The sequence below is a fragment of the Anopheles darlingi genome, chromosome 3, assembly GCF_943734745.1.
Source record: "Anopheles darlingi chromosome 3, idAnoDarlMG_H_01, whole genome shotgun sequence".
Classification (NCBI taxonomy): Eukaryota; Metazoa; Arthropoda; class Insecta; order Diptera; family Culicidae; genus Anopheles; species Anopheles darlingi.
This window is the reverse complement of record NC_064875.1, coordinates 46,059,542-46,162,041: the sequence shown is the minus strand read 5'-3', so window position 1 is coordinate 46,162,041 and position 102,500 is coordinate 46,059,542. Positions and strand designations below refer to the sequence as shown.

Genomic DNA, 102,500 nt, shown 5'->3' with positions numbered 1-102,500 from the left:
TCTTTCGATAGTCTAACTCGGACCTAAACGCAGCCTAGTAAAGCATATGCGGCGCTGGCTGCTGTTGCTGCTGCTGCTGCTGCGTGGCCAACTTGCTTCCCCCTACTCTTTTGTTACTAACAGAAACTGATAAGAAACAAACACACGTACCAATGATACCAGCTGGACACTGGCTCCACACTCTCTCCACCTCTTTCGCTTTGCTTTGCTGTACCTTTTGTTTGGAATGTATTGGCTATAAGAAATTGCACATATTGTTTTGCTTGTGTGTATCTCACATGCTACGGTATGTATCCCGCTAACCCTTCTCCCTAGACACGTTTGGAACGTATCCCCTTTTAATGGCATTCGGTTTGGTGGAGGCAACACAGCAGAACTAAACGATGCTGGAACAACAACTGGAACAAACACTCGTTAAATCTCGTTGAGTCCGCGGTCACACTCTTGACGGGAATCATTCTTGTTTTGTTTGAACACAAATCATCAGCCATGTCCCGGCCAGGTGGTCTTAAGGTCCACATACCTCGTAGCGGGGTATCATACGCGGCGGAACCACCTCATGAGGCAGCAATTAAAATAAGAAAAAATTAAAATCGATAAAAGACGTTACGTACAATATAGTGAACAGTCACAGGCCTTCCACACAGCATGATATCAGGCAGATTGCAAAAACAAAGACGCCATACGCTCCACCCGACAATGGCGAATCCGTAATCCGTAGTGAGGCGAGTGGGCCTGTTTCTCGCTCTAAAAAGTGCTTTGGAATTCACTGTAAACTAAAGCCATTGCACTAAACTATAGACGATTAAAATAATAATAAAATCCAGAATCCTTCCCTCCTAACAACGCACGAATGAGAAAGATAGGTAGGGAATTGGTTCAAGTGATAAAATTAATGCCATACTCCCTCTCCTCACATCGTCTGGCATCCGATGGAACAAAAAACAAACCCGAGCAAGATCCAAGACCTAGTAGTAGTACGGGGGCTTCTCTAACGGAACACATTAAAACGTTCGCTACACTAATCAGTACACTAACCTAACTTCTAGCCTTCCTACTATTGGCATACGGTCCCCCCGCTCTGGCTGACCCGAAACGATTATGATAAGCAACGAAACGCTTACAATAGGCTTATCATGGCGTTTGAACGAAAATACACAATAGATTCCTAAGAATCTGGATTTTCTAACCGTAACCTAGACCGTCAGCGAGGTGATGAGCTGCTGGCATAGCTTACCGTACTCGTACTGATCGCCCGAGATGCGGCGCAGCTTGATGCCCTTGCTCGTATTGCTGTCCTTGCTGCGGCCCTCGTACACCTGCAGTTCGATCTGCAGTCCGCCCGAGAACTCGAGACTAAGATTCGATCTACTATCCGTTCCTCCTGCTGCCGATCCTCCTTCGCCACCGTTTGCTGTACCCGTGGCACCGACGGCACCATCCGCACTGCGACCTTCGGCAACGGCTGCAGCCGCCGCTACACCAATCGCAGATCGACCATTGGAGATGGATGGATCGGTTGCATCGCCCGTTGCAGCCGGTGTCGCCACCATTGTTCGCCCATTGCTGCTGCTGCTGCTGCTCCCGTAAATGCAGCCCTTCGGTGGCATCGTCGAATCAAGCGTTCGCTTAACCAACTCGAGTATGCGGGCCGAATCGAGCGATGAGCACTCCTGTGGCAACGGAAGCTCATAGCACTCGTCCCCCAGACCACTGCCAGGACCACCCACAGTGCTACGGGTCGATGCACCATCGCCGAGCGAATCAGGACTCAGACGGGCCGATGTATCATGCTCCGAATCGAGACCTCCACTCCGGAAGCCGGAACTGGTCGACACGGAAGCCGACGGTGGTTCCTGACTGGGCGATAAGTTCGAGGGATTCGAATCGTTGCTCAGGCTGTCGTCACTGAAGCCAAGCGATTTGTCGCTGCCTCGCCGCACATACGATTCACTGAGATCCGAAGTGTCGAGCTTGGCCGAGCCGCTGGTGGTGGTTATGCTGGTAGCCATCGACGACGAGTTCGTCGCCGTCGAGTTGTTCTCCGTATCGAGACTTGCTTTACGGCCAACGCCACGTGTTATCGAAGGCATATCACCCGGCGGATCGGTTATGAGCAGACCGGAAAAACCAAGGCCACACCCCGACGCACTACTGGTATTTGCGCCTCCCCCCGACACACCACCGCAGCAACCATTCAACGAATCATCCGAATCACCGCGGCTCGAGTCGGACAGAGCTACCAGCGTGATTTCGCTGCCCTGCACATCCGTCAGGCAGATCTGCGGATGGGTATGCTGGAAGCTTAGATCTTCCGGCGAACCGGTCACCGAATGACTCCGGAATCCAACAGTGCTCACACTGCCAGTGACCGTAGCCGTTCCCGATGAGCTACCATGGAGCTGCTGCTCCTCCTGGATAATGCACAAGTTGTTCGGTGAAGTTGGTGGTGTCGCCGAGATGCGCATCGTCTGGTGGGGAGGCGGTGCCGGCGGCAGCAATCCGTAGCCCTTGGGATCGAAATAGTTGACCGGAGTGGTGGGGCCCGAGTACAGCCCTCGACCGCTGAAATCGATCTCCACACTGTTCACGATGTCCATCGAAAGATCGAGCGGTTCATTGCAGGCTACCGAAGCGGGCGGGAAGACTGGCGGGAGGGCCGCTGGTGCTGCCGGCGTTCCTCTCGTGATCGATCCACCGCCCGTATTCAGCGAGCTAATGCCCCTGGTGATCTGATGCATCGGTGAAGCACCGCCACCGCCACCACCACCAACACCACCGCCGACAGCACTCGACGAAGAGGCACTTCCAGACAGAGGGGTTGCATTGCTACCTCCAGGACCACAGCTACCTGCACCACCGGTACCACCCATGACCAACGGTGGTCCAGGAAGGATCGGTGAAGAGCATCCGCTAGTATAGTACACGGGCGAAGGACAACCACTGTTGCTATTGCTTCCAGGATACTCTAGTCCCGACGGATGGCACGTTAGACCAATGGTGGGACTGATGCCGCTTGCCGTACCACCGGCACTAGCACCGTACTGGCCAGTGTAACCACCGCCACCGTAAGGAGCATTACCGAACGTTCCAAACATACCACCACCACCACCTCCAGCGATGTAGCTTGGTTGTAGTCCAAAGCCGGTAGGCCGACCGGACAACGGATAGCCACCAACGTTTGCTCCTGCTCCCGCTCCTCCTCCAGTAGCAGCAGTTTGACGCAGTACCGAGTTCAACGGTGAAACACTCTGGCTATGCTGTAGTTGCAGCACATTCAACCCCATATCGAAAACATGTCCACCAGTGACGGACGTCACCACGCCACCAGCACGGACGATGCCCAGCTGATGGCCCACCTCATAAGGCATGGTACGCGTGTTCACGATCCCATTGGCCGTCTCGATCGGTAATCGGTTCTCTAGCACCAGCTTTTCAAGCGCTGGCATCAACGATAGCAGCACGTCATGTGGTACAGTGAGATCCGGTGGTCGATCGATCGCGACCTCGCCAAACATCGGCACCTTACAGTGCATCGGCGAACCGGGCAAGCTAACCGAGTTATCCGCCAGCGGTGGACTCGGAGTGATCAGCAAGTTGTTGTTACGATGATGTGCCGGTAGCGGTTGCTGTTGCTGCTGCTGCTGCTGCTGCTGCTGCATCTGATGATGCTGTTGCTGTTGTGCCAAGGCGGCCGCATGCAGACCCTTCTGTAGCTGTTGACACTCTTGGAACGGACCCGGAAACTGCGAGGTGATGCGAGATCCTTCTGACGCTCGTCGTACCGGGCTGTAGCGACCTGCTGCCGCAAAACAGGAGTAAAAGCGAACAGAACGAGTGTTAGAAAAAGATAGAGGAAAAACGACAGTTCGTTCCGCTACCAGTAGGTGTATGATGAGAGACGAGTGTATATGAGAGGTAAAAGTAATGATTTACACGACCGGAGCTACATTAACAGCATTACATCAATGACTACGAATTCATTCTACACACATACATGCATAAGGTGAGCGGTGCTAAGATACAGTCAGGCAAGATGGAAAGGAAGGGTGAACGTATGGAAGAAAGCGAGCGTTACGATCAAGCGATTAGACCGAATAAGCATTGGAAAGCCGCGGCCACACGAGGCGAGTTGAAATAGAGAAATCGAAGCTTCACCATCCCCCCCCCCTCCCCCCACCCTCTCCCATGGCAATTTTTGAAGCAAGCATCCAACTCTCCAAAGTACGAAGGATCGATCGTTGATGGTTTTTGGTGGGGTTAATATCGATGATCGAGCGTGGTTGTCCGGCGAAGGGCGATTGTTTGTTCATTTGACTCAACACACCAGTGGAGCGCACCAAGTTGGATGCACCGAGGACACAACTTACCGAATTCCTGGACGGTTGGTAGCTTACAGGCTCGAGCATAACGGCGAACTATCGGTTGCGCTTGGACTAACGATTGCGCTGGCAGTTGGTGTTGCTGCTGCTGAAGCTGCAGTTGAGTGGAATGATGTTGCTGTTGATGCTGCTGCTGGTGAGCGATGGGAATTGGACTACCTAAAATCAAGTGTCCTGTTATCAGCTGGGAACCGGTTGGAGTTACGGCTACCACCGGTGACAACGAGATCGGAGATTGGAGCGATGATGAATGCTTAGCAGTCGGAGTAAGGGCACCTCGACCACCACTACTGCCGGCCGATCCAGTGTTGGCAGTATCAGATGAGGAAGCCGTTGTCGGTGTGACTGCAACCGCTGAAGAACTAGGGGGTGAGCAGGTGCTGCTCAGTACCGCCTGACCACCGGACGAAGAAGGTGACGAAAGCAGCGACGGTGGCAAATAGTCGCGGTTCATGCGTGCCTCAACCTCGCGTATTAAATCCGGACTGATCACTGGTCGGTTTGCGTATCGCATTTGTGCAATAAAAGCAAATGCCATTGTATCCCGTATCCCGTAGCAAAGCCCGTACGAATATCATGATCCCCGCCAGCCAGCCAGCCAGCCCAGTCAGTGCATTGGCATTGATCGTGCCCATGGTGGTATCATGGTGGTCATGGAGGGTATTCGTATATGTACAATACATGATACCGAGCCATTAAGTAGCAAAAACAAAAAGTAGGGGAAAAGGGAAAAGAAAGAAAAAACGAAAGAAAGAAAAGGTAAAACAACCGGAAAACGGAAAACAATTGGAAAATACGAAACAAAACACTGATAAACGGAAGAAAAACATACATTGCACAATCTAAACGAGCTCAGAGCTAAAATGAAAAGGAGTTTTTAAACAAACTACTACACGGACAAAAGTCTCGCAATAACACTAGATAACGAATCGTGTGAAAGTTATTTGACACTGACACAACAGCTAGCAGGTAAGGCAGAGCACATACACTCAGCAGCTAGATAGCTAAGAGTGCAGCTATTCGAGTGTAAACGTGTGAAGGTAATCGGTGTTACATGCAAAAATAAGATAAACCATTTAACATAACAATTACAAAGATCACGACATTTGGTAGCGCGATCTGGTAGAGAGGATCTGCTCTACAGATCTTTGTTCATCAGTGTGCGCGCGCGCGTGTGTGTGTGTGTGCGTTGTTTGGTTATCGTCGCCCAGTCTGGTTGCTATCGTCGACACTTACCCGGTGGACGTTCCATCACCGTCAACAGACCGGTACGTCTAGTACGGCCTCCGCCGCCACCACCAGCACCACCAGCAGAACTACCGGAGGCACCCCCGGCACCAGCCATCGGTGCGGGAGAGTGTGACCCCTGCGGTGGATCCATCGGTGAGGAACACCCGGTTGATAGATCATCCGTACAGCCGACAGTGTGTCGTTTAGTACATCCACGGCCATGCATATACCTGAAAGGACAGAGCATACGATAAGCATTGATAAGCATCGCGTGGCAGCTGATCAACTACTGGGAGCGTGTTCTGGGTCTCATCTACATTTGTAAGAACTCGGAATCCATTCCACATGCGCATTATCACAACAATGCGCCTTGGGAAACGTATAACGTATGCGCAGGTCACGAGAAGAATAGAACATATTTTCGTTCTACTACGACCAAGCATCTAGAGAGAACACACCGCAACCCGGAACATTCCATCAATTCCACGTCGATGGCAAAATACAATACTGGAGGATGGCGGGATGCAGAGATCCGTCAATATTAGTCCAACCTTGACCAAACGAAAGTCATCCAAATTCAACCTGCGCGCCCGATTTGTAAACAAGCGCTAGTTGCGTATGGCCCCCACTAGGCGGTGATTCCTGGACCCCTAAGGCGAGCCGCGGTTTACATTCGACCGAAATCGAATGGCAAACGTATATGAAACAGATCACACGCCTGCAGTTGCCTGCTGCTGCTGGACGTACCGTTGAATTTCATCGTTCGAATCATCCGTTCCTTCGCTGCTGGGCGTCTGCAGCATCAGATGATCGACGGCGAGCGCGACGCCATTTACACCGGGTCCAGCACCATCCGTGACTTGCTGTGGCGATAGTGGCTGCTGCTGTTGCTGCTGTTGGGACTGCTGCTGCGGCTGCTGCTGCGACTGATCCGCAAAATTCGTGGATGATGAAGGGTAATAAATTTGCAGATTGGCTCCACCATCCGATGCTCTTCGACCGAACGAACTCGCTACAAGGAAAAGAGGGAGAAAGGGAGAAGGACCATGACCATGTTATTGCATAAGCTAGTCGAGCGAGCACTAGTCCGATCTGACTTACTTGCTCCCATGACGGTCGGTGGTTTCAGCAAATGCTGATCCTTGATGGTCAGATTGTGTATCGGTTGGTTCTGTAGCGACGGTATGTTGATTGGAACGTTTGGCGTCGGAGGGTTGACGGTTGTTTCGTGCATTTTGAACGAGATCGGCACCACATTCGGGTTGACCAGTACCTGCTCGTGTGCCACATCGCCCGGACCGACCGTGTGCCGTCGCGTGTTGCCACCACCATTGCAACCGGCTGCCGCCGCCGCCGCTGCTGCCGACGTCGCCGCTATACCCGACGCTGTTCCTGGTGGGAATAGGTGATGATGATCGTTCGCATCCGGCACCTTACCGCCCACTGCCGCCCCAGTACCAGCCTGTCCGGGTGTGGCTACTCCTCCCGTGAGACTTCCCGCGATACCGTCCCGTGCTGCGGTGGCGGCACCATCGAGATCGTACTTTTCGAGCTCCTCCGTACCGCCGAGTCCGGTCGAGAGATTCAGAATCGTCGAACCGACGCTCGTCAGCGGGCTGAGCCGTTCGAGCGAATCGTTCTTGATGACCTCTGTCCGATCGACCACACCCGTCGTAATACTGGTCTTTCGAGAGCGCGCAAATGCCAGGCTGGCATGGTGCTGCAACCGGCCCTTCTCCTTGCGCTTCTGGCGCAGCTTATCCACCAGCAGGCTATAGATGGCGTAGATGTGATCGAAGCGATTCTCATGCACCGACTGGGCGATCATGTCCGCGGTAAGGCCTGGCAATTGTAGCATGTGCGTCATCACAACCGCATCCAGCGGCATCGTGCCACCAGCGTCTCGTGTTGTCCCCGGATGCTGTTCTCCCGGCTCACCCGCTTCCATCGATTGCGTGTTGACGTCTGCGAGCAGGGGCGTCGAGTTGTACTGGCCCAACCAGCGATGGTGTGCGATCTGCTTTAGTGAATAGCGACGCTCGGGCTCAACGACGAGCATGTGCCGGATCAGCTGTTCGCACTCCTGCGACATGAAGAACGGTATCCGGAACTTGCCGGCCACCACGACGCTGCGTAGATCGTGCAGCGTCGTCCCGTCGAAGGGCAGCGCTCCGCAGACCAAGACGTACAGCACCACACCGAGACTCCAGATGTCCGACTTGGGCCCATCGTACTCGACACCCTGGAACACCTCCGGGGCCGCGTATGGTGGCGAACCGCACCACGTGCGCAACGGTTGACCCTCGACGAACGTGTTGCTGAAGCCAAAGTCGGCCAGCTTCACGTTCATGTCCGTATCGAGCAGCACGTTCTCCGCCTTCAGGTCACGGTGCACGATGCCGTGCCGATGGCAGTAGTCGACCGCCGATACGATCTGCGAGAAGATGCGCGCCGCCTCCTCCTCCTTCATGCGCCCGTTCGCGACGAGATGGTCGAAGATTTCGCCCTGCGCCGCGTGCTCCGTCACCAGGTAGATCTTGTTGCGTGACTCCATCACCTCGTACAGCCGCGTAATGTGCGGATGGTGCAGCACCTTCAGTATCGATATCTCGCGGAACGTTTTCGCCAGGTTCTCCTCGTCCAGGCATGTTTTATCGATTATTTTAATTGCAACCTGCAACGGAGAGACGGAAGAAACAGACGAGGAGACAGGTTAGGTTACGCTGGTTCTCATATATGCCCCCCATACTGCCTAATCGCCCTCTTTTTCTCTCTCTCTCTCTCTCTCTCTCGTGTGCGTTCTCTTCGTGCGCCTGGTTGCGAAAGAATATCCGAAAAACCTTCTCAATCGAACGAGCCCCCCATGGGAGGAGAATGGAAAAAAGGCTAAACGATTGCATGTATTATGCAGGACTGATTTCGATTCGATCCAGACCACTCACACGGACACACACGAACACACATGGGGACATGGACCTGCATTGCAAATATCTACATTTCCGATGGAGCAAGGACCACAATCCCACCGACGGGCAGCATAAAGCAGGTGAAGGACTTATTTTAAAACGCCTTCCACAGCATTGGCGACCTCGCGCAACCCGCACTCTCCCATTATGTGGACTGGACCGTGTGTGGCTCGTGGATGGGACAAAATGATGGAACAGAACAAAAATGGTCAGCACCATCACCATCAACCAGAAGTCACAAGCAGCATGCCAAGGTGCTTCTCGCCTATTGGCAACATTGTTCGTCGTTGTCGTTGTCGTTGTCGCCGTGGCCTCATGGAGGAGATTCATGTGGGTCACCCACATGTGTTGTTGGTGGTGTGTCGGCGGCCTGTTTCAAATCCACACCACCAACAAGCCTCGCAAAGGTTCGTATTTATAAATCCAGCAAAGCGGGGAACAAATTGTAGAATCGAAATGTGCAATTCAGGACAACGCAGTGGCTGCTTCGTATCCACTCGCCTGCTGGGTGTGTCCCTGCCGTGCCCTGGGCACCGGAATAGATGAGTTTCCTTCATTTTTAGGTTTATTTAAAGTTCAGCACTTCCGACACCGCCCGGGCAGCACTGCGTCACTCCGAGTGACCGCCACTGGCCACTACACCCCGTGCCATTGGCAGGGTGGCCTCGTGTATTGTGTAGTACGTACAGGTCCTTAGTAACGTGTGTGTTACGTCCGCTTTGCACTGTACCTACGATCAATGACGTCCGTGAACGTCGACGGAGCGACCCCGAGAAATAGAGGGGGGGCCGGGCTCGGCTCGGCTCGGCTCGCTCGTCCTTTGGCGCATATTGCAACTGGAAAGGGGGCCTTCCTTGCGCGCAAAGGACCTCTGACTCATGCACACAGTGTGCTCGAGTCCAGGGCGTGTTGGACATGGTCCAACAACGTTCGCAATGAAACAAGTTCGGAAGACATCTCGCGAGCAGCAACTACGAAGACATGTCTGGCGCAATCGAATCGATGGATGGACTTTGACAAGTTTTTATATTTAAAAAAAAAAAACTTCTGTCTCGACCAACAGAAAACCGCTTTACATTGAAAACCATGCACCGTGAGACAGATCTGGTCTGTGCGCGAGGCTGTATTAGCGAGCATAAGTATTAGCATCTTTTCCGATGCTCAATGCGAGTGGCTTTCAAGAAGTTTCATTATCGAAACGAGCCATCTTTCTGGTTGCTAGAAGTTTCCATACATTGGACATGGATTATGCGACATAATGTGAGCGGTTTAGAGTTGTCATATGGGAGAAACTGGTTTCCAACCGTGCCCATCCTCCTACATTAGCATTCGGTGGCTCATAATGACCGCTGACCGGTCAAGCTAAGGTCTCGAATCCGATATCTATGGTGACGGAAACGAAGTCAAGCAATTTTTGAGTCCTCCACCAATCGAAACTTTACAATGTGACCGCCGCCAACGATAGATGCACCACGTGTTGGCCGATCCGTCGTTTATGACGACATCGAGTGCGTGTGTTTGCTATGGTCCTGCCGTGTCTGGCGGTACCAGCTGGAACCGGCTATGCTAGCACGCACTTTTGACATTTCGCAATGCCTCTCTCACTGACGTAACCCTCCGGACTCCGGTCATATCAGCGCCCAATCGGTGGCTTTGGCAAAAGCGACGGTGGATATCACCACTACCACGGTGGTTACTGGGGGGCTCATGCGTTACCGTTGGTGATACTACTCCGAGGAGCTAGAGCACGTTGCCGTGTGTCCCGTGTCGCATTAGGAAGGAAGGGAATGGATTTTCATTCTAAACGCGGTGAAGGATGCTTAACGTCTCGCTATTATCTATCAACCTATCTGCCTTTTTTACAGGATTTAAACCGGTTTGTCTGATTCGCTTTTCGTTACGATCATCGTTATCTTCGCGCAATCCGTCCTCACCGGATACCGGAAACCATCTTCAGACGGCAGCATATGTGCGTGTGTGTGGAGGAGGGAATTGGTTTTGGAATTCTTACACCCCGACGCGAGACAGCGACCGCAGACCACCGGCTACAGAATCGCATCTTAATTGAACTGTCTAGAGCGTTTTAGAAACACGGCAGGAGGGATTGATTAGTTGTGGCGTGATGCTATCCCCTTCATGACCACCAACCAGCCAGTAGCAGACACAACAAAATCTGATCGCCCACACGACCGGTTGCCTCCCATGTTTTAGAGAGACAGCCTTTGAAGAGCCTTACCTTAGAGTTTGTTATGACATTCGAGGCGAGCTTGACAACGGCGAAGTTACCCTTGCCAATCGTTTTCTCCAGCTCGTAGTAGCCTACGCGCACCAGCTTCTCGATTGACATGGGCAGCGGTTGCTGCTGCTGCTGCTGCTGATGCTGATGCTGCGGTTGCTGCTGGTGCTGCTGCTGTTGATGTTGCTGAAGGGCCGCCATTCCGTCGAATGTGCCACCGGTCATCTACAGTGAAACCCTCAGCGACACGGTCCTCTTCGTCTACTTCCTCCACTTCCTCTCTTCTCCTTCTCCGCCACCTGCCTCTCCTCTGCTAGGAGACGTGATGCTGCGATGCTCGTTCAATCGTGAATGCTGCTGCTGCTGCTGCTTGCTTGGGATGCTGCCGCTTGATTGCTTGGCATCGGTTCACAGACAGTAGGACCGGTAGCAGTGGCAACTACTGCTACTGTGTTGTGGTCGCAGAAGTGCTACACACTCTACAACCGCCGCACCATCGCAGTACCGTGGAATGCGACGGCGACATCCGCTAACACTTGGCCGTCATCAACGGTCGGTGCACTCATCCTGTGCATCATCATCAGCCCTGCCCTTTGGCTCTGTTTGGGTTCACACTACCGCCGCTACTACGATGTGCTCACTCGCTTCATGCGTTCCTGTTCTCAACTATTGTTTCAGGCGGAATTTCGAATGCACAATATGCAGCTACACCACTACACTCAGCACATGCATGTTTCGTTTTCGTTTGCACTTCTTTTGGGTTCGAACTTTTCTTGTTTCTTCACATAACTGTATCGCTGCGGGAAAACGTGTAAAACAAGAAAGGATGACAGGATTAGCGAAGATAGAATAGCGATAAACTACGGTAACTGACTGGTTGCCAAGATGAATCACCAATAGCAGCAAACCAGAAGCCAATCGCAATCTGCTAACGCTACTAACGCTTCTCGCGAAAGGAATTGGCCAAAGGCTTGTTTGCGCTGTGACACCTTTTCGGTGGAACGATCACACAAACACGCGCCGCTGGCTGCCGGCGCGGACACGACCTTACGACGCACGTGATAGAGCGGCGCTTTCTCGTCATCGCATCATCATCATCATCTCGCACATCTCGCGCCCGACGGAGTACTGTTGTGGTGGCTGGCTGCCACAAACAAGACGCGCGCGCGCGCGCTCGCTCTCGGCAGGCTCATCGTCACCAACGATTTGTGTCGCGCCTTTGTGTCGGCCAGCGGGCAGAGAAAATGTGCAAAAAAAAACACAAGAAGGTGGGACACCACCACCATCCCGCGAGATGATAAAAGAAAAAGAAAACAAACGGGTGAAATAAACACACCCCCGGGGAGCCCACCTCCCCCGACCACGCACACACAGGACCAGCGGAGTGGGCTGGTGTGTGACATCCAATTGGTGATCATACACCTAGCGAAGTGTATATAGCAACAGCATGTTTCCCTCGTTTCGGGAGATCAATCGTAGACTGTGATCTGGACAGTGTTTGAAAACATATGGATCTCAGCAATATATTTTAGGTAATACGGCTAAATATTTTCCGAAATCCATAGCTTTAACTCGGGCTTTATTTTGAAAGGAATCAGGGCCTAAGGAAAGCTTCTTTAGTATCCAAAGTATTCCCCAAAAATCAAAGAAATTCTGAAATTAGGATTGTCTCATTTAGACAGTCACAGCACACTATGTCAAAACATGGTGCCCCATGATAGGTTTACTATGCTGCAATGTGCGGCTAGGTTAATGTATACGGGTGAACTTATTCCGGACACATCTTCGAAACCGTCTATCCAATCCCATTGTTCTGTTTGATAGGTTGAAAGAACAAATAATGTAAAGATTACTCTCCAGGCTGTATCAAACGTGAAGCATGCTGCTGCTACTCTTATTTCACCGATTGTAAGCAGACAGACGATCGCTGATGACCACCAATTTATCGTCGTCTCGCCACGTCCGAATGGATCGCCTCGGCGTTGTTCTAAGTTTCGCGCTACCCGCGCCCCTCCGTCGACGCTATTGAACACAATTGGCGTTCACAATCGTGATTGGTCAGGACAGTCGACCAAAAGTGACCGGAATAATGGCGCAGCACAAAAACTGGTTTCGAGGGGTTTTATCATCAAACCCCGAAGGGAGGGTCGACCAGCGGGGGCATCAGATAAGAGTGCTCTCGTCTGGAATATCCAGATATGCACCTCACGCACGACACATGCACGCACGTGATGATGCTGAACAGTGGCCATCATATACGATGCGTATGCGAGGAAAGCAATTGATTTGCTCCATCCTGGTTACAAGGTCCTCTCCACTCCCGTAGGCTAGTTCCGCCTGGAGCAATTGACGTCGAGGTAGCGCCACGCACCTTCCCCTCCGGCTTCTTATCATCTCTAATCTTCTTCCTTTATCAAACGTCACTTCCGTCGCCGTCCCTTCGCTTCCGCTGCTTTTCTTGTGTCGCCTAAAATTGTTATCATCAACCAGTGGCCGGTAATCTACGCCCCGGCTCCCGGGTACTAGGTAGAGCCAGACGCATGGCGGTCGCAAAGACGGTGGCGGCGACGACCACGACGACGTTGGCGGTACGATCTCCTGCAGAGTCCTCCAGGCAGAGCAGAGCTCGGTGCTGATTAGCGTGTCACCTGTCAACCGCCTTCTTGCCCCCCCCCCCACCCTCCCTCTTCCTCCTCCTCCCCATTGCGAGTTGTTTGTGTGGCTGCACCCCTTCATCAGAGTTCCCGATGATGCTGGCTCGCTTGTTGATGTCCAGCAAGAATGACTTTCAATTACGAGCCTCTCTGGTCGTCGCACTTCTTTTTCTGCTTCTGCTTCTGCTTCGTAGTCTTGCAGTCGGGAGCATAACCAATCTCATCGGCCGGACTACTACTGTGCTAGCCGCCGTTCATTGTTGGCCATCATCGTCATCCATTGATCTGCGGCTGCTGCTGGAGCTGCCCCACTCACTCGCTCACGCACGATTCCAGGGGGGCGCGCACGCTTTCTCTTTCACACACGTGAGCACGACATGTCCGCACAAACGACGATTTCTCCTTCTTCTCGTTGTCGCGCGCTGTTGTTGCTGGTTATCGCGTATGATGACGGCGACACTGCCGTGCCGAGTAAAGAGCAAAATTGATCCGAAAAACCCACCGCACGAGTAGAACAAACCGCGGCATACACACACGCAAACACAAGGAGGTCGCCGTCTTCCTTTCGTAAATTGGGAAGGGTGGCCTCCGGCAGAGCACCCTTCTGCAAAACTCCGATTAACACGAAACACGGACAGCGATATCGGTGACACGCACAAACGCACGAAAGGGGGAGGGGGGGGGGGGATTCCGCGACGGCGGCTGGACAACGACCGCGGTTATGGAGTCTTTTGACCACTCTTCTTCACAACGGGGGGTGCCAAGAGGAGCACCAGGACAGCGCTAAGAAGACCTCATCCCACAGACGACGACGACGACGACGAGGACGGAGAGTCTCACAAGAGTTGCTTACATTTTAGGTTTTCGAAGATTATTGACAATATTTGTTTCGATCGTGGCGCCGACCGGTAAGGTTTTCGAACAGAAACACACGCTGGTTACGACGGCGACGAATACACGAGACGAGATCACCACGGAGAGACACGGTTTTCGATAAAATTACGACGGGATTTTGGATTTTTTTTACGCAGACCACCGCCGTCCGTCGTCCCTTTTTTTTCGTTCGGAAAACAAATGGGCTAGCTTGCCAAGCGGATGCAGGACCGAATTTTCTTGCCTTTTCTCACGTTGACAGCGATTGTCAGTTTTGTTGCGGTCAGTGTTGCCGCCTAAAAAGGTATGTCGCTTACGGGCCCCTAAAAGGGCCGCTTAAACATTAACCCTTTCCTTCCTTCTGCTTGTTTCACAGGAGTTCAACGTTTAATAATTAAGGCACTGAACAGGAAATGCGTTTTTAAAAATGGTTTTGAGGCATTTATTAGGTATTCAGCATGTATTTAAATCAACTATCTGGCTATCTCGAAGGAGGGAGGGGGTGAGAGGTCCTAGGATTCACATAACTCCTGCCTTCTACTCAGATAACTGATTTTGGCTTAATAAATGCCCCAACAATATATACCGCTTCGTTCGGATTGGTATATTTTTGTTTTTTGCCCGAAGAATCTGGATGCGTTGTGGGTCATTTTCCCAGCAGAGCCATCCGAAAAGGATAAAGGATTCTCATGCGAACTGTGGAGCTTCTTCTCTGCTCTCACAATCCCTTTACAATGAATCTCGCACTTCCAAATTAAATCAACCTGCCTCGGATAACGGAAACGGGATACGAAGCATTCCTATGTGAATCGTATTCAACGGGAAACCGAAGAAGAGGCTTATTTGTACCAAAACAAATCTCGTTTGGCCTGTTGATTCGCGCCATTGCGAGACCACTACCGATCGCCAGCTACAGCACCAACCGCGACAGGGGCTAAGGAAACGCTATGCCATTCTTCTCTCGTTTGCCCTCCAGGACATCACACCGAGGTTCTCAGGCCTTCCAAGGAAGCAAAACACAACCGTAAAAAATGATCGCACGTAGGTTGCATGGTGGAGGGTGGAATCGACACGGCATATCCACTCACACGTCCGGCTTCCGTCACTGCGGGAGCAACGATCTAGCCGGAAGGTTAGTAGAGTTTAAATTGAATGGACAGGACAGCACGGGAACGGAAGACACGCGAAAGGGAAGCAGTCAATCCGCGTGGACAAAGCATTCGAAATCGACCGAAAAATTAAACACAAAAAAGAACCCGGAAAGGACGAGGTACAATCATTTTCAACAACACTTCCTCCGGTTACGATCCTGCCACTGGAAGCCGTTCAAGTTGCTCAGTCATGGGGAAGATTATTTCGCGAAACAGCAGCAGCAGCAGCAACAGCAGGAAACTGTCACCTCCTCGATGAAAGGGATTACGGATCTGTGATGGAAGGAAGGAAGGTTGGCCATCGTACTTCACGTGGTAAGATTGCGGCTAGTTTGGCAAAGATCAGCTGGCAGCTGACTTCCGCATCGTCGTCAGCCGATGGCAGGTGAGATGTCCTTTCCGGATGCTGACTTTAAATCATTCCGAAAAAACCTTATCTCATCCACGTCATCCCCTCATTCCGGAATCGATACATTGTGATGTTGATCTAAGCCTTGAGATCGGGTAGCTTAGATCTTAAGGGCTTAGCTGCTCAATGGCAGGATGATCGAACCGGTGGCCTGGCAGCAGCAGAATGGAGTTTGTAGTTTGTTTATGTTCCTGATTTCCTCTCCGGGGTCTGGGTTTAAACCAAAAACATCCGTCCGTTTCGGAATGGTAACGAGTCGGTCTAGGCAAATTGACAATGAACATATGTCGCTGTACCTTTATCCTTGTTTTATGATCTACCTTCTCATCCTTCTATGCCTCGACACACGCATCCTTCTATGCCTCGCTCGCTCGCTCTCATTCTCTTTCCTCATTCCCTTTTATATGCCTTCCTGTAAGGTCACCTGTCCCGCGGTGTGTGTCGGAATCCCGCCGGAAAAGCCACATCAAGCCCGAAAGGACCAAAGCATTATGCGGCAGAACAGGAAGGAACCATTCCGGCCGACCTTCCTGTTTATTACCGCCCGCCGGATGGTCTTTTCTGCCATTGTTATGGAGGTCTAATTATAATTACAAAACAAGGATTAAGGGCTACCCGACAAAGCAGCGCAGGAAAGGTGAAATTAAACAAAAGATTTCCCCCGGGAAGGCGGATCGGTCGGTGGCTGGGAAGGATTCGCTTTCACCTTTCTTCTGGCTTATCCGGTATCGGCAGAACTTGCATTGCACTCCGCATCGCTCGTCCGCTCGCAAACGGGGAGTGATCCTTTTTCCGGTGCATCTTGCACTCCCATACAACTCACCACGAGAGCTGCATCGTCATCAGTCCTGGGACGGAAGTGCAATAATTACAGACCAAATCTACGGCGTAAATCATTGGTCGAGCAGGTCGTCAGTGAATTAGCCACTGACAACGGCTAATAAGTGGCAAAAATGATAACCAAAGCGGCACTCAAAAAGGACGAAATCCTGCTGAAACTTCCTGGAAAACGAAAGGGAATCATCGGCACCAATTACGGCACGGGCACTGATCGCGTGACGGGCTAGCTAAGCAGGAAGACTTATTTGTTATGATGGCTTACCGACAACCTTCCGACGGGTCCCGGCTCAGTCGCCGCCTTCCGATCCAAAATCACCGGATGTCAATGAAAGGATGGGCATTACGTGGCGTTATTTATCCGAATTGGTCCCAGTGACAGTTTAGGCAGGGGGTGAACACGACAGTTCCGGATTCTCAATACAACGGCGCAATACAATCGGATTCGGTAGCTCCGAAGCACACCAAAACCCGGGTTTCTTCCATTCCCAGCCAGAATAAAATCCGGTAGCCCTTTACGACAAGGAAGCGTTGCGATCGTCAACACAAATGAAAACATTTTCGGAGAGATTAATCCGTAGCCGGTGCCTCGTTGATCGTCAATCCGATTTCGATGATTAATGATGCGCACAGGGAACGATTGGATAATTATCTGGCCAATAGAACTGTCGAACTGTAGATATCACCGAGAGAGAGAGAGAGAGCGAAGGAATGACTTTTGCAAAAAAACGGACTTTTTGGACATTTAAAGCAATTGTAAATAGCATCAACTGCACCATTTTCTGGTCCTGCGGATTCTGCTTCCCGCTCACTGTTGACCGGAAACAGGAAACCGGAAATACTGCACTGCACGCCGACTGTGCCCGCTCAGCACATCCGCAAACCGATTCGTTCTGTTTGCTTAGGACACCGGGGTAGGCTTTTTCACAAAAGAATTAATTATCACGTACAGCAAACTCGCCATCGAACCTAGCCCTACCGAACGGGCGGTCGGTACCGGAAGGACCAATATTGTGGGACGAACGCACCGCTATGAAGCAGGCTGGGTGTCTCGCGAGTGGTCTGGTGCGAAAATTGGGAAAAACGCAAACAAAACCAAGAACCCGGTACAATTCGTGTGCAATTGCCAATCCATGGGTGGGCTTCGGGGTAAACCCAGCCCCTAACGGCAGGATCCGAACCAGAACGGATGCTGACAGCAGAAACGTGTCAATCGCCGTTTGTTGCCCGGAGATGGATGTTCCGGGCTTTATGACTTCTCTAGGGATGCGGCTGACGGCGGCAAAACATGTGTTCGCCGTCGGGATCCTCAGCCGATGTGTCCATTTCCGTTATCCTTCAACTGCGCCCAGCCAGCCACCAGCCGATCCCGTCGTGACAGAACGTGACAAACACAATGGTTCCTCGCAATCGCAATCGACTCATCGTTTGGCTTCCTACAAAAGGAAATGTGGAAAGTGATTCCTAGGGGTGCTGATGATATCGTTAGCCGGCAGTACACCGAGCGGTTGTAGTAGATCCCGCCGATTGTAGAGACGGAAATCCTTTTCCGATTGTCAACCGGAAACGCGATCGCGATCCCGCCATCGGTGTAGTTGGGCTTCTCTCTCTCTTTCTCTCGAGAAATGTGATCATGAGCCGCAGGAACAGCCCTTCCGGGACTGAATTCAACCCCTGTGCGATGGCTTCTTGATGGTTGTCCCTCGGCCGAAGATCAGACCTGAAGCACGTGATCGTGTTGGGATAGGTCGTGGTGCTTGGGGTGCTCGTGAAATGTGACACGCTTCGCGAGGGTGTCCCGTCCCGGCCAACAAGGACTACATTACTCCGTTTACGCCTCGTACATCACCATGATCCGGTAACCGGCGTCTACACCCAGGATTACCATTTTCACTAACAAGTCCCGCAGAAGTGTGTCCTTGCGGGAGCAGTTGGCCCGCACCCACACCGCACCACGTCACACCAGGACTAATGGATGAGTTATGTAAATGTAAAGTGATCGCAGCCGGCGACGGCGACTGGTTCGGGGAAGGTAAAACCATCAACGGTCACGTGCAGCTGCATCAACAGAGCAACCAACGAGAGTGAGATGCAACAGATCCCGACCGTAACATCGCGACTCCTTTGCCTTTGGTACCCGAAGTACTCATCCCTTTTAATTGAATACATGAGCCTGCGTCTTGAGGCGATCATCATACCATCATCGTCATCGGCAGCAGCACATCCGAGCCCATCCGTGTGTCCTTTTTAGCCCCCCTGGCTCCAGAATTAAGGACCAGGAATAGTAATTAAAATCCGGACGGCGGTTTGCTGCACCAGGATGTCGACACCAGATTGGCTTCGTCAGCGTGATTCGTCACTTTACGCCAGTTCGTTTCACGTGCCCACGCTGGAATTCGTTTCCTGTTTGACGATCGCGCCCGTCTCTTCGTCTCTTCGTCCTTTTTTTTGCCAGCAAATCGGGATAAGCTCAAACGGATGCATACGGATGCGTGCGTGCATCCAATCGCTCGGGCAGGATGGGATTGTTTTTTTTGCTTCTGCCCTGCCCTCATCCCAAAGCCCATCCGGGACTTTGATGATTGTTTTCCTTCTCTCTTTCGCAACGAACATCGCAGCGCATCGAGCGGGCATCCTGTTCTTGCCGTGCTCGGTAAATGTTGGATATGACCGGGGAAATAGCGCGCCCAATATGTATCGAACCGAAACGGACACAGGCACGGGTTTGGGGTTTGATTTTCACCGAGTTTGTCGAGAACGCGGTCACCAAATAAATATCGACAACGGCAAACGTCCCGATGTCGTTGCCGCCCATACCGTGTCGACCTCTGCGGGGACGCCGGAAAAGAAATAAAATCAAACAACATGATCCTGGCCACACGAAAGCGATCCTAGGACACCGCCGGTGTATCCGGAGTGGGCGTATTTGCTCGTCCCCGGGGGGCGGATCGAGGAAAAAAGCTGAACCCGCTGTCCCGCCCGCTAGAAACCTGCGTCGCGATCGGTTTCATGTCAAAATAAATATAAAATCTCTCCGCTTCCCGTTACTGTAGACCTCCGGTTGGATTCGAGCGACACATGGTTAACGTGGTAAAACGGTAAAAATGTTCTGAAAAGTCTTGTATTTTATGGCGTTTGAAGTGCAAGACCTCAGGACGAAGGATTCTTGCGTCGCACGAGATCGGGTTTTTATTGCATTGGAATGTGTCTGCGGTAGAAACATTGGAAAAACCAACATGGTTGACTTTTTTAACCATGTATTTTATGTTTTAATGTACAGCAAAACTAACATTAAAATATATCCTCCCAGAGCGCGTAGAATGTTTTTTCTCTGCGTGATTTTCAGAAGGGTGAAGGGAACATTAAACTTCTAAACATTTAATGTGTTAAATGTTAATGTTTAAAAGGGATATCCATAAAAATACCTCGGCAAATCTAGGCAATCCAATAATTGACGAAAACAGAAATACAATATTTTAAAAGAACATGATGCTGCCTGAAGCTGATTTTCATAAATTCATCTTTTTTCATTTTATGGAGCATTTTAAAAGAGAAAATATATTTTCCACGATAATTTGGTCAAAAGCTGAGCTATTTATGATTTTTTTAAACATCAACAATTGACACACAAATATCAGCGCTTACTCGTAAGTGCGGTTAAAGTACTTAAAATATGATTTCTGAAAATTAATCTACATGAACTCCACTAAAATCGAACTCCACGATTGAACCAAAAATGCTACACAACAATGTTGAATGGTTCTCTGTTCGGAGCAATTAGTTTGCGTATTTCAAAAATTTTCAGTTTGAAAAACCAGTTTATAAAAAGTTCAAGCTTCGTTATCTTCACTTCTTTTTATACAGTTTATTTAGATCAATTTTGGATATGGTTTTGTTGTGAAGCAACGACAAACATTTCTAATCTGTTTTTACATTAAAAAATCAACAACTATTCTTAACCATTAAATAATTTAACCAAATTTTCTAAAAATGTTCCAATTTTTCCATTTCATTTCCGAATCCCAGAACGAGGTACAGCCCCTGCCAAAAATAAAGTACCTCACGCATCGCATTTTTTAGTAATAACGCCAACCCGCATTAAAATGTTACACCAAAATGTATTACAAAAAAATGTGATCATTCCTAAATAATATGTTTTTTTTTTCATTCTGCGCATTAATGTCCTTACTTACTCCTTTTTATTTCCCTCCCAACTAACGGTAACAGTCCATGCACAAGAAATGATCATATTGTTGCAACGACGAATGAGCGTGCAGTACTTTATTTTGTCCGTCACTATAGCACGAGGGAAGCTCGGAAAAGCATAAAAACCCTCGCGATGGATGGCCGAGGGGTGAGTTCGTGTTTGCGCCTCTGCCGGTGAAGATCTCGTGACTCGACGACTCGGCGACAATTTTGCTGTGTGATCGCGAGACCGGCCGTACGCTAGGAAACCTGCGATATCACGCCTCCGAGGCAAGTGCTCTCAGTCAACGTGTTTTACTTTTCGAATGTGTGTTGTTTCGGTGCGTTTTTAATTCCAACCACCTCAAGGTGACTCGAGTGTAGTGCAAAGAGCGAACCAAAGTTGGGCAATAATTAGAACCGATTCTCGGCCCGATTCTTGTGTAAGCCGGAAGCGGGATAAGCTCAAGCAAGGGAAGAAGACAAGCAAACCCATCTGGTTCCGTGAGCACTCGGCCGTGCACTAATTAGAAATACGATAATCAATTAAAACACAGCAGCCAAGGTACGACCGGTGGGGCGTTCAGCAGCAGCAGCAGCAGCAGCATCAGCAGTAACAGCAGTTCCATCCATTCGACTCGGTCACCCCTTCGGTTCGGGTCCCCCGGTTTTTCCGTGGCCCTGTGGATATCGAATTTCCGACACGCGTATCGGTGCTGTGTGGTGCGTGGTTGTACGATCGCTCTCTCTCTCTCGCGCGGATTTGTGTGTCTCTGTCTGTCTGTGATTGTGGTGGATCCTGAAGAAAATTTGTCTTTCGTCTCAGCGCCAGAGATCGAAACATCTGCCGCCGCTGCCGCCACCGAATCGAAGCGCAGCCTACGGTCTGAAAAAAGATCGAGCAAAGCGACAACAGCTTGAGCCCACGCGGCTCCGAAACCGGACCGAACCGAACCGGCCACCCATCCTCATCGGCTGGCGATCGATCGCTAGCTTGTGTGCGCCGGTAACAGCCGGTAAAAGGACCCGAAACCAAAGCCCAAAAGGGACACTCAGAACCATCTCATTAGCCGCACTAGCCAGCCAACCAGCCGGTTCCGTGTTTCGACCTCTTTTTCCTCTTTGTTCGCTTCGTCGCGTCGATTTATGCTGACTGACGGTGTGCCAACATAAGCGAGGCACGTGTTCTGTTCGGCATTCAGACAAACATCAACATAAAAGGAGGACAGAACTGCAGCAACAACAACATCAGCCAGTCGGTGCCGAACAACAGGAAACATCTGCAAACGATCGACGCTTGGTGATCGGATTTTGTTGGCCATTTTTTTTTTGACGACGATCCGCACAAGAGGTAAGTGGCGGGATGCTGCATATGTTAAGATTTGTTCTTTTTCGAGGGCGGTGGCAGTGCCTGGCAACGCGTCCGCATTTCGATAACCGTTTGCAAACTGCATACCAGACCGACGACCGATCGGCTCGGACCGTTCCACCCTCTGGGCATACTACTGGGCTCAAGTTGCCGAGTAAGTCGAGGCGGACCAGACTGGATCGCCTGATCGCATTTAAATCCGGGCTTCCGGTGGGCACTGTTTATGCGAAGGTCTCTTGGCCGAAAGGCGGGCAGGGTGGAGTTAGGGGTTTTGAATACTGACCTCTGGTCACGGCAGCCGGCCAGTGCTTTCGAGCGGAATAAATACATAACATTGGCAGTGCATTGACAATGCAGTAGCCATTTATGAGCCGACGGGCTCATTATTTGATTACCTAAAAAGGTAAAAGACGGACTTAGATCATGTTCGGCGCTCATGTCGCAGAGTAAAATGAATGTTGGATAAAAGATACTCAAGTCTTACTGTTACTGTCCAGACCACAAGCCAATCCAGACTGTTGCTCTCCAATAACCCACATCATGTTGTTTCCGATCGTGCTCGGCCAATGAATGGCGGTACCATCATATTACATTCCGGAATTCCGCTCGGAAATCCATAAAACTGGCCCACAACCAAACTCAAATCGGATGTGCAGCCTGTGCGTACGTGCGTGCGTGGCCGAGGTCGACCCGTATGCGTAAAGCGACCACAGCAAATCGCCCCCCCGCCAATTGGTAGTCAAGTGGTGACAGCTTTCAGCAGCTTTTCAATATCCGCCGGAATCGAAATCCGGAATTGGAGAGGGGTGGGGGGGGATCTCCGAAACCAAAAAAAAAACCGATTCATGATGCCGCGCGATTGTAACGGATTTCTCTTTTTTCGGTGCGGTGCGAGTATGCGCGGCGGCTGATCGATCGAAAGCGGTTGATCACCACCAGCAGCAGCAGCAGCCAAAAGGCGATCGAGGACGCGCATACCATCAGCTCGTTGTGTTCTGTGTGTGTGTGTGCTGCGATGAAAGTCGCTCAAATTTTGAAGGTTACGTCGTCGTCGTCGTTTGCCTCTCTGCGTCTTCACCGCGATCGCCGATCGTTGTAGACCAATTGTTTATACCTACACGCTTCCTGTTTGCTTACGCGCTCATTTCTCTGACACTTGTTCTGTTCTGGGGGATCGGAGGCGATCGAAAATCTTGCTTAATCAACCGGCCACCGGAAGGACCGGAAGCGCTCGGCAACCGATGTTCTAATGAGAGTGACCCCGCGTTGTGTAATCTACTTTTGACAAGAACATCAATTTTCTCGCTTCCTTCTCCCGGGAGTGCTGCCTTCATCTTCGGGTCCTCCGGGCTTGTGCGGGGTGCACGCAGCGCGTACCCCTTTGGTGGAATTGGACTCATAATTGGAAGGTGAGGAAACGAGGATCACCCGCAACGGCACGCCTACCCACGCCTCCGCGGTCCGTCTTTCCGGGTGGTGGCAATGCTCGATGATTCTGGTGACGTGATAGAAGGGCTGCTGCTGCTGCTGCTGGGCGGCCATTGCTGACAGACCGACACCCCTTGCCTGCTATCCCCCCCCCCCGGTTCCTGGTTTAATGAGCAGGAAATCTATTATTAATTTCCCCAAAACTCTCCAACAACTCGCACAGAGCAGCATCTCGGCGTCGGCCGTACGATCGGTCGGATCGGTCTTCGGCGGTTCTCGTTCGCGCTCGCCGAGTTTTGCGCAACTCCGCCACGGACGCCGCGTTGCGTTGCTCCGATCGGTTCGGACCGGAAGCCCCCAAACCCCTCTCCCCACCCCGGTCTCGATCTGTCTTCTTTGACGATGATGTTTGTTGATGTTTGTTTGCCTTAACACCGCGGTGGCGGCGGCGGCTGCTGCTGCTGCCGTTGGTGATGCTGATGTTGGTGGCGGGCAACTCTCCTCCCCGCGGCCCAGAATGATCGCGTGAAGCGAGAAGCACTCGGTCTGGTCTGGTCGATCGAGTTCGCAAAAACTGCTTACTCCACTTGTGTCTCGTGGTGTTGTGGTGCAAGCAAAAATGGGAAATTTGAGAAAAGAATTTGAACAGTTGCACAACTTCTCTTCTTCCTGCATCGACACACATTGTGACGGACGGGCTCTGGCGTGGCGAACGGGAAAAACGGGAAAGGGATCGAGATTGAAAACCCGCGATAATGCTCCGTGACGATCGCGGCCTCACCGAAAATGAAACCGAAGGGGAAGAAGATCATTTGAAGCTTCCGTCGGGCTCGTGGTTTTTCGGGCAAAAGATTTCCCGCGAGTCGCTGACTGGCGTGCGGTTCAACGCGTGTGACCGGCGTCCGCCTCAGTCCCGGACTTGGCCGCCTAATTTGTCCGGTTCGTTACTTTGTCGACTCATTTCCAGCTAGACCACAGCCAAACCCAACCCAGGGAGCGGAAGCACTACTCGCTGACGACACGCGAAACACGGTGGCGGCAGCGATGTCGGTGGTGGTGGTGGTGCTCGTGAGTTGCTGCGTCTCCATGCCGGATGCTGTCGAAATGGCGGGAAATCTCCTGTTCATGTCTTTGCTTCGCTCAGCGCCGCCAAAAAACACAAAAACCCATTTCCGAAGTGACCGAAAACCACGGCGGATGCGTTGGTTCGTGTATCTGTGTGCGGTGGAAATGGAACCATAATATCCTGTCCTCCCTCGCTCACTCACTCACTCACTCACGCACCATCATCATCGCAATCGTAGATCGCATCTCGCTCAAGTTCGTTCTTCCCGGGCCCGGGGCGATCATGCGAGTTTGTGGATGGATTGTTTGTTTTGGATTGCCGCCAATGACAATCGATCGATCGGTTTGCTTACGTCATCGTCGCCCCGGTCGTCGGTGCCGTGCCGACAATATCGTATCGTACCCGGGAAGTTGCAGATCGCAAAGACAAAGAAGAAGCAGAAGAAGAAGAAGACCGTGATGAGGTTTTTCCTTGGAGTTTCTCCCGTTCCCGGGCACCATCATCATCATCATCATCATCATCCGGCAGCAGACATCGAGATCCGGACAGCGAACGGAAATTGGATCATTTTCCTCGCTTCATTCCTCGCGAATCGTCATCGCCATGACATGACGGCCCGGAAGTGTTGGCTCCGTGTGGTGCGTACCACCGGCATCAATCATCATCCGGTTGCCGGTGGATGTGATGAGCACTGACCATGGGCCACGGGTGTAATTATTGATGATGATGATGATAATGATGGCTCTAGACATCCTTCTGACAGATCGTCCAATGCTCGATCGGCAATTCGGATTTTGTAATGTTTGTTATGGAAAGTCGCAGTTGTCGCAGTGGTCGTCGTTGTCATCTTCTGTCGCCCGGATCCAGTCCGCTGTCACGACTACACGCGGTAAGCGGACATTCTCTTCGCTTCAATGGACGTGCGGGGTGCGCGCGCACCGACGAACATCCGCTTGGCGCGCACGATGCAGATAAGAAGCGGCCTAGGCAACCGAAACCCCTTTTTGGCGTCAGAAGCCGCCAGCCGCGTACCGACCGCTACCGCCAAGGGGGGAGGGGGGCTCTATTTATGGAGAGGAAGCCGCACTAGATGAGTCAGATGAGAGGGTTGGGTGTAGTAGTGCTGCTGCTGCGCCAACTAAGAAGTTGATTCATTGGAATTAATTTTGGAACTCGCGACTCGCAGCATGCCATGAGAAGGGGTGCCATGACTTCTACACCGCACGCATGGTCCAGATTTGAAAATCCCCTTCATGATACCGTTTGTCAATGGTTATCTCTGATTTTCTTCGATACCACAGAGCTACAACCCAATGGCGGTGTCTTGATAAGAGCAGAACGGAAGTGCTCACACTGTAGTTGGTTTGATTGCGCGCGCGCGCATGTCTGTGTGTGTGTGTACGTGTGTGTGTGGCCAATTTGTTTGTTTACTGCGCCACTGGCTGGCTGGAACTGTGTCACTGCATTTAGCCACTTCGACGATTTTCGATTCCAACTGATGGCTAACTGATTCCCCAAAAAGTAGCCACTAATAGGTGCATGCACGTGTGTGTATATATGTGTGTGTGTGTGTTAACTTACTGACTCAGCACCGTACGCACCGTCTCGACCGTGCAAGGGGCCCAACGAACGTGATTTTCGTTTGGGGTTTGCACCTGTGGGGACCATATGACCACTATTGCTGTAAACCATCGCCATCCCATCATCCCATCAGAGCCAACGAACCCACCAATGCCGAAAAACAAACTGTGTCGGCCACACGGGAACTCACACGCGGCGTAGTTGAGGTGCCCGGGGCCTTTGTGTTGCTACCTTTTGCGCCCCAAAATGATATGCAAAACTTCATGTTGACCTTCCTGGATGAGCGTTTGGTGCTTTTTGGTGGAATTTTTTCGGAAAACATAAACCCCTATTTGGCATTTTCCGTGCCATAAACACGCCACAGCAGCAGCAGCAGCAGCAGAGCAGCCAGCGGATAATCCCCCCCCCCCCCCCCCCCTCCGCTAAATGTCCATTTTACCGTAATGGTGGAAATAGTGGCGGACCCCGAACCCGAGACGGTCATGGACATTAAGCGCGGCCCCCCCCCCGTTGTTTATCAGTCTGTTCCCATCAGACAGAGGGCGCAACCGCAACATCAGCAACATCAGCAGCAGCAGCTAACTGTATCATCAACCAACCATCCCGACCAACAACGGAACAGAGCGATCAGACCTTTCGCCGGTGCTTGGCGCAGATGCTGCGCGATCACCGCCCCGGACAGCAGCTGTGCGTGAACCAGGCCGGCCGGGAAAAGTGATGTGAAAATTGGATTCAGGAAGAGAGTTTCCTTCTTCCAGCACACCACTCCCCGTCGCCATGTTTGATGAGCCCCTGCTCCCATTAATCTCTGATGGAAAATGCGCGAACCGCACGGAAAGCGCTGGGAAAGCGCTGGGATGGAATTATTAAAAATTTCGAGCAGCAGCGCCGGTGGAGCGTGAGCAGAGCAATGCTCATCGGGCGTGAAAATGGATTTCCTTCTTTGCCGGTTCGGCCGACGTCGACGCACAGGTCGACGCACTGGCGCCCGATCTTAAGATGCTCTACGATGCTCTCCGGGGCAGTGCAACGCCAAAGGGGGGGGGGGGGGGGGGGTGAGAAGAAGATCGGAATGATGATTTAATTACCCGGACCGGGGGTGTCTGTTGGTCTGCGCGTTCATTAACCTCCCAGACATCCTTTGGTGCGAGCAGCCGAGTTTTGTGCAAAATCAACATTCTATCCAGCACCCCCGAATCCATTTCTGTCCTTTCCCCTGCCTGCTGCTCTGGCCAAACCAAACACGGAAGTTGGCGGCTACGCTCACATTAATGAGGTGCGCAACACAACGCCAACACAACGCCGCAGAACGGCCAACAGGGCCAACAGGGAAAACCGCGCATTTTCCTTGCGCGAGTAGAATGTTGTGGTTTTATCACGCTGGAGAATCTTGAGGAGTAAGTCCAGAGTTTGGGCGCGCTGCTCTCGCTGCTGCTGAATTTATCGAGCTCGCTGCTCGACGACCGCACTTCCGCTCAACCTGTTGCGCCAACCAGCCAGCCGTGGGTTGGGGTATAAAATGGGAAATTAATTCACACGACGCGAGAGCAGCACGCGAGAGGAGCGCGCGAGTGAGAAGGGGCGAGATCCAAGAAAAGTGGAAATTCTGAACCGCTTGGCCAAGCGAACCGTCGCTTGGCCAAACCCGGCTCGGAAGACGCGCGCGGAACACAACACAATTGGAGTGTAAATAACGGTGCTGGCCTCGATTCCGGAGTGCTGCCTGCTGATTGCTGCGCACGAGGAATGGCCACGGAGGTGGCGAGGGACCTCCCTTGGCGAGTTGCTCGTTATGCCTCGGTGGATTTTCCATTCGCTGCACTCCGTCTCGGTCTTGGAAATGTGAGAACGAGACCACCGGCTGCGCGCCCGTCTTGCAGTAATCAGCAGGCTGTCGGTGGGTGGCTAGCTGGCTGACTGGCTGGCTGGCTGGAATCGAATCCCACAAACGCAATCGCAGTGTGTGTGTGTGTGTACGTTAGTGGGTTTCATCAAGAACCGCCGCCTGCGATCTTGCGTTAGCGTCATCTGCGCCCAGATCAACCGGCGCGTGAACTACTAGATTGCTCGATTACTCACTATGACTGTCACTTTAGATTATGTATCTGCAACGCCTGGCCCAGATTATAAAAATCTAAACCAATATACGGTGGTAGTTTCTATTTTCTAGAATTTAGAAGCTAAATAGAAAGGACAGTTCGTTTGTTTCAAAAATTAAATCAATCAATTTTATCGTTTTCATCAACTACAGTGTTTGATGATAATTCCGATTATCCGCCGTCTTACAATCATACGCTGCTAAGTAAACTATGGGAAGCCGTACCGGTTCAAACCCGTAAGAAACAGTAACAACTCCTATCTCTAATTCTAATCTAATATTTTTTTTTCTAAGGCTGCACAAAACGTATCCCCAAAGTCATTTTAAAGTCTCGACAAGCAGCGACAAACCCTCTTCATCCGGGGAATGGCGTTCTCGTGGAAACCGATAATGGGTTGTCTATATTGGCCGAGACCTTTCCATTCCTTCCGTTGCAGATTAGACGACTGACACTGATGATGGTCAACAAATGGGATGCGGCTTAATAACCGCTGACCTTAGGTGCACGCGTCATCCATTTAGGCACTGACGACTTGGTGTGTTTGTGTGCGTATGTGTGTCTAAGGGGTCATTAGCGCCAGGATTGGTGCTCATGCTGCTCCTGCTGTTGCTGCTATTAGTGCCAAATGGCATTAAATTGGCATCGCACGGCACAGACGCCGCCATATGCCGCAATCAGCGAGCCTTCCTCCTCTCCCCAGACCCAGTCCCTGCCTGCTGCGCGCTAGCTGATAAGTTTACGCGCCCCTTCCCGTTCCCGTTTCGATGTTTTGGCTCGCTTTTTTTTCGGGGATTCTGATCAAGAGCGCATTATCTGCGAGCGAGCGACTCAGCACTAACGGCGTAGCTGGCATCGATTGTTTACACAACGCACATCGCACATCCCCGGTCCGGACCGGATGCTGCGATCACCAGCATCAAGCACCCAGCCAGCCAGCCAGCAGCCACCACGCGATGATTGTCCAGTTTTCGGTGTGCTCTCGGGTGCCATGGTGCTGGTACCAATAGGAAGAGTGCAATTAAGAGGCCCATGAGCAAATGCCGGGCGCAATGAGATGTCAACCACGCCACGCAACGCCACGAGAATGGGAATGCGGGCCGACCAGCGGCAGCCCATGGCCATCGATGAGTCGCATAGCGGCGGAAACCGGATCACGATGGAAGGTTGATTAAATTGCGATGATGATCATCATCATCAGCGGCCCCCGGGGGGGGAAGCAGGAAGATGCGCCCAACTAGCGGTAACGAAGTTCGTCTTCGTTCGTGGTCGAGCAAACGAAGAAGGAACAACGTCAAGAACAAAACACACACACACAGACCCGACAATTGTTCGTTCGTCTCCGGCGGCTTATAGTCTCCTGGGGTGCGGTGCGGTAACGATGACAGAGGGGAACCCCCGGGACCGGTGAGAATGTGTTTTATTTGTTCCCGCGTTCCACGCGCGCGCCGCCGCCGTCGCCGAGCGTCGCCGAGCGCTTCCGTCTCCGGTGTTACGCTTGTAATTACGGTTTGACAATTACACTTTCCTTCGTCCGGCTTCCTGTCCCGTTCCGGACCTTTACCTGTTACGAAAGGGGGGGGGGGAGGGGATACCTCATCCTCCATTCCACGCCCTCCGCGCCACGACCGGACAGAAGCGGCACCGGCACTGGTATGCCAGATGAATGATCAGCTTTTGTGGCTTCTTCGGGGCAAAGAAGGCACCCCGTTGGTCCCTGGTCCCTGCTGTCACACCGCAGATCGTCTTCTAAGCTTCAGCTCTTCCCCCCTCGGTTTTCCACCCGTCCCTCGTTACAAGCCGGATGCTAAATTATGAGCAACAGATGAGAACGCACTCGATGCGCTCGTGACCGGCAGCAGTAGCAGCAGCAGCATCCTCCCGAAACGCCCCGGAACCGGGCGGGTGATGTATATGCTGGTGGTTTCCGTTCCGTTTTATTGGTTTTTTTTTTGGTGTGGCGTTCGAAAATGGAAGCGCACACACGCGCACATGCGTTGTGTAGTAGTACTTCCTGCACTTTTCGGTTCACCTACTTTCGGTAGAAGTTGGCACAAGCAGCGGCATATGCCGAGATGCGGCAAGATGAGCGACCTTCTTCCCATCCATCCGTCCATCCGTCTGTCGGTGAGAGCGAATGAGGTCGGTGTGTGGCGGCGTCAGAAACCAAGGAGGAGCAGCTATTCGGGGGGTGCGTTACTGATGCGATAGAGGGAGGGTGAAATGAATGAAGAAAAAAGTAAGATTTATGGAGCAAACGTTCTCCGCCGGTATCCCGGCCGGATCATCGCGCTTCATTCGACTTCGATGATCGAGGACAGATTGCCGCCGCGTCGCGCTGCTTGTTTCTCTCGTACCGGGCGACCGGGTAGGGTGTGATCGGATCGGATAGCGAAGCCATTAGATACCGATTTACCACCCCCGGGGTCGGGCCGGGGCGGATGACTGGTTTCTTCCATTCGTTTCTTCCATTATGACGCGCTCGCGTCGTGTTCCGAAGGGAAGGAACGGGAGGGAGAGATCCAGACATCATTACAGAGCCACGGGGACACGGGAAGTGACGACTTTTTATAGGATAATTACTCGTAATGCTCGTTGCTGCCGTTGCGTTCTCGATCGGAAGCGATCAGCGGCTTTTTCTTCGTGCTTTTTCGAGGTTATGTTTCCTGCCTTGACCGGCAGGCTTGCGCTACGGATAATCGCGATACGGATTCGCGTGTATCCACGCAACGCAACCGAACAACCACGTGGTAGCCCACACAGTAGGCCAAGCTTCCGCCAAGCAAGCAACGAACGTGGCACAAGGACGAATCCACGTCCACCGGAATACCGAATAGAGAAAGGAAAGGAAGTGGAAACGCTGGAACTGAAACGGATGCGCAAACAGCAACGCAGCGACATACAACAACAATAGCAACAACAACCGGGACAATCGTCAACCGCCGGGGCTGAAAGAGGAAGGAAATCAATTGAGAACCGTGCGTGTGTGTGTGTGTGTGGCGTGGAGCGAAACAAAATACTCCGGCCCCGGCGAAACACTAGAAAACAGGAAACATACAAGCGAACGGAGAGGCGTGAGGAGCAAGAGGAGAAGGAGAAGGCAGAGGAGAAGGAGGAGGAATCGGCTTGCTTGCCAGCGAGTTCCGAGACCGAGCGAAGATGAGGCTAAGAAGGAAGAGGACAAGCGATGGAAAGAACGGAAAGAACCAAATCCTGCGTAAACAAACCCTTGGATAACTAATAGGAGCAGGGAAGGAAGGAAGCAAAGAAGAGACTGAGCGAAGAGGATGCGATAGAGAGAGAGAGAGAGAGTAAGAGAGGGCTGCAGGAAGCGAATGCAACATGACCACCGGCAAGGCCACTGGCACCAACATCGTTCGCCATAGAACGGATGTAGCGTGAAGCTCGAAGAAATTTGTTCGAAGAGACGTTGGGCTCCGGTGCTGCTGCTGCTGCTCCTTCGGTGGATGAAGAAAGCCACATAAGGCGAGTAGCGGCGTGCGGCCACGTTGGGTGAAGTTAATAAGGAAATCCCGCGTTTTTAATGGTCCCGAGCAGTCGCCTCGTGGATGGGGGGACGAACGTCAGGCACCGTCAGATCAACTGAGCGTGTCTGAGCAGGTTACTTTTTTTTCTTCGTTTTTGGGGAGGATTTCCTTTTTCGGCCTCGGCCCTCGTCTCCCATTCCCGGCCCGGCCAACTAGCCCGGCCCGGTTAAGTGTCTCTAATGTTTATTAAACGATCCTCGCTTATCACTGGGAACATTGGGTGGAACTTGGCACTGGGGGAAAGGCGTACAGGGCAGGCGGGTGGGCGCGTGCACGCGCGTAATCAAATAACCGTCTTCGGCCCACGCGTCATCCAGGGAGTGGAGATTGCTGGGCGATGGTACCGCACCGGGCCAGATCCTCGTCCCCGGCTCTCGATCTCGTTAACGATCCGAAGCCGAAGGAGGGAGGGTTAAGATTTGTTTACATCGGGCATCGCCAGCACCAGCACTACCGTCGGGTAGACATGATGTGGCACCATCGTCTAGAGCTGCTAGACGATGATGGTTCTGATGCCCCAGCCAACCATAACCTTGGTCGTGCTGAATACGGATCAGAATTTGGTTTCGGCATTCCATCACGAGAATGTCACCACCAGGAACGTATGGCTCATTGGAGGAACTACCAGTGGGTGATACTGTATGGTGATCAAAATCTCAACTTTGCCGAATGTTTCTTGGGGTTTGGTGATACTGCTAAAGAGCTATATTCTCCACCATTCGGTATTTTATTTTAATTTTTCACGAGTGCTTATCCTTTCAAGAGTATTGTGTAAAATTTTGGGATCGATCGAAGCAAAAATGACAAAGATATTGATTTTTGAAAATCCGCCTTTCATACAAGGCTCAATGCTTCTCGCAACTTTGAATCGCGTTTTCAAAGTAGTATGAAAACTACTGGACCGATCGATTTGAAATATTGAACACTCTGTACACTGTCATAGGGCCCTATTGCGAGTGTCTTGTCTTGCAAACAAGACTGCTGTACTATTGCTGAAAAAACTTAGCAGTCTTGTTTAGCTCTTATGAATGAATTTGTGATTTTTTACAGCCTGATTTCAAAACAAATACTAATACTACCAAATTAATCACCAACACCACCAAACACCAACATCCTCCGGCCAATGGCAACGCGACTTTCAGTCTCGTTTACAAGACTCAGAGTCTGGTAGGTTTTGGCAACAGACTCTGAGTCTTGAAAACGAGACTGAAAATGGTATATTTTTTCGTTTTGGTCGTAGTTGCCATTGGAGCGAAAGACGTTGGTTTTTGGTGGTGTTGGTGACTAATTTGGTAGTATTAGAATTTGTTTTGAAATCAGGCTGTAAAAAATCACAAGTTCATTCATAAAAGCTAAAAAAAACTGCTAAGTTTTTTCAGCAGTAGTAAGGCAGTCTCGTTTGCAAGACAAGACACTAGCAATAGGGCCCATAATCTGTACACTCGACGGTAGCTCCGTCGAGTTTTAATAAAAATTGTTGATACTTTTTTTTGAATAATTGTTTTAATTATGTAAAGTGTCGTTTCTTGAAGCAACATCGAAAAAAGCATTCACTTTTTCAACTTCCAAAATCTGCAAAAAATCGAAAAATGGGAGATTCTATAAAAACTCGACGGGACTACTTGGATAAACTTGTAATCTAAAAAAAGAATATTCATTTGAGTACTTCTGATGACCCAGCACGTGGCTCGATGGGCACCGAATCATCAAAAGTACATTTTGGCAGACTTGCTTTTCTAGATTGGATGCCATGAACGCAGTTTAGATCAAATCTTCCTCAAAATAGAACAATTTTTTCTTGAAAAGTTGTAGTTTAATATGAGATATTTTGAAAAAATAAAGTTGTTTGGTTTCTTCACTAAAAATCGTCAAAAAGAAGCCTTTTTCTGACCCGTAAAAACCAAAGCCCTCCCCTTAATGCTTTTATCCTCGTGCAACTAACTTCAATACAATCATTCCTCACTACACTATGTATGACAACTGGGCCGAGGATGCCCTATCGTTGGTCGATAAAGTTACGAAGAACTTCCAAAACTTATCGCACAAATCATACCCGAGCATCTTTAAAATGCGGCTTCACAGCAGTACATCTGGTGGCTTTGACTACTGGTTGATTGACTTGCGAGACACATTGCGGTCCGACGGTTTGCCAATCCGGAGCGATCGTGCTCTCTGTTGCTGTTCTCGCAAAGTCGCAAAGTCGTATCTTCTTGCTGCTTCTCCTTACATTCGCGCGCTTTCTGCATGATCGAGCTCAGCCGTCTAGCCACCGCGCGGTCGCACCAGACGCGCGCGCGTCCCCGTCTCTGGCCTGTCTGGCCGGCAGCGGCGGCGGCGGCGACGTCGGTGACTGCAGATTTCCGGCAGCACGATCGTTGTCTCGTCCGTCATACATTATTGAGTTTGCGTAGTATGGCAACAGAAGCAGCAGCAGCAGCAGCAGCAACGTGCTGGCCGCTCACGCTAGACAGACAAGTTCGTGCGTAGGTGATGACGTCGGCATCACCGGGCGGGCGTGCGTGCGTGCGTGCACACCAAATTCAATTACCAACACGCGACAACACTTTGCGTTGAGGATGGCGACGCGTCCGTTGTCACTTTCGGCGGCTTTCGAGGGTTTTCGGGCGGGTTTTTGATCTAGGGCAGCCAGCGATAGAGAGATAGAGAGAGTGCTGGTGTTGACAGCACCCGATCATCCCTATTAGTAGCACCTTCACTAGCGAGTACTAAGGGCGCTAGTTTGTTTGGCATTTGCGTGCGAGGATTGGTGTGAGACGCCGAAAACACTTAACACCTACCAAGTGTAAGTCTCGCCACCAGACGCTTCCACTGCAGTTGGTATACGATCACGCAACGTCCACCATTGCGGGTTAGAAACAAAACTAAAAGAAAAAACCACAATTCTAGAGGAAAGTAGAGAGAAACAAACTCCAAGCGGAGGGAAACAAGCAGCAGAAACCAGACGCAACCGGATGGATGTTTCGAATATGCTCTCAGCGAGTGTGACGATAGATTAGCTGCACACTTCCGGTGTGCACGCGGCGTGTCGATCCGGGCCGAGTGCTACTGGTACGAGTGGTGTACGCACTCTCTACCCTCTCTTCATCCCGCCCTCTAAGTCAACTAGGCCTCGAATCTCGGGGATACATTCCCGGCCGCGATCTCGTGGATCGAAGATCCCCAAAACCCCGGGACACGCCGGCCGATTGAGCGGCCGATCGGAAGGAACAACACAATATAGCTTCCGTTTCCGAGCGAGCGAGGAGCCGCAAGACGGACCGGCCTCCTCCGGATGGCCTCCGTGCATCCGTTTTTTTGGTCAGCAAATTCCCAGCGGTTCGTGACATCCGGGAAAATGGGGCGAGCGAAAAGGGCGGTTTCCACATGTGGAAGCACATCCGCCTAGCTAAGCACCAGACGCGATGGGATTTGTATCTTTTGCCCTCGTTTTTCCCTCGACGGGCGCCGGGGTCGACGGCGTGCTCTCATCATTCGGGCAGGCGGGCGCGGAGGCGGTGCAAAGCTGATGAAAGGTTTCCTTTCACCATTCGTCTCTCGACCACAACATGCGGCCCATGGCATTGGCATGGTGGTGGTGGTGTGCCGGCAACGTTGGCCGGGCCCATCGAGTCGTCTTCGGCTGTTGGGAATGCACTCCATGCCCGGTGATGATGACGACGGCGACGGATGTCGGAGATGCCGAGCAGTCGGGACCAGTTCATTGCTCCTTTCGCCGTCCGCCCATCGCAGTGCAGTGGTCGCGACTACAAATGTCACACTTTGCGAAGGGATCCACCAAGGCAATCGAGCACATCGCGAGCGCTGTGGTGGTGGCGACTCCCCTGGTCTCCCAACCTCGATACCCAACCGATGCGGAAATGCATTCCGCGCTCTTCGCAACCATCGCAGCTTCCGTCCGGTCGTGCTGGAGGCCGCTGCTGGTGGTAGTGGGGGGTTCGCTTCGCATCGCTTCGAAATGACCGCGGATTTGTCACCGGCGCACAGGGCAGCTCCAGCACAAAAGCGCCCATTCGTGCGACTTCCGGCCCGTCCGTTCCTCCACCTACAAACCATGCGTGCATTGTTGTGCCGGCCGGACCTTGATTGTTATGTGATCGGTCGTATGCGGGTGTTTTGTGAGTGTGTAAGCGAGTTCGCTTACGCATTGTTGGGTGATGCGTCTTGTAATGTCACGTGTATTGCAGCATTTTGATTGCCTCCCGCCCCACTCTAACTTGTTTCCTATTTGTTCTGCTCTCTTGTTCTCCACAGACCTTGCCAGCCGCAACATGCAGGTTGAAAGTGCAACGAAATGGCGCGTTCCACCGCTGGACCTTTCCGCCGTGAGCGTGCTAACGAACGAGGCCGAACGGCGCTGGGCGGCACATGGGGCTGCCGCTGCGGCCGCCGTGGCCAATCTGAGTACGCGAACGGCGTCGGGGAGCGAGAGTGACCGGACGACGAGCAACAGTGCAAACAACAACACCACCATCACCACCATCAACTCCGGATCGACCGCGCTGACGACGAAGAAGATCGTCTACGGTGCCGATGGGCTGCCGATCGATCCGCGCGATTGGACCCGGGCGAACGTGTGGACCTGGCTGATCAATCTCGCCCAATCCGAGGGTCTCGACATTAGCCCCGAGCTGGCTCAAAAATTCCCGATGAACGGCAAGGCGCTGTGTCTGATGAGCCTCGACATGTACCTGAGCCGGGTACCGGTCGGTGGCAAGATGCTGTACCGTGATTTCCGCGTCCGGCTAGCCCGGGCCATGAGCTTATGAGAAGGCCTCAGACAGAGGGCTGCAGAACTGAACAATCTTGCTAGCGAGTAATATTAGACCCTCCCATCCTCTTATGACTTGACTATTTAACTAATCGAAGACTAGTGTATCCAGCCCCTCTCCTCCCATCCCTCACCCCTCCAGAAGGGGGGGGTTCAGTTACCATGTAAGCTAACTCTCCAAAGTGCTCACGTCAGCAGCTCGCCCAATGGTCGCCAACGGATGGCGCATTACTACGAGGCGGCACAAATCCAATTTGCAGCATATAAACCAAATCAATAAACGATATCAACGGAACAGAAGGGCAGCTCTAACCGTGCTGGATAGGAGGGAGAGAAGGAGAAAGATTTGAAAAGTTTTATTCGTGCGTCCAAACTGTTGCTATTTTTAATCAATGCAACTCTTTCCTTTCCAGCACACGAAGCACACGCTGCGGTTAAGGAATTTACGTTTTACTTTTGTATATTCTATTCTTAAGTTACTCTAGTCAGTAAAGGCAAAAACATGGTAATCTGTTGGCTCTGGTGTTCTCTTGCTTGGAAGTGCATCAATGGAAAGAACGTTATTATTTGAATTTTGCTAAATTGCTGAGCAGAAGTAATCGTTTCGATTACAACATGTTCGACCAAAAAGTGTCCTAATTCGAACAAAATCGATAATCACAGGATCGATAAGTCATTGCCCGACTCTAGGCTGGTAGTGGTAGGACAGTACGATTTCCTGTCCACCATTGCTGCGATCAGTGTACCGGTGCGTAGCGCATCATCATCTTATATTTTGTGCTCGATCTATTCGTTAGTTTTATCCCGTTTTCTGTGTCTCATCTGTGTCGATTCGAACGTGTTTTCCTCATTGTCCATCGCTTTATCGGAAGGATCATTCTGCGGTACATAATGTCGACCAGCGCTAAGGTAAAGGGCTTGGCAGTGTTGAGCGAAGCAGCAGCCGGAGCAGCAGGGAGCAGCAACGCTGCCATGCTGCCCTCGCCGATCATCAAAAAAATTTCACCGAACGGTGCCTGCACGCAGGACGTGTCGTTCGAGGCGTACAAACAGCCAAAGAACAAATCCAAACGGCGCAGCTTCTCGCCGATGGTACACCAGGCACCGCTGGCATCGCCCGACCTGTCGCCAATCGAAATGAGCGAAAAGTTCGGTTTATCGCCACGGCTCAACACACCGCGTACCGTACCACACGTTGGTGGCTACCAGCCTGGCAAACCACTTCTTCTAGCTAAACCACCGAAACCGAGGTAAGCTTCATCGGCGCATGCGGTTCGCGGATTAAGTGAACGATCGATTAAATGCATACTATCGCGTTTCATCTTACACCTAGAATGCACAAAAAACTGTCACCGAAGGAAGATTCGGGGTTATCGACGCCCGTGGTGAAGCGTGAGCTGGAGCACCGCATCTGCGTGTCGAACATCCTGCAGGACATGGGACTGTCGAAGTACATACGCATCTTCACCAACGAAGAGATCAACTTCGAGGTGTTTCTCACGCTATGCGAAAAGGATCTGCACGACATTGGCATCCACTGTCAGGAGGATATCGAGAAGATTCTGGCTAAAATTACCGATTACAATATGAGTGGAGATGCTTGAGAGGGTCGTCGTGCTTCCCGTCCACCGTGTGATTGTTATGTTTCCTTCATTTTGCTTTTATTAATAAGACGAAACAATATTTATATTTGCTGTGTTTCTATGTTGTATGGTTTTTAATAATAAAATGAATGCTTTGAACCGTATCACTTGCTCCACTGCTATTTAATGCCCGCCGAAACCATTGATCATGCGGTAATACATCATATACTCGCTCTCGTACTCCCGGTAGTTGCGACCATTGAATAATCGCGTCGGCGGAACGAAATGGCGCAAACTGTTGGCAATACTAAAGTTGTGGTAACGACGGGCCTTGTCCAACACCTGCCGGATATTGTTGCTGATGAGCTCGATTTCATCCAGCATCTCACAGATCCGGCCATGATTGCCCTGCCAGCGCTGCTGCAACTCCGCCTGATCGATGGTGAGCTCACTGACTACGTGCGATTCGACAGTGGCCTCGTGGACGTGATGTTCCAGCCCTAGCAGTGCGCCAAACTGTTTCAACGACATGTCGGCGCTCGTGCCACTGCTCGGCAGCAATGCCAGGTCGGTATTCGAGCGTTCGCAGAACACGGCCGGGTTCGGTTCCAAGCAATAACGCACCAGTTTCGACTGGCCCCCGTAGAGTCCGTATGGAAGAGTGCGGAACAGTTCCAGTTCGCGCACGAACGCTGGCAGAACGGCCACTGTGTAGGTCGATCCGGCCGGTGTCCCAATGATGGTGCTGTCCATCCGACTCATTGACTGATCGCTAACGTTAAGCGTCTGATTGTTGCATCCCTTCTGGCGCAAACCATGCACGGTGCGCTGGCTAACGTACTTTGAGTAGGCTACCTTCTGCTTAATTTGCCGCACAAGACCCAGTTCTTCTTCCATGTGTTTCGAGATGTCGTCGATCCGCGCGTAAATGCCGCGCAACTGCGATAACAGTTGGTCGTGATTCTGGATCTTCTGATCGTATACGGCTATCTCTTGCTTCTTGCGCTCAATCTCCCCTTCTAGGAAGGTGATCTGACCTTGATTGTAAACCCGCGAGTTCCACTGCATCAGGTACTCCTCGAGCGTTTCTTCTGCCTCGTCGTCGATCTCGTTGAGAAGAGCCATCTTTGCCTCCAGCTCCCCGGTGCAGGAGGTGTACTTGGCAAGGTAATCCTCCTTTGTAGCGCTCACCAGCTGGCGCTGGGTGGCCACATCCAGAAAGATACCGATGTGGGTCGCGTAAAGCTTGGACTTGCTAACCTGCAGCAGGTCACGATCGGAGATCGTGTCACGGTTCCGTTCGAGCTCTGCCTGCTTATTATCTACCTCAGAAATCTGTCGCAAATGGTCCTCCTTTAGCTTTAGCAGTACACCCCATAAAAGATGATTAGGAATGCCGCGAAGCCTCTCGCGCATACTGGCCCACAGCTGCTCCTGAAGCAGCCAATTTTCCTCTTTTTTAGTTGTACTCTTCAAGTGCTCATAAAATTGTCCCAACAGTTCGATGCAGTGGTCGACGGCTTGCTCGGGTGTCCCTGAGGATGATGTGGGCTCGAATCCCCTAGCCGGCATGATACGATCGAGCCGCTCCGCAAGCTGCTCCTCCTTCTCAATGCTACCCTTGAGCGACAATTCGTGGGTCGTGTAAAGCGCTGCCTTGGAATGTAGTTCCTCCAAACGTCGAGTCATCTGAAGCTTGGTTGCATCTGCCCAGTTGGAAAGTCATAAAGATGGTAAATTGTTTCTTGGCCCGACATTCTCGCTTTGCCCGTTACTAACTTTTCTCCTTGATCTGTAACCCGATCGATTCGACGCAGGCTTTTGATGTGTTGAGACGCGCTCGGGTTTCCTCGATCTTTGCCTTAAGTTTCTTTATCTTCTCGAAGCGCTGCAGTTCCGCGGGGAGTCGGTGTAGCATAGAGTTCTGCAAAGCGGTCAAAAGCGGGTGTTTGGTGTAAGTTCTACTGCCCCTCACCCAAGTTCTTACCAAAACGATCTTATCCGTGTGTTTGTGCTCCTGCAGCTTTTTAACAAGCACATTCTTGCGCATCAGCGAGATCTCCTGTCGAGGGCGCACCTTCTGCATAATGTGTTTCAGCAGCGTGCTCTGATCCCCACGAAATGCTCTGTAAAACGGGACCGGGAAAAAGGCAATAAATTCTCCGTAAGCTGAAATGATCACACCTCGCCAACAGCAACCTTTTCTCACCTTTTCAGCGTATCATCAGGAGGAACGCTTCCCGGTGGGCAACCCATCTTGGATGCCCACTGTTTGAACTTATTAATATCGTCCATTTCAGAAATTTCGCAAGATTTTCAGCGTAAAAACCACTTCAACAAACAACTTAAATTCGCGTGAACCGTTGACCGTTGATCGAAAATTCATCAGCATTTTTGACGTCTCCGCCGAGTTCATCAAGCTATAAACAGGATCCAGGAGTCGAAAGTTCCGTGGCCCCGAACCCCGGAACTTGAGACTCCTGAAACCGCAGCAATGTAAACGTTTATTTGAATAAGCGATTTGAATAACCGTTACACCGTTGCAAAACTGAAATCCGTTGTTCGGCCCCCAGGATTTTTTTTTCTCTTATTTTCCAGCATAAGTTAACGCAAAATGCAACAAGAAAGCAACAGCAGCGAGTCGGTGCAGGTAAATGAATGGGCTGTTGAACCTATAGGTTCTTTAAATATAAGCTAATATATTTGTAGGATCGCATGAAACCCTACTGGAAACATCAAGTTTTAACAAACATATTTTAGATCTGCAATGGATGCGTTGAACAGCAATTGCTAGTTGCGCAACTAGCAATTCTATAGTTGCGTTTAATTCTTGAATAATTATTTTAAAAATGAGACCAATAGATGTCAAGGAAAAGAACGAGAGAGAGAGAGAGAGAGAGATAGCCCGCCTGGGGTGAAATGATAACAATGGAACCGGCAACGCTACAGAAATCGTTAATCGTTGCTGTGTCTATTGTTGGTTTAAATTTTCTTGACAATTTCTTAAGTTTAATTAAGTCATTAGTTAATTAAGAAGTTGCTTTAAGTGTCACAAGTCAACTTACATGAAACAATAATAAAAACTCATTCAGTTGTGCAGTATTTGAATTGATCAAGAATTATATTAATTTTCGATTATTGATTTACGTGCCTCTTATCATTGACGATTTTCAACGTATCGGGTTATGAATGGTAAACGATCAGAATTGCATGCACAAACATATAAAGCAGCATTAACCGAATAATAATAGAAAACAATACCAACAAATCCTATCTATCCGGAACTGTTTGCGATTGGAATGTTCATCGAGAGTGTCCGAGAGAGAAGAAAGACTCTCGAACTGATCGATCGACGTTTGAGTAAATTTGAAGTGCGGTGCTTTTAGTTATGATCTACCATGTGACGATGCAAATCATCGTAAGCTGAATACCGGAAAAATGGATCAAATGTGTCGTATTGTAATATCGTTAAATACAAAACCAATACCACCATTTGAACGAGGTATGTGCAAACCGAATACTAAAGTCAAAAGATTTTATAAAAAATACTTGGGAAAATATAATTCATGGTTCCAAATAACATCATTTAGTCCGAAAGGCAAAGCCTCAAAACTCAAACATCATGTTAATTTGCCAGCTCATATTTACAATCACGTCGCATCTCTATTTCCAACATCACTAACTGAACTTGCTATTGATTTGGTTCATTGATAAATCGAATACGACCAAATGATGGAATAGATAAAATTATATCTACTGAAATTTTAAAATTCCTGTTTACGATAAACCCACGACCGATCAAAGACAGTACGAAGTCTGTCGGGGCAGCTAGTCTTTGTAGAAAATCAAGTTGAACAGATGCGCCGGGCTTCGTTTGTTCGTGCGTCTTTGGCAGAAACGATGGTATCGATGATGCTTTTTCAGTTCTTTGGATCGTTTGAATTTCTTTGAATATGTTTCCCTGCTATTCTAAACAAACCGGATTTGTAAAAATCGCCGGGCGCACGCCATTTCACTCTTCTTTGCATCTTCAGCAACACAGGTTTTGTTCAAGGTCGTGCTGAGGCATATAAAAGCTCAGAACATTTTGTCTTTCGGTGTCAGAATGATTTCTATTGTAGTGCAGTGTGTATTGTTTTTGTTCGCCGTTTACTGTTCTTTTGCCTGGTGCAAGCGGCGCGCATGGCAGTTGTTGAGCCAGTTGCCCGGACCAAGGAACTATCCTCTGATCGGTTCGGCCTACGTTCTGTTTGGTGTTAATACTACAACGTTCTTGTCCGTTTTGAAGAAGTTGAACAGCAACTACGGATCGTCTTGTTGTTTTTGGTTGGGCCCGAAACCAGTAGTCGCCGTTGATGGCGCCGAACACGCGCAAATTATTCTTTCATCGCCCGCAGCATTGGAAAAAGCTAGTATGTATCGCTTCTTGCACTTCGCATTTTTCTCGGGACCAGTGCACCAGTGGCGGCCAGTGAGAAAGCTGATACAACCCGCCTTCAACATGGCCATTTTGAAAAGTTACATACCTACGTTTGTGCAAAAGTCAAATTTGATGATCCGAAATCTGGCATCAAATGTAGACCGGGATGAGTCCTTCGATATCTACAATTTTGTCGCACGTTGCACCTTGGATATGGTTTGTGGTGAGTTTTTATGTCGTGCGATTCAGTGAATTGCGGTTTAGATAACGTTTCTCTTCATCCCTATAGCTACTAGTCTTGGAACGGAGATGAATTTCCAAGAGGACTCATCCTGCAGCTATTTGCATAACCTGGAAGAGTAAGTCCATTCGTTGCTGCAACGGGGAAAACCTTTCCAACACTATTGACACTTGTTTCAGATTGCTGAAAATAATAGCGGCACGTTTCATGAACCCTCTCCTCCAACCAGATTGGATTTATCGTTGGACACACACATACCGAACAGAAAAAAAGGCATTCAATGAATATCTTCGACCGGCGAAGGACATTTTGTTTCTGCCGAGAAATTCTCCGTCCAGCATAGCCGATGGTTTTAAATCATCTATGAAAAGGAACGGGCATGTGGAAATAATTGAACAGGATCTTAGCGGCTTCATCTATGCCGGACACGATACAAGTGCAATTACTATTTCTAACACATTGCTTCTTCTCGCTATGCATCTAGATGTACAAGACCAGGTTGTGGCTGAGATACGGCAACATTGTGGTGCTTTTGGTGAAGATATCAGTTATGAGACGCTTCAGCAGCTCATCTACCTAGAGATGGTACTAAAAGAGTCTCTTCGGTTATTCCCGATCGCACCGATCATTGCTCGCCAAACAACTCAAGAAATAGCTCTAGGAAAATACATTCTTCCCGTGGGTGTTGATGTTTTCATCAATATTTTCAGCATTCATCGCAATTCCACATACTGGGGAGAAGACGCCGATCAATTTCGACCAGAACGGTTTGCTACGAAGGCTTATGATCGATCTGCGTATTTGCCCTTTAGTACGGGAATGAGGAACTGTGTCGGTGGTCAATACGCGATGATTTCAATGAAAATAATGCTGATTAAGATTCTTACATCCTACCGGCTGGAGACGGATTTGAAGATAAATGATTTGAGCATGAAATTTATGGTTACTATGAAAATTGGCAATGGATACATGGTTCGATTGACGCGTAGATGATCATTTTAACGTGATCATTTATATCATAACATGTTTATAATTGATTATATTTATATCGAGATGCATCTTATATCAAGAAGATTTTTTAGTTCTTTCAATCCATTCCACTTTTTTCCTTCTGCAGCCTTTTTTATTTTAAAATAATGCTACCCAGAAAAAGAAAATGTTTAGATTTTTGTGAAGTCCACATTTGTTTTTCCTATTGAATTATTTCAACAATAAACACCTTATGACAGTTTTGCTGTTAGATATGAGCTGAGACTCAATATTTCTTTCATCATATGTTGTTCAACTGCTTTTCCTTCCCAGATGGTACGAGCTCCAAATGTTTCATCTAAATTATGCTCCAAAATGTATTGTAGCATGTATTATATAAAAAAATACTACTCCGAGCTTACTCGAGGAATCCGTCTTATGTTACCTGCTGTTACATAAAGCTGTCTTATTCATGTCCCCACGAGCGTCTCTCGCGATAGTTCTTTCACACTAAGAGCCGATTTTACAAAGAAACGAGTATTGCCAGGCCACCGTTGGGATGATGAATATTCACCACAGCCAGGTATTGTGATTCTCTTTCATTATATTAAGGAGGAGCTTACGTTTTTAGTTTTTCTAGTTATATTTATTTTTTTATGACTAAAAAAGTTTTTGGATTACTTTAGAATCAATCAAAGGAATCCTTATCAATCAAAAATATAGATTTTTGAAAAAATCACACCTCATACGTGGCTTAATGCAACTGGCTATCTTAAGCAGTTTTCTTAAAACTTTCGATTTCAAAGCCGCGAAACATAAGCATAATAACTTCTAGACCAAATATTATGAAATTTTGAACGTTTTATCTGCACACTACCATTAGTAACCAAAAAAAAAACCCTACAGTATGAATTCCTTTGCCCTTGCTATCTTCACTTTTAATTAAGTGTAGTTTCAATTTAACGCTGTTTGCAAACATTTGTGTTCACATTTGTGGGGAAAAATAATGAACGGATTTCGGTGCAAACCGTTTTGCTCATTTTAAAATAACGCTTCATGTGGCACGGCCTATCCTCTTTTGGCTGGATAAATCGTCTTAATGCGACTGATGCATTTTTGGCGTCTACTGAGATTTTTGAACATTCAAAAATCCTTGAATGTGCTCCCTGTTTTTGAGTATTGCCAATTCACTTTTTTTTTGTTTTCTAGTAACACAGGTTTTGTCCAAGGTCAGACTGAAGCAAATAAAGGCTTCGATCATTTTATTTTCTGGTGTCAGAATGATTTCAACTGTGGTGCAGTGTATACTGTTTTTGTTCACCGTTTACTGTTGTTACACATGGCGCAATCGACGCTCGTGGCAGTTGCTGAGCCAGCTACCCGGACCAAGGAACTATCCTCTCATCGGTTCGGCCTACGTTCTGTTTGGTGTTAATACTGCAACGTTATTGCGTTTTATGGAAAATCTCAATAGTGCCTACGGATTATACTATCGTGTTTGGTTGGGCCCGAAACCGGTAGTCGTCGTGAGTGATGCAGAACACGCACAGATTATTCTCTCATCGCCGGCAGCATTGGAAAAGGCGAGTCTGTATCGCTTCACACGATTTGGCACATTCTTCTCGGGTCCGGTGCACCAGTGGCGGCCAATCAGAAGGCTGATTCAACCTAGGTTCAATATGTCCGTCTTGAAAAGTAACATACCTATGTTACAGCAAAAGTCAAACTTGATGATCCGAAATCTGGCAGCAAATGTAGACCGGTTTGAGTCCTTCGACATCTACAATTTTATTGCACGTTGCACCTTGGATATGTTTTGTGGTTAGTTTAGACATCCTGTATTTCGGTGAATTGGTTGGTTTAGATAACGTTTCTATTCACAATATCTCCTGTAGCTGGAAGTTCTGGAACCGATATGCACTTCCAAGAAGGCTCATCGTGCAGCTATCTGCATCACCTGGAAGAGTAAGTCAAAAAGATTTTCTGCATCGGGGAAAATCTATACAAACAACTTCCACACTATTGATACCCATTTCAGAATCCTAGAATTGGCAATGGTGCGCATTATGAATCCTCTCCTCCATCCCGATTGGGTCTATCGTTGGACATCTATGTACCGAGCGGAAGAAAAAGCGTTAAAGGAATTCCATCAACCGGCGAAGAATATTCAGCTTCTGATGAGAAAATCATCGCCCACCCTAATCGAAGACTATATGACATCGATGAAAAGGATCGGGCATGTGGATATTGAAATGTTCGAAAATGATTTAAGTGGCCTGATTTATGCCGGACACGAAACAAGTGCAATTACAATTTCCAACACATTGCTTCTTCTCGCTATGCATCCAGACGTACAAGACCAGGCTGTGGCTGAGATACGGCAACATTGTGGTACTTTTGATGAAGATATCAGTTATGAGACGCTTCAGCAGCTCGTCTACATAGAGATGGTACTAAAAGAGTCTCTTCGGTTATTCCCGATCGCACCGATCATTGCTCGCCAACCAACTCATGAAATAGCTCTAGGAAAATACACCGTGCCAGCGGGGGTTGATGTTTTACTCAACATTTTTAACATTCACCGTAATCCCGTATACTGGGGAGAAGACGCCGAGCATTTTCGGCCAGAACGGTTTGCTACAACTTACGATCGGTCTGCGTATTTGCCCTTTAGTGCGGGAATGAGAAACTGTGTCGGTGCGCAGCACGCAATGGTTTCGATGAAAATAATGCTAATTAAGATTCTTACTTCCTATCGATTGAAGACGGATTTGAAGATAAATGATTTGAGCATGAAATTTGTGCTTACTATGAAAATTGGCAATGGCTACATGGTTCGATTGACACGTAGGTGATTATCATTACTGTTTGTTACTTCAATAGCATGAGGAACTTTGAACTCTTTCAAATGATTCAACATTTATTGTTATGCGTTCTTGCACTAAAAATTCCTTGAATTACCCTGAACACGAAAGCATTGAGCTCAATACCATTGTAATATTTTCGTTTCGATTCGTTGTTTGATTTACCAAAACCAATGCTCAATAGGGAAATGTGGCAGGAATCGTATTGAACTGATATACAATGTGTAGGATACGTTCGCATAACAGATCGGTTTTGTTATTTGATTTGTTTTGTTAAAAATAAAGAATTTGTAACCGGATTCGAAACCGGGTAAGAAATGTGCTGAAGCTAAATGTTTCTTTCGTTATTTGTGAGTTTAAAAGTATGATTGTGAAATGCATGGCTCGTTCATCCTTCTATATGCAAAAAATAAAGTTTATAATAGGGTTTTGTTGTATTTTTACTTAAATTGCCAATTTTTGCTCAAAATTGTTCTACAGAAAGTAAAACTGGTGCTAGTTAATGATAACATTACGCACCTTTGAATAAGCTCCTCTAGTTTAGCAACAAAAAGTTCTAAAATTTGCATCTTTGTTGTTTTGTATTAGGCCATTTGTTTCTGTTATAAACGGGTTCGACGGCAGTTTAGAAATAATTGTCACATGCTCATTTAACAACAATCAATCGGCGCTAACAATCAATTCTTTAAATGTTATTGCCTCGTACCTGACTAGGATCGTGAGATGCTTGCAACTTGCATTCGCGCTTCTTATTTTAACTTCCTGGTACCATCCATGCTGCTGGCGAACTGTTAGCTTTTGCAAATCGCCTCCTGATTATGGGGTTGAACAGCTTGCTTATTTGAAATGTTTTCCACTGGACAACAGTCAACGTATTAAAGTATTAAACAAGTATTAAAGTACCCAAACTCATCTTCTTGCGTCTGATGCATCTTTGTTGCAAAAGATCTACCGTGCTTTTCAGATCTTTGAAACACTTGATAGTCCTTGAATATAGTACGCTGTTATTTTATCGAAACAGGATTTGTTCATATTCGTATTACCGCCAATTTACTTTTTCTTGCTAGTCCAGCTCCTTGTTTTGTTCAAGGTCGTGTTCACGCATATAAAAGCTCAGAACATTTTGTCTTCCGGTGTCAGAATGATTTCTACTGTAGTGCAGTGTGTATTGTTTTTATTCGCCATTTACTGTTACCATGCGTGGCGCAATCGACGCGCATGGCAGTTGCTGAGCCAGCTACCTGGACCAAGGGACCTTCCTTTAATCGGTTCCGCCTGCATTGTGGCGAGTGCTAGAACGTCATCATTCTTCCATGTTATAGTGAATCTAAATAGCACCTACGGACCTACATGTTGTGTTTGGTTGGGACCAAAACCGATAATCGTTCTGAGTGATGCAGAACACGCGCAGATTATTCTCTCATCACCGGCAACATTGGAAAAAGCGAGTTTCTATGCCTTTTTACGATTTGGCACATTCTTCTCGGGCCCAGTGCACCAATGGCGGCCAATCAGAAAGTTGATTCATCCCATGTTCAATTTGTCCATCTTGAAGAGCTTCATACCTATGTTTGAGCAAAAGTCAAACTTGATGATCCGAAATCTGTCAGCAAATGTAGACCGATTTGAGTCCTTCGATATCTACAATTTTGTCGCACGTTGCACCTTGGATATGGTTTGTGGTGAGTCGTATGTTTCGTATGTTTCAGTAAATTTATTGGTTTAGATAACGTTTCTATTCATGATATGCCCTTAGCTACTAGTCTTGGAATGGATATGCATTTCCAAGACGGCTCATCCTGCAGCTATTTAAATTATGTGGAAGAGTAAGTTCTTTAGTTCTTGCAGTGGAGAAAATATATAAAAACTATTTCTCAATGTATGTTACAGAATACTGGAATTGGCAAATGAGCGCATTACGAATCCTCTCCTCCATCTCGATTACCTCTATTGTTGGACACCAACATACCGAGCGGAAGAAAAGACATTAAAGGACTTTCGTCAGCCAGCGAAGAGCATTCTACTTCTGCGAAGAAAATCATCGCCCACCATAATCGATGGCTATAAGTCTGCGCTACAAAGGAACGGACATGTGGATACTCAAATGCTCGAAAACGAGATCAGCGGCTTCATCTATGCCGGACACGAAACAAGTGCAATTACAATTTCTAACACATTGCTTCTTCTCGCTATGCATCCACACGTACAAGAGCGGGCTGTGGCTGAGATACGGGAAAATTGTGGTACTTTTGGTGAAGATATCAGTTATGAGACGCTTCAGCAGCTCGTCTACCTAGAGATGGTACTAAAAGAATCTCTTCGGTTATTCCCGATCGCACCGATCATTGCTCGCCAAACAACTCAAGAAATAGCTCTAGGAAAATACATTCTTCCCGTGGGTGTTGATGTTTTCATCAATATTTTCAGCATTCATCGCAATTCCACATACTGGGGAGAAGACGCCGATCAATTTCGGCCAGAACGGTTTGCTACAACTTACGATCGATCTGCGTATTTGCCCTTTAGTGCGGGAATGAGGAACTGTATGGGTGGACAGTACGCGATGATTTCGATGAAAATAATGCTAATTAAGATTCTTACATCCTACCGACTGAAGACGGATTTGAAGATAAATGATTTGAGCATGAAATATGTACTTACTATGAAAATTGGCAATGGCTACATGGTTCGATTGACGCGTAGGTGATCATCATTACTGTTTGTTAACTCAATAGCATGAGGAACTTCGAGCTCTTTCAAGTAATCCTACCCGCGTCACATTTACATTCATAACTAGCGGATTTGCCCGATTTCATACTTTCTTATCATTTTTCTAGCACGATATGATTTGAAAAATCTAGACGTAGAATCGCATCAATCAGCTTGAGCATAAGCTTCAGAGCGTGGGGATAGTAGAATAGGCATCTTCTACTAAGAAAACATAACAGAAAAAAAAAGAATGATATTGTGACTTAAGATCGTATATTTGGAAATGTGCCTGTAGTGAATTGTAACTTCGATAAATCAAACATATTAATCAGCACGGAGGCTGACATCGTGTGTTCAAATTTACTAACCCCACATCATCTTCAAATATCAACAATACAACTATCAAGATTAGATACAGCTCAAATTATCATTGTTTAAATCTTGTACTACTACTTTGAATGATGAAACAGAGCGATTTTATTATCCGAAATCAATTGCATCCTAAAAACAAATCATTTTAAAATATGTCATCGTCCCCATCTCGATAACGCTCGCCTCCTACGCTCTCTCTCTCTCTCCCTCTCTCTCTCTCTCTCTCTCTCTCTCTCTCTCCCTCTCTCTCTCTCTGTCTCTCTCTCTCTCTCTCTCTCTCTCTTATTTTAGGACGTAACTTAAATTTCTTGGATAATCAGAGGTTTCAAAGCATATTATTGCATGTTTAAAGAGGTACTTAAAAAAAAAATCATAGAGCAAATTATTTATCTTAGAGCACATAATCACGTTCAGCATGTTTTTTACAAAACAGGAATAGCTCAATGACAAACACAACGTACCTTTAGAAACTCCTTCAGTTTAGCTGCAGCTACTCCTTTCTCCTGCAGCGGAGCGTTTGACTCTCTCTGTCTCTCTCTCTCTCTCTCTCTCTCTCTCTCTCTTTCTCTCTTTCTCTCTCTTTCTTTCTTTCTTGCAACAACTTTTTCAACAACTCTTGCCTGTGATCGCGATTGCCATAGGCATCATCACTATTAAGAACGTCTACTCATCGTTCGCGTCCTCTGGCGAGCCTTTGAGATTTATTTTGTTTGCTACCCGTATGCCCTGTAAAAATCTTATTGCAAACAAATATCCGCAGTTATTTTATTTTATTTTATTTTATTTTACCATCTTATGGTCAACGGGCACAATACGCCTTCTTGACCCTTAAAGTTATACTTAACCCTATCCTAAGTCCTAAATTACTATTGCTTCAAGATTGGCCTTGCATAAGCTTGTCGTCATGTTGTAGTCCAAAAGATGCGATAGTTGATTATAAGTTATCTTTAATTCATTCATTTTTCGGTGATCCTGATTTCTCTTTTCTTGTACTTTATCTTCTTTATTCTGTCTAAACAGCGGTTTTGTCTAATTTGCTTTTCAAACGCGTTCCTTATTTTAATTATAAGAAAGTTTTTCAATTCTAGCGATGAGTGTTAGCTTTTTAAAATCCTCTTCTGATTGTCGGTTAGCTTCTGAGTCTTTCCTGTCGCAAAATAGTTCCGCTACGTCCACGAGCATGCCATTCGTGAGTAGCCGTTGGTTTATACATCTTTCCCGTTGTACCGGTTTTGCTACTATGAAGTACTTTCCCTCGACGCATCGCCCGTTATTGTTTTCCCATGTTTTTTGTTTTCCCGGTTAATAGAGGCGGCTGTCGATTAGCGCTTTAAATTTCGATCATTTTTATCTTATAAATCGTGCATTCCCTAGTAGTGCATTGAAGTGCGTCGCTCGATCTGTAACGTACGATATCATGGTTGTTGTAAATTGTACACCACTTGTTTTCCGTTGAATAATGATCGATCAAGAATTGAGGTACCAAAACCCATCTTCTTGCGGCTGATGCATCTTTGCTACAAACGATGTCATCTACGGTGCTTTTTCAGTTCTTTGGACCTTTCGAAAGTCCTTGAATATTGCAGCCTGTTATTTTACCGAAACAGGATTTGTTCATATTCGCACTACCGCTAATTCACTCTTCCTTATTTATTCAACTCCTTGTTTTCTTCAAGGTCGTGCTGCCGCATATAAAAGCTCGGCAGATTTTGTCTTCCGGTGTCAGAATGATTTCAACTGTGGTGCAGTGTGTATTGTTTTTATTCGCCATTTACTGTTCCTACGTCTGGCGCAATCGGTGCTCATGGCAATTGCTGAGCCAGTTTCCCGGGCCAAGGAACCTTCCTCTGATCGGTTCCGCCTACGTTTTGTTTGGTGTTAATGCGACAACATTCTTGTCTATTTTGAAGAAGTTGAATAACACATACGGATCGTCTTGTTGTGTTTGGTTGGGCCCGAAACCAGTAGTAGTCGTTGATGGCGCCGAACACGCGCAAATTATTCTCTCATCGCCCGCAGCATTGGAAAAGGCTAGTATGTATCGCTTCTTGCACTTCGCATTTTTCTCGGGACCAGTGCACCAGTGGCGGCCAGTGAGAAAGCTGATACAACCCGCCTTCAACATGGCCATCTTGAAAAGCTACATACCTACGTTTGTGCAAAAGTCGAATTTGATGATCCGAAATCTGGCATCAAATGTAGACCGGGATGAGTCCTTCGATATCTACAATTTTATCGCACGTTGCACCTTGGATATGGTTTGTGGTGAGTTTTGATATCGTATGTTTCAGTGAATTGTGTTTTAGATAACGTTTCTCTTCATCCCTATAGCTACTACTCTAGGAACGGAGATGAATTTCCAAGAGGGCGCATCATGCAGCTATTTGCATTACCTGGAAGAGTAAGTCCATTCGTTGCTGCAACGGGGAAAACCTTTCCAACACTATTGACACTTGTTTCAGATTGCTGGAAACGGTGACAGCACGCATCATGAATCCTCTCCTCCATCTCGATTGGATTTATCGTTGGACACACACATACCGAACAGAAAAAAAGGCATTCAATGAATATCTTCGGCCGGCGAAGGATATTCTGTATCTGCCGAGAAATTCTTCGTCCAGCATAACCGATGGTTTTAAATCATCGATGAAAAGGAACGGACATGTGGAAGGAATCGAACAGGATCTTAGCGGCTACATCTATGCCGGCCACGATACAAGTGCACTTACTCTTTCTAACACATTGCTTCTTCTCGCTATGCATCCAGACGTACAAGAGCGAGCTGTGACTGAGATACGGGAATATTACGGAGCTTTTGATGAAGATATTCAATATGAGGCGCTTCAACAACTTGCCTACCTCGAGATGGTATTGAAGGAGTCTCTTCGGTTATTCCCGGTAGCACCGATCGTTGGTCGCCAAACAACTCAAGAAATCGCGTTGGGAAAAAATATTTTGCCCGCCGGGGTTGATGTTTTATTCAACATTTTCAGCATCCATCGTAACCCCTCGTACTGGGGAGAAGACGCCGATCAATTTCGGCCAGAACGGTTTGCTACGAAGGCTTATGATCGATCTGCGTATTTGCCCTTTAGTGCGGGAATGAGGAACTGTGTCGGTTGGCAGTACGGGATGATTTCGATGAAAATAATACTAATTAAGCTTCTTACTTCCTACCGGCTGGAGACGGATTTGACGCTTGAAGATTTCAACATGAAATTTAACATCACTATGAAAAGTGCCCGTGGATACATGGTTCGGTTGACGCGTAGACAATCGTCGTGACAGTTTATTGCTTCAATATCTTCAAAACCTTCAAGTTCTTGCAAATGAATCTATCTGTTTTCGTCAACAGTCTTGAAATAAGAAATAAATTACCAAGAAAACGATATTTTGTGCCTCTTTTTCATGTCCAACAACTGCATTTTCCTCATTCACTATCGCAAACCATTGGTCAGTAGGGCGTGCCAAACCTTACGATGTATCGTGTCGAACCGATGTATATAATGTACATGGTACGTCCATACAAGCATGCCAGCTATTTTTGTTTTCATTCAAGCACCACTTCGGCGGATTATTAACCTTATGCTTGTCACAGTTACCTTCTATTTCTGGGCTGCTTGCATCCCCGGCCAACCAAATAAACACGCCAGACCGGGGTTGGTAATTAATTTAATTGAAAAATAAATATTTTTGTCCCGAATTTAAAAGGATTGGAATTTTTCCCTTAAGCCATTATTCCCTTAAACTTTAGCGAATTACTATTTATCACATAATGAACACATGAAGCTAGGCGGCAAAGCTGAATACAGCAGAAACCCTAGCATACAAGCTTCGCTTCTCTTGGTTACGCCTTAAAATAGTATTTCTCGCTCGATCGAATCACCAATGGAACTCCTGATTCCTTGTGATTCGCTCCTGATTCCTTGTGATAATAATAGGGTGAATAAGTCAGTTGTTATATGCTCGCATTTGAATGAAACCATCACCTCTTAAGGTACGTACCAGTTGGATCGGAGAAGGGGGTACCCGATCGTTTCTATCACTGCGCTCAAAATTGATCTTTTCCTTCTAGTTTCCATTCTGCTCTCCGTGAGCATCTTTGTATGCGTCATTATCGTGGTTGGCACGAACCATCACCACGGCTTCGATCGCGCGAAGTTTGCGATGTCCGCGAACGGATTCCGTGAGCGATCCGGACCCTTAAGAGTGTATAGCGACGATCGTCTCTCCAGCAGTGCGAGTCGATCGTTCGAGCGCGCTACATCTAAGCGCAGAAAGCGTCGTGCGAAAACTCACCAAACCCACAGAGAATAACGTGCGTATATCGTGTCACCGTGTCGTGGAAGTGTTAATTAGGCACAAAGAACAAAGCAGTTTAAACACCCGGAAAGTAGCATAAACTAGGCAAGATGAAAGCATTCATCGCGATTGCTCTGCTGATGCTGGTACAGTGCGTACTGACTGTTCCAGTTCCCCAAGTAAGTGTGCCGGAATACAGTGTAGAAGATAGAATATGCCGTCATGATCCGTCAGAGCAACGTGTCGTCCGATACACCGTGCCGGATCTTGCAGTCACCAACGTGAGAAGCATGGACAATGGCAAAATATTTGATCGAGCTTTCGATCGAGTGACGATCGAACGATCGATCATTACCATACAAAAGCCATAGACGGCAGGAGTTGTGTTGTCCCATATTATTGGAATTTTGGTTTCCATGTCATTCTGTCCACTCTTCCATGCTGGGTCCGAGCATGGCTGTTGACTGTTTGAAAAACCTAAACTTTAATAATCACGTTGACACTGCCCAGATCATGGCTTCATGGGATGTGGCGATGGGAGTTGTTGCGAGTCATTCTGCATCTGATCTTTTGATTCTTCATTCAATAATGGGTTCATTAAATAATGGAAACCACCGAACCGTACGAAAACATCTCGAAATAAACTCATTAAGCTTTCAAGTGCTTAGTCACCGCCAAAGCAAATTCTGACGATGGCTTCTAGCTTGAAGGATGATTTCTTTTTTGTTGTTTTAATTTGATGAGCCAGTCAGATCCCAGTATATCCCATCGCATGTTGCAGAAATTATTTTCGATTCTCTCTTTTGGGCGATTGTTTTACGTCAGCAACGAACCACTTTGGGATCGGTCATGCTTCGTGATGGAAAGCAATCTAAAAAAAAAAAACACGGCTATGACTTTGCCCCAACCAGTGCAGAGGACAGCCAGGCGAGAAGTTTCAGTGGTCCAGTGGTCGGTGCTCACGAATTCTTCACGGGTCGCTGCCCATCGGTTGGCGAGATTTAAAATATAAAACCTTAGAAGGAAGTCGCTTTAGTCATCGAGTGAGCCATCGACATCACTCTACTAACGCACGTCACTGCCAGCTCCATTTCCGTTTGCCGTCTAAACTATACTAACACACCGCACGTAGACATAAAACATCGTTCCCAAACCAGCATCTAATTCGCGAACAGGTGTTCCCTAGTCACACCTCCACTTGGGATGGCTTTCGAATCGCTGGTCCCAACCGAGAGGAAGCTATCGGTCAGACTCCCTAAACTGGTTTGCCCGAAGTTCATTATGCTGAAAATTTTTCGTCTTTGCTAATGTGCCAACAATCTGTTTGCCACTTTCGTAGCATCGCGCAAGGGCATTAATATGTATAAGCTTTTACCGGGACTCTAACCGCCTCTTTTGGGGTTATCCCGTTTCGCTGCTTAAACATTAGAGCGAACAGAACTGTACTGCTGTTAAAAGAACCGCTAAAAGCGACGAACCTGCGCTGACAACGGCTTGTTCATTAAGCAGCAGCATCAATCGATAACCATTTGCGCAAGAAATAAAAGTAAAAGTTGCCGGACGGGAAGCAGCTCTGGTCGAATGCATCGACCTGTTACACTTGACATTGAGTTCTACGCATTTGCCGGTTCGATACACTGGCTTTAGCGGGGCCTTCAGTTTCGAATCATATGGATTGTTTCAACACGCGATCGCTTCTCGTACCTCCGTTACTACTGCCTTATAGCGTTTAAGTTGCGTATGGCTTAAGATCCGATTCTGGGTTTCCTTTAAGCCGTAAATCTACAGCAGGGAGTCTTGTAACGCAACACACACACACACACACACACGCAAACAGGAAGGAATCAGCAAGCCCTGTCCGTAACGAATCTATTCGTCATTGATGGCTCCCAATCACCGAGGGCGCCTTTTTATACTTTGATTGAAAAAAGGAAGCTAATGAGTTTGGGGCTACGCAGCTCGATAAAAACAACTCATTACTCGTGGAAGGTCATCAATGAGTCAGTGGTGGTAATGGATTAGTTCTAGTAGGAATCTTCTAGAGCTCTGGACGGAACGGCACGAGTCCGTGAGTCTTAATAAAAGTTTGCTTTTTTTTCAATTCCATTTTCAACTGCCTGAACGCTAGAATTGGAATTTTCCATTGCAAATCAGCAAGATACTTCTCGATGCATAGATTTATCGTGACGACCAAAGTTGAGTAGCGATGCCACCGAATAGAATTCTCGATGCCCAGCGTATTACAGTGTCGACGTCACACAGCCGCCACACGGCAGCCGGTGGCGGCTATAGAACGGGAGTCCGGCAAAACAGGTTTACTGTGCGGCGATGCGACGAGACACTAGCAGGTCTCTTTTGGCCCGTGTCGATCAGCGCCCATACCACAGACGTGCGTTGACGGCAGATCCAGGATGGAAAACCTGATTTTGCGAGAAAACAATATTCGGATGTTGGCCGATGCAATGCAATGCAATGGCTGAGGAGAGAATATGCAAAGAGCAATAAAACTGTCAAGGGATATATGCGTTTACTTCCATTATGGGGTTCGTTGATCTAAAGTTATGACCATAAGAATGGTGAAACCAGAAACCTGGGTGCTATGGAGAAGTATGTTCAACCGACTGGAACCTGTCATTGGCAAGGCGCGAGTTCCAGATGGAATAGCAAATAGCCGTGATCGTGATTTTTTTATTCGGGGTTCTCCAAAAATTACGAACAGGTTTTACGCTCCGTTCATCTCGCTATTCACTCGCGCGTCGCCGTTACTAGTCACCGTGCAAGGCCTCATCTACTAGTGTACCACATCCATCAATTAGCTGATCCCCTATCAGCAACCGTGGCGTCATCGGTTACGGTTGATCGAAATTCCGTTAGTGTCACCGTGTCTAGGAGATCGCCGTTTGTTTCCATTGATCGTGATTCACATCTGAACGGAACCGTGTGTTCGATGTTTAATTATTCATGAGAGCATTGCTGTCCAATGCATTCCACCGCGAACTGTGCAAAGGTTGATACGGCGGCAATTGAAGGTTCTATCTCATCTACGCTTACAGTTTCTCACTTTCCGTGATGGAAAGTTTGGCGTCAACTTCGGTGGATACCATGCGGAGGCCGGCCTCGGAGGGCTACTCACTGGCAATTCCGCCCACGGTGGACTGTCCGCATCGGCTGGTACCCCGTACGGACAGCAAGCAGGCGCAGGATTGGGAGGAATCGTCGGTGGCAACGGTAACGGTTTGCTGGGTGGCTTCCTGGGAGCATTCGCACGCTCACCAGGAGGATACTATTGACTAACCAGTGTTCCCGGACTGTACTAATCATCTGTTTTACGTCGCATAATATCAGCACACGGTTTATACGCACACGGAATCCGAAATATTCAGCATTGAATGTGGATGCGGATGCAATAAAAAGCGAACTAATAAATGATTGCAACTTGATCTAACTGCTTACCCTTACTAACTGCATGATTTATGTACAATATTGCATGTTTCTTACACGCTACGCACTAACCTTATATGTAGTAGATAAACCCTAGCAGCAACTCTGGGTGGTGTATATGTTTAACTGCACTGCATGCATGCGCCTTGCACCTGGCTCGAACAATTGGCAACAAGCTAAAAATACAGTGCAAGTACTTTGTTGGAGGGAAAGGCGGTGACGATCGGTACTGACCGGAGGACATACTTTTTAGAACGTACCGCTGGAGGAGCTTACGCGGGAGCAACGGCCGGCGGTGGTGTTGGCGCTAGTGCCGCCATCGGAGGGGGTCTCGATGGAGCCGGAGCAGCCGGAGGTGTCGGTGCAGAGTCTCATGCCGGAGGGTTGAGCAAGAAGGTAGTCAAACTTGGACAAACCAATGGAGCTGCGCCACCGACTGAGGTAAGGATTAGTGACAATCTTGGTCATTCGGCTTATTACGAGACATATTCGGTGAGACTCATGTTGTATGGTTTTGTTCATACCTTTGCAAGGTTGTCATCTCGAAGGAGCATGGTCATGGGGGAAACTTTGAGCGTATCGATAACCGAGAATACCACAAGGAAGTGCATACCGAGGTGCAGGCACCAGCGCCACATCCCGTCCCACCGCAACATGGTTTCCACAAGACCGTCTACAAGAAGAAAGTGATCAGTCACCCGCACAAGGTATACTATAGGGTGCTTGAAGGATGGAAGTAGTGAATCTTGGACAAACGTGCACACTCTCGATACATACACACGCACACACATCCACATTTATACACACAAAAATTGCACAGACACTGTAATCGTTCCCAACACAAATGCCTCCCAGGTTGCTGTGGTACATACCTCGACGCAGCATGGTGGAGCTCCGCATGGGCTGGATATAAATCGATTTTTCGAATTCCAAACGTTCTCCAATCTGGGTGCCCAATTTGCGCACCCTCCATTGCCTCCTCCACCACCGCCACCAGCACCGGCACCAATTGCATACAAAACAACGATCGTGAAGGAATCGTCTTTCGCGCCGGTACATTACCACCAACAGCAACCCTCCTACGAGAAAGAGGTACATCCGACAATTGGCACCCATCATTCACTTATCGCAACCAACGAACTCATCCTTACACTAAATTTTTGGGGACACGTAGAAACTCACACGTACACAAACTACATTGTTCATCGTGTATAAAAACTCATGTTTGGCTTGTATGAGGAAGGTGTTTCGTTCGAAGGTGTCAATATAACTTTCATTCGGTCTCTTCTTCCACAGATTCACACCCGACTTGACTCTTCGAACGGGCACAGTGCCGGTGGTGCATCGACAAGCACGCACGTGGTCGCAAGTTCGACCCACAACACCAATTTCTGGAACGATATCTTCAACGTACGGCTCACGATCATACGATCTACAACGATGCTCTTTACCTTTATCACAATGCTTTTTCGATTTTGCAGATTCCAATCTCCACGTTGTCTGCCGTTAATCAGTTCCTCAACAACAAGACCGGAAGCGGAAACCTGCATGTGGAGAAGCACGTCGAGGTGCACTAGTGATAACCTGGATGGGTTATCCGTAAAGGCTTGTAGTCGCATACAGTGAAGTAACGCATTTTAAATCTTTTCATAGCGCCCTATCAAGGGTCGAAAAGCAGCTCAATTTCGGATGATTAGTAAGAAGGACCATTGCGAACGCTGCTAAATTATGAACTCACACAGCCGACTGCAGGTTGTGTTTTTGTTCTAATCTTTATTTAAATTTTCTACTCAAAATAAAAGTACACTTTACACAACATGATTTAGCTACTCTCTCTCTCTCTCTATCTTTCTACCTCGTTCGATGACTAAAGCGCACCGAACACGCCCATTCACGACCATTAGGCCAAACAATGCTGCGTCTCTACTTACAGGAGTGATGACACGAATTTACAAACACACAACACGTAACGTAGATCACGGTACTAATAAGTTATCATTAGATCGGAATAAACGATGGCAACGTGCCAAGCTTTTTGCGCCGTAACACTGGCGGTCTAGTATCTTCTTCTGCTTCCACTTCGCCGTCGAAGCTCTGTTCCGGTGATTCGTCGGATGATGCTACAGCTTCGCGTGGTGTCGCAGCGTCTGTTTCAATACTTACACATCCTGACTCCTCGCCGTGCCGCTTTTTCATTTTGTCCACCGCTCCCAACATACGCGTCAACTGCCTTCGATCACTTACACTCAACTCACCCGTTTCTCCGGTGGTGTCGTCTCGGTAGTAACGAACAGGCACGATCGCGACCGGTAGCTCCGCCGCTTCCAGTTTCCTCGTTTCCAAATCCGAATCCTTTGGAGCAGTCCTCGGTGGTGTCGGTTTCGGTTTAATCTCCTTGCGACCGTGTGGATAGGGACACTTGAGGCGCTCACAGCGACCATTCCGCTCGAACTCGGGACATTGGAACACATGTCGGTTCGGGCACTGGCACAGGAAGAGGAGAACCAAGAATTAATCAACCAAGGTACGATATCATCAAACCAAATTCGTTCCCCGCTAACCATTACCTTATCAGCCAGTGGACAGAAACCGTTGAGAAATGCATCACAGATGCGTTCCTTTTCGCTGACCTTCTTGTGCAGATAAGGACAGTCGTCCCGTACACAGCGGCCCTCGAGGAAGAACCTGCAGACGGGCATCTTCTCGAGGGTGACATTGTGTGACAGCAGACATCCTTCGACCGTACATTCGCCGCTCAGAAACTTCCGGCAGATGCTGATGTGCTTGGGATCGTGCAGCTTCGGACATTTGCCCCTGCTGTGCGCCAAACATTTGCCCAGCCGTCGATAGATATGGCACGGTTCGTTGCACTTTCTCAGCCTGCTTGTCAGCACCTGGAGGCTGCGTTGCTTGGCAACGCTCAAATGGTTCCGCGTTCGGTGAACATCCGTCCGAACGAAGGTACCATCTTTTCGCGCTTTGTACGTAAGCCCACCGATATCGATCCGATGCATCCGGTGAGGTTCGGGTGCACGCAACGATCCACCTACCTTCCGTTCGACATCTCCATTAGCAGCGATCGTCCGAAGCCGCATTCCCGTACGATCCAGTGCGAAACGAGTTCCGCGAATGACGAGCACTTGCTCCTTGGCTCCCTTTCGAACTGGCTGGACGGCCGGTGGTCTTGCTGCCGGGATTGATTTCTGCAACTTATTTGTCGACGATCGATACAGTACCCCGTTGATGTTTACGAGCACCAGCTTCTTGTTCTTCGATGCGTACGCAACTGCCGCTTTGCTGTTACCGGGTTCGTCGAACGATTTTATGGATGTTTTTCGTTTTCTGAAAGAAAAAAACGGAAGGACATTTTATTACGGATATCCTCATCGTCGTTGTATCCAGGCAAGAACTTACAGTTTCAAAAGCTTAGGATCGGTTATAACCACGCGCCTTGTCGTGATCCCGTCTATCCTTGACAGGGCGTAACGCTTCACAAAGCTGGGTTTCGCGGGAAGGATGTCCCTGAGCATGGCTTTCGGTAATCGTCGGTCGATTTTCAGGCTACGCCTTTGAGGCAGCACACTCACGATGGTCGGTTTAACGTTCCCCCACCCCGCCGTCATCGACGGGACGGTGCTGCGGATCAATTTGTTCTTTCCGATCTTCACCATCGGAGCCAGATCCGGTAGTTGGTGGTGGAAAGGGTGCTTCGATGGCGAAAAGGCAGGTGATGCTGTGGCGGCCCGAATTAATTTTCTCTTCGTATTTTTAATGATGGGATTAGCAGGCGCACAGTGCACTTTGGTCGCAGCAGGCCTCGAATGCGTTCCTATCCAATCGCTCGCAACCGAGACGGATGACGATGGCATCGAAAACGGAGTAGCCTGTGTTTTTGATGCTGCTGGAGCGCTTGATGAGGGTACCTGTTGCGTTTGCAGCTTCATAAAAAATGCAGGATTTACATGGATCATCGGTTGGGGCTGAGTTACTTCCTGCGGCAGCATTTCAGGTTGCAAGGTTTCCTGCTTCGCCAAGAACTTGGGATTGATGTGGGCTTTCGCAAACTTCGGATTGAGGAATATTTTCGACGGCTGCTCCATCTTTTGCGTTGTCGTCGTCGCACTCGTCGATGTGGTTTGCTGCTGCTGCTGCGGTTGCTGTGTTTGTCGCATCATCGATCCGTCGTTCAGGTAACTCACACACCAAGTTTAACAAGATTATCGTGGAAAAATCACCAGTTCGATCGAGATAAGATGACGAAATTCGAGAAAATGCACTACGTAACGAAAGCCAAACTCATCTTCGTCGCAAAATGAAAACATCAGGGTCGAGTCGCACCAATGACGGAAAGAGAAGGGTACCTTTGTCCGTTAGTGCGAGCGAGTGAACTATATTCGCACTTGCATTACGACCTTTACTCGACTATTAAAAGACCCTCAGAAGCGCGGTACGCTTCGCTTGTTCATTGGAAATTAGACCCGGCATGTAAACAACGTGCTCATCGTGATTTTGTGATTATTGGTGTATTTTCGGAGTCCGCCCGTATCAGTGATGTAATAAAGATTCGATTTACCTGCAGCTTCCGTTCTCGTTACACGTTTTTGGTGGGCGTCGTTGCGGCGAGCGATGTCGCTGACAATGTTGCGCACCTTGTGCCGCCACCAGCAGCAGCTCCGACGCCAGCAGACCCCGTTCTTCATCGTCCACCGCGGCAGTACCGGCCGTTTTCAAAGTACTACCGGAACCGGTGGCAAGAAGGATGACGCTGGTGGCGAGAAAGACTCAAAGGACGACAGGTGAGACGCTAGAAGAGTCTTTCTGGTACGGGTAGCTGATCATTTCCTTTCCCCTTCCAGCAGCGAGAAGACACAACAGCTGTCGACCAAGGAACGGCTGGCGATCAAGTACAGCCGGGAGAACGTGAAGCGCAACGTGCAGGGATACGTGTTTTCGCGGTTCTTCGACTACGTGAAGAACTATGACAAGGTGCTGGAGAAAAAGTTCCCCTCGGCCATGCACGTGTACCGCGTGTTTCTGGTCGGTGTGCGGGACTTTTTCAACGACATGAAGAAGCTAGTCAAAATCACCAAGATCGTCTACACGCACGATAACGATCTGCGGTGTTTGACGCGGAAGGAGATCGAACTGTACTACCAGATGCCCCGTGACATGAAGAAGGTGGCCCCGGTCTTGCTGATTTCGGCGTTGCCCTTTGCCAATTATGTGATATTTCCACTAGCGTAAGTCACTAGCGAACGGTGCTTTTGGTTCGTTCAAGTCGTCATGCAATACGGTTCCCTTTTGCAGCTATATGTATCCCAGGACCTTACTGACGTCACACTTCTGGTCAATCCAGCAGAAGGTGGATTTTGCTCAGATCGATCTGCGGAATCGGCTGGTATACAATCGACGCGTCTTCCGCTGCATGCAGTCAAAGCTGGATGCACTGAAACAAACCGATGATCCGGCTCACGGCAAAGTGAGCAACATTCTCGGATTGCTCGGCAGTGGTCTACATCCGACCTCGGAAGAGATACTGGATGTGAAGGAGGTCTTTCAGCGGCCACCGTTTCATCTCAACAGCTTAAACTCGTCACACTTGGTAAGTGTAGCGCTGCATAAAGGCACACGATCGATAACCATTAAATGTTGGATCATTTCGATGTTGTGCTTTGCAGAAATATCTCTGTCGGCTGCACGGCATTCACACGGGGCTGTTGCGACGGTTCCGGTTAAGCGAGCGCGCCTACATCGTGCACCACATGGACATGGCAATCAAACGAGAGGGCGGTGTTCACAATATGCCGGTCGAGTCCCTCAAGCATGCCTGCTTCCTACGAGGACTGAACGCGACCAATCTGAGCGCGGAATCCATGATCGAGTGGCTGCAGGAGTGGGTACGGGTGTCGCTCGTCGTCGATGAGGATTCGATAAGCATGCTGCTTCACCTTCCGATTCTACTAACCTATAATCACACCAACAACTGGATCCTAATACACTAGCAGCCCCGTGCCAATGTACGGGTTCCAAGCAACCGAACCAAGAGCTACAGCAAAGCTTACCGTGGTTATCGGGAATAAGACATATTCTAGGGTTAAGCAATCAGGGACCCCTCGAACGAGATTGTTAACGAAAAGGCGCAACGCGTTACAATTCAGGATAGCTTGTTGAATATGAAATGTAAGTTTACGTGCCCACGTACCCAATTATCGTTATTTTGTTTTCGCGGTACTTTCGTCAAACTATAGCGTCACCAAGGATAAACCCTTCTGTCCACGGAAGAAGAAGTATTTTGTTATTCTTTTCTTTTGTTTTCGAAACCTAAGTATTTTAATAAACAAAATCCATCGAACTCAAACCCATTACAGACGGTTGATTAACGCTGCTTTGTTCTCTTTTCATTCCTCGTTCCTTACCATTTCCACGATGCAAACAGCGAGGAAAATTGTAGGGAAATCGTGCTATCGCTGTGCTCTCACGCTTATGGCACGGCCGCTGCACGCGGTTCCGGCAAGAGCGGGGCATTTGGACTTGTTTGTCGTACTGTTGGGACTGTGTGTGGAAATTACTATTTATAGAGTCCTCGAGCGTGGCGTACGGTGGAGTAGCGGACGGAATCCGTTCCGTATTTCCCTTGTATTCATCCAGGTAATAACCAAAATTAGTTGCTAAACCTGATATACAGTTATTTCTTATCTATAAGATCGATTCCAGTATGTTCATTATCCGGCATGCTGCATGTTTTTTTTTAAGATGTTTGATTGAATTTGAAGACGCTGATTCAAATCGATAGCTAGCCACACGACGCCTATCTCTTCGACTTCCAACAGCAAATGGCGCACTGAACCAACGTGTCCCTACTGCTGCTGCTTCCGGCGATGTTATTCGCACAACACGCTCTCTCGCGAGTAGCTGCTTTCCCCGCCACAGAGAACCAACACGGATTCCTGCTCTCGGGAAAGGATGCGTCTGATTTTAGCAACCAACCAGTGGAGACGAATGTGTTCTGTCTGCGTTCTGTTCGCTCCCGCTCACGAACTACAACAGCTCGATCTCGAAGGATATCCGAGCGAACCGTGCACCACCGCAGCCAGCCGTATCGTGCTGGTCAGTTTCATTCGAGTGCCCGGATCGTACGGATCCTGACCACTTGCATCGCTCCGCAACTGCACGTGAGCTGTGTGGAGCTTTGTGGTGAGCCCTCGGTACGGTTAGTGTGGACGTCACATTCTGGCGCTTCTGCTACTATTACAGCAGTGTTAGTTAGTTACTCCGTTATAATCGAATCACTGCATAGTGCCAAGGGTTGCTGCAGGTGGTGTTTAGTGAAAACCCTCCCCTAGGGTACGGTAGTGCAATCCGTGCGCGAATTTCCAAGAAACGGTTCGGGATTTGGCAAGCTACAGATGAGACAACGGCTCGGGATATTTCGCGTGGTCCTTTTGCCTCAGAATGTGTATTTCTCCCGCTTCGCTCCGGAATAGGAAGCGCGCGCGCGCCCCATGGCCATAGGGGTTGTGCTCACTCTCGCTCTCTCTCTCTCTCACGCTCTCACTCTGCGGCTTCGTTCGTCTAGCTTTCGGTCGTGGGAACGCGCTGACGCCGCCACCCTCACCACTAGCGTCTCCATCCTCCACGGTTCCATGCTGCAAGTCTGCAAACCAACCAGTAGCCGTGTCTACCGTGTCACGGTCACCGTCATTATCATCAACCGTCATCAGACGGCATTTCCGAGTGCGCCAGCATCGGGTATCGTGTTCAATTTATTGACAACCAAAAGTGAAGTAGGAAATCGCGCGTTCTAATTTAGATCTCCAGTGCACAAGTGCACTGGGGTTGATACGATTTGCTAGAAGGGCTTTTAATAGCCCGTTCCGCGGCTGACCTGACCGGAATAGCAAGCACACCCCCCCACCAGTACCACCATTGCCGTTGGCATATTCTAAGAAATGGATCTATTTTCGTTGAAAACCACACAGCGTCCCCGCTTGGTCATATCTTGGCACGTGTCGCGTGTATCACGCTATGTACTTAGCCGGAACAAGACTACTACGAGCTAGTACTACGAGCAACCAGTGTTGCCGCTCGCTGTACGTGACGGTAACTGGACATGCTAGCTCTGCTAGACATGCTTCATTTCAAGCTTTGCGTGCGCTCATACATGCCAGACCATTCAGGCGTCGCTCTCGTGGTTCTTGGATTTTCGTCCATTCATCCGTTTCTTTCGTTGGAGCACCACAAGCCTAAATGGTCGGCTTTATTTAAGGCACTCGCTTCCCTTTATTTAGGACGGGCGTAGACGTTAGGAAAAGGCCGAAAGTGATGAATGAATTAATAGAATTATCGGGAAGAAACTAATTTAAGTGTGCTTCGGGAGCGTCAGGCGCCGAATTCGGGAGCCACCCGGCTAAACTGGACAATCTTCTGGGTGGTCTGCTGTAATGGGACATTAATTCAATCAATTCGGTATCCCGGGGATGCTGCGCCTCCGCCATTCCGTAAGATACCGGAATCGGTTTACAGCCCTAACGATAGACACGCTTGCTGTGCCCTGCTGACATTCCAGGAAGTGCCATCCGAATGGCACTATTCCTTCGTGCTTCGTGTGTCAGATATCACCTCCTGTGGCGTAGCGGATCACTCCGGATGTTGGCAGAAGGAAGGCCCGTATCACGTCCCATGTCCCGTGCGCATCGAGCGCAGCAGCCTTGTGTTACGGTGGTGGTGAAGCTTGCGATGTGTTCCGCCGTGTCCTACTACACCAGCAGGAAGCATTGAAATAGCAAATAAATAAACGATCCCAGCATGGCACGGACCGAGGCACCAGGGCGAACGCTAATGGTTGAACCTCCCATAGAGCCCACCACCACCACCAGGTATATCTTCGTATCTTGCGATGCCGTTGGCTGGTTCGCACGACGTTACGATGGAACGATGGAGCATGATGTCGAATGCAATTTGCGCTGGGTACGACGCCGCCGCCGGCGGTGTTCCGGAAGCTGAAAAGCGACTCCAATTTAGCCGCCCCTTAATTGAACCTTATCGATCGGTAATGGACTGATGCACTCAGACTCGCAACGGCACCACGGATTCGGTGCCGGAGCCCAACAACAACGCCAACAAGCCAGCTGCCGACGATCGGTAATAATTTGTAGCGCATGGCATTTCGATTTTGGACAGTTTTTAAAGCAACACCGGAAGGAGAGGGGTTTTAAAAATCTAAAATCCAAAAACGGAATGGCCAGCAGTAGCAGCAGGATGCCGTCTTGTGGTACATAACGGCCAGTGACCGTGCAACAGCTTAGTATTTGAGTTTGTACTCGCTTTGGCAGTACAGAGAAAGGCGCTGGTGTGTGCGGTAGTCTATGTAAACATCGGGGACGTAGACGTCCGTACCCCGTACCCATCACCGCGGGGGGGCCACCAAGGTCGCCTGGTAGCAAGCAAGCATTTATTTATTTTGACGTTTCACACTCCGACACTCCGGGATTGCAACCGTCCCAGTAACCCGGCATTGGCATACGCTTGGAGACGACATGTGTGTTTGTTTGTGTGTGTTTGTGCCTTTGCTAGCATCTACCTAGAAGCTAGACTAGAAAGAAGAATGTGGATGCAAGTGGAGCGGAGAGAGAGAGAGAGAGAGAGAGAGAGAGAGAGAGAGAAAGAGAGAGAGAGAGAAAGGAAGAGAGATGATGGTCCCCTGGGGCACCTCATCATCATCATCAGCAGGTTGCCATCATCAGCTGCTACCGCACCCGGGGGTTTCCATTTTGCTTCCTGCGTTTTTGCAGCACGACCGATGTCGATGCAACCTGGAGAAGCATTCTGTCCCATCACACGACACACACACGCACACACGACTCACATGGTAGAGCAATTATTTTAATGCACTACCGGTTGGGCCCGGTCCATTCGCCGCGCCGTACATACGCCGTTTAGATCGGGTGCACCGATCCGACACCGGCCTTCTGTCGATGCACCCAAAGTTTGCAAGGTTTTTCGCCGAATGGCCGGAAGTGGAATAAAATTTTAATTAAAAACACAAAATGGCCACCAATTTCGTCAGAAGCCATTAATTGATGGCGAAAGGCGTGATGCGGTAGCTGCCTTCTCATCATCGTGGCCTGGCCTGGTTCGGTGTTAACGCTGGGACGGGATGGGACGTGGCCCTTCCCCGCTCATTACCATTTCTGCTGGCCATCAAACATTAATTAGAGTGACGTTTGCACATTTGGCGTGCCCCCGTGCCGGCCAGATGCCGTGCCGTGCCGCTATTCTATAGGGAACAGAGTAGAAACATACACACACAAACACACACGTCGTTCTCTGTGGAGATTTCTCTTCAAAGTGGCCCCAAAGGAGAGCGGTCCCGTTGTACGTCGAACGGAAGCATTTGGTTGGATTTTTTTTTCCCAAATTAAATCATTTCATACATGGAGGCGCCCCGTGATGGAGACGCCCAGTGATGGAGGCCCAAGTTTCGTTCCCTTGGCACGGCTTATCGCGTGCGTCCACGAACCCGCAGTTTGCGTCGCGAACTTTGTGATCCAAACGACCGTTTTATGTGCCCGTTGACCCAGTTAAGCGTGCCCACTATCTGTGTGCCCATCCTTGTGGCCATACTAAGTCCCATCTGGAGCGCGTAGAGATATCATTTAGGGTGCGTCTTCCTACTTCCACTTCTTCTTCCTCTCTCCCGTTTTTATGAATCCATTTCATCCTCTATTGCGAGATGAAAAGGCAAAATGATAACGATTCTGGGATCGCCATTGATGTGATCGCACCGTCGCTGCCGTTAGGTTAGGTTATGCTCTCGGACAATGCAGCGCATTTCCACTGGACCCTTCCAGGAAGTGAAGCCCACTGACCGGGATATGAAGCGTTGCACGAACGGCACACGCACGCTGATGGACGCAAGAAGAACAGACCAACAACAACCGAATGCTTCGCGAGGAGCAGCAGCAGACAGTAACTAACATGTAAACGTTAATTTGTTTATCGCCGTTTCTCAACTGTTTTCTTCACCCTAGCTTTGTACGCTGGCTCCTCTTGCCATCCCCCCCCCCCCCTAATCATAGTCCTACGCCTTTGCCTGTAATAGCTTGGACGCTGGCAAGTAAAAGGCCAAAGGGTCGGAGGTCGCGAGTTGAAGAAAGAACTTTATGAAGTGGGCAAAATGTTTCATATTCTTCGCCGATTCGCACAGCTGGAACACTGTTTCTAGCACTCTGTAGCACAACACAGAGTTAACAAAGAGAGAGAGAGGGAGAGAGAAAAGAGAGAGAGAGAAGAAAACCGGGCTATCGTCTTGGCATCTACTACTCCCAGGTCTGGCAACTTGTCCCACGCAGTTCATTCGCGAAAACCGAACAAGTATAAATAGGTTGGGGGCAGTGGGCAGCGGATTGCGCGCGCGTGTGTGTGTCTGTTGCTGTTGTTTGTAACATTAATGCTTATTTGAAAATAGCACCCCATCCCCTACACTCCTACCGGTCCAGACTAACTCCCTGCTACACTGCTCGCTAAAACCCAATAGCGTGTGTGGAATCGCTGGATTGAACGAGCGACAGTGAAGCGTATCAAAGCGCATAGAGCGCCCGGGAACAACGGCTCGCGAACACCCGACGGGTTCCCGATCCCGATGGTCTGATTTCATCGATCGATCGTCATCGTCGTCGCAGCTCACAGGGACGGGTGCATCGTAAGGGTGCGAGGAGTATGTTTTGGTTTTGGCCACCCACTCCCCACTCCCCTGTCCCACCAGCCAACAGCGCTCTTCCTCCGCACAACGTACTCCACGACCTCCACGACATCCACGACCGGAGATGGTGAAGCATAAATAGGGGACCGTGCGTGCGTGCGTGCGTGCGTGCGTGTGTACGTGCGCCGATCGCGCAATGTGGCGTCGTGCTGGCGACGGTGTTGACGGCGATGATGCATCTGTTGCTGGTCGCACGTTAGTGGTAAAGGTGAATGTGTTGTGGTGATCAGTGTGTCCAGCACCGGAACCCAACAGAGGAAGGGTGGTGACGAGTAGTTGCGCACGCGTCGCGATCGTAGATTAGTGTCAGAATTTATGTCGGTATGTGCATGTGTGTGTAGTGATCACGTAGCAGCGTAATATGGAAAGTTGATAACCACATGCTGCTCCAGTCAGTGGTGACGACGACGACGACGACAATAGACGAGTAACGGAGACACGAAACATCAGCCAGCTGAAGGTGAAGAATCCCGCGTGTGTGTGCGTGTGTGTGTAGCAGTGCGTCGTGCAAGATGGCCGTCAACGTGCTGGATGAGGATCACTTCGCGATCAGCGCGATCGTGACGGTTGTGATGCAGATCATCTTCTTCCTGATCGCCGCCATCTTTCAGCTGGACAAGCTGACCGATTTTGCCGGCGGTGTCAACTTTATCATCATTGCCTTACTGACCTTCTTTCTTGGCCAGATCGACCGTGCGCTCAAGGTACGTACCACCGGCACACCCTTCATGGGCTTTCTTTGTCGCGCCCCCTCAAAAAAAAAAACGCAATCACAGGCACAATGGAAAATCGGAAATCGGAAATCGGAAAACGAAATGGAAATCCAGCCGTCCAGCTACAGGGTCTAGTTTCGAATGGTCCGAACGGGTACGGGTGTTTGAAGGCGAAAGGCACCCATACTCACACTCAGGAAGTCAACACGATTTCCACCGCGAACGACCACGAACGTCATTCCATGCGCCTGCACTGCAATCACCATTGCCCAAGTGCAGTGGCAGTACCACGAGCAGCGGGACATAAAAATCGATCGCCACTTTGCCAAATCGAAAACGATATTGGCCATCGTACTGGTGCACGATTTTACACATTGGAGCGGAGCAGTCGGAAGCCCGGGAGGTTTCCCGGTTCTCCTACTACTGCTGCCAGCTGTTGATGAAGTTTCACCCGGAATGTCTTTCACACTCTTGCACCTGTGGGCAACGCAACGCAACGCAACGAAAAAAAAAACACAAATGGTGCGAGGAAAATACGTGGAAACCCTGCACCATAATGGTGCAGTTTATGATTGGTTTAGCAGCTTTGTGCAACAGGCAATACGCACACACACACATGTTTCTCGGTGCTTGTTGCGGGGATTTTCATTCGCTTTCGAACGACATTTCGGAAACGGGGTTTCCATGCCCTTCCTTCCCCACTGATCCGCGTCGCGTATTGGCGCGTATGAATTTCCAATATGCAAAATCTCCCAGCAAATCGAGGAAAACGGGTTTTGACTTTTTCATTTCGGTTTTATTTCCGCAAAACTTTCGGAAAAACGGAAAAAGAGCGAGCGAAAGAAGCGTCGCCCGTCGAGGTGTCATTTCATTTGATGGTCGCGGGGAATAAATTATCGTTTACCAACACCCTCCTGCCCGCCGGCGTGGCACTGGCAGAAGGTGCACAACAGAACGGCTTCTTAAGTTCTTAGTGCTATTGTTACGCTTGCTCTCTTTCGCCTGCCCGGTGTTCCATCCTGTCGACCACAAGCGCGACCAGTTAGCCAGAGACCTTCTCAAATAGCGTTCGCCCCGAGGAAAGCTCGCCCGTGAGACCCGTGAAACAAAGGCGGGAAAACCACTTTTACTGCCATTTATTATTGCAGAGGTAGCAAATTAAAAAACAAAAAAAAAACCTGGGCGGGGACCAACCAAACGGGATAACAAACGACACCAAAAGAGAGTACACGAGAGAGTCCTGAGGGTGCCAGGCGTCAAAAAAGAAACTCCAGAAACAGGTTCCCGGGTCCCTGCCACTCCCTTTCCCTCCCCGAGCGCCCACGAACGAGGTAATGAATTTTTGCCTTCCAGAAGTGCCTCCCCCCCACCTCTCCATGGAAAACAGGGAAAATTCATAAATAAACGCGCCCGGAAAGGGCGACTGTTGCGGAATGGAGAGAGAAGAAGAATGCAAAAAGCTGACTTGCCCGCTTTTCAAGTCGCCCCGTCCGCCCCGTCGCGGTAGGTGTTTGTTTGTATTTGTGGCAAACTTTGTGTGAAAATTCCACCCCGGGGGACGAGGAACGGGCGCAACTTGAGCGCCAAAGTGCCAGAACGCAAGGGATGAATTGGGGATCCTAGTGAGTGAGAGGAGATAGGAGAAAAATTTGGAGAAACAAAAGCCCAGTTCAACCACCGAATTCTGCTGCCACGAGGGAGAAGGGAAGAAAATGTTTTCTTTGGCCTGAGGGGATAGAGAGTTCTTTGGAGAGTTCCATTTACACCTCGCTGGCCGCTGGCTGAAACCATTTTTCTGTTGGATTTCTGTTGAGCGAAAGCAACGCGAAGGAAGCTGTTCGGTTTTAGGCTAAACGATGGGCGTCTGCCGGAAATGGGTTAGCCCAAAAACCCGCGAGCTGTCTTTTATAGTAACACACGCACACACACATACAAGCACGTACGACAGCCTCTTTTACGCATCTCGGGGAGGCTTTCCCCGGACTTCGCCGGCATTTTCGCTCGTTTCGCTGGCATCCGGCGTATTAGCACGTACACCCGGGCGCATGTTTTGACGCGAGCCGGGCGTAGTAGTGAGCTTCGCGCGCAAGGCCAACTCCGTTCATGCGTGATCGAAGCTGTTCACCGAAAAAAAAAAAAACCGTGTCACCGATTCTAAGGAGGCTGGGCATACAGGCCTGGGAACCGCCATTTTTTTCGTCGCGGACAAATCTTGTTTGAATGGCATCCGGTGGGTGCTTCCCCCCTTCTCAACCCCAATGCGCGCGGCTTGCCGCTTGATTGTCTTGGTTTGCGCGCGCGTCCGGAACGCAAAGCAAATAAAAGTGTCTGAATAATTCATGAGACAGCCAAAACGTCCGTCGGTAGTGGTGCTGGCGGTGATGGTGGTGGTGGTGGTGGTGGCAGCGAAACGCGAAAACTAATACCGCCACCATGCGGCCCCTTTTCCTTTCCGCCCACAAGTTCGCCAGCCTCCGGAAGACACACTTCCGGAAGCAGAAGTTTAGTTTTCGTTTCGCTTCGCTAAACTCGCCACCGAACCGAATTGAGGCCGTTTTTTTTGGGGGAGGGGTGGGGGGCAAATTAGGTGCCGCTTGGTCCGTTTGGTCCGCTTACGACGGCTGTGTGGATCCAGTGAAGACGGTGGCGGAAGGCAGGATTGTTTTAGGCTGAAAGGCGCCATTGGTCTTGCTGACGCCGTTCCGCCATTCGCTCAAACGAAACAGTCGTGAGGTGAGCCGGGGTGGAGGAAAGGGGGGAAAACGATTCAATTTGAAGGTCATACCGAGTGGCGCTCACTGAATAATTGATCCGATCCACCCCCGCCCGCCCATTTCGGGAAGGTGCTCGCGAGGAACAGACAGACAGACAGAAAGAACGAAAGAGCTTCAAAATGTAATGCATTAGCAATTACTTCTCGCTCTCTCTGTCTTTCTCTCTCTCTCTCTCCAAAGTCAGATGTAGGGACACCGGATGGGAAACCCCGGGGTAGGAAATTTGATTTCAAAATGCCGACCAGCACTGGAATCGTTGGAAAGCACATGAAACATTCAAGAGGTTCAAGTTCTACAAATCCAAGATCCTGCACAAGACTGGTGCATCAACTGATAGCAGCATGCCCTAAAACTTTCATGCGGTACTACAAAAAACAAGAACACAGAACACTAATTACCTTCCACACACACACACCAACACACACACACACGAACTAATATTGCAACAGTCGTTGTTTTGGCCTCATGAAGCTTCGCCGTTCGCCTTATTTTCCCGCCCACAAAAACCCGAGCCGCCTTCGTGTTGCAACCTCACCAGAGCGTGGTTGTGAGGGGATTGCTGCCAAAGTTGCTGGCTAGCCAACCGGCCTCAGCATTACACACACACACACACACACGGAATAGAGCGAAGAGGTTCGTTGGCTGCTCGGTTTTAAGCGGAGTGCGTCATCTGCATTGCAGTCAAATATCACTTTGTACTCCGACTCCGAGGACACCCCGCACTGGATGGAACGCATTGGAGGAAGCCCGAAATGTTTTTTTGTTCTCCCGAAATCGATTCCCACACATTCCACTCGTTACAGAGCGCCGCAGAGCCGCGTTCCCGGTGGTCGGATCGAGGTGTAATCGTTATTATCGGTTCCGCGGGCGTCGGTTTCTGCTTTAGACGAATGGAATCGTTCCTTCTTCCCACTACCAGCGTTTTTGGTCCGGAGAAGATTCCACCGTCTTCGGTGAAGAGACGTCGGTAATGTCGGTAACGGTGGTGGTATCATCCTGGCATTGCCGAAGGCATGCGTCCGATTAATTGATCCATAATGAAGTTTCCAAACTCATTTACCCTCCGAGCATTCCGATGATACCCGGCACACGTTTCGAGCGAAACCAATATAGATTCCGGTATTTCGGCTACAACTCATCAATCGTCATTCCAAGGGATCGAGCCCCTTCCAAGCCGTGGCTTTTCCCTTCACTCACAACCCGTGGGATCCCAGCCCCGGGACCGGGAGAAACACCACCCGAAAAATGGGAACAATTTTAGAGTGACACCCGCACCCGCGGCACACCCATTAACACGTTGACGATGACGGGCTCGCCTCTCCTCGCCTTTTATTTCGGAATGTGATTTCGTGAGTGCCATTAAGCAAATCCTTTCATCATCTGGTTCGTACGTACGAGGAGCTTGAGGACTTGGGCCCGGGGTGAAGGGGCGAGTTATGAATCGAATCGAAGACGAATCCCGGTCTAGCGACGGATTCCTGGCGGTCGTGGCGGAGTATACCATACTTCTTCGGAGAACACAGCGATAGGGATAGGGGAAAAATCCACTTGGCAATCGGCATTAAACTTGTTCCTAGTGCTCCTATCTAGTGCAGAAGCAGAAAATGTTCGAGAATGTCATTTCACGTTCTGCTACACCCCCCCCCCCCCCCCCGTCGCTCGTCTCCGGTAATGTTTGCCCCCGGGAAAACCGGTGCGCGGCATCCAACATCCTTTTCCAACATCAACTTCAGGAATTTCAAAGCAAACTCTGCCTCACCAAACGCGCTGCGAGAGTTGTGTTGTACTGGTTTTGTGAGCAAAAATAAATGCGAACCACCAGCAACTGCCGCAGAGCCGGCCGAGTGGCCGGAGGCATAAAGTTTCTCCTGGAAATCAAAAGAAAATTCCCCGGAAAATACACCCGTCTCATCCCGGGGGTGAAGCAAAGGGGTTTCGATAGCATCTCATATTGGTGGGGTTTCATACGATGGCGACATTGCTTCGAATCCGAGGGTTTCCATTCCGTACCTATTTCGACAATGATCCCGGTAGCAAAAGGGAAACCCCACCCGCTCCGGACCAAAGGGAGGGGGGAAATGAAATGTTGTATTTTCTAAACCATTGCCATTGCGGGAACTGCGCCAGCGGGAGTCTGCACACTTGGTTGTCCTTGGACCACCCCCAGCAGGAGGTGTCGCAAAAGTTGTCCTTTCGTAATATTGTACCCCGGCCCCCCCCCTCCCTCCCCTCCCTCGGGCCCAACCGACTCCCCTGGTACGATGACGACGATTGACGTGGCCAGTCGAGTGCAGTGCGTCCATCGAGTATGTGAGTCACGTATCGGCACCGCACACAGACACGCGAACCGAACCGAACCGGTGTAAGCTCGAGGACGAGCATGTCTCGAGCGCTCCTCACTCCTTCTCCGGCTTTCCATTCACCCCCGGGTGGCGATAGTTGTGGCTCCGATACGAACCGATCCGATCCGGTGAAGGTGCAAAAGGTGTTGTAAATATTACAACATGTACCATCCGGTTGCTGTTTGTGTTGTGCTTCCAACCACTGGTTCCACTTTCACGTTGCGTTTTTCGCGAATTTTCTCAACAACAAGAAGGCAACAAGAAGCGCTGCAGAATCATTGCAAAATAGTTGTAACCACGGGTTGTAACCGTGTACAGCGTTAGGAGGATGCTTCGAAATATCGAACACAGCAGGCGTGGTGTGCTGCAGCAAGATGGCGTTGCGATGGCGTTGCGATGGCGTTTACATTCGTTTTGTTGCTGAATGCTGGTCAATGTTGGTGGACCATACTACAAAAAATATTTAACATCCATTTAGTCCATACGGCTAACAGAGGGATATGTTAAAATAAGTATTAGGGATATATAAAAAAGCATTAGGGTAAGATGTCAAATCCAATATACATTCAAGGCTTCAAATCCTTGTCCAACCTCTACATTCCATTGAGCTTCCTTCCTTGAACCTGAAACGTGTTTAAACCGCTAAATGTCTGACCGGTAGGGATACTCAGCGCCGACCACATCTCATAACTCACTAATCCAGGGGTTATATCCCCGCCTCCCCCCCCCCCCCCCCCCCCCCCAAAAAAAAGGGAAGCAGTCCAAATACCTTGGTGAGCATGGCATCGTGACCGTCCCGTAGAAGGTCATGCAATTGTCATCGTAATTCGTTGTGTAGCTCCGGAAACCCGTAAACAAGGTTCCGGCACACACACACCCACACAACACACTTGACATCCGTTATGAGCGGGAGCTGGAACCAGGAGGCCGAGGCGTATCTGCCAGGTGGTGTCCTTCCTCGCCCTTGTTTGGTCGCTTTGTTGCTCGTTTCACTTTTATTTTGGTCCCTACGACCCTACTGGGGCTTTCCCCTGTCTATTTGACCCCATTCGGGTCAATCAACGTGGAGGATGAGGCACCAGCACGCGGCCGTAGCGCGCCGTACAAGAGCGTAAGTTGCAGTTGAACCCCGCCACCATTCGACATCCCAAGCTCCAAGCTCCACGCCACTCAAAGACGACACGAAGACGGCGTTCGGGGTAAGCTTCCGTGCGAGCAAAATGGCCAGACGACGACGACGACGACAGAGACCGGACGGAGTGGGCTGAACTGAGCATTCGCACGTACACCCAATGAGTCGCGACACACACACACGCGTGGATACACGGCACGCGAGTAGCTTCTTGAGCCGGAAATTCATGCCACTTGCTGCACTTCGCCCTCGGTCGGTGTTCTCGTTGTTAGCCATTTCGGGTGCTACTACTAGTACTGCTACTACTACTGCTGCTGCTGTTGCTGCTCTTGCTGCTCCCCGAGTCCGTGCACAACAATACCACGCGACAAGTTCGCGCGACAATGGCGCAGGCATAAGTTGATCCTCTTCATTCTCCTTTTGTTGCCACCGCACGCCAGGTACTGCTGCTGCTGCTGCTGCTGCGGGAACGGTTCAAGATGTTTTCGGGTTGAACTTGATGAACCCTGCTGAATTCGTCATGACGCAACGATGGTCTGGCACATGAGGATGTGCACACATACACACGTTCCATTCCGTTCCATTCCGTTCCTCGCTTCGCTCATCATCAATCATGATACCTTCTCGGTGATTCTCGGTGATTCTCGGTGAACCGGGGCCAAAAAAAAGGGGTGGTGGCGCACTCCGCTGGGAGTTGCTGGCAGCATATCATAACTGAAGGGCTGGCGCATCCTTGTTCTTTTACTTTTGTCGAAACGAAATAGAAGAAAAAAAAACAGGGAAAAAACAAAAGAGGATCCCTCACCCGTAAGCTCACCCCCGTGGTTTGGCTGTCTGTGCGTTCGCTCGACGATGCGGTTCTTCAGTTGAAGTGTACCGAAATGAAAGTTTCCCGTGTTCAGGATGATTATCGCGAAGAAGGGAACGGGGAAGCAGGGATGCAGGCTGGAGCACACACCTATAGCACCCAGGACGGCAAAGAACTCAAGGACGGGTCCATCGTCGGGGTCTGTACGATGAATCTGTGTATTTCCAACTTTGTGTATAGTAGTTGCCGACCATACTCCATGCACGAGTTTACGCCGTAGCCGAGCTCGAAGTCGACTCCGACATTCACGTTGCTCATTTGCGTATGAACAAACAACAAGCAACCTCGAGCGGAAGATACCTGGAGAGAGAGAGAGAGAGGGCGATTTCCAGGAAGGTTAGCTCCCAACATCCTCGCAGCCGCTGCAGAAATTGGGATTTTATTGGATTACCAAGGGTGCTCTATCATGCTCTTTCACTTACACTCGCAGACACCTTTGCAGAGTGTTTGCTTTGCCAGGACGACCCGGCCACCACCAATGGGGTGGTTGTATTCTAATTTTGCTCAGCGAAACCTCCAGCGGAACGACCGGAACAGAGAAACACAAACATCAGGTGAGAAGGTAGTACGGGGGGGCCGAAGAAGGTGGCACTGGATAAATGATACATCCACCTCGCTAAGGACAAAAGGCTTCTTGCCACTTGAGCGACTCGAGAAGTTCGTGAGAAGGTTTTTGGGAGAACATTTTTGAGTTTTCAATCCAACAACCCGCACGGCCGCATCATCGCACGGCTTTTCACGGCTGCTAGTGCGTCCTGTCCCGATGGATTGTTAAATAACATTAAAGAGAATCATTGTGGTATGCGCTGGGTGCTGGGAGTTGGACTGGTTGGATTGTTTCGCTTGATGCGTCCCACAGAATGGTGCTTCTAATCAGTGTCCGCTTTCTATCATCTGTAGCTTAATCCATTTATCCATTTAGAATCTGGACACACAAAACAGGTCATATCTCAGCCAAAAATTGAAGAAAAAGTAAAAAGAAAAGAAAGGTGTCATTTTGTAGGTTTTCTTATTGCCTTTAATAATATATATTGATGAAAATTATTAATTCATTTTTTATATGACTTTTTTAACTTTTTCTTTGACATCACCCAACATTTTTTGCACAGTACTTTAGGTCATATCATTTGCCCATCTGTTGCACATTACCCTCATTTCAGAGGGTTTTTATACATTTTTGATATGCTTTTTAAGATTCCTTGTGATAATTGTCCAATAGAAATCGATGGAACGAAAATCCAGTCATTTTGGTGGATTGTTAGTTTTCCCTGTGAAATCGATCTATTTGAATACAAAACATTAACGCCATACCTTCGGTAAGAACAGCCACTTAAATCATGTCAATCTTATACAGGATCATTGGTGGACGAATGAAGAACAAAATCCTTTTCTGTAGACACTCTTTTCTCGCACAAATTTTAAATGAACGTTGCCCGAATGGCGAAAACATTTAATTGGTCGCCACAATGTCAAATCCCACGCTAAATCATCATCTTATGGGCAAATTTATCACTGTAAAGAAACCAAACCCTTCCTAAGCCATTCCCTCTATGATTGGCAAAGTATTTTGTATTTTACGAAATGCATTTTTACGTTTGTTGCATCGTCCATCGAAATGCATGGTTTGAATTCGGTCAACTCTTGCTCATACAGCTTCCTAGCACGGATTTGGCCAATCAAGCTGCGCTCTAGGGTCCTATTTGGCTATTTTCTGGCATGATACGACCTAAAAACTTGTCTTAAACATATTTGCGGACTGTTATGATGTTTGACGTGAGTTTTTCTTGGTGGAATCACGCTGAGAGATCCCAGGATTGTTGATTCACTTTTGTCTGCAGAATCGGGCATTTGTTACACTTTTCGGCTGTTTTATTGTGCTAAAATCAAGGTCAAAGTCCCCCCGTAACGTTTGAATACGGTATTTCTAGTTAAGTTTGGAAATTTCAAGACTTTCGCGGTTTTTCTCCAGTCAAATCGAATTTTAATAATGAGTGTGCAGATTTTTTTTTCGATTTTTGCATTACACCGGCGATAACTTTTGAAGGCGTGGATCAATTTTGACAAAAATTTTTCCACCAAATAAAAATACTACAATGATTAAAACGCTGCCAACAAAATTGCAAAGCGACTACTAGAGGCGCTGCAGTTGTTTACAAACGTGTGTTCAGATTCTAAATGGATGAGGCACATCTACCTCGATGTGTTCTTCCTAGAAGCAAAACCATTCAACCCTTCGAGTGAAGCTGGCTTGTTAATTTGATTCTTACGTCGGATCACAACCGGTCGCACTTCTCTCATCAGGTACTAGGCGTCGCAGGTGTGTGTGTGTGAACAGCATTCAAAGGATCACTTGTTGGAGCATTAAATTATGTACAGCAACAGCAGTGATACTTTTCCTAGTTCTTTATTAAACGGGGGAAGTTCATTCAGCAAGACAACACCTGGAACATCTGGCTACCATCCATCCGGACGAACAGAGTTGCCGACGGCTTTAATGAACTTGTAATTCAGCAACCGTGTTTTTGTGCCATCGTGTGTCCATCAAATTCCAATGAAAGCCCTGAAATCGAGAAGACCTCCCATTTTGCGCCCGGGAAGGGCGAACAGCAGGCAGTAGAGAGGCAGGCAGGCAAACAAGCAGACAGGACGCGGCGTAGGACGGACTCCACCCGGGGAACACGGGAAATCGGCTCTGCATGCAAATGACGCTAGGCACTGGCGCTGCTTGCTATAGTGCCATGTCGTGCACGGATACGGACCGTTTCGGACGACCGTTTCCTGTTTTCGATTCGTGACAGGTTCTCGGAAACAAGCTGGCTGGCTGGCTGGCTAGAGCAACAGATGAATAACCAGGGGGCGGGGTCGCCTTCCGCCTGCTGCTGCTGTTTGCCGGACGATCGTCTGGGAGGAGGTCCCTCCCCGCCTTTCAACCCCTTTGTTTATGCACGAAAACTACGGAGCTATGGAGTTGAATGCCGTGAACGTGAACGTGGATGTGTGTTTGTGCTTTTCGCGTGTACCGTGAACTGGCATACCGTGATTTCTTATCGAAGACAATGGAATCAACTTGCAAAATGGCGAAGGTTCCATGCTTGTTCCGATAACTTGGTGACTGATGATGATGATGATGATGGTGATGGTGAAGGTAGCAACTCCGAGACGAAACCATTGCTGCTAGGCCGAGGCCACTCAAATACGGCTAAATATGGTGAGGCCAAAAGCCAGGGCGTTCTTCAATGGTGAAACGCTGGTAAGGAGCGGCACGTATCCGGTTACACCGTCCTCGAGCGTCGGTTCCGGCTTCGAGCGTCGTAAACTTTCAATTTCGCTTCGCCCAGCGTTCGTTCAGGAGTCGTAAGGTAGACGTGCTCGGTGTCTTAAACGGTGTGCCGTTTGTACCGTTTTGGTGCCGTGTATGTTTTGGTTGTGCCAGGCAGGAACATTTGGAATGGTTCATTAAGTTCGTTTCCGGCGTCCTGTACGATTGCTTATTGTCGCTGGAGAACGCGCGCACGAACCTACTGCGGGCTTCTGAGCGGTTTTCCTGATGCGGTGGAAGCCACTAGGGTTCGTGATTTGGTTAGTTGATTGTTTAAATTCTTTTTAAGAGGGGTTTTATTGGTTTTTTTCGCTCTCTAAAAGTTGTGGTTGCAATGCGCTGCGTTCCGAATGACGCTAATGAGATGATAGCAAGAAGAGTGCTCCTTCACATGTTTTTAGTGTTTCGAGTTTAACCTTTCAAAGGACGTTAATACCACCACACAGACAAAGGCAAGAGATTTTAATTCCCTTATTTTTGAGAACTCGCACGCGCTGTTGAACAGGGTAGCTCCAAGCGCTCTGAGCTCCAAGCTAAAAGGCACGCGACAGTAATTAATCATATCTCTCCAAAAACGCATGCACGCAGCACAACCCGGGGGGAATCTGCTAGATTTCATTCGTTTCAATTAGCTGATTAATGGCGCAGCCGTTTGGAGCGTGCACGCGCGAGTCTCGCGTTTCTCCCAAGGCCAACAACCGGAACCGGGTTGGCGGGCAGAAGCGTCTTCTTCTGGCACGAATTCGCGGATTAGCGGGAACGTCGTATGCGTAGTAAGCTCCCGACGGGGTTTTCCTCAGAGCGGTTCGCGGTATAGGAGATGAAAGCCATGGGAACTGTTCGCGCGAGAAGGATACCCTTTCAACCATCCTTGTGTACAAGGCAAGTACTTCATCAAGGACGCTCAAGCATCATTGGCCATATTGGCGCTTGTTCTGGTGGCAGGTGGCAGGACCGGAAGGCAGTAAAGAAAAGGTTTTCTTGTCTTCCTATACGCGCCACACATATTTAACTCAACAGACACGAGCGTAAAAAGCGTGGAAACTGCATCGAAATCAGTGGCGAAAGTGAAATGTGTGCGGCGCAAGGGAAGGAACTGCCATACTGTCTGCCCTTTGCTCAAGCAAAGTTGGTCGGAACGAGCTCCAATTTAGTAGCTTAGCTGAAATGCTTCCGAATGAAACCACGGAGAAGAGACGCAGACAAGAAGGGAGAGTAAAAGACAGAAAGTTCAAAAACTTCCCAAAAGAGGAACAGAAGAAAGAAGAAACGATAGTTGAACGTGCTACGGTTGATTGCTTGTTGAATGCGAAGTTTGAACATGGCGGCGGTGGCGGCGTCGTCGTCGGCACAAGTTTGACAACTATTGGCGAGTGTGAACCCGTGAGGCCACCGTCGAATTGGGTGACCGTAATGGCTCGAAACCCACCCACCCAGGTTGCCGGTTGTCACGTCGTGTCTCGTAGGTTGCTTTGGTACGCAATTCGAGTGCTTCGTGAAAATTGAATCCTGATTCTTCGGAGCGGCGCGCGACGGGGCATAAAGTTTTCAAAACTTCAAGCACTGGAAATGAGCCGTTCCCGATAATAGTCACGCACGCGGGCTCGAGTTATCCGAAAGGATTGCCAGGCCAGGGGATGTCTGGAGTAGCGCATGGAGCTTGGAAAGATCCATTTAATCATCATTTATTTTGAGCGATGTAAAGCTTCATGCATATTTCATTCGCTCGAGTATTCCCTCGAGGAACTTCGTCTTGAAGATGTCGCACAAAACCGTCCGCGCCGTCGTCGACGTCCAGCAGAACGCGAACGGGTGTAAATCCCCTTTAACCACGACAAATGTAGTTCCAGAAATCCAAAGCTCACTATCATCTCTCTCTCTGCCTCTGTTCCTAAGTGGAATATATCGTTGTTTCGTAACTTGAGTCACTTGAAGCCGTTGGTCGTCGTCGTTGGCGTTGGCCAGCTTCCACACTATGGCGTCAAGACGACATCGACAGTGTTAAACTAACGGTCTTATCCTTGATTATCATAATGGCTTGTCCTGGATGGCCCGGGTGCCAGACCAATAACCAACAGCGAGCTCTCATACAGCTCCCAATATCTGGAGACGCTGTGTCTGTCGTCCTGAATCCATCTGCTTCCGGTTACGCGGCTCCCACGGGAATTCTGCCACCGCTTGGCCCTTGCCCTCCGATAAAGAAGTTCGATCGATTGGCTCGATTTTCGGCAACGTAGTCTCACTAGTCACTAGCGAGTCGCAACCGCTTTATTCCGATTTTATTTCTCATTTTTTATGACGCTCCTCCCGAGGGAACCTCCCGCTGTGGCTGTGGGAAAGCAGTTCCGGGGCTCCTTTATGTGCGCCGGTCGTGCCCTTTTCCCGTTCGTGTTCCGCTGGCGTAAGGGATATACCGAAGGCTGCCGAGTGAAGGAAAGGTTGCGAAATGGTTTTACATTAACCGAGGGGGATTTGCGATTCGTCGTCATCGTCAACGTTGCCTGCGTCGGTTTCCATGGTAGCGATCCATAGAACGAGCGATAAATAAGCGTCAAAAGGAACGGAACGGAAGCAGCAGCTCGCATAGTGGGCCGCCCTTCATCGCAGTACCACTCCATTAGTGCGTCGAGATGGCCGAAATGGTACGAACGAATGCGAACGCGAACCACCACGCCACCACGTCCGTTTAATCTTCTTCGCCAACCTTCCGGCTCCAACTACCACCCATCCGGTGTCTGCTATCTGGTCACTTCATTTCCCTCTTCTTTTTTTCTCTCTCGCTCTTCTTTTGCAGCCCTACGACAGCCGCCAGTTGATGGTGACCGTGTTCGTGTGCCTGTGGGGTGCCCGGCTATCGGGCTATCTGCTCTATCGGATCGTGAAAATCGGGCGCGACAAGCAGTTCGAGGACAATCGGCGTAATGTGATCCGGTTCGCCGTCTTCTGGACCTTCCAGGTGAGCTTTTCCTTTGTCCCTTCTCCGTACGTATGTGGTCACGTGTCATGGGTGTATGTGTGTCTGTGTGTGGGTTCAATGAAGCGTTTTATGTGACATTCATTTCGTTTCGGAATAACCAATGGCCCCGGTTAGCTTCTCTGGTCTCTGGTCGGTCGGTCGGTCCGGTCGTCAGCTCCAATTTGTAAACAGGATCCTATTTCTATAATTGAGCGATAAATTGCTAGCTCTGCTCCATCGTGTCAACCGGACAACTGTAATTACTGGAAACGCTGTGCCCCTTGTGGGCAAATGGGAAGCTTACGAGCTGCATCAAAAAGCTCATCCACACACCATTATTTGTAAGTGGTAAGGTAACAGACAAAAGGCGACAGGCGACTTCCAACCGAGTGGAATTAATTCGGGCAAACAATTTTCAAACCAAACGGACCAATCGGTGTGACTTGTTTGTTTTGCACACAATCGAAGACTAACGGCTACTGTGAATGTCCTTTTTGTTCCAGGGCAGGGCAGGGAAAATATAGCAACACAGAATTAGCTCGCTTAAGGTGATCTTACCTGTGAGTGACACCGTCATTCATTCCCCCAAATATTTACATTGTACGCTCCCCAATACCCTAATCTATATGCAGTTCAATAACAGTCATAGCAGCAGCCACCATCCACGGTCACGATATGCAAACAAGCTTCGATCGAATGCAACCTGGAATGTGACGGGTACGTTAGAATTGTTTATAATCTAAATATGCAAATTCAGCCGGTGCCCCATTCGTTCGTTTCAATTTAATCTGTTGTCATACGGGGCCTCGCAGAACCAGTGTCAACAGCGCCTGTTTTCCTCCGTGTCGGATGCTTCCCCAAAAAACCATTATTGTGATCCTGTGCAAGAGTGTTTCCATACCGCTATTTACTACGCTTGAATCGGTCATAGTTTACCTTTCGTTCGCAGTCACTCGCAGACGTTTCAGGATCTTTTTGACCTGTGCGTGATGACGTCATCGTGGTGAATGAAGCGATGGAAACCAATTTCCAGGGCCACACGGCAACAGCAAACACTTGCAGGCGTTGCAAATGCAGGCAGACCTCCAGGCAGCTGGCAACAAATCAAAAATTTGGAGCTCACAAATCTACCGAACGGATAACAGAGGCGGATGCCCGCTGGCACATCCTGGCGTGAGGTACATCCTGGTCGTCCGCGTTCAGCTTCTGCTGACTGCCCGGTGGTGCATCATTGCATCCAACTACCGTTTTTTGTAGACTAGCTGTTCCAGCAGCAGCAGCAGCAGCAGCTATCTCTCGGTGATCGCCGCGAACGGTTCTCTATACGGTCCCGGGGTCATAAATTATTTCGCTTGCCCGTTTATTTCGATTCCTTAATTTTACTGATTTGTAGCATCCGGCAGCCGTACACGTGTGTTGTGTCGTACCGTAGGGGCGCCGTGCTGGACCAGACCTCGAACTGTGCCGCGCCCCCCCCGGGGAGGCGTGTCGAGAGGTGCGAGTGTCGAGGTCCATTCAGGCTTCATGCAAATGAACCACCAGCACCACTAGCACCGTGATGTCGTGATGCCTTGTTTTAGTAGTCCTAGCTGGTCCCCGATATGGCCATTTCGTTTGGCCGTCCTGCAAGCAGATAACATGAAACATAACGCTCGCTCACGCTCGTACGGTGCAGATCGGTCACGCAACACGCCGGTCAGCCGCGGTGATCGGTCATGGTGAGCAGGAGGTGGAGGAGAGAGCATAAATAATTTTCCTCCAAACCGGCAACCGGTAATTACTGCATGGAAAATCCGAACTCACCGTGCGTATCTCTCTACACATAGTCTCTCCACGCATATGAAGGAGCACGGGTGGTGAAAGAGAGAGAGAGAGAGAGAGAGAGAGAGAGAGAGAGAGAGAGAGAGAGAGAGAGAGAGAGAGAGAGAGAGAGAGAGAGAGAGAGAGTGTGTGCGGTTGCAAATGAATGACCTGGGAGGGTTATGAAAGGGGACCTCTTGGTCTCGGTCTCGTACTATAGCCATTTCGCGCGCTCGGAACCACCGGATGCAACCGGAACCGGGCCCGGCCGAGGCCGAAACGAGAACTCTTTGGCACTGTACTGAATGTTGGATTTTAATGGATGCTTCTCGCGTCCTGTTGCACCCGACGTTGCACGTTCTGCGGTGAGAATGTAGAGGCCGCTCATCGCTACCGATGGCCGTGGTACCGATGGTGCCATTTTCTTGCGTCCATTAGTGGTGGTGCATTTATTTTTCATGGAAATAAATGTCGGAAAAGTGTACAGTTAATGGTGGTTTCGCAGTGGCTGGCTTGGGCCATTTTCCACCACCACCAAGCTACAGGCTGCAGGCTCTGGTCATATACGTTGGACATTCCCGGGTAGACGATAAGGATAAGCTGCATTGATACTGTGCTGTGTTGCTGCGTGCTGCTGCACCCCTTTGGTGCTGCTAATGGTGAGTACGTGAATGGCGTACGGTTGGCGGGGACGGGGTGGTATGGTTTTGTATAATTAGATTATTCCAAGGAATGATAGCCCGGCCCCTGCTGGCGCTGGAGTGGAGTCCCTACTGTACGTTGCACAATGTAGTTAACATTTGCCCTTTTTCCTTTGGAAAATTTCAATTAGTAGCCCAGATTAACGGGCCGTTATGTGGGTAGTTAAGGTCTATGGGTTTTGCACATTCGGAAACAGGATTTGATGAGCTGTAGTTGTGCGCTCGCCGATGGTACACATGGAAAATACTAAACAAACAAGGCACACAATTTTAATTATATATTTTGGTAGTTTATAGTTTTATATCCGATTATGAAGTAGGCCAGAAACGATATCTAGAAACGGGCAAAAAAAACTGCAACCAATTTTAACCTGCTGTAATTTCTAAACCTCTCCGCAAATTTATTCCAATGATAGCTAATAATATTGTTTACCACCATACAAAAGCATTTTGATGAGATTTTTTCAGCACAAAAGTTAATCGTAATAGGAATTGAAGCGTGTCAGTTTTTTTTTAATTCACAAACGGAAGTCAAAATCAAAGCTACCGATAAAGCCTTTCAGCATTTAAATGTGAATTAATCATTTAAGTCTCGGGCCATAATTCGTTGCTGTGATGCTGGTAGCGTTGCCAGACAGCCTGAAAGTTGACCGCAAAAAACCGCAACATCGAAAAACAAATGTTCGTAACCAAAAAAAGTCACATACGGCCAGCGTGCACCCGTTTCTTTGGCCGTTTGAAGGTCACACATTTAACTGTTTTTAAAAATTTATGAATTTTCCTACAATGTTTGGATTCTCTCAATACAATCCGATCAAAAATTAAAAAAAATATAGCCTTTTTCCTTTGTTGCAGTGTTTATGCCCCACTCAATAGTAATACTACGATGAACATCTAGTAGGCTAGCAAAGTAGAAAAAGAAAAGAAAAAAGGAAAATCAAGTGGCAGCGCCATTGGAAAGCAGAAACCTGGATAAACTGATACCTCAACCAACTGGCCAACCAACGCTCCACCCCCGGGATGAAGGTATCAGATAGCCCAGGATAGAAACTGACAGGAAAATCAATACTCCATTTCCTGCTTTCAAATGAATTGTTCTAAGAAGCAAAGCAAGCAGAAGGGAAAAACATCAAACACGTTTTCCAGTATAAAGACGTTGCAGGAAGTGTTGCTGGGCGGGAGGTGCGCGAAGCGAAGAAGCGCCGCAACCGTATAGCTAGATACCTTTTCCGATCCCCCAAACCTACATGACGGTGCATCTTCTCGCTATCGATCTAGCAGCTGATGCTAGCACTGCTAGTGACGTATAGACTGTATATCCGGAGTTCCACGAAGGTTCTTCAAATACACTACCAACCAGCGGCGGAAGCCATAGGCGTCTCAAGGGGAAAACCGGGCCAATTATGACATGCAAATCTGGTTTCCTCGAGACACTATGTAGCCGCTCGATCGGTGGCCGATCGGTATCTACAATCCATTCGCTCTAGCACAAGCACAAGGGTATAATGAGCACCTTTCTCGTGCTGACGCTGCTGCCGGGTGGTGGCTGCATAATTAGCTGGAGCTGTTGTGTTAATCAAACTTTGACTGAAATGAAGTTTACGCTTTCCATCCGCAGGCCGTCTGGGTGTTTGTCGTATCGCTGCCAGTCATCATCATCAACTCGCCGCGCCACTCGTTCCCGAAAGCACCGAAAACGATGACAACCCTGGATTCGGCCGGTACCGGTATGTTCATTACCGGGCTGCTGGCGGAAACGTATGCCGATCTGCAAAAGTTCTCCTTCCGCCAGGATCCGATCAATCAGGGCAAGTTCTGCAACGATGGTAAGTCGATCCGCCTGCTCCGGCAACCCTGTCAACCCCATTATAACAACTACGGCCCAATTTCTTGGCCTATCAGTGGTCGACCCATTCCAGCCCTTCCCTGATACGCACCGATGGTGGTGATCCTTCACTTTTAATACCCCCTCATTAACCGCGGGTGGATGGATAGACGATACCCTATAGTCAAGACGATCGGTGACGACCCAACCCAAGGTCCTACCCCCCCCTCAGTTGACCTTCGGTGTAATGTTTTCGGTGTCTCAGATGTCACCATGCCCCCTTTTCTTTGCCTCGCCTCCAACACATTAATCTTCCATGGAACCATAAACTTTCACGACGCGACACAGAAGACGCGACGCTCGCGTCGATGTACCGTTGTGATTATCATGGTTTTAGCGCGCGCGCGCGCGCCGAGAGATAAACACTCCGCGGCGATGTGCATCCGGTGGACGACACCGACACCGCCAGGCGCTTTGTTGGACCCTGCCCCTGGTCCCTGGTGGCGTCCTTTTCTCTGGTCGTCGCATCGTAACGTCTTGTTGTTGTTGGTGGTGGTGGTAGTAGTAGTGGACTCATCAAGCGGTGAAGAGTGATATTGTACTGCAAGGAGAATGTAAAGCGATGGACGAAGAGGCCTCGTCTGAAGCTCACGAGCGCGAACGAAGAACATTAGCATGCCCGGTGGGTTTGGTTTGACGGGCGATGGATGAGTTTTTCATGCAAACGAGCATGCCAGGCGACTGGTGTCGGTGTGAGGGTGAAACGGGAAACCTACATCCGGACTCCATCATCCTTCTCCTCGCGCCGGTCCGCCGGTCGCGTGCAGTGAAGCTTGCGCGAGAAGGGAAATAATTTCGTCGCGACACGAATGCTCTCGGATAGAGGGTTGGGCCCGTTTTGGGGTTCTTTCGGGACCATCGAGAGGCCCTCCCGTTTCCCCCCTCTCTTACCTTACACGCGCATCAAAACGATTAATGTTTTAAAGTTCGGCCAACCATATCTTTCTTTTCTTGCGTTTTTCTTTGATGCTCTTTCCCGTGACCATCGGTGTCAGGATGTTTTTCTTTTATTTTTGGGTGACAAGGACCCAAGCGAACGTCTCGAAAACGGCTTTCGTGTTATGATGGCGTTACAGACGTTTCGCTAACTTTTTTCCACCCCACACCTCTGCCGCTCTCTTTTATCCCCGTTTTTGCATCCTGATTTTTTTTTCCCGGCGCCTTTCTTCGCATTTTTATCATCTCCAGGGGCACGTGCGTGAATTTTAATATCATTTCGCCTTCACGATCACGAACGCTCTTCGTCGGAAGGACCGGGAGTGTACAGAGAGATAGAGAGAGACAGGGAGCGCGAGAATTAAGGACACTTTTGTGCCAAAGTTGCGTCGAAGTCCTTGCTGTTTGGCGTATGTTCCGAGAATTCTCGCCTCCTCCGATGGCAAAAAATTAAAGCAATGCCCATCACTAAGCGGTTGCCGGTGGTCTTAGATGGCGGCGTTGGTATTACCTAGCAAATGTGTTACTCCTGGATCCATTTGTTTTTCCCGACTAATCTCATTGACCCGCTCTGGCTCATAAAAGCTGCTTGTGGCCCGCTTGAGTTGAGGTTAGCATTCTCGTTGTGCGAGAGTTTGCTCGAGCCCTTCCTCGTGATGAAAATGGCTGTTTATCACATCTACTGCTCCTCTTCCTCCTTTCCTAACAAGTGTCCTGATCCTGCAGATCAGCACAGCGTCATCGGGCATGGATTTCGTATGGCCAGTAGGGTAGTGGTAGTGACGGAGAGTGTTACGAAACAACCATTACTGATAATTCACCTTCACCATGGCCGCCATCGCTAAGCTGGACGACCATCATCACCACCATCACCATCAGCACCACCAACACCAATTCTCCGCCACCGTAATTGAAGGCGACAGGCCATCAGGTAGCCTAAATTTGATGACAGCATTCCTCTTCGATGTACTCGACATCGACCTTCCCATGCGGAGCGGCCCAACCGAAGGCTCGCTTCGGGACGAAAGATATTGCACGATAGCTCAGGGTTTAGCGTGGGCCACCGGACGTTAGCGATGAGCATCGTGAAGGCTCTCGTGAAGGGACGCACTGACAGTGGTGGTGGGCCGTTGGTGTGCCAGAAGGGTCACAAAATATTCCACCATAAGAGCCGGGCCGCGTCTCGTTTGCTTTATGGTCGCAACCGACGACGACGACGACGACGACGATGGCGATGAAGACGACGGTGTGCGTGGTGTGCGCACACCGTACACGCGTATGTGACAAACAAAATCGTGTACGGCCTGGCCAAGGGATGCCACACATATCGGCCCTTGGATAATATGCTGCACCCCCTTGTCGCCGTCATCCCACGTTTGTCACCGTACGCACACACAGATACTCCGTTCTCGGTAGATCAATATTTACCATTTTCGGTAGCGAGTCTTGCGCGTCCTCTAATCCGATTACCGGAACCGGGAGGAACCGGGTGCTTTCGTACGCGATCCTTTCGTGTGTGTGCGTTACACCTTTTTTCCGTTGAATTTTTGGCGCGGCAACCTAATCCCTTTGCCGCGAATTTGCCTTTGGGATCGGTTTGGATGGCTTGGATCGAGCTGGAAATGGGACTCAAATGAAGTGGAAAACACACAACACGCCGCTAGCGTAGATACCGAGACGGGGAGTTTTTTTTGTCTCGGTCGCAGCCTTCTTCGGTGGATAAGCTTTCTTCCAGCCATATTTTCGCGGCCAGAGGATGTGCTTCGACGTCAATAAATTATGTATTTTGTTTTGTTTTTCGGCAAACTAAATTCGAATTGGAAATCAATCGAAACAATAGATTTTGTGTTGCAATAAAAGATGACCATCTTGGTCATCAGCGAATGGCAGCACAAAAGAGGCAAAAAAAAAGAAAAGCATCTCATCTATGTTCCGGGGGTTCTTTCCGGCTGCCCATGACCCGTTCTGGTCCCTTGTTTGTCGCAAGGTGTCGTATCAACCGGAAAACACCGTCATGAGCACAACACAAATGGGCTGTGAGCTGGGGATAAATCAATTTACTCGAAAGCACCCAGCCTGGCACCCAGGGCCGTGTCCATCAAACTACCGTTAGTGCGCCTCGTTCGGGCTAGAAGCTTGCCGCTTTGATTCAGCTTCTGCCTGCCAGGCTTCGTGGAAGTGACATCGATACTCGCCTCAACATCCGCCACCACCGGAAGTAGTGCCGGTCTTCAGACGGTCTCACGGCCGATGACACACCAACAGCCACAAGCGCAGGGCGGGCGCAGCTTATCAGCTCCGCTTGACACTAACGAGCGAACGTTTATAGATTTCGACGGGGGTGATAGTGCGCGACGGCGAGCGGATTGGAAAGCTCTCCTCGGGGGCTTGGAGGCTTGGCATTCGGTATCGCGTCATCTCTCACTCTCTCTCTCCCTCGGATAATCTCGGGACTTGACGGAGAGGGATTAGAAAGTGAATAATTGACGACCGGCGTCTCGGCGTCTCGGTCTCTGCCAGTGCAATCAATCGGTCCTTACTGGGGTTACTGGGAACGGTGTGGCCAATTGGTGTCCTTCACGTGCTTGAAGAGGATCAATGGAAACCTTATCGAACCTCTGACCAACGTCTAACGCCGATCCGATGCCGTTCAGCAGCTGATGGCTCTTGAAACGAAAATGACAAAATCCAAGGCAATTACATTGACAACACATGTGCTTGTGTGTGCCGATGTGTATGTGTGTCAACATGCTGGTACGTACACTCTGTTTGTGTTTGAGCGTAATTTCAAATAAGCATAGAACACGCACACACACACACCAACATGCTTGTCTGAAGAGCTGCAGCAGACTCGGGAAATCTGGAAGATAAAGGCTCCTATTGTATGCTTCTCGAGCAGGACGTGCATATGAAGCTTCCGGAGATAGAATGGGGAGCCCCTGCACCACCACCATCATCATCATTATGCTAATGGCCACGGTATGGTGTGGTGGTGGTGGGAGTTGAATGTAATGAGCGCTTTGCAAAGCGTGCTGCAAACTCTGCCTCTGCAGTTGATGCAAAGCGAGGTAATTGATATTGGAACTCGCGTCTCTGCGGCGCGTCTAATTTGGCGTCATGTTTTTGCTTTGCTGCTGGTAAGCGGGGGTTTTTGGAACAACGGCCACAGCAAGTACCATTTGCCGTATTGTTTTCACACTCGCGGATTATTACTCGCAAGCCACGCGGGATTGTGCTTTTGTGCTAGAGTCGAGGGCCAAGTTCACAAAATTAGCCCCCAAAAAACCGACCGCACAGACCGTTACCACGCCAGATTCGACGGTGTCATTACATAAATTAGCACCAATCGTTTCGACATTCCACATAAATTATGACCCTTCGCGCTTTTGTGCAGTAGAGGAGTGGCAGCAGGAGCTGTGGCCCCCTTTTCTTTAAGCCCTGAATACAATCGTTTCCGTATGTGTGTGTGTGTGTGTGTGTGTGTGTTTGAGCGACGGTCAAATAGATGCTGCGGCCAGTCTATCGGTCACCTTCCGGAACACTCGATAAATGGTTCGTAAATGGTTCCCGTGCATCCTCTCCTTCACCTTCCTATCCGGCATGGCATATGAGCCAAGCGATACGTGGACCACGACGAGATGGTGGAGGCCCCTTTCCCCCTCCCTGCCTCCCTAATCGGATCAGCTGGCGCACTGCCTGGTGCTGTCCAATTTCACTCGGATCTCCGATTCGATTCGAAGTGCATTCCGGGCGGTGGCATGGGATGGGATGGGACAAACCCCACCGTGGCACGATGCCAAAGGTGAGTCGTCGTCGTCGTCCGCACGTCCTGGTGCCTTGGTTCGTTCTTGGTTTGCTGGCCACGGCCTGATGTGCTTTGCTCTGGCGGCGTCCAAAATGGGTTTTCTCGAAATGCTTTTTCATCTCGGGTCCGTTCCAGCTGCTTAGCCCGTGCACGGCATGACTGGACACAAACACACACACGGGCACACGGGCATACACTCACATGAATGGCGTGCGAATGAGGCGAGCGCGTTCCTGCGATCACTGGCCACCGGCGCGGGCTGGTTGGCGGTGATAAATGGATTCGAGCGCCATCATGTTTACTCGAGTCATTTGTGTGTCCAACGGGGAACGTGGAACGGTGGTCTGTTTGATCTTCCCACAATTTTTGAGATGAACGATACGAAGAAGACCCCCCAAAAACCATAGTGGACCTCAAGCGATCCAAGCAAGCCGGTTTGCAAAAATTTCCACATTTCCTCGGAACGAAACGAAACACAAAGCCTGACGCCGGGTTACAAAGCATTTTCTGTAAAAATGGTCCAATATTTACTCGTTTGTTTTGCGAAACCGAAATTGTATAGACCGTATTGATTCGGATGTTGCAAGCAAACGCAACAACAAAAGAAAGGCCCTACGCCAGCCAGCTCAATGGGGGCCCGTACTCGGCCCGTAGAAGGAGGAGACCACAGAGTAATGCGAGCAAGTTCGGGGAAAATCGAAACAAACGTTTGCTTGTCGTTTTTGGTGGGGGGGATTGAAACTGATGAGAGACACAAAGAGAAAACAGTTCCAGGAGTTCCGTAGAATAAGGGAGGAAAGGGGTTGAACAAACGATTTCCGGACCTTTAGTTTTTTGTGAAATTTCCTGTGCGTTTCATACGGGAAATACGCACACTGTTCCGGGAAGTTTCCCGAGCGGCCATATTGATTGCAGAAAAAAATCTATTGCGGGGGCTATGAAATTGATGAGAAAGGCGATTCCCGTTGGATCGACAGATTATGGCATGCCAGCAGCATGCAGGTCATCGCAGACGGTTCCGGAGTGTGCTTCATCTTCGCATCACTGGTCTCGCTGGATTAATTTGCTTCGTTCATTCCCTCGTCGAGCGTCGTCTTCATTCGCGAATCATTAATTTAGGCAAACATATTTGGCCAATTAAAAGCGCCAACGCGAACCAACCGATGACCGATTGGTTGTCACCGGTCACAAAACCCCTCGGGGGCCAGCCACACACACACACACACACGCGCACACACCGCGTATATGAGCTGCGAACGATGAGTGACAAGTTAATTGAGTTTCGATGTTTTTGCGGATCACGTATCGTCGCTCGATGTGAGGCTGTGGCTGTGGCTGTGAGTCCCTTATTTTGCCAACCGCCTCGCCACGCTAGCACGGCTAGGTCGCCTTTTTGTTATTTCCTGTCGTTATGAGCCCGTCGTGTAAATAGACGCCGACCGAGTGCCGAGAGAGAGGCTGCCGGGATCCGCGGTGGGTGACCGCGCATAATTATTGCATTAATCACGCAGAGCCCGCACCCTGCACTATACCGCAACCGACCTTAAAACGGATTGCACTCATCATCGGCAGCAGCAGCAGCAGCAGCATGCAAGCGATCACATCAATCGCGTCGCGGCGATTGGTGATAATCCCGCTAAATTGGCACTTTCCCGAGGTTTTCCGGGAGGGGAGGGATTGGCTGGGCCTGCGGTGAGGCATACACGAGCGAATCCGTGGCAGGCAATGGAGCAGCAACAGAAGCAGCAGCTGGAGCAGGGCAACGTCAAACCACACATCATTTGCGTTAATGAGCCAGCTCCATCAAGAGAGAGAGAGACAGAGAAGGCACGCAGTGGTAGGGAGCTAGCGAGGGGCATAAATAGTAGCTTATAGTGCTGTTGATTGCTGCCATCGTTGACAGTGACCCGGGTGGAACGGGGGGGGGGGGGGGCAATGGGTAGCGGAAATTGGCGCGAAGCTGAACCTCTTCTACCAGGCGTCTCCATCAAGCTGCCATCCCTTCGCTAGAGGCGTCTCCATGACAGCGCGATGCGACACAGCAGCACGTGCGTGCGTGCGTGTGTATTGTTGTTGCTGTGGTTACGGTTCCAGTTGACAGTGCACTGGGGCTGGGACTGGAATTCAGGATGCTCCTCCGGGATGCTTCATCGTCTCCATCGTTACATTCAGCACCCCTGGTCCCGGTGAAGGGGGTTGCAACCCCCTGACGAAGGCCACATTTCGTCAGGGCACGGGATGCGGTGATGGCTTTCCGGTGAGTTGTATAAATCATTCAGCTCCCTTGTAACCTGCCCGGGATTATTGTGGGGACTGTTGATGGTTGACCTCAACGGTTTCACCCAAGCCAAGGCCGGGGACCCCCTTTTCCAGGGGCTGGTGACGAACAGTTCAATAAACGGAACAATGGCTTCAATTCCGAACAATCCTGTTGCACTGATTCCGTCTGCGAGGTCTGCTGATGATGAAATCAAGGCCAAGGTAAAAACGGATACCACTGGTTAGAGAGCACCTCCCCCCCACGGCTAAAAGGGAAAGAGAAATCAAGGCCAGACTCACTGCAGACATTGTGCTCTCGAGACAAACCGCAACCGGCAGCAGTAGGCAGCAGCCACCGGCAGCATCATCATCATCCATTGTGTCGCTCTTCCAAAGCGTCGACAGTGATCGGTCGTCGTTGCTGGCAGGACGATGCTTCTTCTTCTGTTTTTACTCCCTCCTTTTTTTTACCACACGGTCCGTAAAGCTATCAACCGTCAACCGGACCGCAAACACCGGCAAACTCTACCGGTTCGAGGGTGGGCAGCATAAATCAAAATTGAACATCCCGCGTGGCCTCGGCCTCGGCCTGTGAGCAGACCATTGTTACACACCGGTATTCGGGGTGGTAGGTTGGGGGATCGCGGGCCCACGGGAAGGGTTGTCATTGTCATCGAAGACAATAATGGATGGGAAATTGCCACTCGTGCCTGCTCGTTCGCTCCTTGCCGGTTATACTTGGATGAATCGTGTGGGAATCGTCATGTGGCCGCGCCGTGTTGGCACTTCAGCTGAGCGGTGGCCTGTTTGTGTCCTTCCCTGAACCTCAAGTTCCCCTGTGAAAATCCTTAATAAATCACGTTTTACGCGCAAACCCAAATGCCGTATGCCGTTGCTATTTAAAATCCATTTCTTTCAATCAAATAAAAATTTAAACGACCTGAACGAACCACACCATCCACAACGGTTCCACAGTTGACCTAGGATAGGTTACGGGGGTCCGGACCTACTCCATTTCTTCGCGAATTATTTATTTTGCCAGCAACTAATTTCCCACTCAACGACCACCACGAGGACCCACGAGGCTGCTCGCTGTAACTGATGCCGGTATCAGAAACCGACCAGAGAGAGGTATCAGAGACAGTTGCGTCCGCTACCTCCCCCAAAAAGGGAACCATAATTAAATGAGCAAACGGCGTGAGAGAACGCAAACAACCCGACGACGACGACGACGATCTGGGCACGTAGCGCTCAGGAGGAGGACGACTGACGTCTGTGAGCTAAGGGCCTAAGGTCCACATAGTCCTGCAAGCGTTGCGCGCTGCCGAGCCGAAGAATTGGACGAGCAGATCCCTCATATGCACCTTTTCATTACGATTGTTTTGTATATGGATCTCCAGTTTCGCTTATGAATGGTTCGTAAATCCAGCCTTCTTGGATTGTTGTTGGTGCTAGCTTGCAGTAAATTAAGGAGAGAGTGAGAACTTTCATCCTCGCAGGAGGGAAGGATAATTTTTTAATGAAAATTAAGGATGGGAGAAGGAATGACAAAAACAGAAATGGCCGCAAACCGGCTGTCTCTCTCTCTCTCTCACTCTAGAGGTAACAGAACAAGACCAAGAACGTGTGCAAAGTGGCATTCCATTCCAACTCACAAACGAGGGCGCCCAACGAAGCGTGCAAGCGTTCGGCGAAGCTCATCCCCACCCCCACCACAGGGAGGGGTGGAGTGGAACAGAGGCATGCCCAGGTGTCCTCACCGAGAACGAAGACGAAATGCGGCGGCTGCAAAGTCAACGAACCGGGGACGAAATAATCTCATTTTCGTCGTCGCGAACCTGCCATTCGCATCGACTCGAGACTCGCACCGGCGGTGACTGGAGCGCGTACTGGAGAGCATTCCATACACACATACAGACATTTAGCTGGTGGCAAAGAATTTGTCAGCCCATCCCCTGCGAGAAAGAAGGAGAAGTAAAGTTTCCACGAAAACAGCCACCACTAGGAGTGATAATTGTGGCTTTGGCTGCCATCTCCGTCGACGCCAGGCAGCAGAGCGAGACAATGACAATGGCGGTGTTTGTGAGGTGCGAAACCATCCCGGCTAACCCCCGGGGTGGTCCCGGGGAAGCTGCTCCTTGCAGGATTCTTCGAAGGAGAAAAACCAAAAAAACAAACCCGCCCTACAACAACAATATCGTGCAATTCGGATTCGATCCCCAAAAACCACCGGACGCACTCACTGGACGGTTTGGCACGAGTGGATCGAGTGCTCCCGGAATGACGCGATTTATGGAATTTTGTGGCACTTTGCCATCGTTCGATTAGACGCGGCTTGCGGCCGTTTGGTGCGATCATCGTTTGCGGTTGGCCACGGGCAATGGCATTGGCAATTGATTTTGGAGATGGATTCGTTTTGCAATTCCTTTTGCGGGCCCGCTGCCCTATTCGCCCTTTCTGCTATCGATCTCGTCTTCGTGGATCCAGAAGCAGCCACAGCAGCAAAAACTAATGATATCCTCGTGGTGCGATAATGCGAAGCATAGGGGGTCTGTACTGCTCAGGGGGTCAGGGGACGCTCCTGGCATCATGACCACTTCCACTTTACATAATCGAATTCGGTTAACTCCTACAGCACCAGTAGCAGCAGCAGTAGCAACAATGAGATAATGCTAACGGATTATCCTTTTTTCTCTCTCTTTCTCTTTGCATCTTTCGCTCTCGCTCTCTCTCTCTTCTCTTCTAAAGGTTTATGGCGGATGTCGCGGCACCCGAACTACTTCGGCGAGATCGTTATCTGGTGGGGCATATTCGTCATCTCGTTAAACGTCATCGAAGGCATCGAGTGGGTCGCTATCATGTCGCCGATCTTCACGACCCTCATTATCCTGTTCCTGTCCGGCATTCCGGTGCGGGAACGGTCGGCGGATGAAAAGTATCGCGAGTGAGTATACGACCCACACCAACCCCCGTCGGGTCACTTTTCATGCAAGGATTCAAGGACACTATTTGCGTAACGCAAGGCAACAGCCAAGGGACACTAGATGGGCCAGTCGAATGCCGGTTTTTCTTTTTTTCGTTAGCCAGTTTTCTGACCGTCGGGAGTCAGCTTATCGGAGCGATTGCAGTCCAATGGTTCGCTGCCGCTTATCTATCGACGTTAATGAAGCTGCTTCGTGGAAACTGCCAAGAACGGGGCACGAATGCCTCCGATGGTATTCATTCGTTTTTCCTCCATTCCTCCTTTCACTCTTTCCTTCTGCCGTTGGCGTCGCTCGGTCTACCTTCGCGTCCCAGCCAGTGAGTCGGTGCGGTGACAAATGATTTATGTAATTTCCAACAAAATATGCTGGAAGATAATGAATTCAATTTGGGCGTCGCTCTCCCAACCGGGGGGCGCTCCCCAGGATGCCAGAATTCGACGATTTCTCTTCCCGCATTTAGAGAACACTATTTTCCTTCCTAAATTCCCTCCAAGGGACCGCCTGCCCAGCGAAGCCAAGGGTGCGTGTGGCATTTTAGTGAATTAACACGTTAATAGCTGCTAATCCCCTTTTGAGAGTGACCGCGACCACGCAGGCCGTCGACCATCGATTCATTTACAGATGTTACAGAACCGCAAAACACTGTCCGCCGAGCATTTGCATGAAACCGGGCCTAATGGGCCGAACAAGATAAGAAGCGCCCCGGGGGGTGGAAATGGTTGGAAAATGGAGTCTCGTCCGAAGCGATAAAAGCGAAGCGGAAACGGAAAGAGGAAACCGATACCGATGCTTCAAATCAGCGATAACGAGTAGCAAATGGAATCGCAATAGGGTGTTCGTTCGGGCGAACACACGCAAGATAAGGACCCCCCCAGGAAGCAGGAAGAGAACGAAACGATAGAGAAAGAGAGAGAGCATTAGGGAAAACATGATGGTAGGTTGCGTGCTCGACGCCAATCGAACGTTAAATGCCCACGACGTTCATTGCCCACTTTTATATCGCTTCGCGCATGAAAGCGTTTGGTCACGCTAATCATATCGTGACCGTAAAACCTGCCGGCACATGGCAAATGGATCGGGTACCAATTGTGGAAATCATTTGCCACAAGTCGAGTCGCGGGGTAGGCGCTGCGCGTGGAAACGATAGTGACGTAGTGGCCGTTGATGTGTTGAATCCTTGCAAACCGCTACAACTAAACGCCATTAATACCGTGCCTGCTTGGATATTTTCTCACATTTGTTTTGTTTTTTTTTGTTGCAGCGATCTCGAGTATCGAAAGTACAAGGCGTGCACGTCACCGCTCATTCCCATCCCACCGGCCATCTACTCCGAGGTGCCGCGTGCCCTCAAGTTCATCCTGTGCTGCGAGTTTCCGCTGTACGACTCACTGGACAAGCGCCGGAAGGAGGAGGGTCCGTTCGCGATGACCACCTCGATCTCCGTTGCTCACTCGCACTCCACTCACACCTAGCAATCGGGAGGCATGATGATGAGCGGTGCAGCTGCTGCTGGTGGTGGTGGTCACTACCACCAGAACGCTAGTGGATCGACCGCAGGATCGAAGGATCGCAGCTCGATCGGACGTGCGGCGAGCTACTCCTCCAGCCACCGCAGTGCTGGTAGCGGTGGTGGTGGTGGTGTTGGTGGTGCTGCTGCTGCCACTGGATGTGTGATTACTGCCACGGGAGGGGCGATGGGTGGCAGTGGGCGCCCGGATCGATCGTCGACCACCTCCTATCACTATCATCGCACCGCCAGCAGTTACAGCGACCTGGAGGACATCACGCCGGAACGCATCATTACGTGCATCTCGGGTGCAAGCCATCCGCAGTCGCACAACCATCACTCCAACCACCATTACCACCACCAGCATCAGCATGCGCACCAGCAGCAGCACCAACAGCAGCACCAGCAGCACCACTATCAGCAGTACCACCATCTGCCCCAGCAGCACATACAGAATCTGATCGGCGATGGGGGCAGCTACGTGTCCGGCTCCTCACAGATCACCACCATCTTGTGATGGCGCGGCGAGGCGATGCTGCAGATGGACGCGTGTAGCAGTAGCTGGCCCACGAATGCTTCAGCCATCGGTGCTTAAGCTGCATTACCTCGCGCTATGCTTCACGCTCCGTGATGACACTATTGTGATGGCGTGATCGTGTGCTGAGAGGAAATTCGATTCGTTCGGTGCATCTTCCATCACTGGCTCGGCAGTGGGGATGCTTGCAATGTGCCACTAAACGCCTTTCACAAAACACATGCCACAAACAGACAACACTGCTTCGCGATCGAGAACGAAAAAGGAAAGGGAGCGGCGTAAAGGTTTGCTTTTCATGGCATGGCACTCCGCTCAACGTAGCAGCAGCACCAGCACTACGGTGGTACCACAGTGACCGCTAGGCGATAAGGTAATTATGTATAATTCCTGCACAAGACAGCACCCTGCTTGCTGGCCACAGTGAAAGTGAGATATCCGAGGCGAAGGGGCAGTCGAGTAACCGCACAAGACGCGCCGAAAACCCCACAAGACGCGCCACAAACCACTATTGAGAGAGAGAGAGGGTAAACGAGAAGACGCAGTTCAAGGTGTAGTAAAATATTGTTCCAAAGTCATTCTCAGTACTTCAGAACCGAGAAGGTTGAGAATGAGAAGAGAACAACCTAAATTTAACAAAGAAAAAAGAAACATGGAATTTATACATCCAAAGCGCGCGCCCGAGATGAAGCGATGAATGCAGGAGCAGCACAAGCAGTAACAGAACATGTAGTGCTCGTAGCATGGTGGCAATCTGGTACTAGCTGGGAACCCTCCTAGACTAACTATACTCTTTTATGGTCGATTAACTCTCACTGTTTCGGACGCACAGCATGGTCATGGTACGCGGTGAGGAGCTGTGCGGTTGAAATTGTAACAGGAACCGTATCCCCATCAACACTTTTAAACTAAAAAACCCCAAAACGGTTGCGTACGCGCGAAACGCGGAAACAAGGCACCACATTTATCAAACACTATTACTGGGACTCGGCATATTTTTGGTCCAAAGCCTCTTTTTATAGAATCATGTTTGGAAAACCGTAGCATTAGATCACCAATTCACGACACTATTATAGTCCTACTACTACTACTATTAATACTACTACTACTACTACTATTACTACTACCACAACTACAACACCTTTTACTACGAGAAACTCTCTCTTTTAAAAACTCCAATCACTCGGCAACTCCTCAACTCCATCTCTTCCAGTAGAACACTCTCTAACTCAATCTCGATATACCTACTCGCAATCCACTACGAGTTTTTAGTAGAACAGAAAGTAGCGGTAGCGAGTAAAGGGCGAGCGGGCGATCTAATCGAACCGCAGTAGTGGCCGAGACCAAAACGACTTCTTATCAAATTTGGTGGTGTTCATTGATGACGCAGGGAGCGAAATCTCGAGTCTGCTGCCTTCCGAGGCAGCAATAGAAATGAAAAAGAAACGCTAAAGCAGCGATCGTTAGTGGGACACTGGTTATTGGATCTGACTTCAAAGCCACGATTCGAACGCCCCACAAATTCGGAAACTGGAAGCACAGTGTTTTCTGTGACCACCACTGAACCGTTTGACCTTACCCCGTTTTGCTCAACATAGTGATTACAGATCTTCCCTGTTTGGAATCGACTCTTTCTTCTTCCACCTACTGTTCCCTTTCTCTATCTCTCCATCTTGAATCCATTTTAGAACGCGCACAAAGTAGAAGTATCTAATAGAAAATGGGAGCCGACTCTGGAACCTCCCTGACCTCCGGCTCCACTGTTCCACCAATACGAAAATGTGTCAATTTGCATCAAATCCAGTTTGCCGAGATATCGATTCGTTTCGTTTTGGAAGGGCACCTCTCCGGTGTACTGTAGATGAGAGCAAAACCAGAAGCACAAACACATCCCACCCATTAGTCTACGGATAGTACGAGTATCAAACGCTTCGGTGCACACGTCAGTCCGGCTGTTGCACTCCTTTCATTGCGGCGCAGGACGGCGCTAGGGAACGTCGACGTCGACTTTTGAACCCGCCTGGCCACCTGAGTTCGGTTTCGAAGAAAAACATAACAATTCAAAGCATCGTATGCAATCAGTTCAAAGTGGATCAAACACCGAGGAATGGCGGGGAGCGAAACACAGTTAACCAAGGTTTACCGTACACTAGACGTGCGCGCCGAACAGCATAGTGGTGGTTAGTAGGATAGACGGATCACATGGGTCAAGCATATTACCATAACTAAAAAGAGACCCGCAGAGCTCTATACATATAAACTATATATATATAAATATTATCCCTTATATCTAATGTTTGAAGACAATTGCACGACAAGATGAACGCCAAGTGATTAGATAGGAAATTTGAGCGCGCGCCATCGTTGGTTGAGCGCAGCGCAGACGGAACGGTACCTTATACCAAACAAGGAATAACGAGATGGGTGTGTTAAATGATTGAGGAAAGTTTGTTATCGGAAGGTAGCGACGAAGGGTGGCGATAGAGAGAAAGAGGGAAGTGAATGAACCTAAAACAAAAAAAAAA

At 49.3% G+C, this 102,500-nt stretch overlaps 12 protein-coding genes across 19 annotated transcripts in view; 9 read left to right on the top strand and 3 right to left on the bottom strand.

Moving 5' to 3' along the window:
• The window catches only part of LOC125954571 (serine/threonine-protein kinase SIK3), a 15,633-nt gene extending 1,110 nt beyond the window's left edge, over positions 1-14,523 (bottom strand). Inside the window, exons 1-7 of one of the 5 annotated variants that reach the window (XM_049684976.1) lie at positions 14,322-14,523; positions 10,815-11,611; positions 6,714-8,286; positions 6,360-6,624; positions 5,619-5,842; positions 4,371-4,874; positions 1-3,802 (exon numbers count right to left, since the gene is read on the bottom strand). The exon at positions 1-3,802 is cut by the window's left edge and continues 1,110 nt beyond it. In XM_049684976.1, coding sequence (XP_049540933.1) covers positions 1,197-3,802; positions 4,371-4,874; positions 5,619-5,842; positions 6,360-6,624; positions 6,714-8,286; positions 10,815-11,039 — 5,397 coding nt within the window. In that variant the 5' untranslated portion in view covers positions 11,040-11,611; positions 14,322-14,523 and the 3' untranslated portion in view covers positions 1-1,196. Of the gene's footprint in view, positions 3,803-4,370; positions 4,875-5,618; positions 5,843-6,359; positions 6,625-6,713; positions 8,287-10,814; positions 11,612-13,970; positions 14,095-14,321 lie in introns of those variants that run through there. The other 4 variants (XM_049684979.1, XM_049684978.1, XM_049684977.1 and 1 more) reach the window with 4 other exon arrangements.
• A 21,758-nt stretch (positions 14,524-36,281) lies between these two features.
• Positions 36,282-37,291, top strand: LOC125954663 (uncharacterized). The gene has a single exon (XM_049685142.1). It carries the CDS (start codon positions 36,301-36,303, stop codon positions 36,796-36,798), a length of 498 nt encoding a protein of 165 aa, XP_049541099.1. The 5' UTR covers positions 36,282-36,300; the 3' UTR covers positions 36,799-37,291.
• Positions 37,292-37,568: 277 nt separating this feature from the next.
• LOC125954655 (uncharacterized) lies at positions 37,569-38,492 on the top strand. Its single transcript, XM_049685124.1, has 2 exons — positions 37,569-38,050; positions 38,134-38,492. Exons 1-2 carry the CDS (start codon positions 37,692-37,694, stop codon positions 38,402-38,404), a joined length of 630 nt encoding a protein of 209 aa, XP_049541081.1. The 5' UTR covers positions 37,569-37,691; the 3' UTR covers positions 38,405-38,492.
• Positions 38,493-38,566: 74 nt separating this feature from the next.
• LOC125955541 (augmin complex subunit dgt5) lies at positions 38,567-40,715 on the bottom strand. The gene is made up of 4 exons (XM_049686674.1): positions 40,593-40,715; positions 40,371-40,509; positions 40,163-40,307; positions 38,567-40,089 (listed from the first exon to the last, which is right to left on the bottom strand). The coding sequence occupies exons 1-4, from the start codon at positions 40,676-40,678 to the stop codon at positions 38,567-38,569; spliced, it is 1,893 nt and encodes a 630-aa protein (XP_049542631.1). The 5' UTR covers positions 40,679-40,715.
• A 2,692-nt stretch (positions 40,716-43,407) lies between these two features.
• Positions 43,408-44,037, top strand: LOC125955540 (probable cytochrome P450 313a1). The gene has a single exon (XM_049686672.1). The coding sequence runs from the start codon at positions 43,408-43,410 to the stop codon at positions 44,035-44,037; it is 630 nt and encodes a 209-aa protein (XP_049542629.1).
• Positions 44,038-45,928: 1,891 nt separating this feature from the next.
• On the top strand, positions 45,929-47,599 carry LOC125955539 (cytochrome P450 3A19-like). The gene is made up of 3 exons (XM_049686671.1): positions 45,929-45,978; positions 46,052-46,860; positions 47,592-47,599. The coding sequence occupies exons 1-3, from the start codon at positions 45,929-45,931 to the stop codon at positions 47,597-47,599; spliced, it is 867 nt and encodes a 288-aa protein (XP_049542628.1).
• A 419-nt stretch (positions 47,600-48,018) lies between these two features.
• On the top strand, positions 48,019-49,584 carry LOC125955538 (probable cytochrome P450 313a4). Its single transcript, XM_049686670.1, has 2 exons — positions 48,019-48,176; positions 49,002-49,584. The coding sequence occupies exons 1-2, from the start codon at positions 48,019-48,021 to the stop codon at positions 49,582-49,584; spliced, it is 741 nt and encodes a 246-aa protein (XP_049542627.1).
• Positions 49,585-51,685: 2,101 nt separating this feature from the next.
• Positions 51,686-53,243, top strand: LOC125955537 (probable cytochrome P450 313a4). The gene is made up of 2 exons (XM_049686669.1): positions 51,686-51,828; positions 52,580-53,243. Exons 1-2 carry the CDS (start codon positions 51,686-51,688, stop codon positions 53,241-53,243), a joined length of 807 nt encoding a protein of 268 aa, XP_049542626.1.
• A 938-nt stretch (positions 53,244-54,181) lies between these two features.
• On the top strand, positions 54,182-59,522 carry LOC125954633 (eggshell protein 1). Of its 2 annotated transcripts, XM_049685095.1 has the most exons (7): positions 54,182-54,439; positions 57,314-57,488; positions 57,955-58,142; positions 58,235-58,408; positions 58,557-58,793; positions 58,998-59,111; positions 59,183-59,522. In XM_049685095.1, exons 1-7 carry the CDS (start codon positions 54,371-54,373, stop codon positions 59,276-59,278), a joined length of 1,053 nt encoding a protein of 350 aa, XP_049541052.1. In that variant the 5' UTR covers positions 54,182-54,370; the 3' UTR covers positions 59,279-59,522. The 2 variants fall into 2 exon arrangements, with proteins under 2 accessions (XP_049541052.1, XP_049541053.1); XM_049685096.1 differs by lacking the exon at positions 58,557-58,793 and having other exon boundaries at positions 54,183-54,439.
• A 68-nt stretch (positions 59,523-59,590) lies between these two features.
• On the bottom strand, positions 59,591-62,000 carry LOC125954594 (zinc finger CCCH domain-containing protein 3). Its single transcript, XM_049685038.1, has 3 exons — positions 61,116-62,000; positions 60,269-61,043; positions 59,591-60,185 (listed from the first exon to the last, which is right to left on the bottom strand). The coding sequence occupies exons 1-3, from the start codon at positions 61,874-61,876 to the stop codon at positions 59,700-59,702; spliced, it is 2,022 nt and encodes a 673-aa protein (XP_049540995.1). The 5' UTR covers positions 61,877-62,000; the 3' UTR covers positions 59,591-59,699.
• Positions 62,001-62,184: 184 nt separating this feature from the next.
• On the top strand, positions 62,185-64,068 carry LOC125954629 (LETM1 domain-containing protein 1). Of its 2 annotated transcripts, none has more exons than XM_049685090.1 (4): positions 62,185-62,497; positions 62,561-62,941; positions 63,009-63,303; positions 63,380-64,068. In XM_049685090.1, exons 1-4 carry the CDS (start codon positions 62,328-62,330, stop codon positions 63,701-63,703), a joined length of 1,170 nt encoding a protein of 389 aa, XP_049541047.1. In that variant the 5' UTR covers positions 62,185-62,327; the 3' UTR covers positions 63,704-64,068. The 2 variants fall into 2 exon arrangements, with proteins under 2 accessions (XP_049541047.1, XP_049541046.1); XM_049685089.1 differs by having other exon boundaries at positions 62,558-62,941.
• Positions 64,069-64,837: 769 nt separating this feature from the next.
• On the top strand, positions 64,838-99,408 carry LOC125954638 (uncharacterized). Of its 2 annotated transcripts, none has more exons than XM_049685104.1 (6): positions 64,838-64,906; positions 69,238-70,166; positions 83,405-83,566; positions 87,686-87,893; positions 97,701-97,896; positions 99,198-99,408. In XM_049685104.1, exons 2-6 carry the CDS (start codon positions 69,975-69,977, stop codon positions 99,406-99,408), a joined length of 969 nt encoding a protein of 322 aa, XP_049541061.1. In that variant the 5' UTR covers positions 64,838-64,906; positions 69,238-69,974. The 2 variants fall into 2 exon arrangements, with proteins under 2 accessions (XP_049541061.1, XP_049541060.1); XM_049685103.1 differs by having other exon boundaries at positions 64,841-64,959.
• The last annotated feature ends 3,092 nt before the right edge of the window (positions 99,409-102,500 follow it).

Excerpts from the sequence above, each read along its gene's own strand:
- LOC125954594 (XM_049685038.1), bottom strand. The coding sequence starts at position 61,876 with ATGATGCGACAAACACAGCAACCGCAGCAGCAGCAGCAAACCACATCG. Across the intron at positions 61,044-61,115 it reads GATCCTAAGCTTTTGAAACT|AAAACGAAAAACATCCATAA; the intron begins GTAAGTTCTTGC and ends TTTTTCTTTCAG. Across the intron at positions 60,186-60,268 it reads TCTGTCCACTGGCTGATAAG|TGCCCGAACCGACATGTGTT; the intron begins GTAATGGTTAGC and ends TTCCTGTGCCAG.
- LOC125954638 (XM_049685104.1), top strand. The coding sequence starts at position 69,975 with ATGGCCGTCAACGTGCTGGATGAGGATCACTTCGCGATCAGCGCGATC. Across the intron at positions 70,167-83,404 it reads AGATCGACCGTGCGCTCAAG|CCCTACGACAGCCGCCAGTT; the intron begins GTACGTACCACC and ends CTTCTTTTGCAG. Across the intron at positions 83,567-87,685 it reads CCGTCTTCTGGACCTTCCAG|GCCGTCTGGGTGTTTGTCGT; the intron begins GTGAGCTTTTCC and ends TTCCATCCGCAG.
- LOC125954633 (XM_049685095.1), top strand. The coding sequence starts at position 54,371 with ATGAAAGCATTCATCGCGATTGCTCTGCTGATGCTGGTACAGTGCGTA. Across the intron at positions 54,440-57,313 it reads TGACTGTTCCAGTTCCCCAA|TTTCTCACTTTCCGTGATGG; the intron begins GTAAGTGTGCCG and ends CTACGCTTACAG. Across the intron at positions 58,794-58,997 it reads AACCCTCCTACGAGAAAGAG|ATTCACACCCGACTTGACTC; the intron begins GTACATCCGACA and ends CTTCTTCCACAG.
- LOC125954629 (XM_049685089.1), top strand. The coding sequence starts at position 62,328 with ATGTCGCTGACAATGTTGCGCACCTTGTGCCGCCACCAGCAGCAGCTC. Across the intron at positions 62,942-63,008 it reads TATGTGATATTTCCACTAGC|CTATATGTATCCCAGGACCT; the intron begins GTAAGTCACTAG and ends TCCCTTTTGCAG. Across the intron at positions 63,304-63,379 it reads GCTTAAACTCGTCACACTTG|AAATATCTCTGTCGGCTGCA; the intron begins GTAAGTGTAGCG and ends TGTGCTTTGCAG.
- LOC125955539 (XM_049686671.1), top strand. The coding sequence starts at position 45,929 with ATGCACTTCCAAGAAGGCTCATCGTGCAGCTATCTGCATCACCTGGAA. Across the intron at positions 45,979-46,051 it reads TATCTGCATCACCTGGAAGA|AATCCTAGAATTGGCAATGG; the intron begins GTAAGTCAAAAA and ends TACCCATTTCAG.
- LOC125955541 (XM_049686674.1), bottom strand. The coding sequence starts at position 40,678 with ATGGACGATATTAATAAGTTCAAACAGTGGGCATCCAAGATGGGTTGC. Across the intron at positions 40,308-40,370 it reads ACACGGATAAGATCGTTTTG|AACTCTATGCTACACCGACT; the intron begins GTAAGAACTTGG and ends ACCGCTTTGCAG. Across the intron at positions 40,090-40,162 it reads GTTACAGATCAAGGAGAAAA|ATGCAACCAAGCTTCAGATG; the intron begins GTTAGTAACGGG and ends CCAACTGGGCAG.
- LOC125955538 (XM_049686670.1), top strand. The coding sequence starts at position 48,019 with ATGATTTCTACTGTAGTGCAGTGTGTATTGTTTTTATTCGCCATTTAC. Across the intron at positions 48,177-49,001 it reads ATTGTGGCGAGTGCTAGAAC|CGGCTTCATCTATGCCGGAC; the intron begins GTCATCATTCTT and ends AAACGAGATCAG.
- LOC125954663 (XM_049685142.1), top strand. The coding sequence starts at position 36,301 with ATGCAGGTTGAAAGTGCAACGAAATGGCGCGTTCCACCGCTGGACCTT.
- LOC125954655 (XM_049685124.1), top strand. The coding sequence starts at position 37,692 with ATGTCGACCAGCGCTAAGGTAAAGGGCTTGGCAGTGTTGAGCGAAGCA. Across the intron at positions 38,051-38,133 it reads GCTAAACCACCGAAACCGAG|AATGCACAAAAAACTGTCAC; the intron begins GTAAGCTTCATC and ends TCTTACACCTAG.
- LOC125955537 (XM_049686669.1), top strand. The coding sequence starts at position 51,686 with ATGATTTCAACTGTGGTGCAGTGTGTATTGTTTTTATTCGCCATTTAC. Across the intron at positions 51,829-52,579 it reads ATCGGTTCCGCCTACGTTTT|CATAACCGATGGTTTTAAAT; the intron begins GTTTGGTGTTAA and ends TTCTTCGTCCAG.
- LOC125955540 (XM_049686672.1), top strand. The coding sequence starts at position 43,408 with ATGAAAAGGAACGGGCATGTGGAAATAATTGAACAGGATCTTAGCGGC.